General features: G+C 36.8%; 5 protein-coding genes across 9 annotated transcripts; 2 read left to right on the plus strand and 3 right to left on the minus strand.

The window, feature by feature from the left end:
* Positions 1 to 41,401: 41,401 nt before the first annotated feature.
* Mek (MAP kinse-ERK kinase) lies at positions 41,402 to 51,526 on the minus strand. 2 transcript variants are annotated; one of them, XM_012693302.4, is made up of 9 exons: positions 51,311 to 51,526; positions 50,629 to 50,783; positions 49,983 to 50,152; positions 49,448 to 49,723; positions 48,561 to 48,754; positions 48,285 to 48,449; positions 47,434 to 47,601; positions 46,411 to 46,566; positions 41,402 to 44,773 (listed from the first exon to the last, which is right to left on the minus strand). In XM_012693302.4, the coding sequence occupies exons 2-8, from the start codon at positions 50,745 to 50,747 to the stop codon at positions 46,447 to 46,449; spliced, it is 1,212 nt and encodes a 403-aa protein (XP_012548756.1). In that variant the 5' UTR covers positions 50,748 to 50,783; positions 51,311 to 51,526; the 3' UTR covers positions 41,402 to 44,773; positions 46,411 to 46,446.
* A 1,903-nt stretch (positions 51,527 to 53,429) lies between these two features.
* Positions 53,430 to 59,654, minus strand: LOC101739324 (chromatin assembly factor 1 subunit A). The gene is made up of 6 exons (XM_038018440.2): positions 58,455 to 59,654; positions 57,569 to 57,776; positions 56,666 to 57,130; positions 55,226 to 55,404; positions 54,645 to 54,806; positions 53,430 to 54,198 (listed from the first exon to the last, which is right to left on the minus strand). The coding sequence occupies exons 1-6, from the start codon at positions 59,454 to 59,456 to the stop codon at positions 53,731 to 53,733; spliced, it is 2,484 nt and encodes an 827-aa protein (XP_037874368.1). The 5' UTR covers positions 59,457 to 59,654; the 3' UTR covers positions 53,430 to 53,730.
* An 846-nt stretch (positions 59,655 to 60,500) lies between these two features.
* On the plus strand, positions 60,501 to 62,706 carry LOC101735561 (uncharacterized). 3 transcript variants are annotated; one of them, XM_021350199.2, is made up of 3 exons: positions 60,501 to 60,546; positions 61,078 to 61,157; positions 62,385 to 62,706. In XM_021350199.2, exons 1-3 carry the CDS (start codon positions 60,519 to 60,521, stop codon positions 62,514 to 62,516), a joined length of 240 nt encoding a protein of 79 aa, XP_021205874.1. In that variant the 5' UTR covers positions 60,501 to 60,518; the 3' UTR covers positions 62,517 to 62,706. The 3 variants fall into 3 exon arrangements, 1 of the variants encoding a protein (XP_021205874.1); XR_009975932.1 differs by lacking the exon at positions 60,501 to 60,546 and adding an exon at positions 60,646 to 60,664; XR_009975931.1 differs by lacking the exon at positions 60,501 to 60,546 and adding an exon at positions 60,709 to 60,976.
* A 5,566-nt stretch (positions 62,707 to 68,272) lies between these two features.
* On the plus strand, positions 68,273 to 92,599 carry LOC101735803 (uncharacterized). The gene is made up of 3 exons (XM_004929585.5): positions 68,273 to 68,819; positions 70,600 to 70,621; positions 89,712 to 92,599. The coding sequence occupies exons 1-3, from the start codon at positions 68,658 to 68,660 to the stop codon at positions 89,843 to 89,845; spliced, it is 318 nt and encodes a 105-aa protein (XP_004929642.1). The 5' UTR covers positions 68,273 to 68,657; the 3' UTR covers positions 89,846 to 92,599.
* A 2,790-nt stretch (positions 92,600 to 95,389) lies between these two features.
* LOC101735931 (G-patch domain and KOW motifs-containing protein) lies at positions 95,390 to 105,431 on the minus strand. Of its 2 annotated transcripts, XM_004929587.5 has the most exons (7): positions 105,006 to 105,431; positions 101,729 to 102,017; positions 101,136 to 101,224; positions 100,292 to 100,463; positions 97,148 to 97,280; positions 95,971 to 96,042; positions 95,719 to 95,879 (listed from the first exon to the last, which is right to left on the minus strand). In XM_004929587.5, exons 1-6 carry the CDS (start codon positions 105,122 to 105,124, stop codon positions 95,972 to 95,974), a joined length of 873 nt encoding a protein of 290 aa, XP_004929644.2. In that variant the 5' UTR covers positions 105,125 to 105,431; the 3' UTR covers positions 95,719 to 95,879; position 95,971. The 2 variants fall into 2 exon arrangements, with proteins under 2 accessions (XP_004929643.2, XP_004929644.2); XM_004929586.5 differs by lacking the exon at positions 95,971 to 96,042 and having other exon boundaries at positions 95,390 to 95,879.
* Positions 105,432 to 144,179: the final 38,748 nt, after the last annotated feature.

A 144,179-nucleotide genomic window follows, 5' to 3' on the forward strand; every position in this document is an offset into this window, starting at 1 on the left:
ACGATTGACTTCCACGGTGAAGGAATAACATCGTGTAATAAAAATCAAACCCGCAAAATTATAATTTGCGTAATCACTGGTAGTAGGACCTCTTGGGAGTCCGCACGGGTAGGTACCACCACCCGCCTATTTCCGCCGTGAAGCAGTAATGCGTTTCGGTTCGAAGGGTGGGGTAGCCGTTGTAACTATACTGAGACTTTAGAACTTGTATCTCGAGGTGGGTGGCGCATTTACGTTGTAGATGTCTATGGGCTCCAGTAACCACTTAACACCAGGTGGCCTGTGAGCTCGTCCATCCATCTAAGCAATAAAAAAAAAAGACGCGTAAAGCTGCCCCCTCTAACACTACACATGTGTCAACACTGAAACGATTGAGCAGAAGAAGAAAAGTGGATGTATCAAAGCGCATATCTCTCTCTCTCCCTCTCTGAAACGGCTGAACCGATTACGATAAAATCTTCAGATTAGCCAAGCGACTGATACCGTGAAGCTTGATAGCGATCGAATCAAAGTCGAATAAAAAATCGGCTACAAATTGGTCTAACAGGATACACCACCTGGCTGGAGCAACGCCGTGTCCTTGTCTCGCAAATAGGACCGGACTTATCGCTGCCGACCGTTGTGGCCACGATGCTCGGCAGCGATGAGTCCTGGAAGGCGATGCTCGACTTCTGCGAGTACACCATCTCGCAGAAGGAGGCGGCGGAACGAGAGAGGGAGAGCTCATCCCTCTCCGCACCTATCCGTCGCCGCCGAGCCGGGGGCCGGAGAAGGGCCTTTGCTCGACTCCGGCCCCTGTAGATGGCGGCTTCCCCCCGGTGAAGGTCAAGGGGCGACCTGAGGGGGAGAGGCCGCGCGGCGCGCTACCAGCACTCTAGCGCGCTGCCAAGGAGTTACGAAAGAGCGACCGGTTGGCGGTGTATCGCGTCCCGACCCGGCAGGCTGGTTCTGGTCCAGCGGGGTATTCCGGGACACCAGCGGCACTGTCTGGGTGGCCTGACGGGCTGCCGTACCGAGACGGCCGACGTTTCAGAGCCTTCGATTCGCCTCGAAGGCTCCGTCGGCTGGGCGTCCTTGGGGTGAGCCGCGCCGTCTGGTTGTAGTGTTGACCGCGGTAACCCCCCTACCTCATCCGGGTTCTGACCTCGGAGAGGATCGGACGTCGGGTGTAAGAGTGCAGGGGAGTCGTTTAGTGGGTGGGTCCTAAAATCCTTGGGCCCGCGATCTGCTCTCAACACCTGCAGATCTTTGAGTCTCACATACCCCGCGCGCCCCGTATGCGCGGGGACCTCGTAGGAGGTTCGGCCCCGGCCCGGAAAAAAAAAAAAAAAAAAAATGGATACACCACCTACAGCGGAGTCGCGAAGGCCATTTGGGCTATACTATATTCAACGGCGGATCCAGGGGGGGGGTCATGGGGGTCATGACCCCCCCCCCCTGAGCTAGTTCCAGGACTTGAACTAACTTGGACTAATTGAAGAACATCATGATTTATTTATTATCTATTGTTATCAAAATTAAATTATAAGTTCTTAACTTGCCCACGACTATGTGACCCCCTCCTGGCGCCAAAGCTGGATCCGCCCTTGACTATATTCCATAAACAATGTCATCGAATACCCTTTAAAATAAAAAAGAATTGTGGCAATATCACTTAAACAGCTTTTTTTAAATTTTATTTTTAAGTTCGAGAGCTCTTAATGAAAAACCCTTTATATAGTTTATACAATATTCATATATTACACGATTCCACTAACTTTTCCAACAGAATTCGCCGACCCCTTAACTTGAGCACGCACTGGTCAGTAATGAACGTGATCTTGAGAGGGAGCGCATTCCATAGCAGAATAGACTGCACGACAAAAGAATCCCGAACATAACTAAAACTATGTGTGGGACAACGAATTAATAGGCTATGAAGGGAATGTAGGGCCCGCTCATAGCTGGAGTGAAGATATTGAAAATAAAGAGTTAGGTAGGATGGAGGGTCCAGAGACACAAGTCAGAAATGAAGTGCCTTCAGTGCACGTAAATCACGACGCTGGCGAATCAGTAGAAGCTGAGCACGATAGTAAGATATGTGATAATTTTTACGAAGATTAAAAAAATAAGAAAAGATTGATTAAGAAAATTATAAAAAGATTATAATCCCTCATAAGGAATATGATCTCGCCAGAGTTCTAAATAAAGGTTCCAGTACTCGGGATCTCGTCTTGTTTTCTGAAGAGCGGAAAGTTTATCGAAGCCAGTCAATCGTTCAGTTTTAGACTAATTTAACTCGGGTGGATTCTGTCAGTCTTCGTGTAAATAAATGTAAATTGTAAAATAAATGTATATCAGATGATATTTCTCTGAAGTGAGCAAGAATTTAATATACATAATATAGTGTGTATGTATAATGAGATATAATTATAATGAGTTATTTTATCTTCTCACATTTTCTGATTTAATAGTACTGTTAGCTTCAGACTTCACTATATTTTCGGATATTGCGTTCATATAAATGACTCGATGAATATAGTTGAGATTTTCTCGATCTAACTCCGTTTTAATATGCTATAGATTTCTTTTTAATTACTCCTTATAAAACCTCTGAATTGATTATTTTACTTGATATTATATTAACATACAAAGTGTTCTTTAAATATTAATTAACTATAATATTAATACACAAACCGCATAAAATGAAAAGACTAAGACCGAAAACTCATCACGGTAAAATGGTGACGAAGAAAATTAAAAAATAGCAACGAGAAAGGCCATTGAAAATGTCCACGAAGCTTTATCGTGCGGTGTTAATTTTTAAATTTTCGAGAAACAAACTTGAAAAAAAAAAGTGATAGTGTTTTCATTTTCGCGAATCTTAAGGGCAACGATCTTTTTTTTTATTTTATAGATGGGTGGACGAGCTCACAGCCCATAAGTGGTTACTGGAGCCCATAGACATCCACAACGTAAATGCGCCACCCACCTTGAGATATAAGTTCTAAAAGGTCTCAAGTATAGTTACAACGACTGCCCCACCCTTCAAACCGAAACGCATTACTGCTTCACGGCAGAAATAGGCAGGGTGGTGGTACCCACCCGCGCGGACTCACAAGAGGTAATACACCAGTAAGACCTAGACTGCGACAACAAAAAAAAATGCATCCACGGTGTTGAACCTGACAAGTTCAGAACTAGAACGAAGTCAGTTCACGAGTTTACGTCCAAAGGACTTCGTTTTAAACTTTATGTTGTAACTAAATTAATTATACGAGTTATAAACTTTAATACTGTTTAAATTGTTCGTGAATGTTCTAATTAAAGACTTGTTTTTCCTTGAACTATTCAGTTTTTTTTTTGTACTGCTTCCTCACAATTACGTCTTCGTTCTTATATTAACAACTTTGACTCTTCTAAAGTTTTCTATATCCTGTGAACATTGATCGCTTCATTCGGAGTCACTGTGTAGTTGGTTATTGTTTCGTAGCAGAGAAAAAAAAAACACTTTGAGGACAGCGAAAAATTTTTTCAATTTTTTTATTGCATACGTGGGTATGTCAAGTGGTTACCGGAGCTCATAGACATCTACCACGTAAATGCCAACACCCACCTTAAGATATGAGTTCTAAGGTCTCTAATAGTTACAACGGCTGTCCCACCCTTCAAACCGAAACGCATTACTGTTTCTCGGCTGAAATAGGCAGGATGGTGGTGCCTACCCATGCGGACTCACAAGAGGTCCTACCACCAGTTAAAACTGATGACTTTAATTTACAAAACAAACGATTACGCCTTTAAGTATATTTAAAAAACTTTTAACTTTAAAATAAACGATTTTATTGTCCGTTTAAAGGGGAGGAGCATAAAGATAATAATTTAAGGAACTCTAAGAAAGAAATTCCCTTTATATCATCAGTTATTCTACACTGTGGCTCTTTTTGGAATCGGCGTCCCCGTTTTTATAGTCGATTATTAATTATGTCGTAATAAAACATTATTAACAATTAGATTTTAATACGACCTGGCAAAGGGCAAAAGGCCAGACAATTTCGTTGCCCACGGAAAACTTCCAAAAAGTCGTTATCAAAAGTGACACAATTATAAATAACTACCGTGATCACTAAGGTAAGAGAGTAATTTTATTCTTTGTTTATATAAGTCTAGACGCTATCAATTATTAAGCGCGGCGAACACAACTGTCAAACATGATATTAACAATGTCAACGTTTATTTAGAAAACTCTTAACTTTATGATTATGTGACTTTTGGATCTCTCTTGGACTCTTTGATCATATAGGGAATGGAATGGCATGATTTTCTTATCACAAATGACCAGTCCATCTTACGGACTAAGTAGTGTGAAATGATGGAAAGCATATACACCGGAACGTGACCTTCGATCTTGAAACTTAAGCTCGAAATCTCAAATAACGCTAGTGAGCGATAATATAATTAACCTTTCTGTAATATTATGTACTATGAACCAAAGTTTCCACTATTCTAAAATGAATTGCTTAGATAATGCTCCCCAGGGTCACACATTTTATCCTTGTTGACAGATACTTCACGGTAAGACCATTTCTCCCGTAATCAACACGGATTTATCTTGAAAGTTCTACTGTGAAAGATTCAGAAACGCTTCTGCGCGTTTCCTTAGGCTGAAAATTATTTTATTTTTCGTTAAATTAACGATTTTAATAGTTAACGTATATTTCTATAAAGGTTATGTTCCTAAAATAATATTTTTTTTTAATTGCATTTATGGATGGACGAGCTAACAGCCCATCTGGTACTAAGTGGTTACCGGAGCCCATAGACATGTACAACGCAAATACCGCCAACTTGAAATAGAATATAGTTAATCGTGAATGTTTTTGTGGAATGCTGGCCGATTTAGATCAGATTTTTCGATGCAAGGACAGCTCATTGTGAACGAGCTCACGACCCACCTTAGGTTAAGTGGCTACCGGAATCCACAGACAACACTATGTGTATGTCGCCCGCCTCTCACCTTGAGACATGAGGTCTGAATCTCAAACGTATAATATAACCGTTGTCCCACCCTCACTGCTTCTTGGCAGTAGTCTGGTCCAACATATTATTTATCCCTTCAACTATTCATCAGTAGATCTAATTGCCAAGTCTCTGCTACCCTCAGGAACGAGACTACTGTAACAAGATTACCTTAACTCATATGCAGTAAGATTATATTATTCTCAATTAAGAATGCAGCGCATGTGCGAGTTTTAGGTCCGAAGTATTAAGTATTACATATTAATGGGAGTTGCACTTGCAATATTGATTTGTCAATGACCTTTAAATTGAAACAGAAACGAATCTATGAATTCGTTCTCAGATTATATATTAATTTCCATTTCCATAGATTATTAGATATATTTCACGTAAGTCCATTGTGCCTCCAAGAGTAGTTCTAACAGTCCCTTAGGTTACCATTTCAAAAAACCTCACATAGTCCCATTCAATCAAAAAAAAGAAAAGAATAAACTGTGATAATAACGTTTACGATTTTATTAAACTAAATAAGTTAAATTAATATTCGGTGCGTAGTTACTATCTATACTAAAACGTCGGGAAGATTATCAGCAAATTAAAATTTTAATTGAATATTTTAATCAGAGTCCCGTTTTAGTTGTAAACTGTGTATCTCTAGTTTCTCAGTCGCAACTGTTAGTCACGCTGGGTTGGTCAGATCAAATAAAAAAGGAAGACAAAGATCAAACAATATTCTAGATCAGATAAAATAGACAACTGTTATAGAACATCGGATGGGGAACGTGAATTTCCAAATTCGCTTCTGAAAATGTCATTACAAAGACATCCCGCTGTAGTACGTGTTAGACACAAACATGGCCGGGCCATTACGCGGGTCAACGACTGCGTAACTTATGAAGGTAGCACACATAAAACCGACGTCCCGGAGGTTTTTGCTGTAATAGCACTTTTATAAGATAACTACACCGCTGGAGCTGCAGAGTTGTTCAAGCCTTTGTCCGGGAATACCCCCTTTATGTACTCCCTTAAGTCTTGTGCATATTTAACCGCTCACCACCGAAGCTAAGCTTCTAAGGTTCTCGTTTTAGATTTAATCTAGAGCTACAGCAGTATTACACTAAATTACTTGAGGGTAAAAAACAATTGAACGACAGAGTATTTTTTCCGAACTTTTTTTTTTCATTCTTGTATATAATTTTTGGGTGTCAGACATATAAATTAAACAGACTGACTTTATTCACACTCTGATTTAATCTGCCAATTTTACATTGATGCGTCTTGTTCTTGATTTATTCAAAACTGCTTTGGACTTCTTATACTAATTTTTGCACACAACGCTACCGCGATGTAATTTGTGTTGGCCTTTGACATCTATTGACGACATTTGTCAACTGTTGGATTTATAACTTAACAATATTTTAATGGTTTGCAATATAAACCTCATATTTAATAATAATTCTTAATATGTACAGGACTCTATATAATCATATAAATAATCATAAACCTTAAACTCTATATAATCATATTCATATAAATAATCATAAACCTTACATAATGTTTACATATTTCAAAAGTTCATATATAAATAAAAATTTTCTTTGCCAAAATATTTAATAGTCTGCTTGAAATCAGAACGAATTTGGCACATAACTGTTTTTTTTTTAGTTTCAGAACGAAGAAAAGAAATGTGATAAGCTCTTATTTTGTTGCCGGGCTAATGAAACTAGCTCAGAGTCTACTGTGATTATCATTATTTCAAAAAAAAAAACTAACTATTTATGATTACATCGCTAGTCACGCACCGCGGTAGTGTAACTTTCCGTGGAGTGTCTTTAACAACTTTACGAAGTTACATCACAATCGACCTAGGAACGCATTTAGGACAAATATAAAAAGGTTATATTTTATATAAAGATAGACAGGACTGGTAGAAAGATAGATAGAACTGGTGGTAGGACCTCTTGTGAGTCCGCACGGGTAGGTACCACCCTCTGCCTATTTCTGCCGTGAAGTAGTAATACGTTTCGGTTTGAAGGGTGGGACAACCGTTGTAACTATACTGAGACTTTAGAACCTTATCTCAAGGTGGGTGGCGCATTTACGTTGTAGATGTCTATGGGCTCCAGTAACCACTTAAAACCAGATGGGCTGTGAACTCGTCCACCCATATAAGCAATAAAAAAAAGGAGCTTAGAGTTGCCTCAAACGCAACGCTCCTAAGACGCGAGGCAGAAATTCCAATTTTATTTAATAAATTAGTATTTCACATCATCGGTGCAGTGTAACTACTACATTTCAATTGCATAATTGATTTGCTGACCACGACGGTATCATGGCACATTCCACCGCAAATATTAGTTCCGTGATTACTAGTGGCGGCACGTAATTTAAGGTTGCACGGTTGAGCGTCCTACCCATGTCTGTCACGAAGCAGTCATGCACTATTCGAAGCAGCGGACAGTCTGTCTACAATACGAATGAGAATTCAACCTTATATTACCAAAGTGGACGGAAGCGCTAAGCTGATTATTATCTTCGCAAAAAGCACATTAAACGAAGTAGGCAGGGTGGTGGTACCTACCCGCGCGGACTGCGTAATTTTGTCGTGAAGCAGTAATGCGTTTCGTTTTGAAGGGTGGGGCAGCCGTTGTAACTATACTTGAGACTTTAGAACTTATATCTCAAGGTGGGTGGCGCATTTACGTTGTAGATGTCTATGGGCCCCAGTGACCACTTAACAACAGGTGGGCTATGAGGTCGTGCACCCATCAAAGCAAAAAAAAACCATTAAAAGCAGCTAAAATTTTAGAGTTTGATATTTAAAAGTGATTTAATCATGTCACCAAAAATAGTGACTTTATTACCATTCCCTTCACAAGCATGAAGGAGCAATAAACGCCAAACCTCCCTACAAGTACTTGTGACTCGACCAGCGTATTTTTCTCCACGTCCATATATTTTAACGCGATCCGAATATCAATAGGTTTTTCAGCGTTATCCTACCGAAGTGGTAGCCAAGTGTCCCTTTATATATGGTTCTATGATATTTATCGTAATTAATGAATTGAGTGAAATCGTCGAGACACTTCAAAATAATGTTTTGTCTAAAAAAAATTTATATTAAAACAAACTACTATTTATGTATTAATACGTGAAGAAAAACCTTTGTACCCCTTTTTACGAATATTGCGCGAACGGACTAGTATGAAATTTGTCACACTTATAAAAAATATAGGGAAGGAGTGAAGAATGCAAATATTGTTTTAAAATTATGCATTAAATATACCTATCTTAAATCAATAAAATAAAATATACACACTACCATGCATTTGACACACACACACACACACACACACACTCATACATACTCTTTTGTTTATTGTTAAAGTCTGTGGTCAAATTGAGAATAGATTAATATTGTTTGTTTTGAAGATCATCTGTCTATCGCTTTGGCGAAATCTGTGTTTATAGACGTAGTCTTTGACAATAGAACTATTATAATATTCAAACTTATAATTTAAATCAATAATTAGTTATAGTCGAATATCGAGTACTGGGTGGCCATTACTATTAATTAAATTATGAAAACATTTCAGAATATTAAGTAAATACTTTCATAGCACATGTTGACGAATGATTCCTGTAACTGTGCTAGATTTCGAACCCGCAGGCAGGAAATTATAGTTTGCGTAATTAATAGTGTTATGGCGATTTGTGAGTCCATATGAGTAAGTACCAACACTTATTTGTAATGTTAAGCAAGAATGTTTTTCGGTTTTGCAGCCTTATGTAAAAAATAGACTTAGAACTCATGTCCCAAGGTATGCGGAAGTATTTACGTTATTGATGTCTATAGACTCTGATCACCACTTAATACCATATGGGTCGTGAGCTCGTTCAGTCATCATATCAATAAAATATAAAATAAATAAACTTTAATGAAGAAGGATTCATTTGCATATTTGTATTATTATAGGTTGCATTGTAATTCAGCACGTGTAAGTATTGGTATCTTGCCTATTTCTGCCATGAAGCAGGCATTCGTTACATTATGAGGGGTAGAACAGTCGTTATACACAAAATTGGGTCTTCGTCCTCATGTTTCAGGGTAGGTAATACAATGTAAAATTATGAGACAAATAAAAGTTTATACGAGAATTCGATTGGCAAAGATTGTGTGAAAATACATAGTAATCATTACAAATCGATTTCGATGGTCTAGCATTTTTGTCGCGAAATCATTTTACAATTCAATTTAAAAGGTAAGTAAAGTGGATTCACTACAAATGACCCATTGATTTCGTGTTTCAATGTAAGCTGAAACGACATGCAACTTCGGTACTGTAATGATAACAGAGCTACAAATTGCAAGCAGCTTGTAGACATTACTACGATTTTCCGCTACGCTGCTACGCCGTAGCAAACAAATTCTAAAATTTTAGTTTGAAGTAGAACTCTCGGAACAATAATTTTAATAATTCGAGAAGTACGATCAGCAAAAACGACATTTGAATGTTATTTTGTACAAATTGTGTTACATATTTTTGTATTCTCATCAAAAACGTCAAAAAATATTCCTATTTTCATAAATTCGTTCAATCGGAAAAAATGTGAAAGAAGAAAATTTTGTTTTCAATCGTAACTCAATTTCGTTTGAAGGCCATATGCGACCGAAACGTAATTGTCAATATTGTTTTAAGCGTGCCCCATAGATTCGTATTTTTAAAATAAATGGAATGTGAATACGGAAGTAAATCTCAGTCGAAATACGCTAATGGATTCGGCTTCCTTTCGGATCGTGTTCGTAGGGTCAATACCGCATTCGGCCCGATGACAACCAGCCGATGTCGCGCAACGTCAGTACTTGCGTGTTACAAAGATTTTTGATGTGCAAACATATTTATTACTCGCCTTCAAATCAATGTAAGATTTCAATTGGGCTTTATTCCGATTTGTGACAGTTAAGGATAGCTGGAACTTTTATTTGAGTTAATATTACACAATAAATAGCCTAAAACAAGAATGAAGCATTCGCTTAGGTTAGCTTGTATTCTTATCTGACAAGTCATCAATTTACTTCTTCCAATGAAATTCAATTACAAGTAGATAGTCCTTACTTGCAAAAAATACATATCAGAATACCCTTTACAGCTATTCAAGTTTTATGAAAGAACCCTAAAATCTACATTCCTCACGTACCACGGTATTCAGACGTCCGACCTGACAAAGTGAGTTTGATTTGAGTGATCACAAGCTAAAAAGATACATAAAAAATACAACTATACGACAAAACAACACGACAACGAAAACTAATCTAACTTATAATGTAAGGAAATAATTTTATTCACCATATAAAATTAAACTATTACACTACTTAACCTATTATCAACGTGGAGGATGCCCTTGAACATTTTTATAAACGTTACTAACCTACAAGTAAAAATATCCAATGAGAGACAGAGATAGAAGAGAATGGAAGAAAAAAAATTAGCTGTGCCGACCGCACCTAATAGTATAAGGTGCAGAAAAAAAAGAAAAAGGGACAACCCGAAAATTGAACTTCATAGGTTCTCAGGATATTGACTGGCCAAAGAGGGTGACCCAGAGGTTATGTTGCTGCGTCTTAAATGAAGGGAAATTCGCCTCTTTCACTTTTGAAAACCAAAATCAAAGCTAATAAAACCAAAGGAACTTTTATTGGAAACCATAACGGAATCTATATAGACTTTTATACTCTGGTCTTTTTATTAAGCATAAAATAAGAATCATGTAATAAATCTGAAAGCATTTTAATGACTGTACCGTGCTTTAAGACTCGTAATAATACATATTTTGTTTTTTTTTTTTTTTTTTTGGTACATCGAAGCCTACGCTAAATTACAATGTATGGTAAAACTTTGGACACTTATAATGCGTCAATAAATAATCTTTTGAATGTAGTTGTATTTTGTGTCTCTTTTCGGCAAATCAGAACACAGGGGAAATTCCTATTTTGAATCAGATTATTCGAACTACCCACTAGTTCTTAGTTCACTTCTTTTTGGTTATAATTAGAACGGGTCAATCTTACGTTTTCGCTTACGTCATCACCGTTACTTTATACTTTATAAATCGTTTACAGCTACAGAATTTCCATGAAAATATTCTTTTTTATTGTCTGGACGAGGTATCCACCTAGCACGAGCTCGTGGCCTACCTGGTGTTAAATAGTCTAGGAGTGCATAAAACGTAAATGCCGTCACCTCAAGGCAGGCAAGGCAACATGAATTCTAAGCCTCCGTTTTTACAGTACAACGGCTGCCCTACCCTTCAAACCGGAACACATTACTGCTTCACGGCAGAAGTAGGCAGGGTGGTGGTACCTTTGCGGGATTACAAGATGCCCTACCATCGGTAATTTGTAAAAGAAATGTAAAATACTTGCTATACATAATAACTCGTTTTTTTTTATTTATTTATTTTATTTAATATATTTTGTACACACAGCTGTTAGAAGAAACACGACAATAAGGATACAGAGTACAAGGACACTACTTATTTCATGTTGAAATCTCTTCCAGTAGGCCCGCAGAAGGAAAGAAGAATTAGGAACACAAACCTAGTGCATACAGTAAACATTACATATAATAATATATACATATTACAAGATACAAAACAATATATATACATACAAATACACATACATATACTTACTTTATATTATAATACATTATACAAATATATACACTTTTATTTAATATGGTAATTTTATCACGTTCCCTCCAGTTTTAGAATGAAGTCCTATGCTCTGGATCCGCATATATCGTTTTCCTGTCCATTTCAAGTAAGAACACTAATAGAAAACAATTATAAAAACGTTTGAAATGAATGTTTAGATTGGAACGTGCAATTGCGGTACACATAGAGTAATTACAAACGGAATTTTCCAATAACTGGCGCTGTGAAGATGTCTGCGTGGCGGAATGCGAGACGCTGAGCTATGTTCTGCCATTATAACTGTGACTTTTTAATCTCAAAAAGAGAGAATGTTTTTCTACAGTTAAGTGAACTTAACGTGTAACTTACTTGAGACCTTAGAACTTATATCTCAAGGTGGGTGGCGCATTTACGTTGTGGATGTCTATGGGCTCCAGTAACCACTTAACACCAGGTTGACTGTGAGCTCGTCCACCCATCTAAGCAATAAAAAAAAAATTACATTGATGACTATGTATTTAAATGAAAAATATTTTTTTTTAATGCTAAGATAGATCAGCGAAGTCATAGCCTACCCGAATACATTACCTACTGCTTTCGGCAAAAATAGACAGTGTGGTGTTACCTACCTATGCGAGCTTACAAAACGTCCTAAGAAAATTATATTTTGTTCGGATTCGATTTTTACTACACGATGCTAATCCTTAATAGCGTATTTCATTACAAAAATTTGTTGCCTGCGGGATTTGAACATAGAAACAGTCTCACGACTCATTCCTTAGACCACGACAACTTCAAAGAAGTAAGCTTTGATTCCAATTTTACAAATGTAACGTAACAAAATAAGATTACTTAAACAAATTAATGAATAGTACAAAGGCTTAAGCTGGGTTGCGGTATAAAGGTCTAATATTTACCGAGCCCTTTGAGGCTTATTAAGAAGCCTACACAATATGATATAGCTTGTCTAGTAATTCACATGAATAATAATTAGGTGTCTGACATACCTGAGGTCACATTTGATTTGGGCTTTCGCTGGGTAATGTGAGAATAGTTCTGTAACTGCACATATGTTGTATAATCTTGTTTGATGACGGTATTTGATACAGGTTTAACATTTGACTCATGTTGTAGGTATTACTACACATTTCAAAGCTGGTTTCCTAGTAAAATAATTAACGTAACGTTAGACGTAGACTTCCTAGAAAAAAAGACTGAACATATAAGTAAATATGAATTATATGGCACAATTTCTGATCAAACATGTTTTTAGATATGTTTATATTTATATTAATACGTAATATACGGCATCATTTTTCAGTCTTATTTATTTGAGAAGATACTCAATGAACATTTTGTAATGTTTTAAAATAATTTTAAATTAGAAGTATGAAAAAATATTTAGAAAAACTAATGACAATTTGTCAAAATAAAGGTTCCGCAGTCGAAATTGTATTGAAGTAATTTTATTAAATTAATAAAATTAGAATTTCTTTATTACTTTATGTTACTGTGAAAGGTTACTATCGCAAATAATATTGATGTAAGAAGTAATTCAGGGTGTATGTAGCTTTTAAGCGAACCAGACTGGCAGGATTTGTTCTGACATTACCGGCCGTAGGTCTTAATGTTTCTCAAAACCGATCTGCAACCTTGAATAACCCTTGAAGTGCCCTTTTAGAGCAAGAGCCCGCGACAGCCAGACCTTCGTTATTTTATAAAAGCTGAAAGTTTCTCTGTGTATGTCTCCAACACAGGTAAGAACGACCCGCGACTATAGAGTTTCGATTGTGGTTACTTGGGCAGGTAACAGGCAGTAAAGGTATATAAAATAGTACCTTAAATTCGTTAAAGCATAAAGCTAATTTTTTCGCGAGTGATCGCAGGCTTCCTACCAGCGCATTGCTCCTGGCCTGCGCATATGTCCTATCAAAACGTATTATCTTCTCTATGTTCCTAAATACGTGCTTCTCATACAGGTATGACGTGAATTATATGAAACGAAAACTTCTTAAACCGAAAACAATGAGTCGCGCTCCTCAAGATGGCGCCACATTCGCACGTGATAAATTTATACTTCGACTTATATGTAACAGAAACGGGAAATTTCCGAAGAACCCTGCAGCTCTCAACTTATATGGAACAAGTTTATTTGCGTTCGCCGATATTTAATATGTTTTCATTTCCATACAAGAGTAGGTACATACAGCTATATTACTTTTAGAGGTTTTGTGAAGTTCAAAATTACTATATTCATATCGTTCATACGCACAGTATAGTGGATTTTCAGTGACCTTTCTATTTATAATTAAACGCTGGAATATTAAAAATACAAAATGTTTAATGTGAAATAATCATAAAACCTGTCTGCATTTACAAGCTGTTACGTTTATTTTTTATTATTGCGTAGACGGGCGAACGAGCTCACGGCCCTAATGGTGCTAAGTGGTTATCGGAGCTCATTATTATAGACATCACAATATGAACGCCACCACTCGCTTTGAGACTTGGGGTCTATGTTTCAATTGTATAGTAGTTACACATATTATAATTCGTGCCGGTTTAATTTTTTACACGGCCGTCTCGGGTAGTGGTAAGTGACATAGTCACTACATAAGGGGGTCGCGGGTTCCAATCCCGCCAAGGGAAGATATTTGTATGATAAATTTAAAATGTCTTTTCCAGGGTTATTGATGTATGGTGAGTTAGTCCCGAAGCTGCTGGGGATGGTGGGCGCACTAGCCCGTCTTCTCCCCAACGTCGGTGGTTGCAGCGCCGGCGTCCGGCGTTTGTACCTGGGGGTCGTGCGCAGTATGGCTTTGTACGGCGCTCCCGTGTGGTCGCACTCTCTGCGCGCAATGCAGCTTTGCTGCTACGAGCGCAGCGGGTGCTCGCGGTGAGAGTCATCAGGGGGTACCGTACGATCTCCCGGGAGGTCGCCTGCGCCCTCGCCGGTTCCCTTCCTTGGGATCTCGAGACTGAGGTAGCAGCTGCGGTATACCGGCGCAGAACACAGTCCCTGAGTCGGGGACGGACGCCCGGCCCGTCGGCTGTCGGTCGGTGGAGGCGTGCTGCGCGTCATCTGGCGTACGCCAAGTGGAGGGAGCGGTTGCTGGAGGAGCTTGGCCAAACTTCAGTCACTCGCCGACGCACCCTCGAGGCCCTGGTGCCCGTGCTGGAGGCATGGTCAGATAGACGACACGGCGTGCTCTCCTTCCACTTAACGCAGGTCCTCTCGGGGCATGGTTGCTTCGGGAGGTACCTGTGGAAGGTCTGCAGGAGAAAGCCACATCCGGGTTGCCACCAGTGCGGGCATCCGGACGATGACGCTCAGCATGCACTCGAAGCGTGCCCGCGTTGGGAGCGCTCGCGGCGAGACCTCATCGCGATGCTGGGGAGAGACCTCTCCTTGCGGGCTGTCATCGCCCGCATGCTAGAGGACCAGAATTCTTGGGAGGCCATGACCAGGTTTTGCGACCTGGTCATGGCGTTCCGTGAGGCTGAGGAGCGCGAAAGGGAGTGGGATCCCTCTTCGGCTTCACAGCGAAGAAGGCGGAGTGGGCGGCACGGGCCCGAAGCTCCCGTTCATCTCCCGTAGGGGCTGTTGGGTGCCGGGTGCGGGGGTGCCCGGTACTCGGCTGTTGGTCCGGTGGTGAGGCGGCGCAAGGTGGCTCCTGTGCACCGCTCACGGTGTGTCTCCGAGACGACGTCCTGCGGGATTTTCCCGGGGATGGAGTGCCGTCCTATTAACAGGATGGGTACCGGCGACGGCGAGCCTTCGGCGCGCACTGTGCGGTACCGTGGGTTTCGTGGAGTCGGAGTGGTGGGGCTCGATGGGGTTTAGTCGGTAGTCGTTCTGCGGGGCAAGTGCTTCGCGCGCCTTTTTCAAGGCGTAGTCTCCTGTGAGAAATTGGGGGAGGTGAAGGACCTCGGCTCTTCTCTTCTCCCCTTCTTCTTCTCAGGAGGCGCCGGAGTCCGACATAACCCGGTCCGTTACCCCCCTCGACCGGGTATCCGTAAATGGATACCCCAGCGTTAAAAAAAAAAAAAAAAAGGGTTATTGATGTATATTAAATATAAGTATGTGTATAATAAAAACCTTACATTTATTTCCGTTATCTGGTACCTGTAACACAAGTTCTTTACAAACTTAGCACGGGACCAGTTAACGTGGTGTGATTGTTAGTAAATATTTATTTAATTATTATTATTTATTTATTACACGATATTATTCGTTTACCGCGAATGTCATGTGTGAACTTGAGTTATACTTAGTCTGGCCATAAATACTGTTACAATTAAAAATAAACAATTACATTTGAATTTGGAATCTGTCATTTTTATATGATTGCTCATTGAGTTTTCTCATTTTGGCGCCAATACATTGTACAATATTTTGCGATATTAAAATGGAGTGGGGTGATAAAGAGAACCGAATCGCTGTGATTGCATTACACAAAGTAGGTATGGAGCCAAATGCAATTTTTAAAACTCTCCATACGCTTGGTGTTAGTAAAATGTTTGTGTACCGGTCTATTAATAGGTGCAATGAGACCTCCTCTGTTTGTGACAGAAAAAGATCTGGCCGTCCACGTAGTGGCACTATCCTACTTCAGTGATGGTTTGGTGGGGTATTAGCTATGAAGGAGTGACTGAGCCATACTTTTGTGAAAAAGGTATCACAACATCGGCACAAGTGTATCAAGATACCATTCTTCAGAAGGTAGTAAAGCCCCTTAACAACACCATGTTCAATAATCAAGAATGGTCCTTCGAGCAAGACTCGGCGCCAGGTCATAAAGCTCGGTCTACGCAGTCTTGGTTGGAAACGAACGTTTCGGACTTCATCAGAGCTGAAGACTGGCCGTCGTCTAGTCCTGATCTTAATCCGCTGGATTATGATTTATGGTCAGTTTTAGAGAGTACGGCTTGCTCTAAACGCCATGATAATTTGGAGTCCCTAAAACAATCCGTACGATTGGCAGTGAAAATTTTTCCCATGGAAAGAGTGCGTGCTTCTATTGATAACTGGCTTCAACGTTTAAAGGACTGTATTGCAGCCAATGGAGACTACTTCGAATAAGCTTTTTATACTTTAAATTGTTTTATATTTATGTATTAAACTAACACACTGTAAAAGTAATAAATGTTATTTGCCATACAAACTTTTTTGTTTTCCTTTGGAACAGTATTTATGGCCCGACTAAGTATAAGTACTTCATTAGAAAATTAGCACTTGAACTCCGGGTTTTAAACATCGGCACACTTGTATCGAGTCTACTACATTGAATTGAGTCTTGGTAGCATTGTGAACAGCTTTGGTAATCTCTTGATACATATCTTCTACTTCTTCATCTGAATGTGAGACAGTTGGTGCGTCACCCTGGATGACTTTCAAACTACAGCGCCTAGAAAGCCTAATGACCAAATACGCAAACCTGATGGTCACACGGGAGACTTCTTCGACGCTATCAGTCAAGAGTCTATTAACGAGAAACCCTAGCGTGGGCCACCCCTCGATTAGGTGGTACGATAACCTTCAAAGGGTGGCTGGTGAGAGGTGGATGAGGAGAGCCGAAGACCGGGCTCAGTGGTGTGGATTGGAACAGGCCTGTGTGTACGAATATGGGTTGATAATGGTGATGATAATAATGATGATGATACTTGTATCGCTCGACAATATTACATCAGGCGTCGTATCCTTTCAGGCACGATTTAAATCACTTTGTAAACCTATTTTTGAGTGTAAATTTTAATTATCTTTAAGGGCTATGAATTGATCTTTCTCTATTTATTTTTCTCTTTCAACTTTTCATCTCGATTGAGGCTAAAATAGAAATTAATAAAATAACTCCCAATTTCTAGTAACAATTATTTCAATGAACGTCGAAACCTATCTCGAATAATATTAATGAAAAAAATAAAATTGAAATTGAACATAATAAACTGGATTAATATTGCTTTTATGTTCTTAAGAAAGAAAAAAACATCAAAAGAATGAAATTGACTTTTACATCAAAACGAGGCGTGATGAAAATTATTGCTCAAAAAGTCAAGTTACCAAAAAGATCCTTCGCACGTGTAAGAAAGAAAATTTAATATACAAATGAGAAACGAACAAGCGCCTACGTGTTTTTCTCTTATTTAAAGTGCTTACGTTGTTCAATTGATGGAAAAAATAGGGGGAAAATGAATGAGAGATGAATCGTCCCAAATACGAGACTTTAACAAATTATGTATATATATTTTTATTGCTCTTATAGGCAGAAGAGCATACGGCGTCGACGAATAAGCTTTTTAACACTAGTCACACATGATGCTCTGTAATTGACTGAATAAGCTCGCGATCCACCTAGTGCTAGGAAATTTCTAGAGATTGCCTATGCACTCCGATAACAGGCCATACGTCTTGTCTATCTTATACTGCAAAAAAAGTCTTTTTTTGTTGCCCCTGTAGCCCACCTTTTGGTAAGTGGTTACCGTCGCCCATGGACTTCAGCAATGCCAGGGACAGACCAAGCAGCTGCCTACCGTTAAAAGATTTGTACCTGACCTACATTCAAAATACTGCTAATTATGTCATCGCAATTATCGATATTGGCTGTCGTACCACCAATATTTGTCTTTAGATCCATTCAAACAGATTTAGGTTTCTAATGCACGCAAGATCCGATAATTGTGCCTTAAATCAGGCTTAGAGGAGCCTAACCGATTAGAGTCCGCTCAGATGTTGGGCGTTCGTTGCCAGAACGTTCTTTGTTCGAAACAGAACGCAACTAGGTATTCAGGTTAACGGCTCGAAGTCCCTCATTAGGGCCTGGCTCCACTCCAAATACAGGGCAATAGAAGTTACAGTGACGTATGAGAGTAACGCCCCTTAATGCCTTGTAAAGAACTTCGACTTTGATGTTAAGCTGGGATGTATTTTAATGTAAAGCTTGTTGTGTGCGATTTTGGTATTTTCACAGAAATCTAATTATCGAGCTGCACGAGAAAAACTGACTTGTAGCTGTCGTAATAGAATTAAAATTAAATTAACTGAAGTATTTATATATACGAGTATAGTATTTAAATACGGATTTTAAATTATAATTCAATTGAATCGTTTTATTTATATAGAAAAATAGCTGTAGTATAGGGCTACTATCTATTTTATTACATATTATAATTGCCATTTATTGCACTACTAACATTTCTACCATTCTAACTTAGCCTACTAAGACTTACTAATACTACTGCTAAGATTCTTAATTACGTATTAATTTACTAAGATTTAGCATTTAGACTTTAGAATCTCTTCTTTTTCTCCACCTTATCCCACTAGGTGGGGTCGGCACAGCTAATTTTTCTCTTCCATTTTCTTCTATTAGCCGTCATTCACATACTCCATCCATGTCTTCTTCGGTCAACTTCATCCCCCTCTACCTTGCACTACCATTTCCATACATCTCCTAGTCACATGCATCTTCTCTCTACGCATTACATGTACATACCACGCTAACCGTCCGCTCTTTAATTTGTTGCTTACCGGGGTTACTTTCACACTTCCTCTGATATAGACTTAGACTTTATTTTTATTAACTTTATTTTTATTAGCATATTTTTAAGTTTTAAATACTCTAGACAATTGTTTTTACTGTATTCCCTTTGTGAATACCAGACACGTTAACGTGTACTATTTGAATTTTCATCCAACTTACTGTGAAGTTGAACAAACTGTTTGGCCTCAAGATTCCTAACAATCAACAAGAGGTGCTTGTTGCATTCAAATTTTAGCCTAATAACATTTTAGTCGCTAGTCGATTACAAACTCTCTATAACCGTATAGTTTTCTCAAAGTGTTAGTTGTTCTAATCATCAATACTTCAAAGATTTAGTAGATTCACCTGATTTCCAGAGTCATGGACGTAATTAAAACTAAGTACTTTTACGGTTTAAAAAACGCGAGATTAATCCGTAAAAGTAGTTTAAATTATGTTCAATTTATAGAATATATTCGAGTAATTCGAGATTACTTAGTTTTACGCTCATTAGCAATGACCATATTCGTAGAATTAATCACGGACTGATAAATTTAGCGCGCCGTTGAAAGCGGGGTTATTATATAAAAATAATATAATCGAGACAGCAAATAATCGTATTTGATTCTATGTAACGGATTCTAATAAATTTGGATTCGCGTCTCGTCAACAACCTTTAAAAGTTAATGATCTACAAGTAAAACATTTAGAATGCCTCTTCACAAACGATAACTGTTGGCGAGCGCGAAGGTTCTCTTTTTATTAATAATCTGAAGATACATTTAGGTTTTTCTACAAGAAATATTAATATTAAACGGATAAATGTAATCCTCAAGAGCATCAGCATTCTGTAGGCTTGGGTGGTAAAATGAATGGCATGGCATTGTTTATTTTCGTTTTAATTTATACTAGAGGTCCCGCAGTAGTCGAAATTCGACTATAATTAATTGGAATTGTAAGTTTGTACACTATTATGATTGTATTTTAATGTATTTTATACTATTATACTATTTCTATAATCACAAACTTCGCCAAGACTACACTATAAAAAATATTAACAAAGACAAACAATATTTAATCTATTCTCAATTTGATAACAGACGTCAAGAACAAAAGTTTGACAATAAATAGTATGCATGCGTGTGTGCGTCAAATACATGGTATGTAGTGTATGTAATGTTTTCTTTATTGATTTAATGTTTTTTTTATGCAATATTTTAAAAAAATATTAGCATTGTGCACTTCTTCCCTATATTCTCTGTAAGTGTGTAAAATTTCATACTCCTCCGTCCGCGCAATTTTCGTAAAAAGGGATACAAAGTTTTTGCTTCACGTATTAATATATAGATAAACTAACTAATATTTGCAATCTGAAACCAGGGATGTTATCTTATATAATTAGATGTACCCCAGTTTTGATTTGTTTCTCTCTACGTTCTATCTAATTTGATCTTTAAATCTCTGTATCGAAAATCCTGTGTGAAATAAGGAAAGAACAATGAAAACATTTTTACATTTATGATAATGTACAATTCAAGACGATCGCGAACGCCTTAAGAATTTATAACTAAGGCTTCAGACCGGAAATGTATCGCTTGCGTTTCCGACCGATGGGTCCGGAATCCGATATGATACGCTTGATCTTTAGTAAGTCGAAGGCGAATCGTAGATTTGTCCGCTAACCTCGAGGATTCCTTCAGTTATTTCAGTCTTTTTTATTTATCGAAGAAAATGCGAAGATTCTTGTTATGTTGTTTATGCGGTTCTTTCTTGTACATGTTTTCGTTGTATATAAATATTAAAGGCATATCACCTTCGTGTGGCCATTCATGCTAGAAGAAACACCCGGATAAAGTATACGTATATAAGCCTAATAAGATATTGGTTACATTATTTTAAACGGTTTGTTATATTGAATAAAGAATAGCGCGCTTTAAAAGCCAGCCGAATTTTACTGAAACGAAAATTTCATTGCTATATAAATATTAAATGCATATCACCTTTGTATGGCCATTCATGCTAGAAAAAACACCCTGATAAAGTATAAGTATATAAACCTGATAAGATATTGGTTACATTATTTTAAACGGTTTATTATATTGAATAAAGAATAGCGCTGTTTAAAAGCCAGCCGAATTTTATGAAACGAAAACTGAATTGCTCATTTTTTTAATTCTCATAATCCTGGTCAATGTATCAGAATTATTATATCTTCTTCATTAACGTATTTAACGGTCGTAAAAAAGTCTTAAAGTCGGTGAAAATCACATCAAAATATCATACACAAGCGACCCGCTCCAGCTCCACTCGGGTCTTTAACAAAAATTTCAACGATATTTGACGTTGTTTTATTTTTTTTAAATAAAAGAACACTTATTGTGGCCTAACTATAATAGTTAGACATATGTTGTTGCGACACTTTTTGAAAATAATAATGTGTTCTACAAAGTTGTAGTACATTATTTTATTCTATCATCAATAGTTTTTGCAGGGCACGCGGTGTAAAGAATATTTTAGGTAATTTTTTTATAGCTTGGGTTACATTATTGGAGTTTTAGTAAGGAACCCTAATTTTTTTCAAATAAGATTATAGCCTATGTCACTCGGGAATAGTGTAGCTTCCAAGCAGTGAACGAATTTTTCAAATCGGTTCAGTAGTTTCGGTGCCTATTCAATACAAACAAACAAAGAAATCTTACCTCTTTAAATACCTATATAATATAACACCTATATTAGTGTAGATTACATAACTATACTGGGTGTTAGGAGACCGCTTCCGAAAACAAAGACAGACGATATTACTAATGACAACTTTGATGATGGGACAGAAAAAATCGATCCTGACTTAAAAAAAAATATTGGTACTGATGGTAAGTGGTCACCGTCATTTATGAACATCAATAATACCCGGGGCAACAAAAAAGCCGCTGGTGGAATGTTTTTCTTTTTTTTTTTTATTGCCCTTGTAGGCAGACGAGCATACGGCCCACCGGATGGTGAGTGGTTACCGTCGCCCATGGAGTTCAGCAATGCCAGGGGCAGAGCCAAGCCGCTGCCTACCGCTTAGTGTCTCATGAAACCTCTTTTGAAGAAGGACATTTCATAGACATAGGTCGTGAGATGGTCACTACCGGATTGCGGGAACTCTACTCCGGTGGTTGGCGATGCGACGATAAAATGAGACACGGGGATCAACTCAAACAATTCCTCAAAGCACACTTCTATTCGAAACACACGTCAGGTTAACTTACCGGAAAATCGATACACACGAATTCAAACGTTAATCGCGAACCAGCGGATCGATTGATTAAAGTTAAATGAACGCACTAAGCTCATCGGCACACGACCGACAGTGGAATCCGTTATAAATGTACGTAGGGAGTGTAATGTTTCTCCTTCAAGCCAAAACAGATCAACCTAATGTGAACACATAACACTACATCTACCAAGGTTTATTTCGGCACATCCCTAAGGTAGACTGTCAGAGAATACCTATGGCATTAAGTCCGCCTTTATACTATCAAGTAAAGAAAGTTATAAATAAATAAATAACAATATTTATTTCCTAATCTAAGCGTAAATACTCGTGGTTTTACTAAGTTCAAGTGTCGTGAATACTTGTTCACTCGAGGCGGTAGATTCTATGCGCCACTTACTTTTCGATTATATTAAATATGTTTAATGTAAAATATGTAAAAATGAATTGCTATTCGTAAGTCTCTCTAAAACTCTAGAACAGCTGGACCGATTTGACTAACTTTGGTCTTGAATTACTTGCGGAAGTCCAGAGAAGGTTTAAATGGTTTAAATATGAAAATGCTCGGAATTAAATAAAAATAACAATTTTGTTTTTCCTTTGATGTGTCCCCCGTCGAACGGTTTCCTTTTGTTTGTTTTAAGTTTATTTTATACAAAACTTTAGGTCTTTTATTTATCGATTGAGGCACTAACTACGAAGTCTGCCGGGTCAGCTAGTGTAAAATACAAATCTAGAGTAATTTTATTTCTAACCAGCTAGGAGTCGTAAACTTTTTTACCGTGTTTTCGTTCCGGTAAGAGTGGTAATACACACGTGTGTTTTGTGTCGGGTAGCCATCATAGAAAACAAGAGATCAGACAGATGCTTGAATGTCGCTTACGACATTTGGGTTTGAAGGGCGGGGCGGCCGTTGTAACTATACTTGAGACCTTAGAACTTATATTTCAAGGTGGGTGGCGCATTTACGTTGTAGATGTCTATGAGCTCCAGTAACCACTTAACACCAAGTGGGCTGTGAGTACGCCCACCCGTCTAAGCAAAAAAAAATTTTTTTTGAATATAAGCTTGCATATGTACGAGATCCGAGCATCAACATTCGGATCGTCATTTTACCGAGCAATTTCACCCGCTCAGTGGAAGATCTTCCCTTTGTCGTGAAACCTCCCAAATATGTGTATATGAACGTAGTAGCTCCGATGTGTTCATAAATTGCATCGAAAATAAATGGTATGTCGTAAAATAAAATCCAAATTTATTTATTTGTATATTTACTTGTGGTAGTATCTTATCCGTACACAATCATGGATTTGTTTGATTAGTTGGACATTCATTATTACAAAACCAATTGAGTTTAATCTCTGTACAATAGTTCAGTGAAGAATTTACAATCTTCTTCTTTCTAATCAGCCCACAGACCTTCCCCCAGCCTCGCCACAAAGACCGGTCCTGCGCTGCCTGCATCCAACGGATCCCCGCGAACCTCGATAAATCGTCGTACAATAATATTAGTAAATTAGGTGGCGTAGGAGTAGTTTTAACTTACGTTTTTAATAGATTTAACGACTTTCAATAGTGTAAATTTTAATAGAAAATCGTGTGCGCTTCGCACTACGTTTATTTCGAAAGTCAGTAAATTTAATCGAATTGAATCCATTAAAACAGTAGGTACTGTAGTAATACGTTCTCGCAGACCCAAATCAGCGGTCGGATTCCCGATCCGGAACATAATTCTAGATCGGCCGTACCCATTATGGTGTCGAGGCAATTAGTGGTGGTCGAGCATTGGCTATTGTGACCCATTGTGCTAGATACAGCTAATAATAGAATTGAGAGCTTTTACCAAGTGAATTATGGTTGTATCGCGTTGCGCCCCGTAGTCGGCCCCGCTGTTTTCAAATTAATGGGCCCAGGGAATTTCAGGATAAGTATTCGTTGTTTATTACGTTAATGATTTATTATGGTTTTCTTTTTCACGGAAGCTAAATACGGCAAAAGTAATAAGGGTTGATGAAAATTGTCTATATGAATCTTTTTTTTTTTTGGTTTATCATCCCAAAAACAATCGATGCTTCTCATCGGGGAGCCTGGAGATCAGTAATACAGGTCTTTGAACCTAGTACAGACTTCAGCTCTTTCAAAGGCTTACAAAATAAATTATAAGGTTAATTTCCATTTGTATTTGTACTATACCTTTAAGAGAGAAATAAATAAATTATTATTATTATTATATGTATACCATTGTTGCATATGAGTCCATAACCCATTTGGTATTTATTGGTAAATAGAGGCCAAAGATTTCATTTCAATCCACAGCGAAATTAGTTCAACTTTCTGAAGACCAAGCCTTAATTACATCGGAATGACGACTGTCCACCGATTAGGTGGTGCTTTTCAGAACAATTGGGTAGAAAGGTGACATCTACCAAGGTGATCTCATAGAGCCACTCTAGCAGTACTAGATTCCTTTTTAATTCACGAAGTTAGATATTTAAAAATATGTCCTCTCTGTTTTCGATACTAACTCATTACGTGTCTATGTTGTTTACTACATTAGTTACTAGTTCTCTAATTCACAAGCCTTTTAATAGTACAAATAACCACAATTACAGAATCTTATTCACGCAAGTAACCAACATTGTCTTAGGTGGCGAAAGTCATTTGTTTTATTCACGCCTCTTCATTTCCATTAGGCAGTGTGGCCCGCCTCAACAACGCCAGTTTATCTTTATAAATAGCACGGTAAATAGTGCAAGGAATGGGATATTCATTTCTTCTGTTTCGTGTTTACCTTAATAGTCTTTTTCAAGAACTTATAACTAACTTAAAATGTTTTACTATGCGAGACGGCATCACAATGTTGTAAAAATGAAATTTAAAACAACTAAACTCAAAATATGTAGTTAATAAAGGCCCTTTTTTTAATTTCATTATTTAAATAAAGTCTCCGCTACTTCGCAAATACAATGAAGCCGTAATTTTTGTTGTGCAAAATTTTAGATGTTTTTATTTTTTTATTTTTTACTACCTACCCGCTATTAAAACAAAGACGTAACTCGAAATTGCGCTTACGTGTTATACGCACATGCACTTAAAATGTCCATTATGTATTCCGAGAACGTTCGTTGGATTCCGTCGACCTCAACTTTAGAGATTAATACGGCAATGTACCTCCAAATTGACTCTTAATTAACATTATACTGTGAATCACCCCTTTTGTGTACAGAATGGAAAAGCATTTTTTTTTCAAGTCTGCTAAGCTCTCTAAGAAATACATCACAACTGGAAAATTGGTAATATAAAATTGGGTATCTGCTCGTAGAAAATTCAGCTACATAGATATTAATTGTCGGTTCCTCCTACCTAGATTTGATTTAAACTTTTCTCAGTATTGTTATGCGCTGGGGTTCGGGATAAATAAAATTCTACCGAAGTATAAATTAAAACTGTATTAGTGCTTAGAAAACTCACAGAATACTTTAAAATTCTTAATTCACTTCTTCCGCTTCGCTTCAGGTCATCCGTTCGCTGTTTCGCTTCGAGTAATTCCAATTACTAACTCACTGCGTGCCATCTCTGCAACGCTTTTATAGTCGATACGACATCCCTAGAATTATCGAGAACATTCCCCACAAGTTGAGTATTTTCGATATGTGTTTCCGTTACCTGACAATAAATATCATTGTACTTCTCGAGCGTTCTAGGTGTTACTAGATCCTTTGATATTCGTTTCGGCTATTCGGCGATAGATGGCGTTACTCTTACCGGCGTAACAGTATTGTACTTGCCATATACCTACTAATAGACGTTGGACTGAATTCATCACAACGACGCTACTAGAGCGCGAACCGCTATGGTAGGTTACGGTTTCACGTTGTTCCTGGCTTTAGTGAAGTCCACCACCAACCTTAACCACTTTTGATCAAGTCCGTCGGCTTGTCAAGGCAATTTGTAAAAGAAAATGTTAATTCAGTTTTAATCCATTTTAACCTATTTTAAGTATTTTTGCTTATATGTATAACTATTTACTTTAATCATTAAAGTATTAAGTTACATCTTGAAATATCATTTTTCCTTCTTTTAGGCTTATTATTTATTCGTAGCTTTTATGCATGTTTTGCAGAATCTGTCTGGAAATGGTCCAGACGATTTATTTGTAACTTTTTTACTACATTTTTTACTTACTCATCAGTGTACATTATGTTAGATAAACATATGATTAGATTATTCGTTCGTTCACATCGGTCTGTCGGTCGTTCGGTCTCAACATGATCTATACACTTTTTAGGGGTAAGAGCTGTTAACTTTCGATTATATTTAAAAAAAATCTTCTTTTTTACAAATACAAATTGTACAAATTCATAGTATAGTACAAATTTAAAAATATGTAAGGCAACATATTATGTACAATACGGACGACAATTATTATACCATCGAGCCGCGATTTCGTTAAATGTGCAAGGCAATGCAATAGTGTAATTTTTTCTCTATTACATGTGTATTTAGACAACGTATAAGCACTGACATGAATCTTAGAAATATATACATAACAAATTTTCAAAAGGAAGCCCGTAAGAATCGAGGACTCTGTACTCTCCGCCACAAATTTCAAGTTAAAGCATAATCGTAGTTTATAGGACTGTCGTGTGCACGTACGCATGTAGAAAGGAACGTTTCCACGCGCACGTACCTAACACTCAGGGCACCGGATGTGTCGTCGTGTGGAGCTGACACCCGGAAATAGCGTCACCAGCTAACCGACAAACGTGACGAGACACGGCTCGCTTCCGAGACGCCACCATATTATTATAATGGAATTGTGATAGATAACGTTTCTAGATAACATCTTTCGTAAATTGTCATTGACCATTTTCTCTTTTACAGAATTTGAAGGTAGACTTACAATTCGAGTAAAACTAAGCTTTCTGTTTTCTTTCAACTATCGTTTCAACGCTCTATGGTAGATTCAGTTCAATAATTGTTCTATAATTACATATTGTTTTCAATCATTGTCCCCAAAGCGAAGGGAGGGCGGGTCGCTATTGTAATATAAATTTAAAAGATAACCTAAAAAAAATAGATTGCCTGGTTTGTTATACAATGCTTAAGGTTCCAGAATGAGAAACCTCACGATACGCGTCATACCAATAATAAATGTTTTCTGAACTGTTTTGTTTTTGATTTCGTTTACTATAAAAATAACTTTGCGCTTACTTTAGATGAAAAATATTTTCGAGTTTTTGCTCCGGCAACAACGTTTATATAAGATACATTTATATACAGATTCAACATGAAACTTTTGTGCCAACAATCTGCACAAAGCACGAAGAAATAACCTTCCATTGCTATTCTATTAATAGATAAATACCAGATCCACATTCCTCTTTATTCCACAGTTCACAACGCCGTTCACACAGCCAGAGACAGAAACAGATGGAGAAAGATCGTGCGAGAGTAAAAAAGAAGAAAAGAGAAAATAAAGAAATAAGTGAGAGAAAATTGAAGAGTAGTCATATTGAGAAATAAGATGCAAGGATCTATTTTACTGAAGATTCTAATTTTAACATTCAAAAATTATTGACCGATTCTAGAACTGAATTTCGTTCGAATTTCGAATTCGAATGGTTTAAACAGTAAATTAGTCGACAATTTTTTTATTGATTATTGACCCGGCAGACTTCATAGTGCCTAAATCGATAAATAAAAGACCTAAACTTTTGTATAAAATAAACTTAGAACAAACAAAAGGAATCCGTCCGACGAGGAACACATCAAAGGAAAAACAAAATTGTTATTTTTATTTAATTCCGAGCATTTTCGTATTTATCTACCTTTTAAACCTTCTCTGAACTTCCACAAATAATTCAAGACCAAAATTAGCGAAATCGGTCCAGCCGTTCTCGAGTTTTAGCGAGACTAATGAACAGCAATTCATTTTTATATACATACATAGATTTTATACACACTGCTATGAATAAACTTTGCTTCATAGAACAAAACAAGCACGTGCACCGAAACACCCTTAACGCGTGTCAATGAATGTAATAAAACAAATGGATGTTATTTAGTACGGGGCCAACACAAAAGGCAATTTGCTTTGGACCGACCGCTACAAGAACGGCAAATCGATTGTTAGTAGAAGTTCTTGTGAAAATTTTACGAGCTATATATATTGAGTTCACGATAAACTGAGATTCAATAAATGAATATGAAAACACTAGTCGTACTCGCCCGCTTCGCTGGGCATTTAAAATTAACATTATTATTTATTTTCATTATTATTAGGGAGTCCAACACTCATATAAATATTAGCCTATCCATTATGTACATGTATTTTCTACATGGATACCAAGTTTCAAGTCAATCGGATGCATGGTTCAGTAGTTATAACGGAACATCCGTTAAAACCACTGTCGATTTATATATTAATATAGATTTGTAGAAAAGAAATTAACTACCAACACAACTCTATAAGAGCAATGGAACAACAATAATTTATACTAAAATAGAGTTATCTTTATTTTATAGTCGTGTTTATACAGTATTTATCTTAGAATCTGAGGCTGTTGTGAAACGATTTAGAATAAAGCTGTTATATTATCATTGTATAATTTAAAACAATGTACTTTGCTTGTAAACTATTCTAACCATTTTGCTCCCATTTTGCTGATTTTAAGTGTATGTAGTTTTTCAGCGGTATCACCTGACCCCAATTTGTAACGTTCTTCTTCTTCTTCCTAGCGTTTTTCCGATCTAGTGCTAGGGTTCGATTTCCTGCTTAAGCTCCTCCAGTTTATCTGGAGGAATTTAAGTCAGAAAAAATGTTCTAAAGTGTTTTTCAAGTTAAGAAGTTGCTAATGAAAATTAAGATTCCTTCGTTGCGATAATCGTAATTTTTGGAACGAAGTTCCTTATGGGACGATGCGGAGGGGTACCCTAACCGGGAAAAAGCGTCCGTAACGTAAGATTTTTAGTATTTATGTATAGTCTTAGTATGATGGCTATACAGTTTCTAATGTATAGTCTACGTGTTGACGGTTATTATTATTCATTTAAATAGCTGTTTCTTTGGATATTATTATTATATATTTTTTATAAATCATTGTGAATAAAATAAAGTTGATAACTTTGTAGTTTTTTAATTATTTTTTTTATATATAAAAAAATCATAATAAAAAATGTATACCCGAATAATTATTTTCTTTATACCTCGAATAGAACTTAAAATTAATATTTTTATAATAAGGAACTTCGTTCCTATGCGGTGTCCCACGACACCAAACATCTTTTTTTTAATTACTTATTCAAGTACGTAAAACGAACACGTGCTCTTACACGTGCTCTATACCTAGACGAGAACGTAGTGAATTGAGTATTGAAAATCAAATTAGCTAGAGGGACAACATAAGGGGAATTCCTTTGAGCGGTGCCTATGGAGCTATATTTCACCAGACCCCACACCTGGGGTCTGTCGTAAAGAGAATTAATGAAACCCTGATATGCCCCTCGCTCAACAAATCTTGGTTACAACGCCGCCCTTAATTTTACAAGTTTGTGTTACAATGAAAAATAATGATATAATTTTTTTGATATACTTCATCAAATTTGTGTTTCTTAGTCTATCATTTTTCTGGGCTCAATTTTAATAAACAAATGCGTTGCTTGATTGAAACAACAACTTATTATTTCTTCAACCGAAGCAAAAACATTAGTACACATAGTCGTTGTCAAAGCAATATCTTCTAAATATGTTCAAAATATTGAATAAAACTTTCAAATGTAAATTTTAATGCAAAGCAGCGTATTTTAACACTTATTAAAAAGCCGTTGTAACTGTACTGAGACCTTAGAACTTATATCTCAAGGTACGTGGCGCATTACGTTGTAGATGTCTATGGGCTCCAGTAACCACTTAACACCAGGAGGGCTGTGAGCTCGTCCACTCATCTAAGCAAAAAAAAACAATTGGAACAAAACATAATTAAGTGAACCGTTTAAATAAAACAATTATAAAATCAACAACAAACAACAAACCCTAATCGCATTTCCGTGAACTCATAATTTCTACTATCGAGCTCAATCCAGTTGGGCGGAATTTGTCACGTTCCGTCCCGAGATAAATATTCTGTTATTTCCTGTGGGCGGTTTCTTGAGATACGCATTTATTATATTTACGCTCGACCCTATTAGGCGCGCGACATGAGCCGTGACATTACCCTCTACTGCATAATATCTTTGATTGGGTTATAAAAAGTTATGAAGTTATCCCTTTCCGAAACTGCCACAAACGGAATGGTTTTCGAGTCGAGAACGATTTTAAAATCAAACACGAACACGTAATGATAAAAATAAATAATAGTTCAAAAAAAAACGAACAAAATACGTTTTTATAGAAAATCCAACAAAAAAAATGAAAATAAAATCTAATAAATTTGAATTAAAAATAGTGTAAGAAAAAATTATTTTATTGTTAAAAAAGCGTGGGGTGCATGGTATCAGTAGTTATAAATATTTTATGAACAGATATGAGTAGAAGGGTAATTTGGATAATATCCTGAAAAGCACCCCACGCTTTTTTACAATAAAATCATTTTTTCTTACACTATTTTTAATTCAAATTTATTAAAATTTATTTTCTATTTTTTAGTTGGATTTTCTATAAAAGCGTATTTTGTTAGTTTTTTTTTAAACTATTATTTATTTTTCATTTTTTAGTAGAATTTAAATTTTTTTTCAATGTTTCTTTTTATGTTCAATTGTCATCGGTCCTTAATAAGTATATCAAATTTCGACTTAATCCGACGTTTTCAAACTCATGGGGGTCAAAATCATGTTCAAAGATTTCGTTACATACTAACATACACACATCTGAAGCTAATAAAAGCGTATTAATACATACAATATACGTAATATAAATACAAAGGTATTTGGTATACACAAAAATAAGAGTAACATTCTTCAGGCAATTCGATAAGACTCAAAATTCAAAATTTGTTTGTACGTACTCTGTGATACCTGTCGAAATGGTTCAACTAATTTTCGGATATTGTCAAATTATCAAGTATGTCAAGTATGTCAAAAGTTTGAAAACCTGCACAAAAGAATTTTAAATTGCGTATTTCGTTTACAACAATTTCCGTACGGATTCCTAATTAAATTAAAAATTCATTTCGATCTCGCCTTTGGGGGTCGGTGGAAAATTTCGTTACTTTTTTTTACTATGATTCGTCTGCACGCTGTTTCGGCACAAATTAAAAATGCCAACAACCGCTGAGCGAACAGAGAAACATTTTACGAAAGAATTTATGGAATGCTTACGAAAAACTTTCCTATACTTTTACAAAAATTGCAAAGTTTACATGGCCCTTTTTTTATTAAAAACTAGCGACCCGCCCTCGCTTCGCTTCGGAACATTAAATTTTATTATTGATAGCCGAGTCCCGCGATGTTACCCGCGGTTATTATCGTACCGCGGGTGAAGCCGCGGGGCGAAGCTAGTCTAAAAAAGTTACTCCTTATATCATCAGCTACTTATTAGTGAAAGTCTCATCAAAATCGGTCCAGCCGTTCCAGAGATTAGCCGGAACAAACAAACAGACAGACAGACAGACAAAAATTGTAAAAAATGTTATTTTGGTGTATGTACCGCTTCGATCAACAATAGTTACTATTGTTGATCGAAGATGTACCGTATATATATTCATATGCATGTAGTAAAAAGCGGTTATTTCAATATTACAAACAGACAACAATTTTCTATTAAGTGTTTCACAGCGTAATTTTATATTACAATTAATTCGATTATTTTTCAAAATTTGTTCATTTACAATACACAGTCGTGGTAAAATTATAATTAAATTTTTTTCAAGCTAGATTATTCTTTATACCTAATTACCAAACTTATAACGCTATTTGCACTTGACCTCCAAAAAAACGACCTACGTAATTTTTATTGCTATATACAGCTAGCCAAACTCAAAAGAGAAAACTGCGGAGCAATATCCACGTAGCGAAACTAATTTCAAACGAGCTTCAAAATAAATATTGTAGAAATTTAAACACGAACTTGTAATAACGACTTTGGGAACTGTCCAAGTTTAAAATTATCCAGTGCTTCTACGTAGGGTAACTTGAAAGTTCGAAAATCGACGGGACAGACCAACGATTGGCAGTAACTTTCCACAGAAAATGCAGTGCCTCAGTATTTTTAGTTTTTGAAGGCCAACCGAAGAGACCGTAGCTTTTGAAATGGTATTCTTAAGCGTGAACTTTAACAAATACTTTAAAATGTTTTGGAAATTTGTCCAACAATCGAAGATATTTTTTACCTAAATAATATTTTTTACGTAATCGTGGCTTAATCGACGAGCTACTGTCCATATAATGTTAAGTGAGCAGCGATATTTTTTCCTACCTATGCTGATAGCCTTGAGAGGTTATATCAGCGTTACTCTACCGTGTAGGTGAGCTCTCATCAACTCTCGGGGCTCAAACCGGAGGTGTTGCTAGCACTGGCCCTAGCAAGAGCAGTGCTTCGCAGAATCTATCACCGGATCGGAAACGATACTCATCTACATTACAACGTAAATTCTGCCCCTTACATACCTTGAAGTAGAAATATGTATGTAGGATGATGTATAAACCAACACTGTACTCAATATCAGGGTTAAAGAACTAAGTAAGAAGAACTAAGTAAGAAAATAAGTTAAAGAACGAACACATTCATATCGAAAAGTTTAACCTCAGAAGCCAAACGCGGAAACTTTATATAAATAGTGAGACGGTGGATGCGCGTTCAATTTCGATTGATCGTAAACTTATTTAAACATTTCTTAACGTTAAATTACTGTGTATGTATATCGACGTTGTCATACCAATAGTCGCTATGTGCAAGAATTTTTATTGCCCTTGTAGGCAGTCGATCTTACGGCCCTGTTGATGGTGTGTGGTTATCGCCGCTCATGGATGTCAGTAATGCCAAGAGCAGAGCCAAACCACTGCCTATCAAAATTGCATGCGATGTGCTGGAGAATTAAAAATTATATCTTTTAAACGCTTTATAGTCTAGTTGTCTATGATTAGTTAAATAACCAACTAGTCGTAGTCTTATCTGAGTTTTTTGGCAGTATAAGATAGACGAGACTTATGGCCTGTTATCGGAGCGCATAGACAATGTCTGGAAACTTCCTAACACCAGGTGGATCGTGAGCTTATTCACTCAATTAGAGAGCATCGTATGTGACTAGCTTTAAAAAACTTATTCGTCGACGCCAAAGTGGTATTTTCTCCTCACTTTCCCACGTGCTATAGACATAAACTTACCGAACAAGCCATTCAAAATGAATTACTCCAACCAAAATAATGTATGCAATTCTACGAACAACTTTTTTATTACCATTTTAGGCAGGCAAGTATACGAGCCATATCATGGTAAGTAATTATTGTCGCTCAAGGAAATCAGCAATGAGCATAGCCGAGACGCTGCTTGCTGTCCAAAAAAAGACTAGCCGTACTCGTCTGCTTCACTGGCCATTTAAAATTATTATTAACATTATTACTTATTGTCATTATTATTAGGGAGTCCAACACTCATATAAATATTAGCCTAAGTACATGTATTTTCTACATGGATACCAAGTTTCAATTCAATCGGATGCATGGCTCAGTAGTTATAACGGAACATCCGCAAAAACTACTGTAGCTTTAAATATTAGTATAGACTAGAGTTGTTTTCGTGATAACGAAGCAACGCGAGCCATCTGTGGCACGCACCTACGGGAAATAACTATAAAGAAAAGCGATGGCCCTTACCGTTCACTACATTCTTTTCGCTGTTTTCCCATTTATTCCACTCGCAACTGTAAATATGGTTTTATAAAACAGTTACACTCAAACGAAATGTTATTTATACTATTTTAATATGTTTTCCTTTTTTTGTGTTTTGTGCATAATGATATATGTTATAGTTTATTTTCGTACGTTCAACGATTATTTCACTCATCTTGTACAAATAGCTTAGTAGGCCTTCGTACTTTTAATATTGTTATTTTATGAGCTAGAACGATTGGCAATTTCAATCGCGAAACATTTAAGCTGTGTTATAATGCATGTGGCTTACAATCTATATCGAGGCGCTTACTTTGTATGTTCGATGTGCTTAAAACTAGATGGGCAGTGAGCACGTCCGTCCGAGTACGATAAGTAAACAGATAGGAGTTTGTGGCATTTGCACAGAAATTGCTATGTAAATATGATCCGAAAAAAAATGTTAAATGAGATAAATCTTTTTATCCGTTATGTCCACTTTTTATTCATATTATGCTAATAATAATATATAAAAAATAATGTGAAAGTGCGTTTGTGTGTTTGTTGATTGTTGTGTGTGATAATGTCTTATTAACGATAATTTTTTTGATCTATCAAAGATTTATTTATTTATTTATTTAATATGTTTCGTACCCGCAGCTGTTAGAAGAAACATGACAATAAGGATACAAGGGCACTACTTATTTCATGTTGAAATCCCTTCCAGTAGGCCCGCAGAAGGAAAGAGGAATTAGGAACACAAACCTAGTTCATACAGTAAACATTACATAAATAATAATATAAACATATTACAAGATACAAAACAATACATATACATACACATTCATATATTTTATAGTATTAAAATTCGAAATTTATGTATTCCATTTGTTTCTCAACAAACAAACTTATCGAATCGAACGATCCCTGGCCACGAAAGCCCTTCCGTGTGTCTGGAAAAAAATAAAAAAAACGTCCGGCAGATTTTCCCAGATCTGTGCCGTCGATGCCAAAGGTATCCAAAAGACCGGAAGGACAGTGCCGAAAGCAGGAAGTAAGGCTAGGGAACATAATACCATTCTGTCATGTATCTGAGATATTTCTAGTGAACTTAACAATGATTTACGTATCTATGGTTTCCTTTGCTAGAACAATGTTTTAAAATTGTATTTACCTCAACTATCTCAAAACCCATAAAGTTAATTTAAATCAATGAGCCTAATTAAAACTACTTTTACATTTTATGTCGCGTTTAAACTGATATTCAAATGAGATAAATCGTATTTAAGGAGCGAATTTCCCAATTATTATATAAAATAAACACTAACAGTGGAGGAATCTAAACTTTTACTCAAAGATGCCCAAGAAGCTTTACCAGGGCGCCTATTATAATACACCCGTGCTGTTCTAACAAGTCTTGCTATCTCTCTCTAACGCAAGCTTCAGATGAGATTAGACGATCGGTCTAGCTTCCGGCAGTTTGTGGCGATTAATACAAAATATAGGGTTGGAGAGCCGTATCGGATAATTGCAGAAGACAAACATATCGTTATACTAGGTACCTAATGATCTCCCATCGAGTCCATCAAATACTTTAGATAAAAGGCACTTTAATATGCAGGGCGTTACTATGCTTATAAAATTTTATATAGTAAAAAACTAGAGGTACCTACCCTGGGACTTCTGCGTTAAATTCGTAATGCAGAAGGAATAAAACACGTTGCATTTCCTCCGTCACGTTTATCTTTTGTCAATAAGCTACCAGTCGATTCATCCCATATCATTTAATTTTTTTTCGTTTTCATTTCATTTCATGCTATGTTTCATAATAATCAACTTCATTTCATTTCATAATATCATTTTCATATAAAAAAGTTACGTATCATTAAAATTAAAATAAAACTTGACCTAAAGGTCTTAGTTACCAGGTCATAAAAGCGCTTAAAAAAAAACAATCTAGATATCTTTCTTCGAAAATTCATGCCTATCCGTTCGCGCATTTTACGTGATATAATTACAAATATCGAAACATTTAAAACTCACAAGTGATCGTTATATGTAATTTAAATAAATGATATAAAACAAGAATTTTCTTCAGCCATAGCGAGTCGTAGACATCAATAAAAATAATTTTACCGGCTTAATACCACTAGTGGTAGTCGTATGTGATCGCGAAAACTGTAAAATTTTCGAGAATTAGTAAAAAATGCGAGATTAAGCCGTTTTCTTTTATTATGCCAAAGACTCAAGAACCGAAGAAAGTACTTTAGTTTCGATTATTTATTTATTTATTTATTTATTTATTAAGTTGCACCAACAAAGTGATCATCAATACAAAACATTGACAAATTGACAAAAGTTCATGGCAGATGTCACCTCAATTATAGGTGCAATCGACAGTGCATTAACATCAAAAATAAAAAATATATACAGCTAAGATTTGAATACATTTCATTCATTGCTTAAGATTAATTTAATTGGGAGATGATCCGCGACAGATTTTTCCTGTAAGTAGTGAGACAATCAGAAAAAACATCTATTTCACTTAAAATAAGTTCAGCGCAATCGGACAACTCCGAAGGAACATTGACGGAGACCGCGCTACCGTGGATACGTACGTATAAGTACTTTAAATTGTCTCTTTGATAATCGGAATCATCTAGATTTTTCTTTATATCTCCTATATAGGTACCTACATATTATCGAAGAAAAAGAAAAAGTTAATTGTATCTTTGCACAACCGCTGTTCTTGTAACGTTAAAATGCTTTTATTTACAACTCAATCATAAATTCAAACACAGTTTCTTTAACTCCTTTGAAAGTTGGCAAATCTTTAATATTCTGCTTAACGATTTAACTCATTTATGCCATTCGCTTTGACTCAATTTACGCTTGGCCTGTTAAACTGCCAACCCAAACTAATTTAGAAGATTATTGGATTAGACTGAGTTAATAATTCTATTTTAATAACTTATATATATCGTTTAAACGTAGTACAACTCTGTGAGTTTTTCGTTTCCTATCCGGCTTTGGATTCCAGATCGGGTCTTAAATCCAATTCACTTTTAAACTGTTGCTTTCATTCGACATTGTAGATTCTAGAATTTACTAAGCAACGAAAAATGTTAAAGATTAACATACATAATAATATATGAATCCGTGCTGTAGGTTCTATCGTGTTATATATTAGTGTGAATGCAAAAGTAAGTTTGCTAGGCTTTCCAGTGTTAACTATTAAGCTGATCATCATAAAATTTTGCTAACACCTAATCTGGGAGTACAACAAAGTACGTAAGGCATTACAGAGATTTTCTGCATTAATACAAGTGAAACCGTTGGTAAAAAGTAATTTACTAATTATAGTCATTTACACAAATTTGATTATTTTTTAAATGTTGGTTTTTATTTATTCGTGAGATTTATTCCACGCCAGCGCAACGAATTGTTTTTTCGGCTTGTCGTCTAAATTTACCAAAAGTCGAGCGAAAATTCGGAGGTTAGAATTTTCCCTTTCGATAACAGTCCAGTGAACTTTCGATTCGAATCCAAATTTGTGTCTAAATTAGAAACGAGTTTCTCATTCGTATCATAATCGTAACAATATTTTAATGAAGTAACTTTTCGGATGCTCGGAATTAAAATAAACCTTTGAAACGAGCGTTATAAATAACATTTGCGTTTCAACATTGGTAATTAGCGATGTTTTTGATACTATATATTCTCTTAAGTTATTAGGAAATTATTATTTCATTTTATTATGGATTATTTTATTTCCCGCGTGAAAACAGTTTTAATATTGAGTTTAACTGCCAAGAGTTATCTTGTAAAAAAAATTATTATGTTCTGAAGACGTATTCGCGAATCCTTTCGCGTTGCAATCAATGTGTAATCAAAATGTCGTAGATTCTATGCAGCACCGCTCTTACTAGAGCTGATATTAGCAGGTTCTCTCAGGTTGAGCCCGTGAGCCTGCTTCTACTACGCTTGTTTCTTTTCTTTACATCCCTTTTACTTAATATAGCTGAGACTATTTGTATGTATCGTAATAAATATTTTGCAAACAATGAAAAGTGATGAATTTTTATTTGTTTATTACCCGTTGCCTTACACCCACTTCACGCACATCAATCGGATACGTTATAGAACAAAATGTAACAAAGTATTTTGTTATATTCTCGCGAATTGTAGACATCTTTAAACTACCTTTACGATTTAACCTCGCATTTGTGACTGTCACTATATCTAGTGAAAAGTTAATTGATTTAAGGGACATTTCGCTTAAGACGCAACATTTATCTTTGTAATTAAAGATCCGTTTTATTTGGTATTGGTATCAACAAACAATACGTTTTTAATTGAACGTCAATCAAGCTTACCCCGTTAAAATAGCTAAAGAAGTTATGATATATTTTTTTCCAAATTTTAAACTTTTCATGGCTCTCCTGTGAGTAAAGTTGCAAAAATGTCACTTAAACAGTCGCCTTTCACCCCTGGATATTATTTTTGATGTTTGCGATACTTTACAGTAGTCGTGGTCTTTCGTGACCACGAAAACTGTAAAGTATTTAATTAAAATACATTTTGGTGATTGATCGATCGCATTCTCTCAGCGGCCGCAGAGTAATTACGATTTTGTCAACGTTGCAATACGAGACTCGATTCACATCGTAAGCCAACAGTAGCTATGGTACTAATGTTTGGTGAAATTTCTATCAGGACTCATTAAGAAACCATTACGGATGCGAAACTCGACCCCTGTTTCTTCTTTTCTAAAAGAAAGCGAAAAGAAAACTTGGCGGTATGCAAATGTTAAGGCTGATGACTTTGCGCCCCTTAATTCTTTTGGGTTGTTTTGACTTTTTTCTCTCGGGGCCAATCAAGGAAAAACTCTTTGAGTAGATAATGCTCCCAACTTTATATCGTTGTGACGGTTTTGCGGAAAAATGTATTTTCTAAATTTACAAAATTCTGCTAACCATAAAAATATGCATACTTGATTGGTAAAAGGTTATTCACTTTAAAATTTACTTTAATGCTTAGATTACCTCGTGAAGGGTCTGTCTATCTGTAAAGTACTTAATTACTGGACCCCGTCGACATATCACTACGTGAGCGCAGCATTGAAACATGAGTTCGAAGTTCCAATTGTACTGTAAAACCCACCACCCCTCAAAGCGGATCGCATGACTGCTTCGCGACAAACGTGACACCCACCAGGGTTGACACCGGACCTCACAGAGATCCGTCTATGCTGGTGTAATACTCAGAGAACGCTGCAATCCATTTTCCGTTGATTCTCTTAATCTCTTAATGAATGAAAGCGGACCATTTATTTACCATGTTATACATATATATTATATGTCCTAAATGTAGGAGAGCTTATAGGAAAATCAGATTTCGTTTGATTTAACAACATGAAGCAAATAAAACCTACCAAAGTATAGTTCGTAAATAAACAAACCGCATACAAGAATAGGTTTATGCAACAAAGACCCAAATTAAATTAGAAAAAAAAACCGAATTTAAAGAACTTAAATATGGAATGAGGGTTTTAGGTTAACGAAAACATACTTTTTTTTCGTTTTATAATTATAAATATAAGCCAACATCGGAGCTTCCAAATTGTAAAACCTGTCATTTCAAGAAAACTTGCATACCACTCTATACTCTATAAATCTATTTTTAGTTCAAGTCATTCGGATTGTCGAAGTGTGACCGTACTATGTTAGAGCTAAGTTAAAATCACTCAAAGATCTTCCCTTTGCACTAATAAAACACTCAAATATTACGTCTATTTTTAAAAGTTATTCCTAATCAAATTTAAGCAATCGGGTTGTCCATCATTTTCGTTTGAAGAAAATATAGGTAGTACAGATAAAATGTCCTGCCTCTTTTTGATAATCATGAAATAAAATTGCACACGATTAAATCAAAAATACTCCAGTAAGTACAAAGTATACAAAGCACTGTGACGGTTTCTCCAACTAGGTCAATCGATGCCAGATCCGCGGAGGCACTGATTATAATAACAATATTGGCCAAATCAAAACTTTTCCTATTTCCCGACAACTCGCGCCCACTTTATATCGTGTGAACTCGATCGACTTTAGTACGCCAATCGTATTATCATAAGGAAAAAGAGAAATTTTGATCTGAAAAATGATAGGGGCCGTAATATAAATTCCAAATATCGAATAGACATTTACGTGGCTTCTATGGGTTCGGTGACTAATTACGAACAGCCCGGTAATCGTTCTCGTCGAACCCGTCGCTTGCGACGAAGGGCTCGGCGAGTAAATTAACCCATAGACACAGCCCACTGAGTTTCTCGCTGGATATTCTCAGTGGGTCGCGTTTCCGTGGTAGATTCTGCGGAGCACGGTTCTTGATAGGGTTCGTGTTAGCAACATCGTCAGGTTTGAGCCCCGTGAGCTCACCTACTGGTCACCCCGGCGACGCTGACATGGTCTTATTAGACCGTCAGCTTAGGTAGAAAAAAAAACGAACATAATAATATGGTTCGTGAGCTTGTTCACCAAATTGGTAAAATAAAAAAATACATCACAGCAGCTGTCCCATCCTTTGAGTCACCAATTGAGACTGCGCCCTCGTGTTGGCAGCGGCATTTACGTTATGATATCAATGGGCTCCAGTATCCATTTTAAATCAAGTGGGGTTCAGTCATCATCAGTTCAACAAAGACTGTTATGGTGAGCCCGTCTGGACTTACTCACCGATCCTCTAAATATTACACAAAGCTATATTACTGCGGATCGTGCTTCCTTCACGCTGCCAACTCTTTCATGTTGAAACTTGTCCTTGACAAAAATCTTAGGTAATTTTAACACAAAAACAATCAGAAAATGATGAAGATTCCTTTCAACATAAAAAAATTTCAAGATCTATTAATTACGTTTCACTCATAAAATTAACAATCTTTCAAACCAAGGGTCCGCGGACCGCCAAACTGTATTTCATTTTAATGCGCTAAGGGCTCCCCGGTCGTCACTCTTAGCGCCCTCCATTCAAAGCGCTAATTACAACTTCAATTAAATTTTTCATTACGCTTAATTGCAAACATTACAGCTCTCCGCTAATATTAGGGAAAATAAATAAAACAACCCCGTTAATTTAACATTTATTTTGTACATACGCGTACTCATCGATACTAAAGAAGCTTATAATAAAGAGTTCGCGTTGAACGATATACACAAAACAAGATAATTTAAAAAATATAGATTAAACGCCCAACACTATGTATTCATGTAGCTAGAATTCTGTTTACTGGTCTTAGCGCAACTTTAGCCAATAACAATGTTAACGGGACGTTGACAGGGTGTCAGACGTTAAACACTAATTAGCCGTAAAAGTTTTCTTTCGGTTTTGGAAACAAAAAAACAAACGTGTGGCACTCGGGGACTGCCGCGGTTAAGCTATTGCATAGCATTTTTTATCAACTTATGCAATTATAATTAGACAATGATAATTTAATATTAAAACAATAATAAAACAAGACCACGCTATATTAAACATTAATAAAAGCAAAACATTAACTGTCCCCTTCACACTCATAAGCTAGACCGCGCGAGAGATGGGCAGACTTTTCATGATGGGCATACAGTGTGACGTCACGCCACGCTCTTATTCATCAACACTACACAAGCGCAACGTGTGAATGTGTTGAACGCGAGCTACATGGTAGGCGGAGTGAGGGGTGTTAGGTTTTTTTCGTTACGGAATTTCATGATTCGGTCGTCGCGCTCAAGGCCTGCGATAAAAGCTATGCAATAGCTTAAAAAAACTGAACTTTAAAATCATTTATCTTCAAATTTAAGATTTAACGTATTTTTCGTGTCGTCATTATTAGATAGAAAATTATTATGCACCCATTGAGCGTTTAAGAGATCGTACATAATTTTTAAAATACAATATAATTATAGATTATTTATAATACAAAAATGTGTGCATCAAAAATAACGATTATAACTAAACAAAATAAAAGCGAATAACAATGGTTGTGTATTTTTAAATTAATCACCTAAAAATACAGTCTTTATAATATTACAAAATATCATGAAATAATTTCAAGGTATGTGTTCATTAAAAGGTATATATTTATGATATAACCTAATAGATTTTTTTTCTGTCTATACTTTGGAATCATAAATTACGTTGCGTCCAAAGACAATCACATTACGTCCTAAAATGTTTGGAATAGCAAATTACACAACCTCACGTAATAAGCAAATCATATGACTTAATCTTCATCACGTTAAATATAAATCCTATCTAAATAACACATTTAATACGTAATATTTTTGTATGATTTTTTCTTTAAAAATTATAAGCACCTAATGTAACAATAATAATACTTAAATATAAATATAAATGCTGAACAACGAAAGGCAAAACACTTCACAAAAAAAATGCAATATGCATACGTGGCCCATTTATATTTTGATAAAATTCATCTAATCTACTTGATTTTAAGGTTCATAAATATGTATTTAAAAGAATTTTCTTTACTTCGACGATAAGGTTGTTTCTAGTGCTTGTCTAATGGTTTTCAATCAGAAAACATAATATACAAGACCCATTGCAGTAAATAAATGTATATACATATATTTCAATTTGACGTATAATATTACTTAAAGGATATCCTTTATATATATTATCAATACTTCAACTAAAACTTATTGTAAATGAGACCACATTTTAATCCCATTAAACGAGACAGCCGTTACGGTGACGACTGGGCAAATCATATCGACCATTAAGCGAAGGACATTAACACATGCGGGATACAAACTCAAATCGAGCGGGTAATGTTAGTGAGCAGGATGTATTAAGCAAGCTCTCTGTGTATAGTATATTTCAAACCCTTGAACGTGTACTATATATACTTTTAGTTTTGTATAGATACGTCCAACATAGATTTAATTTTTTTCTCTATTGCTAAGTCATATTTCTAATTCATTAAAGTAAATGAACCATGAATGGAAATCTAATTGACGCGTTAAGTTTTTTTTCAACTGAAAATAAATTTCTATTCGATTTCAAAACTATCTTGAATATTTAAGACGTATCTATACTTTGAATTTTTAATGCGCGTGCATTATACGCAGTATATACAGAACCTTGTGCTTTCGAATACAATTTCTATTCATTCATTCATTCGTTCGTTCAATACAGCGTATAAATAAGATATTACGGTGTCTATCTATCTACACTCGGTGCAAGGAATAGAGCGGGTAAAAAAAATATAAGGACCGACTAAAACGAAGCGTTTCAAAACAAGAAAAAAAAATCAAACCGATAAAGTGCAACACGTCAAATATTATCTCTACGAATATATTTTTTTTTTATAATTTTTTTTCATTATTTTAATATATTTTTCACGTGTATTCTAAAAATGCAATTCTATTTTACAAAGATGACGTCGAGTCTTGGAACGCTCCCACAACCGCATCGATGCAGTTGTTTGAGTATTCCAAAGCTCCGGACTTGCCTCGAGCGAGGCAATCCTATTAACTATTCGAATAACGTTTACCAGCTGACATGAATTACGCACTTTCAGCAAAGAAAAATATGTCAAAACACTACAAACATTTTTTTTTTCGACTTGCGACTAGTGAAATCAACTCTACTCGACCATTTATCGATTAGTTGTTTTTTTTTTTTTAATTGCATAATACCTCGATTAGTTCGTCCACGAATTCGCTATTTTTTTTAAGTTACCCCTATCTATCAGACACCTTGTTACGATGGTTACGTTTCGATACTTCAAATCTTTCACTACTTTCACGCAATCATATAGTTTGTATATGAAAAGGAAAGTCATAACTCCGAAGCGCGGTCGGCTCGACAGTATTCTGACTCTCAAAACTGTATCTCGTACAGTTTCGACACCAAAACCCGCCTCGGCGATCGTACCGTTTCGATTACGCTCCGTACCCGTAGTGCTGTAACACTTACTTTCTTGTCGATAATTCCTACGAAAGTTTTTACCTTAAGTTATAGCCAATTTCTAATAAATTAAATTTATTTAAATTTTGATAATTCGATGACATACATATATCACGAACAATACTAGTGTTTCGTGATGCAATGTGAATTTCTTTAACACTCCGAGACATGATTTTAAGACCCGATATTTTTTTAGGATTTATAAAATTTTCTATTTTTTTTAATTAAACAATAAAACATCAAAAATGATTTCCATTATAGGACACTAAAACCTTTATTACGTTGTGTCAACGCCGATTTTAAAGGGATGTATAAAATGAATAACGTGTACATACAAATCGGGCCTTTATCACGTCTCCATAAGTTATATATTCGTTTGTAGTGAGGTTGAATGTGGTCGCGTGTGTTGCGGTCCGGACAATGGTACCTAGAGTTGACGTACAGTGAACTGTCATCGGGTGGTCTCAGGGCATCTACTCGCCAACGTCCTCACTGATCGTGTCGCTCGCTTTCTCTTGGGAAATGTTTTGACCTACGGACAACAAAACAAAATATAGGGATGACTGGGAATACATTTCGAAAAAGCGGCACAACACGAAAACCCTTTCATCGTAGCCGCCGGTAACTACATTTCCGATCCTGCAAACCAAATGGTAAACAGTCGACGTCGCCCTAAACACGACATTTCGGATCCTCCCGATCCCTAACGGTGCTTTTAGGTACCCCAAGCACCGGTCATCGTTCTCGGCGAGCCCGTCGTTTGCGACGAAGGGTTCGACGAGTAAATTAACACACTGACACAGCCCACTGAGTTTTTCGCCGGATCTTCGAAGAGGGTCGCATTTCCGATCCGGTGGTAGATTCTGCGAAGAACTGCTCTTGCTAGGGTTAGTGTTAGCAACGTCGTCAGGTTTGAGCCCCGTGAGCTCATCTACTAATTCGGTGAATCTAGAATAACCCCTGGAGGTAAGGGGCCATCCATAAAGTACGTCACACGTTAATGGGGAGGGGGGGTATCACCGAAGTGAGACATCGTGTGACAAGGGGCATGGGGGGTCAATACTTTTGTGACGTCACGTGTTAAAATTTAAAATACTAAAACGCAAAGTTTGTATGTGAATTAAAAATTTTAAAAATTTACAAACTTGATCTATATTTATTAATAATTTAGCATTCTCGCTATGCGATAATCTCTCATGCAACGTCATTTAACTTCTAGAGCGGCGTTGTAATGCAAGTGAGACACTCAAATTAGGATGTTCCTGACGTTCAAATTCAGAACGAAAATGAAGTGCCTGATTTACCAGTAATAGCTGATATAAAAGAATGGATCCAAAGTCCATGGACACTCGATAATTAAGTTTTTTATCTTTAATTAATATAATTAATCGTTTATTATTTTCTAACTAGTCGTTTGTTTTTTCGGTTTTATGAAATGTTGGACTTTATGTTGATTTTATTAGATTATTATTTAATAAAAATAAGTAAAAAATGAAAATAGCTGTTTTCTCTCGATTATTTTTAAATACATACATAAATTTAAAAAATGTGTGACGTCACATCAGGAGGGGGGGGTTATAAAAATGTGACAACCTGTGACAAGGAGGGGGGGAGGGGTTCAAAAGTCCTAAAATTCGTGTGACGTACTTTATGGATGGCCCCTAACAAGGACAGGTAGGAAATAAAAAAAACTCAGAATAGAGAAAAATAGACTTATATACCGGAACGCGAGTAGTGACTTTATATGATTTGATGATTAAGCGTTTAGTATTTATGAAAATGCTGTGTGAAATAAGTGTGTAAAAATTGAACAAATCGCTAGACGTGACTTCTCAGATTCCTCAAGAAATATACCATTGAATAATAATAATATCACTATTATATCAGAGCTCATTTCATTTTCGTTTTTCGCCTGTGACTTTCGCTACAGAAAACACTTCACTCCATTCAGTGAAGCAGCTCATTAGCTACGTGATGTTTCTAGTCCAAATGGATTCTTCACTGAACGGAGATCCTACATGAAATTTAATTAAAACATACATGATATAACCAAATAAAATCAAATGGGACTCTATTATCTGTTAAGATAAAAAAATCAATTTAATTTCTTAAGCTGATTAAATTTTTTCAATTTATTTGTTATGTACATTTTATCTCGATTTCACATACCCTTTTTCGCTGATGAAAGTATGCACTTCTTGCAGCTTATGAAGAAAAAGGAGACACGTTGGAGTTCGGCGTGGAAGGCATTAGGTCCATGGTCTTGCACACCCATCCAGCGATGTCCACCTTCTCGGCTTCCGCCTTCCGGATCCACTCGTGATTCTAGTCAATTATACACATAATTACAAATTAAGTACTAGTACAGTACAAGTAATTATCAACGAGTACAAGTAATTAAGTACAAATGAAGTAAGTAATTGAGGGAAATAGAGACTAGAGTTTGTAGTAGAGTAGAGTAGAATAGGTACAAATCCTGTTGTTAGATTTAACTTTGTTGAACTGAAAATGACTTTTATTTAGTGTTTAAGAATATTAAATAGTTTAGTTTAGTCATCAAAATTTTGTAACTCATTAAAGATATTAGAAAGTTAATTACCTAAAGCCAGCCCTATCGAAAAACTCTATTGTCCCTCATACGTAATCTGATTCACACCAAAGCCAAGCCAAATCGGGTTAAGCAAATTTTTTTCAGTTTTTGTGTATATCTTGTAATTTTTAATCTCAATTTTATTGGTATTACCCTAAGAAAAACCATTGAAAATTTGTGTTGGATTTGGAAAGGGTCCCGATTTTGCCCAATCTACTTACGATGTTTGATTTACTGCAGATATGAGTGAATTGGCTGTCAACTTACATGATATTAAATGGTTACCGGCGCCCATAGACATCACACCGCCACCCAGCTTCAGACATGAGGTGGAAAGTCTCATTTCTATTGTATAACAGCTGGTCCACCCTTCAAACTGTTCTAATTGCTTCGCAGCAGATATAGGCAGGTTGTAGGACCCAATCGGTGCACAAGTAAATGTGAATTACTCAAAGAACATTTTTCTCTTCATTTTATCCTCTGGTAAATCCCTAAGTCGCCATTCACGACACCCACGGAAGTGAGAGGTTCATTTTGGTATTATGAGCTGATAAATGCTGATAATAATAATGTTATTTTAAAATAAAATAAAATATGTTTACCATTAAAGTCTTCAAGTCCGCTCTCTCATCAGGATTTTTCTTGAGACAGCGATCCACGAAATCTTTAAATTCATCAGAGAAGATGCCAGATGGAAGCTTCGGTGGTGGTTCATTAACTATGTAATCTAAGAGCTCGAATATGGCCATCGGACGCGGTGAATTCGGCGCCTGTTAAACATTCAACTATGTGTACAATGTTCTTTTTAGTTTTTACACTGTCATTTGTTAAGTACTATAAATATTAAGTCCTCAACCAATATGGAATATTTCTGTATAGTTAATATCATGAACACTTTGATGACATTAATTGAAAGTCGCTCAGCAGTTACGAATCAGTATGGGTGAACATTAGACAAACCTAAATGTTGAAAATTAATGAAACAGATCAAGTGATTTGCTGTGGTAGATTAAAAAATTGCTTTTACAATATTACTCCTTGTATGTATATTGTGAGATATATACACTGCAAAAGCAGAGAAAGAAAACTCTCTTTATCACAATTATTAGAAAAGCTTTTTTTTTTATTGCTTAGATAGGTGGACGAGCTCACAGCCCAGCTGGTGTAAAGTGATTACCGAAGCCCATAGACATCTACAACTTAAATGCCGCCACCCACCTTGAGATATGAGTTCTAAGGTCTCAGTATATTTACAAACTCTGCCCCACCCTTCAAATCGAAATGCATTACTACTTCATTGGAGGGTGGTGGTACCTACCCACCCGTGCGAACTCACAAGAGGTCCTACCACCAGTAAATGCATTGTATGCATTGCAAAATATTGGAAGCATGTTTTAATACTAAAGCCGTACATGTCTGCCAGTGGTGCTAGTTAATCATAATTAAAATTTACCTGGCCCGGTGAGTGGTCCTCATTCTGCCCACCAAATATAGCTGCCAATGTTTTAGCGTCAGGAGGTGGAATTGGATACATTCCAATGGCCATTTCGACTAGAGACAAACCCAACGACCAGATATCTGACTGCACTGAGTAATGAGTGCCTTGCAGACGCTCCGGCTGTGTAAAAAAGAATCAATATTGAATTTTAAACATTTGATTCTATTTTTCATTGATGTTCTGGTCAAATTTGAATTTAAATTTTTAGAAAAAAAATCGAATTCAACTCACTGACATATAGCTCCTGGTACCAACAAAAGAATTAGCCATTGAATCTATCAGCTGCCCCGAAACACCGAAATCACAGATCTTAATCTCGCCATTGCTGTTAACAAGTATATTCGATGGCTTCACGTCACGGTGCATGATGGCGTGCTTATCGCGAAGGTAGCTCAAACCTTTGAGAACTGCTGATGTGATTGTTCCTAAGAGTTCACAATATTATTCTAGGGTTATTCTAATTCTTCTATTAAGGTCTATTCTAATCATTGGTTATAGAAATATACAAAAGTTAGTATATATTAATGTGCAAGCTGATCACTGAAGCATTCATATCGACACTTGAAAGGCAAACGTGACTAAGCGACAATGCGTTAACTTTACAGTAGACTAATTTAAAATTGAAATACCTGAAAAAAATTCTATTTTAACGAGTCTAGCTGTAGGATTGAAATGATTTTAATAGACCTAGAAATATATTTTTTTTGCGCATCGAATATGGTATTTGCGTATCATTTATGAACAAATCAGTTATTGTCACTTAGTCACGTTTGCCTTTCAAGCGTCTATATGGTTCCAATAGAGCTCAAGCAAGCTGCTGTGTACCAACACTGCTGATTTTTTTTAGAATACCCTCAACTAACAATAAGTGGTTTAAGATTAGCTTAAAGAAAAATCAACAGTTAATATATTCTTGTAGCATTCTAGCAGAATAGGTAATTTAGCAACATTAATAAACAGATATGTGGCACCAACCTTTCAACTACAACTAATGACATATGCAATGGAATATTGCAACAAAGATACAAAATAATACAAATAGATGATTTGTATTAACATGTAAGAATTTCTAGCGATTAATTATTAATTTGATGTAGCATAGATCAATTAAACGTTACCTAAAATAGATTCAGGAATTCTTCCCGCCTTCTTCAATATAAGATCCAATGACCCTCCATCCATGTATTCCATGCATATAGAGATCTCGCCATCACTATAGAATGCTCCATAGAAGCCAACTATATGTGCAAAGTTACATTCATGAAGTACTTTTAACTCTCTGATTATCTGCTTTTTTATAGCCGGTTTCACTTCGAGATGAATCAACTTGCGTGCCATGATGAGTCCGGTAGATTTGTGACGAACTTTCATTACAACTCCACCGTTGCCTTGGCCTGAAATTTTATAATAATTAAAAGTCACTAACAATGTATATAATTAGTAATTCTTTTATATAGTTTAGTTATTCTTATTTTTCAATTACATTTTTTACTTTTCCTGAAATTACCAATTATAGGGTAAGTTTAATTAAGCATTTAAAGGTCATCACCAAGTTAAACTTTGAAGTTGTCAGTAAAGTAATTTAAAAATAGCAGAAAATTAAAATACTCACTAGTACAAATATTATTTTAGATACTTTATAAAATCACTAACCTAATTCACCAAGCTTCTCAAAGTCATCATCACTCAGCTCTCCAATCTTCTCTTTCTGACAGAGGAATACTTCTATCCTGCGCCTCTGAGTATCATCCATCTCAATTTGCTCCAGTCTCTCAGTTAAAGCCTCTATACTTGTCTTTGACTTGCCTGCTAACCCTTGCCGCCTACAACAATTTTACAGTAACATAAAAAATTTCAATGTAAATATATATGCTTATATATATTATTAAGAAGCTAGAAATGCAGTATATACTTGGTGCCATTCCATTTATATGGAGGACCATAATATCATTGTTGTGATGTTCATTGGCTATATTTATCACTATATAAAGAGGTAGGCTATGAATTTGGTCACCTGCCTAAGCAATTAACAAATAAAAACTGATAAACTGTTTAACTCTTGTAATGTAAAGCATTAGAAATGTTGGAAATAATAAAATGAAAATAATAAATACGAAAATAAACCATAACAAGTGTTTTAATGATATCTGAGAATCAAAAATTTAACTTCTATAATTATAATAATGAATTTCTTAATAATTTTAGGTTTGATAATAATACTTTACTGCTGTAAAGATTATTAAAATCCCTATTTAATAACTTCAACCTCATAACGAAGTTTCATTATTTATATACTTACTCATTTGCAGTAGCAGATTTGAGCTGTGGTGTCATGTTAGATGGCGTGGCAGCTGGGTTTGTGTCTATTGACCCTGGTGGAAGGGTCAAATTCAGTTTGTTCTTTGACATCTTACTCATTTTGATTTTTTAGATCTTCCCTCATCCATGAAGTATCTACAACAGTTGATTTATTATTAAATAAGAGGGTTTAATTTTTTTGAGGTTTTTGGAAATTTAATGACAAGTTCTAAGTTTCTTGCCAGTGTAAGCCAGCTATGCCTGCGTCTTTAAGTTTTGTGAAGACATTTTTGTTTTGGTAAATAAGCTATTTCAGGTCCTAGGTTATCTCGAAAGTGTTAAAAAAGAAAAACACTATTTTCCCCTTAAATATAATCTACTGTCTATATACTGTAATGTATCTGTACTATTGGTTTCTGATAAAAAAAACAATGTTTTTGTTGTTTGGATTATTCATTTTCTTGAGTAAAATTTTTGGTTAGAGTGCCTAATTATGATACTAATGATTAATATTTAAAATCTATTAATACTTAAACAAAAAGGATGTAGCAAGGAGCCATTATGAATTGAATTCAATTATTATATTCAAACGAAGTTTTTCTTAATTTTAAATGGAAATTTCATCGAACACCGCAAAATTTATGAACAACAAAAAGCGTTGTAAGAAAAAACAAGATTCATACTCATCAAATACCCATTTGTCAAGGCATTATTTTATAACGTTCACACAGCAACGGTATTTCTTACAAAAAAATTGAAACACAAACAAAACTACTCAAAAAGAGTCCCAAACCCAGCAATTAATGTCGGAAAAAACCTTAACTGAAAAGAAAATGTAAATCGAATATTCGTCACTCGCAAATTTTTTGCCGTAAGTAGATATGACATTTTTTTGATTCGTCTTTTGGATAGGCAAAGAGAATGTGACCCAAACAGCTTAACTACTCTTTTGAAACAAAACCTGAAGTTATAAAAAAAAAATAGAACTAGATTCTATAATTTACCGAGAAACCAAGTTGAGCAAATTTTTTTTTCAGACTACTACTCGCAAAAAATTCAAATCTAACAAGTAATAATAAAAATTATCTAATCACCAAAATATTGATAATAATAATAAATGATTTATGTTCGGAATTCTCATATCTTTTTTTCTTTCTTCAACAAACAAAAATTTAAGTAAAGGTTAAGGTAGGTATGTACAAAACAATGAACAAGAATATTGATGTTATGTCATAAATCGAAATATAATCGATTTCTTCCAGGCAACTTTATAGGAAGTTAATTTATTTCATAAAAATGATAGTGGTTATCTACGTTGCAAGTAGTACTATAGAAATACGTTGTGATCTATATGAGCTCCAGTAACTCTCTGAGCTGCTTTGCTTGTTATGCTCTCCAAGTTCTGAGCTGCTTTGCTCGTTTATGCAATTAAAAAATCAAACATAAATCATGAGAAAAAATAAAAATTGAAAAATACTATTAGATTGGAATAAGAATATTAAAATTCATTGACATGCTGCTTTAAGATATTCTTCGTCTTTTATGTATGGCAATTGGCTTCTTGCGATACCATTGTTGCCAATGTCCAGTTTATAAAAATCTTCAATTATTAAATACCTACCTTCAATTATAAAATAAATAATTAGAAAATTTGAAATTTTCTGTTATATCAAAAACTAGCAGCCCGCTCCGGCTTCGCTCGGATCTTTAGCAAAAATTTCAACGACGTTGTTTTACTTTTTTATATAAAAGAACACTTATTGTGGCATAACTATAATAGTTAGACATATGCTGTCGCGACACTTTTTGTAAATAATAATATGTTCTACAAAGTCGTAGTACATTATTTTATTCTGTCATCAATAGTTTTCGCAGGGCACGCAATGTAGTATGGATCCCAAATTTTTTTCAAAAAAGATTATAGCCTATGTCACTCGGGAATAGTGTAGCTTCCAAACAGTGAAAGAATTTTTCAAATCGGTTCAGTAGTTTTGGAGCCTATTCGATACAAACAAACAAACAAACAAATCTTTCCTCTTTATAATATTAGTATAGAAGTATAGATAATGGAGCGAAATGAGATTTAATTTAGTTTATTCATTTGAGACTGTAATCAATTGAGATGAAATTAAATGAAACGAGATGAGATGAAATAAAGGATCAGTAAGATTATGGTTATTTACTGAGACTTCAGTGGACTTTTAAGAACTTATGAAGCCACGTCCAACGGCTGTTTAATTTTTCCAAATTTGTGTATTTTAAGATGCCAAACAGTAAATAATGTACTATTATTACACGTTTAAACCTGAAGAAACACTAAATTAACAAAACTATTCAGACAGCTTTGCTCATATTCCCGCAAAAATACCTAAAGCAATTCAGTGTAATGAAGAGTGAAGTAATGTGGTTCAAAGTCCAACAGCCACTAGAGAGTATCTTCAACATAGTTTTCTGTTGAAACTATCGATCAACTTCATTCATATTGTGTAGTGGCATTTTAAAAGGACACTACTTATTATTCACAGATTAATTTACTAGTTATTTATACCTTTAACCCTTATTGTATGTTCCCACTTTGACACAAGATTGATATCTCAACCCGGAACAGATATATCAATCACTGTTCTGTACATTGTGTTTAGTATACCCCTATGAATAAATAGACTTATTATTTATTCATAGGTATACCCTAATTAACTAAATTAAATATAAACAATCTAACATCACAGCTATGTGATGATTATTCTATTTATCTTTCTTTTATAATTTCTATATCAGGATGAAAACAAAAAAAGTACAATATTAAGAAATGGGTTTATAATAATGTTGAAATAAAATTAGAACCTAGGCAATACATTAAAATAAAATCAAGCTTATTTATTTACAGAAATCACCTAATGCTGCTTGTTAATGTAACTAGCTCTAATACTAAAATAATATGCTCAAATATTTAAATATTGTTCAATTACAAATGAAATATCATATTAAATTTACTATTCAATAAAATAATACAAATGAATCATTTGCATCATATGGTCAAACATTGAAGCATTAAGCAATCAAGAGTTTTCAATTTTCTATTATATTTCAGAAAAGTGAAAACTCATGAAGACTTTAATTTAGTTAAAAACATATTTATGCCAGGCTGATTCTTTTTTTCGGGACCAATCTTTTTGTTTTCAACTTTAGGCGATTTTCCTTCTTTTTCCTCTGATTTGGGCTTTTTCTTTTTTTCAGATTTATTGTTTTGTTCACTGTTTTCAGAATTAACAGGTTTCTTTTTCTTAACTCTTTTTTTCTCTTGTTCGTCAGGTTCACTCGAAGGTTGTAAGAAAGGCGTTGGATCATCAATAACCATGGCTAGTTTCGAGAAGTAATTCCATAAAGCGTCAACGCATTTACTAGGCTTACCACCATCACTACTTTCCCAAAGTGGGCCATACATGCGTGGTTTCAGTTTTTCGGTTGGTTTCTTCATTTCAGTTTCAAATTCATCCTCTAAATGTTTGAGCCTCGCCTTCTGTGTTTCAGGGGACAGTGATAGTACGTCATCATCTTCCATAGTTGCTTCCTATGAATATTTTAAAGAATATATTAAAGTCCAATTAGATAAATAGTAAACAGGTTACTTTTACTTAAATAGTAATCAAGACTCATCTCCAACATATCAAAATTGGGACGGCCTACTTCGAAACATGAGGTTGAAGTATGAACAAAATTGGAATACTGGAATACTTATTGGAAAATTACTTTAAACAGGATTTGATATCGATATATGGTGCCATTTAATTTGCTATTTATATTTCTGATATCCAGGAGCGAGGGAACATGATGGAGATTCTTCCTTTAGTGGAATAAATGACCATGATTGGTTTTCTGTAGAAAATAGCAACAGGGTTGAATCAACACTACATATTAAATTTTTGTTTTGTTGTGTCTGAGTAAATTCTAATTTTAAAAGATATACGTTTTTAATATTTGAAGCTTAATACTAATATTAGGGTAATTAATACAAACCTCATCACTAAGATATCCGTGCGGTACAAACACTTCATTATCTACTTCATACTCATCGCCATCTTGCTCGTCATCACTACCAACAGCACTACCATCAATGCTTTCACCCTCCTGTTCTTCTTCCCATTCCTCATCACTATCGACTTCGTAGTCAAGTTGTTTCTGAAATACCCGATTCGATTGTTGTACTTATTTATTTCTTCTTTTATCCTAACTACAGCTAGTGATGTCAAGGGGTTATACTAGCTTTACTTAATAAGTAGGCGAGTTTTGATCACATCTGCCCTAGCAACTTTTCCTAGTGGTAGGAAGTTTTGTGAACACGAATGGAAAAAGAAACCACCGCCCTGCCAATTTCTGCCGTGAAGCAATAATGCGTTTCGATTTTGAAGGCTGAGGCAGCCATTGTACTGTAAAAACTGAAACCTTAGAACTAATGATTCAAGGAGGGTGGCGGCATTTACGTTGTAGATGTTTATGGGCTCCTTTAACAACTTAACACCAGGTGGACCGTGAGCTCGTCCACCGATCAAAGCAATAAATAAAAGGAAAGAGACATACATACAATGTCAAATGATTACCTCATCCTGTCCAAATGGCTTTCTAGGTTTGACAAATGTGGTTTTCTTTCTCCATGTTCCCCAATATGGAGGCCGTCGGTTTTCATGGAAGCTTAATAGTTTAGGTCTAAGCTTTTCACGAGGTGCTTGGTCGCAAGCTACAATTTCATCTTCTGCATCTATTGGTGGCAGTTCATCTTCTGTAAAAAAATATCAATGTATATTCATTTTGTTGTAAATATTTATTATGATGTTCGTTATTGGCAGTAGTGGTCTTTTTTTTTTCGGGCCCGGGGCCGAGCCTCCTACGACGTCCCTGCGCCTAGGGGGCGCGCGGGGTATGTGGGACTTGACGATCTGCAAGGTGTTGGGAGCAGACCGCGGGCCCAAGGAATTTTAGGGCCCCACCCACTAATCGACTCCCCTGCACTCTTACACCCGACGTCCGATTTCCGTCCGGGGTCGCCCCGTGACCATCACCGGGAGGAGACTGCCTCCTTGGCTATAGTGGTCTGGAACAACCCTATATTATCTCTCCCAGTTCATGTAGTACAAAGTGACTAATTCGCTAAGTGATTTTGCTACATTGTTCATTCTATGAATTTTTTACTAGCATGTTGTAATCGTTAACTGGCATCTACTGGTGATAGGATGTGTTGGAAGCCCACAAGGGCAAGTGCTGTTGTCTTCTTTATTTTTGCAGCAAAACAGTCATGTGTTCCAAATTAAAGGGCAAGTAGATCCATTATGCAATACAATTGATACTTCGATCTCATGTCACAAGGTGGGTGGTGGCAGTATCATCATTATGGCTATGAGCTCCAATAACCACTTCACACTGTGGGGGATCGAATCCATTCACATATACATAAAAAAAAGAAGCATGTACGATTCGTGACTGAGTCTTTCTCAGTTCCACCAGAATGAGTGGACAAGCTAAGACTCGGCCAGGAGTAGAATTTAATAGCACTAGCACTGCCGAAACACCTTTGAAGAATGTCTTACAGTTGATGAGCAGCTCCTCTACAAGTGCACTTACTACCTTATTAGAATAGCTGTGCCAAAAATTAAAACTTATCTTTTTTCCCTTATCGAACCTTTGGCTATGGGGCTATTGCATTTACGCGCGCCTAACTAGAAGGGTAGGCGAGATGAGATTATTTACTTGCACTAGGCCTAGCAATAATGTCACACTAAATCTACCTCCAGATCAGAATCATGACCCACTGAGCAAATGACTGGATTGTGTCTAAGGGCTAGATTGCAAGTTGAATTCTTCAGTAAGAAAAGTGACCGTTGTTTGAGAAGCCCAAAAGTACTGATACTGGATTGGGAGAATCCAATAAGTTGTGCTTAGGACAATGGTGGTTTTACGTTACCCTGTAGTCCGTGTCGGTTTTGTAATTAGAGGCGGCAACGAGGACTATAGTGTCGCGCCGCTTTTTCGAAGAAATAACTTACCAATAATCATAACATCATCGTCTTTGTCACTTAGAGGCCAGGTCTTGCCAGTAGAAAGAGGTTTACTGTTTCCATCCTTAAGGCATTTAAGATATAGTTCATGTTCTTTGCACTTCTGTTCCTTAATAAAATTGTCCAACTGATGTCTCTTATCATCACTCAATTCAGCTCTAGTTGTAGGTGCTAATCTCATGTCTAATTTTAAAGTAAAACTAGATAGCATATTATTTTTACTGATTGAACCAACTGTGGCTTGGTCTTTATCCGACTTTTGTTTTGGAACAAAAAAATTGACAAATGCTTCAACAGTCTTTTTCTTTTTGAGTTCTTGTTCTTGTTTTTCTAATTCTAAAGCCTCTTGTTTTTTTCTCTTCTCTTCCTCCTTTGCCTCTTTTTCCTTTCTTTTCTGTTCTTCTTTCTCTTCTTTTTCTTTCCTTTTCTGCTCCTCTTTTTCATCCCTTATTTCTGGAAGTTAATTATATAAATGAATTGCTGTTCGTTAGTCTCGCTAAAACTTGAGAATGGCTGGATCGATTTGGCTAATTTTGATTTTGAATTATTCGTGGAAGTCCAGAGAAGGTTTAAAAGGTGAATAAATATGAAAATGCTCAGAATTATATAAGAACAAACAATTTTGTTTTTCCTTTGATGTGTCCCCCGTGGGACAGATTCTTTTTGTTTGTTTTAAGTTTATTTTATACAAAAGTTTAGGTCTTTTATTTATCAATTGAGGTCTGTCACTACGAAGTCTGCTGGGTCAGCTAGTAATGAATAAAGATATAAATATACCTCATTTTTGTATAAACTTTACTAATGTTCAAAAACGAATAAGTAACTCAAAACATGGACTTTGACCCTTTGATGTGATTTGATAATGTGTCTTAGATTATATTTTATATTTACTTTTTTCAAGCTCTTTTTGTTTTTCTTTCTCTTCCTTTTCTTTTCGCCTCTGTTCCTCTTTTTCCTCCTTTTCCTTTTTTCTCATATCTTCTTTCTCTTGTTTTTGTCTGGCTCTCTCATCTTTCTCTTGCTGTCTTTTTTTCTCCCTTTCCTGTTTTTCTTTCTCTCTCTCTTCTTTCTTTTTGGCAGATTCTAATTTTTTCTGTAACTGTTATGGAAAAAGGATATAATAATGTTCTACACAGTATAAATGCAAGTCTAGATAATTTAAAGGATAAGACCTATGTACAGGTCTATTTGGGTATAACGTAAATTAAGTAAGTAAAAATAAACAAAATTCGCATGATTTTGTTCATTTCCAATTTATAAACATTTATATCACTGTATAACTGGATAATGTTCACTATTATATCTATTGGCCTCTGAAACCACTCAACATCGATTGAACCTTGCACTTGTCTACCCATCTAGAGAAATAAAAATAATATTAAATTATATACAATGATAATTAAATATTACTCTAGATGCAACAATATGTTTGTTAGTGTGTTTTTCTTTCACAACAAACATTTTTATGAGACATTTTCGGGTTTCAGTGACAGACTAAAAATAAATAAAAAATTATATTTCAGCTTTACATGAAATTTAGTCCTAAAGAAAAAACAAATACAATGAGACTATGTGTTGAAACAAATTATTAAGGCAAGCAGCAGAGAAACAGGGTATGGTCATAAGCTAAACTAATAATTATCAAGTAAGACAATTTTTTATCTTAATTGTAGAAGTTTCTCCCTCATCTATGACTCAATACATCAAGCTTATAATGCAGTAACATAATATTAAAAAGATATAAAGGTTTGTTATTTTAATTCAGTTTCAAACTTACTTGTTTAGGTGTTAAATTCTTTCTACCAGACATAGAGTCATTCAAAGATTCATCAGCCTGACTGTTTGTTACTGATGAACTCCTGCTATGTTTTGGTGATGTAGGATCTGAAGAGAGAGATTCATTCAAACTGGATACTGGAGACTTCTTAGCATCGTTACTTTGAGCTATTCTTGTTGCACTCCGGCTGCTCCTTTTTGGTGTTACATTATTCTCTTTTTGAATTTCAGCTGAAGCTTTTTCAGCAATCTTGTCTCTATCATCAGAAGCTTCTTCTAGTTCATCTGAAGATATACTTTCTCTATCTTTTTCATTCCTTTTTTTTAATGGATTCTCTTTTTGTGACTTTTGGTATTCAGCAGACTTTTCAATTTGTTCAATTTTATTAGATTTAGATTCTCTTGGAGATTTCCGGCCATTTGCTTTTGGCTCAATATCAGCTTCTAGTTTCATTTTAGTATCAAATTGATCACTAGAGTCCTCCAATATAACAATTTCGTTATCTGTAACTCTTGAAGTACTGTTACTTAAAATTGTCATGTCTACATTTTTTTCTGGACTATCCACTGGTTCATCAACATTCATTTTATCTTCATCGCTCTTTTCATCTGTGTCATTCTGATCATTTTTGGGTAGGTCTGTTGAATTCTTTTTTTTTATTTGCTTTCTTTTGGCACTGTTCAATTTTTGTTTTTTCTTCCAAGCAACATCAACCAATTTAACGTACGGGTTTACAATTTTGTCATCGCTTAACATTTTTTTCGAGTCTTTACTTTCATCGTCGCTTATTATGACCAGCTCTTGAACATCATTTTCTTTCGATATTTTTCCTATTTTTGTAACTGTTTCGGTATCAGAATTCGAAAGCTTTCTTTTCCTAGTCGGCGGCGACTTGGGTTTAGGGGAAATATCACTTATTAGTTTGAAAGGAAGACGAGCTTGTTTTAGCTTTTTTTTCGATGGAGTCACATCAGTTTCATCGAGGGGTTTGTTTGCTTTCATTTTATAAAGTTTATTAACCAACAAATCACAACATGAACCACTATAATTTGAATTTATTAACAATTTAATAGTTGTACTTATCTTTATAATATTTCAATAGTTTTAATTACACATTCTACTCAACTATGTATTCAACAACACGATGAACTTTTGACAGCTGATGAAATACGCGGGAGTTCTAAACACGTTCTAAAACCTGAATCACAGTTTTATTTTATCATAAACACTATGATGTAAGATCGGAAAGTTTTACTTTGTTATTCCTTAAGTTTGATATCCAAACCATGATTAAACTCTTTTACTCTCAGAGATAAGCTGGTTTTGTTCTGGTGATTTAAGGACGAAGATATAATATTCAATTTCTTAAATTAAGTATTACTTTCTGTTTTAGGTAAATACCTATAGTTTTTTAACGCACTTAGTGATTTTTTATTTTTAAAATTCGTCCGATCCACAGGCAAAGAAGTCATAGTCCATACAGCTAAATCTTTTACAAAAACCCTTACGTCTGTTGTAGGAAAAGTTAAATGCAACGGAATTTAGTGTTGGTCAAGTGCGGAATTCGTTTTATAGGTCAGGAAAGTTAGACATAATAATATGTATTCTGAATGGACCATTAGAGAATAAAAAAATTATAAGCTCGAAGCTCGTGTCTATGAAGTAATCTTTGTTTTTTTATTGCGTAGGTGAGTGGACGAGCTCACAGCCCACTTGGTGTTAAGTGGTTACTAGAGCCCATAGACATCTATAACGTAAATGCGCCACCCACCTAGAGATATAAATTCTAAAGTCTCAGTATAGTTACAACGTTTACCCCACCCTTCAACCGAAACGCATTACTGCTTCACGGCAGAAATAAGCGGGGTGGTGGTACCTACCCGTGCGGACTCACGAAAGGTCCTACCACCAGTAAAAAAGAAATCTCGTATTAAATATGTAGCTCTTTAGCAAAGGGCAAGCTCTGAATATTTCTATTACGGGAGTTCCGAAATTTAAACGTCATGTAAAAGTCAGTGAATAGGTAGGTACTAATTACGAGAAAGTAAAAATGAAAAATTTGAAATGCTCAACTCCGGACGTAATAGCGGAGGTAACGTTTAAAGACTTAGAGGATTAAATACCTAATATATCATTCATAATGATTGATTAATTTTTTTTTTTTTATTAAGAGACTAGCGCCAACTGCTGCCTCCGCGATGGAGTTTCAGGTTTTTTATAATTCATACATCAAAACAATTGAAATAAAAGTAGTAAATAATTGACGTATGATTTATATGATTAATTATTTATGTTTACTTTGATTGGCATCACCGCATAAACAAACTTTCATTAATTTTATAAATCTGGCATATAAACCAGTAAAAGTTTTGCCTGTAGATTGATTGATTTACAGTGTAAGATATGTCTAAGCCAAAGTGGGATTTCAGAGACATCTCTAAAGGGCTTAAAATTTTTCGTGATATCTTGTTAGGTCGAAAACACAATCTTCACGGACGATTTCCTCCTCTTATGTCCCCGAGGTCTGTACCTACGCCAGAAATACCTCGTGGCCCGGATAACCAGTATTCCAAGCAGTATTATTATAAACGAAGCGCAATAAATTCTGTGTTTCCACCAATAGTGGCACCTGTAGCGGAAGGTCCGCCCATGAACCAAGATCCAACAAAGAAAGCACAGCCCGGTGGGATCAAGCCAGATACGGTTCGATGAAGTTATAAATACGTATCGTAGTTACGTTGTAGCTTACTTTAGGAAACAGTAGGTATTTGCCCTTGTAAAATTTAATAGCAGTTTTTATACGTACTATCATTTTGTATACGGAGCATTTTATATTGATAAAAAAAAGTTTTTCATTAGTAAAGTATTTTCATACAGTGCGTCTAATACCAACGGTAAGCGATGTCGTTGACCTCGATTCCTCAGATTTTAACATTATGTATAGTTAGTTTAGTTTATCGTTTTCTTTTTATTGCCTTCGTTGGCATACGGTCCGCCTGACGGTAAGTAGTCACCATCGCTCATGGACATCGGCAATGCTAAGAGCAATACCGTCTTTACCATAAGGGCACACGGGGCCCATGCCCAGGGCCCCCATTCTCAGGGGGCCCCGAAGGACCGACAATTTCTCTCACACATTTATTTTTAAAACATGTTTGTTGGGCACATTACACTTTTTTCACAAATCAGTAATCTTATCAGAAGGTATTTACAAGGCATATGCTACGCCATTATATCGATGACTGCGCCTATTCCTACTGTACTAACATGGAGGGTAGAGAGAGGTAAGGAGTACAACCTACAGTAGCAACCAGGTAAATTTAAAAAAAGGCGCTGAAAGCTATTAGAATAAGATAGAGAAACGAAGAGGACGAAAGAACTGTAAGCACTATAAAATCGCAAAAAGTATCTTATTTAAAGCTGATAAGAAAATGCAATCAATGTCTCCACATTTTACCACAGTGGGTAATAATTTTAGGTTATATTGATGAAATTAGTTTGAAAGCCGTTATCGTAATCGTAATAAAAAAACCAGCATTCTAATATCATTAATGACATAATAATATTATATCATACTGTATTTGATTACCTTTATTAAATGGTCATACTCAGTAAAAAAATGTTATTAAAATTCGCTCTTTTTACTTTCCAAAAGGGCCTCAAATTCTCGTGTGCCCAAGGGCCCCAGCCCAGTTTAAGACGTCCCTGGCTAAGAGCCTAACCACTGCCTACTGCCGAGTACTCTCCGTAAGCCTCGATTAAAGAAGGGCTTTCATACCACATGGAGGGTACTTGGAAAAAATATCTCTACAACCGCACTGTGGATAAACGCATCGGTTCCAGATAGTATCAATGAAGTCTGCTCCGGTGGCGAGAACTGAAAATGGTAAAACGAATAAATGAAATTTTATAAGACAAACACGATTTCAGGTGTGTTTCCATTGCGCTCCGACCCCTGGTCCGCCTTGGTCGTGGGACGGTCACCAGTACTATGAATGCCTACCGGATCCACCGCCATCATCGCCATCTCCGTGTCCACAGAATTGTCCTGATGACAAATAGTCAAAAGAGACACACGTAAATAATATGAAGGCACTTTAATTTGTTAAATGAAATACTATTCTTTTACATCGCTAGTTTTATTCACGTTACAATTTAAAAAAAATATATATATTGTTTTTGATATTCGTTGCGTCCTTCGGCACCTTTGTGAAAATTCTAGAAATGAGTAACAATAAAAGAAAGTTTTAAATTCGTTTTTTAAATTGTATTGATATACTTATGTTTCTACATATTTTAATCAGAATGCCGTCGTTTAGTTTCATGGATCATTGACGATAACTCAAGGATTTATATAACGTTAGGCAAGCGGTCGGTCGTAAAACTTATGCCAAATCCTATGCGGCATGATAAGACAACATTTTGTGCTTACCCTACAGAGCGCGGGATAAGGACAAGACGAAGTATGTATGTAATGCAGTGATTCTGAACCTTTTTTTTGTTGCGGCATATATTTAACGATTTCAAAATTTGGCGGCACACAAAGAAAAAGATAAAAATTATTTACTTACTACCGAATCACATACATTTGCCAATTTTAACGAAAGAAAAGGTGCAGTAATTACTATGCAACACCTTGTGTATCCCAACTATCACTAAAACAACACGTTTTGTACGCAGAAGAGGCAAGTGTGCGCCGACTTTTTTTTTTTTTTATCTACAGTCAGTATCCAGTACTTTTATTAGATGAGTTGAAATTTTCTAAGTCAGTAAGAGCGTGACTCCAGCGAGCCATCTACTCTAAATTTAAGATTTGTCATTGAACTATATGACGTCTTTTCTCTTGAGCCGTTTACCGTAACTTCGTTTTTTCAAGGCGGCAGCCAGATTGTTTGGGTGCTTTTCCAGTCTTTCGTGGTGTTTCTGTTTAAATTTTACGATTTCCTGTATTATTGTAGGCATCCCTAGTTCTTTGTGTATTTCAGTGTTTGTGACCAACCACGGAACACCACTTATGGAGCGCAAGAGCGCCGACTTGGGACATATTCCTATTGCTATGCACGCCGCTTCATCATAATTTGGCACTAAGAGAAACCGCGTTGCAAAGCAAATAATAAATTAATTTATTTTTTTGTGGATTTAAATATATATTCATGTTAAAAATATTTTTCTTTTTAAATTATGTAATTTAATAATATTATTATTATATAATTGCAAAATTTGGCGGCACACTTTTGAAATTTGGCGGCACACAAAAGTGCCGTGGCACAGTGGTTGAGAATCACTGATGTAATGACATCAATTATGTATCAATGGATAGGATAATATTGGAACTGAAGAAATGGAATGTGAAAAGTGGGTTTGTTTATATGTTATACGTTTTGATAGGCTAGTTGCTGAAGCACAATTCAACAGTAGACATCGATTTGGACGTGCCGCTTCCTTTGCTGACGTCATAACAGACAGTAGCCAATCACCATCCGATGGGCTGTGTGCTCGACCGCTTACAAAGGCAATGAGACAATTCGAGGTCCAACACACATTTACCGGCGTTTAACTTTTTTAGCACAGTTGCCTACCATTTGATATTTGTTCACACATTCGTGACGGACACAAGAACGTACCTACCTACCTAACTTAGGTAAGTCACGTTCTTCATTCATTTCAAAACAGCATAAAGGTACTAGTAGGTACGTGTTATGGATAATATAATATAAACACGCTAATTTCAACAACCTCCTTATAATTAGGCCACTCTATAACTTCTATTAGCAAATTTCTTGTTAGTGAAGACGGAAGAAGGTTGGGGCTTGAATAGGTGTCAAAATTATCCAGTATAATATTACTTTGTTAAGGTTGTAAAAGTAATACTGGTAGTTTATTGGCATTCGCATCTATGCATTGGCATTTGCATCTATCGTGCATTTGTATCTAGCTAGCGATGCAACGGTGTTCGAATCCCGCAGGCGGGTACCAATTTTTCTAATGAAATACGTACTTAACAAATTTTCACGATTGACTTCCACGGTGAAGGAATAACATCGTGTAATAAAATTCAAACCCGTAAAATTATAATTTACGTAATTACTGGTGGTAGGACCTCTTGTGAGTCCACACTGCCTATTTCTGCCGTGAAGCAGTAATGCGTTTCGGTTTGAAGGGTGGGACAGCTCTTGTAACTACTTATACTGAGACCTTGGAACTTATATCTCAAGGTGGGTGGCGCATTTACTTTGTAGATGTCTATGGGCTCCAGTAACCACTTAACAACCAGGTGGGCTGTGAGCTCGTCCACCCGCCTAAGCAATAAAAAAAAGAAAAAAATCTGTTTCTCGAGTCGGTTTGAAGCTTTGAAGGCTCAAATGGAAAATGGCGTCATTCTCTTTAAAGTCGGTTAATAATTGGTTTACGATTATGATGTCGTTCTTTTCAATACCTATTTATATTGTCCTAAATGAGCAAATGCTCCAACTGGTAATAAAGACAATGTAACAGGCGCCACCCACTTTGAGATATTACGTGGGAGTTTCGATTTTATTGTACAATGGCGGTCCCGTTATTATAACAGAAACAAGGACGAAAACAGGATCATACGTTGGAAAAATAAACAGAACCTATTCATGATTTTTTTTTCTTTGTTTCCTGTTTTATTTTGGGAGAAGATAGAAGAATAAAATGAAATTCCGTATAAATCCTGAGGTCGTATTATGGTAATTCGAAGTAACTATCCATTATCTGTTCATTTACTACTAAAAAGCAGTTCTGTCTATCTATCAGACCACAGACGTCCACAATTGGACGCGACAGAAATAGGCTCGCCCCCTACAAAAAAGATCAGTTATGGCATGTTTCTTTAACAAAGAAATACAGAATAATAAGTGGGTTTATTTTTGTCAAACACTACATAAATTATTCGAATTATATTCAAAATCTTAAACTGAGACGCGACCATGTGTGGCGTCAATTTGTTCCTATTGAATTCTCTCTGTCCAGTCTCGGTGTTTTTAGGCCTTCCAAACATCGTTTTCGTAAAACTCGTCAAATGCGGCAAAAGGTACGACGTGTAACTTAACCCATAATTACAATCCACTGAGTTTTTCACTCTCAGTGGGTCGCGATTCCGATCCGGTGGTAGTTTCAGTGAAGCACTGATCTTGCTAGGGCAGATGTTAGCAAAGTCTCTCATGCTGAGCGCCGTCAACACGCCTACACTTCCGTTGAAGCCAGAATATCCCCTCGAGGCTACAGGCAGAAAGTAGGTTGGCAAAAAATAATAATTTGTTAATTACCTACCTACCTAGTTTGTCAAAGCAAATTCATTTACGAAACACGCATATACAAATTCAAACAGGTTTCAAATTTTTAATTACGGAAAATTAATTATTATTATATCTACCTGTTTAGTTAAAATGTTGTAATTCGTAATATAGAACGAAAGTGTACTGAACTACAAGAATTCAATTAATGTCAACTATTCAATTTTCATTTCACGGCCGTCTCGGTGTAGTTGTAAGTGACATGGTCACTACACAAGGGGGTCGCGGGTTCGAATCCCGCCAAGGGAAGATATTTGTATGACAAATATAAATGTCTTTTCCAGGGTTATGGATGTATATTAAATATGTGTATGTGTATAATAAAAATCTTACATTTATATCCGTTATCTGTTACCTGTAACACAAGTTCTTTACGAACTTATTACGGGACCAGTTAACGTGACGTAATTGTTAGTAAATATTTATTTATTTATTATTTATTATTATATTATTAGCATAATATTTATTTATATTCAAAGGAGTACACGTGATGCGTTTAAAATATACGTTTAGGTAACTAATCTTAAAAGCATTATCAAAGCAATTGAAACATATCTTCCTTTACTACAGTATTTTATTAGTTTATCTAGACGTGTCTGTGGGTAGTCACAAAGTCAATGTGAAATAATATTATGTTTACACTGTCGGGTAAGCAATTGAAAGACAATAACTTATTTTAAGATTCATACAATATTGTTATCAGATAAAATTGTTAACAGTCATTCCTAACTACTTGTGAAAACTTTGTATAAATATTACTCAATTCTATCATGAGACATATCAAATGCGCACAACATGTATTTAAACGCAGTAGGTACAGCATATCTCTTCTTGTAGACGACTTTTGCTTCAACTGGTGCTAAATAGAGAAACCATAATATTATGACTCAAATTTACTATTGGTAAGTATATATCTATAAGTAGCTGAGTTTTATAAATGATACTTCGTTCTTTACAGCCCTATAAAAAATACGCAGTTGCTCTCTGCTAACATAGAATAATGACCTTAGACAGTAAAAGAGTCATTAGAAAGGACATTAAACTTTGTTTAAACCATTATCTAAACTAAATTGAACACCGATACAGACGGGAGCCGTTCTCGTTGCTTATTTAGACTTCCAACTTGTGGTAAAAATGTGGTAATAATTTATGTGAAAAACATTATCGCCATATTTACGTTTTAAAATGACGGAAGTCCTCGTGTTTTAGCCTAAAGAATAACGCCCGCTGTATCGAGCAAAGCGACTAGTGTTCAAATCCCACAGGAAGGTACCGAAGTGCTCCCAAACAATTTTCATGATGAACCAGCAAAATGATTTCCGTAATTACTGTTAAAGACCATATTGTAAACGCACACAGGTGGTGGTAGGACCTCTTGTGAGTCCGCAGGGGTAAGTATGTACCACCACCCTGCCTATTTCTGCCGTGAAGCCGTAATGCGTTTCGGTTTGAAGGGTGGGGCAGCCGTTGTAACTATACTTGAGACCTTAGCACTTTATATCTCAAGGTGGGTGGCGTATTTACGTTGTAGATGTCTATGGGCTCCAGTAACCACTTAACACCAGGTGGGCTGTGAGCTCGTCCACCCATCTAAGCAAAAAAAAAATAAAAAAATAATATCACCATCCCGTCCATTTTTATACAATACAATTGTGATTAAGATTATGTCTTAATATGGAGGGTGATATTTAGGTTGTCCCGATATTTATTTAGCACAAGGTACGCTAAATGAGCTCGTCTATCTATTTACGGAAAAAAATTAAAGTATGAGTGTCTATAGTTACTTTATACAAGATGACCCGTGATCATAGCAAAAACGAAAACCGACTTTAAGAAGAAAAAAAATGATAATAACATCAATCTATACAAAGTAATATAAATATGCTTTATTGAGGATATCAAAAACTATTTAATTGGTTAGATCTTGATAATTTCAATGGGAACATTATTTCATTTAAAAAATAATTATCAAAATAGATTTACCTAGACAGCAGTTCTTCGAATCAATAATCCATTTGAGAACCTCCTCCTGTTTTGAAGACTGTTAAAAATATGAGAATTACAGTATCCGTAGGTGGGTAATATGACCACGAGTTAACTAAAACACCCGCTTCATATTACTATGATTAGGGTCATTACTCAAACGGTCCTTAAATTATCTTAGACTTACGTTTCCCGTAGTTAAAACGTTAGATGACCCAAAAATATGATCTCAACCTCAATCGAGTTGCAATTTCTGTTACAATATTTGCTTAGAAGAAAACCGAGTTACTTTTCGATTTATTTAAGAGTTCTAAGATAGTGAGATGGTACATAACAATATCAATATAGCAAAAAAATAAATAGAAAATATATTTTGTCACACTTTAAGGATAAACTAAAGAGAGAGAGAGAGAGAGAGAGAGTGACATCTGTTTTCGTAGGTCCTTCAATACAACTTTCTGTTTACTAATTACGACGCTAAAACCTTGTTAGTGCTAATAAATTATTCACAATACACTCTCAATAGTTCTAGAGATCGCTCGTGCATTATGATCACAGTGTGCAAAGCATAGGACATGCAGTGAGTACGTCGGCGCATGACCGAGCATCCGTCAGCTAGCCCGGCAGCCAGTGCCATCACACAGTACCTCCGTCGCTGTCAACGCAGGCACACGCTTCCCAGCCCAAACGAGATCCCCTCTAACAGACTAACAAGCAATAATGACCGACACCACCCCTAAGCCTAAATCCAGGGCCCGCGAAAATAATTGAGCGAATACACACGGGTTATGGATCAAAATAATAATTCCAAAAATAAATATACAGTGTGATCATTTTGGGTTTGGGTGGCGGAACATTATTTGATAGTGATTTGTCAGGTTTGAGTAAAGAAAAAATTATAAAAATGAGACAAGACAGCGATGATACCGCCCTCGCAGAACGCGTCCGGGGGTTCAAGAGTGACCCGGAAAAGGTGCGCGAAGCAACAGAATTTGTTGATCAACTCATTCAACAAGCGAAGAAAGAGGCAGAGCTTAAACAAAAAGAGAAAGACAGAAGTAAATTCGTAAGTATCAATGTATATTACTCCTGAATAGAAATAAACGGAATTGATAGGGCGGTAAGTGTTAAAAGGGGTGCATCAAGATTGCGAAAATTTGGCTTCTTCAATTAGCAGAGCTATCAATCATGAAACATCAATTTTAAAATAAGTAAAAAAAAACTTGAAATTTGCATGGCCCTCACTGCATTTCTCGAAAAATAATTTTATAAATATTTTTATTATTTCTCTAAAAATGGCGATTTGTAATTTAGGTAAGTACGTGTATACGCATTGGAATGAACAAATTTTTTTACAAAAATAATTTATATCCAATGATTTATCTTTAGTATCTCTGTGAAGTGTCATCTTAACAACAGTATGAGTGGAGCGTTTAGATATTGATGTTCATGTGATTATAGTGAGCAATCAGCTTATATTATCTGATAAAAATGACGAACTACGCTACATTTATATCAAAATGCAATAGGTGTTTGATCGATAGCTAGCTGGGTCAATACACTAGTCTTTAGTAGGGAACATGAACGTAGGTAGTTAGTCTCACAGTTACCTGCAAGCTTTAGTTGCTATAATAGTGGCACTTAATATATCTATGTATATAATAAAATACTAGCATAAATTGTTTCATTTTTTTTATTTATTGCTTAGATGGGTGGACGAGCTCATCGCCCACCTGGTATTAACTGGTTACTGGACTCTATAGACATTTACAACGTAAATGCCGCCACCCACCTTGAGATATGAGTTCTAAGGTCTCAGTATAGATACAACGGCTGCCCCACCCTTCAAATCGAAGCGCATTACTGCTTCACGACAGAAATAGGCGTTTCACTTGGAAACGACCTAGTTCATAGTGGATGCGCATTAAATAGCCTAAATAAATACTTTGAAGTCGTCGTGGCCTAAAGGATAAGACGTCCGGTGCATTCGTATCTTGCAATGTAATGGTGTTCGAATCCCGCAGGCGGGTACCAATTTTTCTAATAAAATACGAACTTAACAAATGTTCACGATTGACTTCCACGGTGAAGGAATAACGTCGTGTAATAAAAATCAAACCCGCAAAATTATAATATGTGTAATTGCTTGTGGTAGGACTTCTTGTGAGTCCGTACGGGTAGGTACCACCGCCCCGCCTATTTCTGCCATGAAGCAGTAATGCGTTTCGGTTTGGAGGGGGGGGCAGCCGTTGTAACTATACTGAGAACTTAGAACTTATATCTCAAGGTGGGTGGTGCATGTACATTGTAGATGTCTATGGGCTCCGGTAACCACTTAACACCAGGTGGGCTGTGAGCTCGTTCACCCACCAAAGCAAAAAATAAAAATACTTGGTACCGAAATTTAAGTTTTCTGTCAATTTACTTACGTACCTATCTATAATATCTAGATGTGTCTAAAATAGCACGCATCTATTTTAGTGAAACTATGAGTGGTTTTTTTTAAGTTTCAAAGATAAATATTTAGAAGTCTCGTTTTTGCAAATTTATGATTGTGTTTATGACTTTGTTCTGTGGATTTACTTTTACAGTCTCTCCTAAATTTGGTGTATGATATAATCAAATGTAACTAATCTACACACTGTATAATAAATAAATAAATAAAGGTTTTTGATTTTTATCAATTGATTAAATCGGGCCACTGTCTACAGTCTACAAGAAAATAGCGAAATTTTATGTTGGGCTGGTATCATTTTGAATTGCGTGCTTCAACTATTTTGGGTTTATCTGTAAATTTAATTTTATTTGAGTGCTTTCGCTTATGTACCATTTTTTTATTGTTACAGGACGCACAAGACCAAGGCAGTGGTAAGTAAACAATATTTTATTAATAAACCATCCAATACTGACCAGCATTAAAGTCATAGTGCTCCCTTCATGGAAATTCTCCATTGTATGTACATTGCCTTATCACAAGCATCCTCGACTATTTTAAAATGTGCCTGAAAATTTCATTTCATCAAAACCAAAGTCGTGGGAAGTATGATTAGGTAATCTCGCATCATTTACCAGTTTGACAGTTGAAGTCGTCGTGGCCTAAACGATAAGACGTTCGGTGCAATCGTATCTTGCCATGCAACGGTGTTCGAATCCCGCAGGCGGGTACCAATTTTTCTAGTGAAATATGTACTTAACAAATGTTCACGATTGACTTCCACGGTGAAGGAATAGCATCGTGTTCTAAAAATCAAACCCGCCAAAATTATAATTTGCGTAATTGCTGGTGGTAGGACCTCTTCTGAGTGCGCGCGTGTGGGTACCATCACCCTGCCTATTTCTGCCGTAATGCGTTTCGGTTTGAAGGGCGGGGCAGCCGTTGTAACCATATTTAAAACTTATATCTCAAGGTGGGAGGCGGTATTTACGTTGTAGATGTCTATGGGCTCCAGTAACCACTTAACACTAGGTGGGGATCGTCCACCAGGAGGGGATCGGGGACCGTCCACACATGTAAGCAAAAAAAAATTTGACAGTGGATAGTTACTACAAATTTCTACCTTTAATTAAAAATCATTAGTTAACATATTGTATAACATATAAGCCACACCCTCACTAGGATCCGATGACTTGAATTTGTGATTAATATTATTTCACTACGCCTAAAAACATTATACAATTATTCATATAAATCTCATAACAATCGTGTCCCAGCAAGAATGGAAATACTGAGGTAATCATCGCAAAAACTAAAATAGTTGCTATAAAAGATAATGATGTTCCATTAGATTTAATATTATTCATCTGACAGAAAATGAAGCACTGAACATTTAGTAGAATGAGTATCAGTCTCATTATAAATTCAGATAGCAGTTGCTTACGGTCGAGCGTTAAGGACATTGTATTTTCATTGTTTCATTGAGAATAACAAAAAAAATAATGAAATAATGTGATGAGTTATTCAAGATACGACGCAGATACGTAACAAAAAAAGAAAAAAGAATTGCAAGCAAACAATTTTGTTTAATGAATTTTAAATTCAATATGCTCCGGAGAATTGAAGTCGTCGTGGCCTAAAGGATAAGACGTACGGTGCATTCATATCGAGCGATGCAACGGTGATCGAATCCTGCAGGCAAGTACCAATTTTTTTAAAGAAATACGTACTTAACAAATGTTCACGATTGACTTCCACGGTGAAGCAATAGCATCGTGTAATAAAAATCTAACCTGCAAAATTATAATTTGTGTAATTACTGGTGGTAGGACGTCTTGTGAGTCCGCACGGGTAGGTACCACCACTCTGCCTGTTTCAGCTATGAAACAGTAATGCGTTGCGGTTTTAAGAATGAGTTAATTGTAAAATACCATTGAAGTTTGGACCTCGTGTTTCAAGACCCGCGTGGGTTCATGTTGTGATGTCTACGGCCTCTGCTAGGCTTCTTCCATCGATTAAATAGTGTACCAATTCAAGGCGAAATCATTTAATGTAAAATAGTGATAAGAACCCGTCAAACAATTGTGTGTGATTACTGATTACACAAAAAACCGGAGATAGGCGCGAAATTTTCAAATAAGCATTATTTTTGCCCACACGTATTTCAATTACGTAGAAACGAATTGTCGCTTAGGAAGCATTTCATCTCCGTTCACAATTGTTTCCTTTTCATATAGTTCGCCACAGGAGCGCCTACTGTATTTTATTTTTTGCGTTTTTCCTTTTACCTCTAACTTTGTGTATCAAATTACGCTGTACTATTTTTCGTGGTATCAGGCACCTATATTATTAGTAAAATATTGTTTCACTTATTTCAAATAGACTGGCCCCACAAATAGGGTACATGACGATCACTAGCACTCTGTCAAAAGTGAAATGATAAGAAGAAATTGCAAGATTTTCATAACTAAAACATATGCGCATAAATATAATAACATAGTATATAGCTTATATAGCGAAATATCATTTAATCAAAACTCGGCAACACAAAATTTAATTGGGTGAGTGGGTTAGTTAATATTGTCGTTAGCTATGTTGTCATCAGATTTTGACTACATACATACAAGCCTTATAATAAGCATACATTTGCTGACTACCTACTGTTTGATTTCTTACGTGGTAGAAACAGTATGTTTTACTTTTTTTTTTAATAATGTGTTTATAGCAGTGAGATTACCAAATCTAGTTATTGGTAGTTCAATTTTTAACAATTAATATTTTCATTAATTTACAATCGATTTTCATGTCCATAAAACTTAACTTTATATCAAACCAAGGTTACATCATATTTAGAAGATATTCTTGATGTTTATTTCTAACGTGATTTTAAAGTAAAATTGGTATCGCTTTTATCTCTGACGTCTGTCCCTAACGGACGCTTCTGAGAACCCGAAATAATTTGTAGAGGTCAAATGAAAATACTCACAACTTAAATGAAATTTATTTTCCTGTAACCTGAATTGATATTTTATATCAGCCCCTTTCTTTTTGTCTTTACGATCTTTATCCACTTCCCCAAATACCTATTTTTTTTTATTGCCCTTATAGGCAGACGAGTATACGGCCCACCTGGTGGTGAGTGGTTACCGTCGCCCATGGACTTCAGCAATGCCAGGGGCAGAGCCAAGCCGCCGCCTACCTTAGTAAGAACATAGCAACAAAGGAAAATAACAACATACATACATACGATTGCAATAGTTTACCATTACGAGCAAATTTTGTGGACCTCTCTACAATGATTGACAAAAGGTCAATCTCGAAAATATCATGGCCAGGACGCTGTTTGAACTAGTCCTAGGATATAGTATAGCACACTTGGTTATCTTTTCTTCGTGATTGCTTACATTCTCAGCAGCACAGGCATTGATTAAGTGTGTCTCCACTTGGTACACTGATGTATAACATCTGAAACTATAATAGTTGCTATGATTTTACGAGCATATGTCAGCGCGCGTTTCTAGAATTTGCTTGGAGCCATTATGGTTCCAAATGAGTGAAAATCCTTTTTGCCACTTAGTTCTTGTAAAAATGTGCATATGTTCTTATGAGATATTTTGCTATTCAGGTATTCTGGCATTCGATAGTCCAATTATTTGTCCATCATAAGGATAGTCTTCCTAGTCTCTATTCACTGTAAAAAAAGGGTTTAAACTCAATAAACAACCAGCAGGTAAAGGCAGGTTGTCCTTTAGGCCTACAACGGTACTGACTATTTGAAGATTCGATTTTGTTGTGATATACTTATTACGAAGTTTCCACGACAATTCCTGCGACATCCATCAAGGCTTTCTCGGTAAATACGTTTCGTAAATGAGAAAATAACATTTTCTTTATGTTCGTATCTGAAAATGGTTTTGTGTTTTTTTTCTTCTTTGATATGTATTTTTTTATGTATTGACAGAGTCTGAAGATGTTTTTCTTACATTTATACACTAATTTTTGCCCGCGACGAATAGTTTACAAATAATGCTTTATTTTATAACAAATTTGGTTAGCATAAAAAAAGTTATAGTGGGCCAACCTTAACATTGCTGTCGCAGACTTTTTTTTAGATATTTTATAGGGGAACAACTGTTCCCCTATAAAGTTTCTCTAAATTAATGTATTACAGAATTCTGTAATAGCGAATCTGTTTTAGCGAAACTTTAACCGTTTCTGTAGCGCACGCAGCGGAAGCTCACAAAAGGTAAAAATAACCCCGATTTTGAAACATTCTTTATTGGTGCTCCGCTTGCATTGGTCTTAGCGTGATGTTATATAGCCTTTCTCGATAAATGGGCTATCTAACACTGAAATAATTTTTCAAATCAGACCAGTAGTTCCTGAGATTAGCGCATTCAAACAAACAAACTCTTCAGCTTTATAATATTAGTATAGATTATAATTATCATATAGAACTCAGATTATTCGTTCGAGTTACGCATGTCCTGTAATAAAAGTTGATCGGAAGGTAAAATGCAATGAAAGGAAATGTCGAAGTCGTCGTGGCTAAAGGATAAAACGCTCAGTGCAATCATATTAAGCGATGCAACGGTGCTCGAATCCCGCAAGCGGGTACCAATTAGTCTAATGACATACGTACTTAACAAATGTTCATGATTGACTTTCACGGTGAAGGGATTTCATGGTGTAGTAAAAATCAAACCCGTAAATTTGCGTAATTACTGGTGGTAGGGCCTCTTGTGAGTCCGCACAATCATCCTGCCTATTTCTGCCGTGAAGCAGTAATGCGTTTCGGTTTGAAGGGTGGGGCAGCCGTTGTAATTATACTGAGCCCTTAGAACTTATATCTCAAGGTCGGTGGCGCATTTACGTTGTAGATGTCTATGGGCTCCGGTAACCACTTACCTCCAGGTGGGTCGTGAGCTCGTCCACCCAATTAAGCAATAAAAAAAATTTTATGTACACTTACGGTATCGGTAGTTTCCTCCAAACAGTTTGAGAACGCATTGTTTTTTACTCAAATAAATACTCATGAAATGTGGAATCGCGGTAAAAGCCTGATATTAATAATAGTTTGCATAATATAGATGGACGCAATAGTTTAAAACAATAGACTTCTCTGACTAATACATAAAAAAAAATACTCAACCCTTTTATTAAACTCTTATAAAATAATTGGTATTCTCTCGGGAAATCAATACTTTACTGTTTCGCAGTAAACAAAATATCATAACAAGAATTCAAATGCAACTAACTTGTAATCAATTTACAAGCGCGATTTAATAAAGCATCTATAATTTCATTTAAGAATTTGAACGGTAAATATAAATATAATAATAATAAAAACTATACTCACATAACTGTTTTATAAAAAAAAAAAATGTAGTGAAAGTTGAATAAAATAAAAATAAATAAATAACATATTGACTTTTTTTTATTTTTTTTTATTGCTTAGATGTGTGGACGAGCTCACAGCCCACCTGGTGTTAAGTGGTTACTGGAGCCCATAGACATCTACAACGTAAATGCGCCACACACCTTGAGATATAGTTCTAAGGTCTCAGTATAGTCACAACGGCTGCCCCACCCTTCAAACCGAAACGCATTACTGCTTCACGGCAGAAATAGGCGGGGCGGTGGTACCTACCCGTGCGGACTCACAAGAGGTCCTACCACCAGTAATTACGCAAATTATAATTTTGCGGGTTTGATTTTTATTGCACGATGTTATTCCTTCACCGTGGAAGTCAATCGTGAACATTTGTTGAGTACGTATTTCATTAGAAAAATTGGTACCCGCCAGCGAGATTCGAACACCAGTGCATCCCTCGATACGAATGCACCGGACGTCTTATCCTTTAGGCCACGACGACTTCAACTACAACTTTAATTGTCATTATATATTATTATTTTCGACGCTTTGATATTTTACGATTTACGTGGTCACGATCTGAGTCTGTGAGCAGTAAAGTATTTGAAACGTCGAAAAAAATATCAAATAAGTATTTCTAAGTGTCCTTTCCAAACGAGTGTTCTACCACGAATAGCTTACGATTCAAATGCGACACAATTCTTGTGTAATATCGTGATAACAATTTGTGTTACGTGTGGATACCGTTTTTTATTCTTATATATAATGAAAGCGGCATTAGCTCCATAATCGTGCTCGATAAAGGTCAACAATCGCTGACGTCCCAAATGACATTTCGGGAGACCAATCACTGCTCTATTATTCGTTCGAACATTTTAAAATTAACCGCGCGTCCCGCAGTAGTCGAAATTCGACTACAATTAATTGGAATTGTATAATAAGTTTGTACACTATTATGATTGTATTTTATACTTCTATAATCACAAATTTTGGGCTACACTATAAAAAATATTAATAAAGACAAACAATATTTAAGCTATTCTCAATTTGACCACAAACGTCAAGAACACAAGTTTGACAATAAATAGTATGCATGCGTGTGTGCGTCAAATACATGGTATGTAGTGTGTGTAATGTGTTCTTTATTGATATATAGATTTTAATCTACGTAATTGATACGTCTATTTGTACCGTAAATAATTAATGCAGTCCATACAATGAAACCTATGTGCTGTTCAACAGTTGAACAAATCCCTTTTTCCATTTAGATTTACGTTATCTCGGCACTCACACCCCTCTCTAACATATCCTCTTTCACACAGTCCGTGCAAAAGTTCTTAGGATGTCCCTCTTCAAATTACCGTCCTACCGGGCCTACCGGGCCTACCGGGCCTACCGGGCCTAGGGCGGCCAGATTTAGGGGCGGCCCCAATCGTGTCAAAAAACTTATTAAAACGTATGACGGGCGGACTGCATTCATCATCATCATCATCAGCCTTTATCTGCCCACTGCTGGACATAGGCCTTCCCCAATGCCTTCCACATAATGCGGTCCTCCGCCTTCCGCATATGACTGGACTGCATTGCATGGTGCAATCTATGCCGCATCCTTAAATACTCTATTATTAGCTATTATTATTATTATTTATTATACTAAACTTATGGTTACTTTTACCGACACTTCCCACCTGCACTTGTAACAACCATATTCTTGCGAAATAAAACTATTTTTTTTTCCTAAATTTCTAAATCTATTTAGATAAAAGTTGGCAATAAAGTAATTTCAATATGTAGTCTTTACGGTGGATGCTGAGAAAGGAGCTGCTGATGGCTTGGGGCCTAGGGCGGCCGAGACTGCAAATCTGCCACTGCACCCAGGGTCTTTTTAGCCACATGATCATCGTCTCTACGCATAAAATACGCAAACCATGATAACCCTTCAGACTTTATTTTCCTTGTCACTAGGGCCACTTTGACTCTCTGTTATATACTCATTTTAATCATTTTTGCTATCTTACACTTCCATCTCAACATCGCATTTCTGCAGCACGCATTATACTTTAATTATACCGCTTTCGTAACCCAGCACTCTGTTCCATACAGCAGTTGAACACGCCACATAGTAGGTCTTTAATTGTGACATTGAAAATTTTATATGCAAACGTAAGGCATATTAAAAATACGCTCCGCTATTATGTTCATAGGTAAAGACTGGTACATAATATTGATTTACAAGGCAGACGAGACGAAGTACATAGTTGGATATAACCCTTTGTGTTTTGGGTTGGAGGAATTCAAGACCCTCCAAATGCCAAGTCTGTTTGATAAAGAACCCTTCCTTTTGTCTTTGTTTGAATTGGGGTTCTTAGAACTTTTGGACGAATGCTTTTATTATCGGTTAGATGTTAAACATTTATTTATTAAAGGCAATTATAGTAGGCAACAAACAGTTTTCAATTGATATTTATGATATACTAGCTTTTGCCCGCGACTTCGTCCGCGTGGAATAGTTCACAAATAATAATTTTAGAATAAATTTAAGTTAGCATAAAAACGTTATAGTGAGCCAACCTCAACATATAGACTTAAGCTGTAGCGGACTTTTTTAGATCTTTTAAAAGGGAACAATTCAGTCATACATTATTTTAGCGAAACTTTAACCGTTTTTGCAGCGCACGCAGCGGAAGCTCTCAAAAGGGAAAAAAAAACGATTTTGAAACATTCTTTATTGGTACTCCGCTTGTATTGGTCTTAGTGTGATGTTATATAGCCTTAGCCTTCCTCGATAGATGGGCTATCTAACATTGAAATAATTTTTCAAATCGGACCAGTAGTTCCTGAGATTAGCGTGTGCAAACAAACAAACTCTTCAGCTTTATAATTTTAGCATAGATGACATTATAGCTTCGTCATGAAAGTGTAATCAAACGTCACAGAGTCAATAAGAGTTCGATATTTAAAAGGTAACAAAAAAAAATTTCGAGCGATTTGTGATACTTTTTTTACGTGATTGTAAGTAAGCATTTTCAGATTATTATTTTTTTTATTGCCCTTGTAGGCAGACGTCTGAAGGGTAGGGCAGCCGTTGTAACTATACTGAGATCTTAGAACTTATATCTCAAGGTGGGTGACGCATTTACGTTGTAGATGTCTATGGGCTCCAGTAACCACTTAACACCAGGTGGGCTGTGAGCTCGTTCGCCCATCTAAGCAATAAAAATAAAATAAAACAAAAAAAACCGAGCATACGGCCCACCTGATGGTGAGTGGTTACCGTCGCCCATGGACTTCAGCAATGCAAGAGAAACAAAATATCCGGCCACCCTGGTTCTGATTTGTCATCCGTGAGCCACGTCTTTGTGGAAAGCCCTCCGAAGATTTCATGAAAGGAGCAATGACCTGTCAACAAATCCATCTTTAAAATCAGTTATACATTTCGGTTCATAGTACATACTTATGAACGCACACACAATCCTGAACACTTAAATTTTCCTGGTGTCAACTGCGCACCGCAAATAATGCATTCTCAATTCCTCGTTCTTTAGAAATCGATAGATTACTATAATGATCTGTCAATCAAATACAAATGACGCTTAGTAAATATTTACACTGAACGATGGTTTACGTAAGCCATTGTTTAGAAATGTTTGTAGTCTGTGATTTGTGGCGTAAATAAACGTTGCCGAGAAAAAATCGTTAAGACGAAAAAACCTGAAAATACTTTTGATCTTTGCGCAGTCGTGTGATGTATTATCCCCGAAAACTGCATGCTAATATTGAATGGAATTTTATAATTTTAATCACTACAGTAACATTGTAATGTATGAAAAAAATTCATTCATGTTATAAACATCAAAGATGATTGTATAAAAATACCTAATTAAATATTGTACATTAATGCATTATGAATCCAGAATAGTTAAACAATATTTTTATTTATGATTATATTATGTAGTCTTCGGAAATCTGTAAAAAAACTATCATACCGATATGCCTATATACCTACTTAGAGTTAATGATAGTATGCGTATAATAGTTAATAATAATGTTATAACATATATTGTTGTTTTACTGATTTTAAAAATATATGTTCAACCGTATGTTATATACAAGTTATATAGTATTAGGACAGGTTATAACTTATTTATCTATCCATAGGTTCAGACCACTAAAAGCATCGTTTAGATAAAGCTAAACAATTTTAAGCACGGACTATCTTACCACCCTGTATAAAGTACCTCAAGATAAGAAGGTCGTAGCTTCAATAGAATTGTGTAAATGCCGTCTCACTTTTCAAGCCGGAATAACTCTTATCTGTCTCGCTATAGAGGTGGGAAGCCAATACGTTTTTGAACCCGTTTGAACTCATACTAATTATTCCCTTCCATCAGTAAAGACGAAAAATATGTGTGGTGTCGTGGGACACCGGATAGGAACGAAGTTCCTTATTATAAAAATATTCATTTTGAGTTCTATTCGAGGTATAAATAAAATAATTATTCAGGTATACATTTTTTATTATGATTTTTTTTATTGATAAAAATAAAAATAAAAACTACTTCACAAAGTTATCAACTTTATTTTATTCACAATGATTTATAAAAAATATATAATAATAATATACAAAGAAACAGCTATTTATATGAATAATAATAATAACCGTCATCACGTAGACTATACATTAGACACTGTATAACCATCATACTAAGACTATACATAAATAATAAAAATCTTACGTTACGGACGTTTTTTCCCGGTTAGGGTACCCCTCCGCATGGTCCCTTTAAGGAACTTCGATCCAAAAAAAAATCTCTACATTTTATATCCAAATGGTATATGTAGTTTCTTCTTCTTCTTCGTAACGTTTCCTTTTCCCTAGCGTAAAATCTGTAAAACATTTGAACAAGTAGTTTAAAAAGTAAAGAAAAACACGCCTACAAAACCTAAATCGTTTAAATTTCATATTTTATTTTGCATGTTCATTACTGGTTATAAAATTATTGCATGGTCGTCAGCCCTTCATGAGTGAGCATGTTAAATCAGACATCTTGCAATCATTGAAAATGACGTACAGAAATTTCGTTACACTCAAACAAGCTTACATATTATTATGAAGCTATTTAATAAAAAAGTGTTTAAAAGAAAAAAAAAGACAAGTACCAACATAAAGAAAATAAAATTTAGTAGAAGTAATTAAATTATGAGCAGTCGCATTAGGTTGTCTATTGTGAACAATATAATTAATGCTCTGACAATTCAGTTAGCGACGAGTTTTAATTAGCTGAACTAATTATTTTAAATGACACGCTATTTAGAGCTACTCTCCGTAGCCCCAGCTCAGTAGGTATATATTAAAAGAAGTACTATTTATATACTGTGAATTTCTTAATTTATGTAATATTTTGCATAGTACACCAAAATATCTTTATCCTTTTGCAGAATTTCACTAAACACAATAAAACCAATATTATTTTATTTTAATTTTATTATATTTTATTTTATTTATTGGGTACCAACATGTTATACATCAGCACAGAACATTACAGGTAACATATACATTGATCTCACACTAAATGCTAACACAATTACAGGTACCGACTGCATGCATTGGTAAAAAAAGCGGTTCACTGTATAATACTAGAGAAAAAAAAACTATATATAACATTACATGGATATTTAAAATTACAGATATTTAACATACATTACATACAGATTTAATACCAAATACGCTATTACATACCTGAAAAGGCTCATTGAGAAAGGTTGTAGACGTCTCATCTAAAACTGTCAAATGCCAACAAAGACGTCCAGAGAATACTTGCTATGCAAATTGTTTGATTCCCCAACTAGTCTCTTGAAAGGCGATTATAGAGCAATAAAACGGACCAAGGGCTCACCCAGAGTTAGGAGGCTACTGGAGTCCTTATACATCACAATATGAGATCACATCCTTCTTGAAACATCGCGTTGAATTCTTAATTGCATAGTATCATCGTTTGATGAGTATACCGCTATCCTGATTACACAGGAGTCAGTCACCGTCGTCGCCCTAGACACGTCCTTACGGATCCATTAAATCCAATAATCCTTGCATACCCCTTTAGCTCCAACACTAGGAGCAGGCTTAGGGACCGCGGTAGCCGTACCCGTCGAACTCGGCAAAGAGTTCACATGCGATCTAACCTAAACATCAACCTGCTGAGTTTCTCGCCGGATCTTCTCAGCGGGTCGCCATTCCGATCCGGCCGTAGATTCATTCGCGAAGCAGCTACTCTTGAGTTGTTAGGTTTCCCTTGGAGGCGCTCGGGTTAGCTGTTAGCAAATCCCACTCCTCCTGGCTGAGCCCTTGCTCGCCCACCTGTCCTTGTGTAACTGAAAAGGCCTTCGGGCCACCAGTAATCACACAATAATAAAAAATAGCATACCGCGCGGCTTATCGTTTAAGCCACGTCGTTTTCGGATACCACGATTGTACCTATTACTGACCCAATTATGCGTTTCGGTTGCATCTTAGGATAGCCGTTTTACATTAAAATGGATAGATAGGCGGCATTCTCGTTCCTATGACCATGTACTCAAGGGCTACTTTGCAGTAATCACTTAGATCCAGTTGGACCGTGAGCATAAAATTATAATAGTGGGGTTTTTCATTTAAAAGAGACGAAAGTAAATAGAGAAACTCGTTTTTTTTTTCGTAAATGATACGTATTAAGAATAGATAAATGATAAACATTAAATTATTTACCACTTTTTATTCTTATGCAGTATAAGCAGTTCTTTCATTCAGCAGAAAATATATTTGTGCTTCTAGATTCTTCGTTGTCGGAATAATATTATCGCTTGATGATGGCATTATTTGCATATTTTATCGTTTTACGAGATAACGATCTTTATTCATGACTTTTAGAGTTAGGAGTTGAGTTTATAAGCGCTCGAGGCGACGAGTATAATCGTTCTAGAAATTTCTATCGGGCATCATTTATTTTTCTTTGGAAGACTTTTTGTTCTTGACGTGAAAGTTAGGTATAATAATCTCGAATATAAGATTTGATACAACCGTTCCTGCAGTAATATTATTAACAAAGATCCAAAAAATACAACATAATTTGTATATGTAAAATTTTGATATTTTTATTCAAGCATTTCCTTAATAAATACGTGGCATTAATTATAATTTGTGTTCATCCAAGCTGTATATAAACTGTCTCTGTGTCAGATTTCACCCAAATCTGTTCAGCAATTTTTGCATGATTAACAAAAGGGCAATTATACCTACAAATTTTCACATTTCTAAAATTAGTTTAAGTTGACAGATTGATCTGTATGTTGACAGGTTCGATATATAACACTCTTCTTCAGCCCGTATCCACCCAAAGCTGAGTGTAGGTCTCTTCGAATGCACCCAATTCTCTTCGGTCTATTGCCTTTCGCATTCAACCTCTACCAACCACTTTGACCAGGTCATCGGTTCACCTTGTTGGCTGTCTGTCCATGTTACGACGTCTAATACGCGGTCTCCAGTCCAGTATTTTTGTATCCCACCGATTATCAGTGCGAGACATATGTGGTCGGCCCACTACCACTTTTTCCGAGCAATCACACATAACACAAATCAATGTTCAATTATTTCGGCCAAAATAAATTGTATAGATCCGCAGATAATACACACATTCACATTAATCTCGTATATCACATACTAATATAATACATAGCGCTGTGTTGTGCCTAGTGTATGTCTTAAAATTAATACGTGTTGTAATTATTAGATTTGATTTAGTAATTTACAACGAGAATCAATAATATCTCAGGTAGATAGTGATCGAATGAATAATCAATGATTAAATTTAATCAAGATCTCTCATAAATACATTTCAGATATTGGTTCTCTCGGTTATCTCTTCTAAAGACTTGAATCAAAATAAGCCGCTTAAAGCCCTAGCGGATCGTAAATCAATATAATTCCCTCGTTACTGGCACACCCCTCGCTAGATTAGAATTCCGTGACAAAATAGAACTGAGGCAACGGATTACATGTCGTAAACGTTGATAGTATAAAGGAGTGTGGTTCTCGCAGCACGCGACCCTATTAATTCAGTCGACTGAAGCCAATATCGTTGCCGCAGGCTACTCTGCAATATTGACTGCAAAATGGAAAGCAGATTAACCTTATGATAGCTATGAAATAAAAATGTAAAGTTATGTAAAGAAAATCCTTTTTTTTATCTTTTTTTTTTATTGCTTAGGTGGATGGACGAGCTCACAGCCCACCTGGTGTTAAGTGGTCACTGGAGCCCATAGACATCCACAACGTAAATGCGCCACCCACCTTGAGATATAAGTTCTAAGGTCTCAGTGTGGTTACAACGGCTGCCCCACCCTTCAAACCGAAACGCATTACTGCTTCACGGCAGAAATAAGCAGGGCGGTGGTACCCACCCGCGCGGACTCACAAGAGGTCCTACCACCAGTAAAATTATTATTATTATTATTTATAACTATTTAGTTTTTAAAGAGGATTTTTCTTCAATGTCATTTAGTGTCATGGAGTGAAGTCTGTCATTCAGTAAAAAGAGAGTTGAGCTTTATAGTCTGTTAAGACTGCTTACTGTTTAATTTTTAATATTAATTTTAAAAGAGATTATTAAGGGCTTTCAATATTGTTTTCTTATTATATCACAGAAAATACAATTAAGTCTTTTATTGTTTATTCATTCTGAAGCACCTCATATCATTATAGGCATGTATGAAATGAGGGTAGAGCATCTTGTGACCTCACGCGGATGTGTACCACCAACCTGCCTGTTTCTGCATCGTTTGGGATTGAAGACCAGGGTAGATGTTGTACTGCGACTTAGGGTTCCTTTCAAGCTGGATGGTATCAAGATGATTTGAGCATCACAAAATCTATCAGTAGTTTATGAGTATCCACTGATCTAGAGAAATAAGGGAAGACTGTTGTAAACGCATTATACAAAACGTTGTGTGACTGATTTTGGTGATCTTTATCTCGAGAAATTTATACAGTATACCACTCAGTATCACTAATAAACACTCTTCTTTTAAATTAAGAATATGAAAACATTAAAATGTTTAAATTAAGTACTTGCAAATATTATGCTACAATTTTTTTGTTTTGAGTTCGGACACGCTCAATCACGATAGCTTTGTTTCAAACGAGATACCTTTTTGGTATTTAATTCGTTTTGTACTGGAGCAACTTAGAAAGTTCAGTAAGTAACATTAATGTGCTCGCTCTCCCCTATCAGCTCGAAAGTGAAACGACCCCTCTTATTGAGAAATCAATAAATACCAACGCACCCTGCCTTAAAGAATTTGGTAACGTAGTTAAATATGAAAAGTTTAGAAAACATTTTAGCTGTGGAAAAGAAGTACTGAAAGGTTGAATGAAAACGAAAGTAGACTTCAACAAAAGAAATTGTATAACTGCAAATGCACTAAAAATGAGATTTTCATCAAAACAGTCGAAGTCAATTAATTTTGCATTATTAAGAGTAATTCAAGTACTGGTCAGATATCTTTAAACATAAAAATGAATTGCTGTTCGTTAGTCTCGCTAAAACTCGAGAACGGCTGGACCGATTTGTCTAATTTTGGTCTTGAATTATTTGTGGAAGTCCAGAAAGGGTTTAAAAGGTAGATAAATATGAAAATGCTCGAAATTAAATAAAAATAACAATTTTGTTTTCCCTTTGAAGTGTCCACCGTTGGACTGATTCCTTCTGTTTGTTTTAAGCTTATTTTATACAAAAGTTTGGGACTTTTATTTATTGATTGAGGCACTACAAAGTCTGCCGGGTCAGCTAGTTCATGAAAAAATAATAGGACCACACGAGAAGAACTAGTATTATAATAAAAAGAATCAACAAAACCATTGCACCTGAATGAAATCTGACATAAAAACAAATACAGTCACATTGATAACCTCGTCCTGTCTTGAAGTCAATTAAAAAAAGAAAATTGATTTGAACACCTTGATAGTTAAAGCCTATTTCTGTCTGTCGGGTAGCAATTATACCACTCCAACAGAGACTTCGAATAATGACAAAAAGACAAAGAGACATTTATTTAAGTTAAAAGCCTTCTTGACTCTGGTATCTGCGTTCGTTAGTGTGATCTGTGTACAACTACAATGCTGTTTTCTGCAATGGGCTTATTCTTATTTTTATTTCAAATTTGATTTTATTTTATTTCAATTTATTTATTTCAATCAAATTTCAATATTTTATTTCAAATTTTCACTACCATTTGGGAAACGCTTACTTACCCTAGCTAGATTTTATTTTGCACAAATATCTTTTCGCACTATGTTTCACCAGCATAATATACTAACCATACTTTAGATCGCGTGAGCGGAGGCCTATGCCGGCAGTGCGTTGAAGTCGTCGTGGCCTAACAGATAAGACGTCCGGTGCATTCGTGTTGAGCGATGTACCGGTGTTCGAATCTCAGGCGGGTACCAATTTTTCTAATGAAATACGTACTCAACAAATGTTCACGATTGATTTCCACGGTGAAGGAATAACATCGTGTAATAAAAATGATACCCGCAAAATTATAATTTGCGTAATTACTGGTGGTAGGACCTCTTGTGAGTCCGCGCGGGTGGGTATCACCACCCTGCCTATTTCTGCCGTGAAGCAATAATGTGTTTCGGTTTGAAGGGTGGGGCAGCCGTTGTAACTTACTGGAGACCTTAGAACTTATATCTCAAGATGGGTGGCGCATTTACGTTGTGGATGTCTATGGGCTCCAGTAACCACTTAGCATCAGGTGGGCTGTGAGCTCGTCCATCCATCTAAGCAATAAAAAAAAACCTATATTTTGTTTTGCACAAATAGCTTTTCGCACAATGTTTCACCAGCATATATTAACCATACTTTATATCGCGTGAGCGGAGGCCTGTGATCGCAGTGCGTTGAATTTCATTAAAAATCGCTTCATTGGTTTAGGCGTGAAAATGTAACAGACATAGTTATTTTTGTATTCATAATATTAGTGTACGACAACAACTTGATAGCATACCGATTTTTTAATAGTGTGGTATTTAATAAAAATACCCATCTAGGTAAATGATTTCAGGGCTCGCCTATTATAAAGTGGTTACCGGAGTCAATAGACGTCACAACGTAAATGCCATCACCCACCTTGGGACCGGAGGTGGAAGTTTTAATTGTTTTGTAAACTGTCTCCCACATAACTGTTTCGCGGCAGAAATAAACAGCATGGTGATACACACTATGTACAGTTACAGTTACAGTGCGCCACTGTTAGAATGATTATACACTTTAAAATATATAAAAAATACACGAGTGAACTAACAAGTGACCTAATAAAATAAATACCATTCATAAACCATTAAAGAGATAATAATAAACCAAAAAATATATTCCTCATTCCATGTGAGGTGCGTGAAGACTGGTAACTGTTGTTAATATTTAATGTTTATCACTTCTAAAGTGATTCTTGTAAGCTGTACTATATATAGCATGGTCTTTTTGGGCTATATCTTTTTTGAAAGCGTTAATAGTCATGTATTACAGGTAAATGTCATCGTAGATGCATGTCGAATGTGAATTTAGGTCAACGAAATTTTTAAAACAAGCTCCCAGTATTTTTTATCAGTTTTCATCCGAGATAAAAAAAAAATATTGCTAGATAGGTGGACGAGCTCACAGCCCACTTGGTGTTAAGTGGTTACTGGAGCCCGTAGACATCTACGACGTAAATGCGCCACCCGCCTTGAGATATAAGTTCTAAGGTCTCAGTACAGTTACAACGGCTGCCCCACCCTTCAAACCAAAATGCATTAACTGCTTCACGGCAGAAATAGGCAGGATAATATTTTGTGAGAAGCGATTATGAGCATTCCTGTATCTTGTGACGTCAATGAATTAGTCTGAGACTGTAGATCTAGAGTATAATTGACTGTACTTAGGTATGTTCATATTCCGTAAAGGCAACGGAGTACGCATGACAAAGTCGCGCTACAAAGGGGCTACGGACTCATTAAAATTGGCACGAAACGCTACCTACGTAATATGTGATGGTGTAAAGCATGGGAGTTACGTATGTAAAACATTATAATATTGTGGGAACGCACGCGATATTTTCAAGTCACTAAAAGCGTGTTTTATAGTAATTCGAAAAGTTCATTGATTATAAAAACAAAACAAGTCTTTGTTTGAAATCTTAAAACATGAATCTATTATGTGATTGAATTACATATTGATTTTATTACCAATTCCCAATGGTGAGTGATTACCGTCGCTTGTGGGCATCAGCTTTGCCATAACATAAAATTGCTGCCTAGCGATAACAATAAAAATATAGTTTAAGTATTTCTGTAGCTCTGAAATTTCTAAATAAGTATTTTCACGTTACAATTTTAATGTACATTATTTTATTAGAAGCTTTTCAGAATTTACCTGTTATTGGTGGGCCAGCTCACGGCCCACTTGGTGTTAAATGGTTACGGAAGCCCATAGACATCGACAACGAAATGCCGCTACTCACCTCGAGATATAAGTTCTAAGGTCTCAGTATAGTTACAACGGCTACCCCACCCTTCGAACCGAAACGCATTACTGCTTCACGGCGGAAATAGGCGGGGTGGTGGTACCTACCCGCGCGGACTCCCAAGAGGTCCTACCACCAGTGAGTTATAGCTATTATACTATACCTAACGGTTGTCCCATCCTTCAGACCTCAATGCATTATGTACTGCTTCACAGCAGAATTATTCGGATATAAGTTACGTTTTCTACTCGTGCGGGTACTCACAAGACCAGTAATCACGCAAATTATAATTTTGCAGGTTTGATTTTTATTACGTTATGTCAATTGTGAGCATGTGTGTGTTATGTACTTATTTCATAAGAAAAATTGGTACCTACCTGCAGAAATCGAACACCGTCCCATCACTTTATAAGAATGCACTGAGCGTCTTATTCTTTAAGCTACGACGACTTCAGCATCTTAGGACCTAGTTCTAGAATATCTTATATAGTACCTACTAATCTGATTTATGGAACGCGATGGATACTAATTGAAAGTTCGATCTCATGTTTGCATGTATGATTGACAGCGTTCACGCGACATCTACTATGTATGGCCTTCGTTAGGCATTTAAAACCAGTTGACCCGTTAAGCTTATTCACACACATAAATAATAAATAAAAATAAATAAACTTTTCAAAGACATTCGTAGGTCAAGTTATAGATTTAGTTGTATGATCACAAAGGTCATTCAATGTTGTCAAACTGTCGTGATCATAAACACAAAGTGTTATTCTAGTATGTTAACGTCGTGTTACGTTTAAGTATGAATAAATATTGATTAAATAAATATGTCATATCGTAAGTGACATGCAAAACTATAATGCGTGGTTGATGCACTATAAATAATATAATAAATAACAAAATGATAAACTGAATATAATAACAATAAAAATTTGGATCAAGTCACACGCTGTCAACTTTCATCCAAAAATAACACAAAAGTACATAGCGATCTTAAAGCGTAGATCCATTCCATTCAAATATGAGCTAACTTTTACGCTATCGAGTACGTTAAAAAACTCGCACTAAGCCACTGAAGTATGAAACTTAGGTCTATGCTTTTTTTTATTTTATTTTTATTGCCTATATATGTGGACGAGCTCACAGCCCACCTGGTGTTAAGTGGTTACTGGAACCCATAGACATCTACAACGTAAATGCGCCACACACCTTGAGATATAAGTTCTAAGGTCTCAGTATAGTTACAATGGCTGCCCCACCCTTCAAACCGAAACGCATTACTGTTTCACGGCAGAAATAGGCGGGGCGGTGGTACCTACCCGTGCGGACTCACAAGAGGTCCTACCACCAGTAATTACGCAAATTATAATTTTGCGGGTTTGATTTTTATTACACGATGTTATTCCTTCACCGTGGAAGTCAATCGTGAACAATTGTTAAGTACGTATTTCATTAGAAAAATAGGTACTCGCCTGCGGGATTCGAACACCGTTGCATCGCTATATACGAATGCGCCGGACGTCTTATCCTTTAGGCCACGACGACTTCAATGCACTAAGCATACTGGTTCTTGTCACTTCTTTTAATTGTAATTGACCGATTTGTTACAGGTAATCTGAAGCGTCGTTTGGGGCGTGCACGCGGCTTCGTCCTGCGTATGTTCGATGCACTGTGCAATTGCACACAGACAGCTGCGGCCGCGGCGCGTACCACCGCCCGCAACAATCCATTCACCAAACGCTAACTCAATCATTCATTAAAGCGTAGAATCGCATATCAAACCTATTTGATGGCACGTTTCAGATTGTGTTGACTTTTGAGGTTATATTCAAGAAAATCAAGAAATTAATTTGAAATGTTTTTTTTGGTTTTATTTATTTATTATAGTAATTGTAATATGTATGTATGTATGTAATGTAATGTGTAATAGTTGTGTTTACACAGCACCTTAAGATCGCAATGTTCTGCTGTCCAAGGAAATTTTATTGGGTGTACTAATGACATAGGTAATGGTAATCTTGAATCTTGTGGCTCTAACAAATACCTAGTTATTTTGGTTTTTCTTGAATCTTGTGGCTCTAACAAATACCTAGTTATTTTGGTTTTTTGCAATCTTAAAGTTTAAGCAATTATTTTAAGTCCGTTTTCTTTTCTTGATAATTGACATTCTGTATTTGAGTTCATTAAGGGCTGGGCAAACGTTGTCGACAATATAAATTATTTGTAAATGTAGGTACTTTCACTAGGTACCTTACAATTTCTTTGGACGACAGCATTTATAATTTAATTTCTTGGGCTTGGTTTATTATCTTAATGTCTCTTCAAGTTAGTTACAATTATTTGGTCAAGTAAAATTTGTTATTATTATTTTAATGTTGAATATTCTGATTTACTGGAATACAAAAAATCTAATAATTTATTTCAAAATATTAAGGTTACCTACATAGATTTGATTGATTTTTCGAAGTTGAATTTATAGTATATCCACATATCCAGCATTCCTCTATACCTGACCAGAATATTGTACTCCATATATTAGAAATGTATTGTATGATTATAAAAAAAATTATTGATGTTGTGAATTTTTTATAATGTGAAACCAAAGACCTGTAGAAATCCACTGTAGCGCTAGAGTAAATGTATTTTCAACATTTTACTACGTATTTAAATGCATAGGTAACTAATCAATTTCATCTTTCATCTCATAAGGTCACAAATTTCGTCTTCCCTGTAGTGCAATAACGATGATCTTCATAAGCGACGTGACATATCGAATGTCCTGACTTGAATGGTCCACAAATTACTATCATATTTACACTAGGTACTTGATGTTGAAGTTAGTTACGAAATATGCACGAAGGCTTTAGGTGTTTTATTGCAGTTGCCTTGATTTTTTTTTCTGGAAGAACTCAACGTATTAAAGGCGTGGTTACCTACTATGAGTATTATCTGTGACCGAAGTGGCGATTTGACATTTCGACTCCTCCTCGCGTCGTTTTCCTCATTACTGAGGGTCGAGACTCCCCCGCTGCATCAGTTTCTCCCATACGACTTCCCTCCATCTGCCGCGATCCTTTGCTTCATGAAGGGCATTATGGAAATTGATGCTCAGAGAAGCTCGTACTTGGTCCGACCATCTCGTGGGACTGCGACTGCGACATTTCGACTATTGAGAATTTATTTTTATCTATATCTGAAAAATCCTTTGCCATGACCAGTCAAACTTTATGTCAAATTTACCAGTGGAGACCATTTTCAAAAATAAATTCATAGATTATGTAGGAAAGCACGCCTAAAGTAAAGTAAACACACAGTTTATGATATTCATCGTTAATTAGAGTCCCTATGGTGTTACATGGTGTCTTTTAATCGGTGTGATGACGCTTATAGTGTTAAGGATGTCTAATATTTTTAGTTTTTCATTATATTTAACAACTATTTTCCAAGCGTACAACGTAATAATTTTATATAACTAAATTAAGAAGTATTTATGAGCATTTTGTTTTTATTTAAATAAAAGGAATTGTATTTTGATTTATTAAGATTATAGCCGAAGTGGCCACCAATAAGTAAATTAAGCACTTTCAATATTTCATTTAGTTTTAAGCGCCTTCAAAGATAAAAGAAAGTTTTCAATTCAGTGTTTCTATATCCAAAAACGATGAATCAATAAACAATACTTTCACATTTCTTACTAATTACGTTTAGTAATTGAACGAACTTTAAATATATTAAAGCTTAAATTGGTAACAATATTAACGACTAATAGTCCAACGCATAAATTTTATTTTATAATTATTATCGTAGTTAAATGCTAATCTCCGATAGAATTATATAATTGAATGTTCTAAAATCTAAAGCATTTTAGTTACGTGATATGATAGGTGGTGGCCCGTTCTCTTTTTTTGTTACGCTGTTGAGGTTTTGCGCAAATATGTAATGAATAAGTACGTTCATGAGTTTTAACTACCTACTTTATAATATACCTAATTAGTTTCGGAATTTCGTAAAAAAATATCGTGAAAAAATGTATTGAGTACTTTCGTTGCTGAATAGATTTACTACTCTTTTTCATATTTTAAGTAATATGAAAAAGAGTAGTAAATCTCGAATAGTTCAGGTTAATGATGTATTAATTGTGTGTACCGATGTTAATATAAATTTGTAATTTTTATTTAAAACTATTTTTACAGAAGAAATTTATTTTGGAAAAAATAATATAAATGAATTTTTTCAGCAGTAGATTTTAGATAAAAAACAGAACGAAGACAGGTGAAAAACTATATTGGAAAAATTTTTGAAAATATATCATATTATATGTATATATATATCAAAAAATATATTTGTTGGTAGGTACTTGTAGTTGTATGTGTATTAAAATAAAATAAAATATTTAAATTACTTATAAATGTTCAATGTGATATCCTGCCTGTAACCTTACTTCCGGTGTGATTCTACTGAGTATTTCTTCTAAATAATAAAGTCGTTTTGTAAACTTTTCCTTTTGTTTTATGTACCCAAATTATATTCTTACTAACTAGTAAGTACTATTCTGATTGACCTTCGACAATTTCGTCTTAAAAAACCTTCCGTGTGATTCCAAGCAGATTGCAGACTAAGCGCGCAAAAAATATACACTATTAAACAGGTAACGCGACGTTGCTGGCTTGTTTGTTGAATTCATATTTGCTATTTGCTAGTTTGAAATTTAAATTTTGGACCGTCGTGGCCTAAATGATAAGATGCCCGGTGCATTCGTGTAATAAAAAACAAAACCGCATCAATTATTATTTGCATGAGTAGGCGTCCTGTGAGCACGCACGGGTATGGGTCAGGGCTCTGCATATTTCTGTGTGCTAAGTGTGAGTTTTTTAACGTTCTCCATACCGTAAAATTTAACTCACATTTGTATGGAGTTGGAATGTTTGCCGCTAGAGGTGCTGTTCCAACTGCATACAAATTTTAGTTAACTTTTACGCTACCTATTGTGAACGTTAAAAAACTAGCATTAAGCACACTGCTGTGAAGCAGTAATGCGTTTCGGTTTCAAGGGTTGGGCAGCCATTTTACTGCAAAACAGAGGCTAAGTCATGTCTTAAGGTGGATGGCGGCATTTACATTGTTGATGTCTATAAGCTACACTTGACAGCAGGTGCGACGTGAACTCGTCCACCCATGGAAGCAATAAAAAAATATTTGACGGTAACTAGAGTAAGATAAAAATAGTATTAACTTTTAGGAACTAGACCGAGCATTCTCCCCATGCTAGTTAGGCAATGATAGTCAATAGTTGGAACGCTTCGTGCTCGGTTGTGTTACTCGGTCTCAAATGCCGTACACTCAAACGGAAGACATTTATTTCAAAAATAGCACAGACAATAATTTCAATAGTAACCATACAGAAAGACTTATAATTTATATGTATGTATTAATCAGGTCTAGAATGAGCACTTCCGTTTAGAATGATGTCAATTCAACACGCACCCATTACAGTCTATAGCATAGATTATACACTTAATATATTTGAGTCTATAGGTAACCAAGACGTGGGACGATTAGGCTGCCTGTCAACCGGAGCGGAGCGAGGCAGTGGAGCGGAGAAGCGGAGAAATATTAACCAATAAGAGTGCACAAAATCTCCTCTTTAGTGGACAGGGGGTTGCGAACTTGTTTAAAAATTCATACAAAACCGATAAGCGGAGCGGGATAGCGGAGCGAGGCAGCGGAGCGGGGAAGCGAGTGCGAGCCACCACCCTGCCTATTTCTGCCGTGAATCAATAATGCGTTTCGGTTTGAAGGGTGGGGCAGCCGTTGTAACTATACTTGAGACCTTAGAACTTATATCTCAAGGTGGGTGGCGCATTTACGTTGTAGATGTCTATGGGCTCCAGTAACCACTTAACACCAGGTGGGCTGTGAGCTCGTCCACCCATCTAAGCAATAAAAAAAAAAAAGAGCGCGGGCGCACAGCGTGCCCATAGTGTGAACCTAAGTGTATAATCTATGGTGTGAACTGACTACTGACTACTGACTCGTCACGTGGACAGACACAGTACGCAACGCCGCTCCGCCTTACTCCGTTGCTCAGCTCCGCTCCGGTCGAAAGGCAGCCTTATAGACTGCTAAAAATTAAAATTTTATTGTTGTAAATATGCTCCGTTCACGTCGTCTATAGGCACCATATATGAATGGCCACCATGAATGAGGATAGTCTTAATTGCATTTATTGCCATAACGGCTTTCCATTAAACAGCGGTATATAGATTTTTTTTAAGGGATTTTATGACCTAGTAACTAAGACCTTTATTAGGTCAAGTCTTATTTTAATTTATATTCTTATTTCTATGAAAGATGATAATATGGAGTGAAAAGAAATGAAATGAGATGAGATGATATGGGATGAAATGTAATCTCAGTAAAATGGTTGTCATTTACTGAGATTATTTCAGTGGACTTTTTGGAGGATGCCGAGATGCTACGTCCAGCGGTTTTGTTTCATTTTCTCACATTTGTGCACTTTCACAGATATTAAGCAGTTAATACACCACCTAATACAAATTACACATTTAAACCTGAAGAAACACCAATTATACAAAATAAAACAAAACACACACCTCACTCCTCGCGTTCCCGTCAAAAAGTCCGCAGTACATAGATAATAACTACAAGACGCAGTCGTTTTAAATGGATCAAACAGGGCTGGATTTAGAGGTCTGGAGACCTTGGGGCAACAGAGGAGCGGAGGCCCCCTGGCACCAAATAATTGTCCAAATAAAATGAACAATTTTTTTCAGTACAGTTTTCCAATAAATAATTTATTGCGAAACCACGTAGATTCTCTTAGTATTTAACAAACACACTTAGATATAATCGGAGACAAGAAATTATCTGAAATTAAATTTCAGAGGAAGGAAAAGGTGTTTACTTGTCGGAATTTGAAAGATGTTTTTCCAAAGTCTCTATTGTGGGGGCCCTCCTCTAAATCTGGTCCAGAGGTCAAACTTCTCATTTCTGGACATTAAATAATATGGTATTGAAAATAAATGAGGTACATCTAAATGTAAGGCAATTAAGGCAGACAATTTTAATGATAGATTTATACCTATGTATAGACGTAGTTGAGAATATTAGATAAAAAAAATGGAATCAGAATCACAACTTTGCGGTTTTTTTCCTGACTGAACTTTTAAGCAGCTCGAGATTCAAGGGTTCTGAGATTAAACCGGTTAGTTTCAATTCTAAAGGGCCTTTTTCGGTCAAAACAAGAAGCGGAAAATAAAAAAATAAAAATGATGAAGATTGTAATTCATTTAAAGCTTATTTTCTATGTTTTTTATAATTCGGTGAACGATCCCTGTCTCTTTTCTTCTTTTTTCCCTTCCTCTTCTTATCGATATCTCGTTTGCCGTCCGGTGTAGCGCTACCTTTATTCTTTTTATATTCATCTTCAGAATCCACGCTTCTTTCACGCTTTTTCTTGTCTTTCTTCCTCCGCCTCCTCTCATCCTCTGATTGAGAACTTAAAGATTCGTTGCTGCTGTATCTTTTTTTGTGCTTCTTTTTCTTCTGAGATCTCTCTTCACCGGTGCTTGACGAGTCTCTCCTATGTCTATCCTCTTTTCTATTTTTACCATTTGACCAATCTTCTCTTTCACGCCTGTCGGTATGTTCATACTTTTCTTTCTTCGTTTCTCTTTTAGGTGAACTCTCTATATCTTTTTCTTTTGACGATTGAGGAACTTTTTCATCTTTCTTGTATTTTTCGTACTTGTCTGCATCTATAAATATTTACATTTTTTTATATTTACTAAGTGTATTGCTCTTGCAAAAAAAAAACAAATTTACATGTGAATGGTCCAAGTATTGTACCTTACAGGCCCCTCCGCGGAGAAAATACATTTAAATTAAACTTCACATTGTGAGAGAGTTCTTCAATAGAACCTGTGAAAAAAATCGTAATTAGGTTACAATACTTGGACATTTAGCCGATTATTGTAACTCAATTGAAAAATAAATGTAGAACTTATAATATATATAGATGAATCAGACCAAGCACAATTTATATATACAATTGTGATTTGAGTGTCATGACAAGACAATACTAGCCTAACAGGTGGTCACAACAGACTTCAACACTTTTATATTGTGTAATGAAACTAAATTCCCAAAATTTATAAAATTCCTTCCTTCTACAAAGTATTTTATTTTTTATTGCTTAGATTGGTGGACGAGCTCACTGCTCACCTGATGTTAGGTGATTACCAGACCCCATAGACATCTACAACGTAAATGCCGCCACCCACCTTGAGACATGAGTTCTATGGTCTCAGTATAGATACAACGGCTGCCACACCCTTCAAACCGAAACGCATTACTGCTTCACGGCAGAAATAGGCGGGGTGGTTACCTACCCGCGCGGACTCACAAGAGGTCCTACCACCAGTATTTACGCATTCTGGTTTACAGTTTGGTTATAGGCGTTCTTCAATGGTGACTTTGGTCTTATATCTTAAGATGACTGCTTTCACGCTGTGAAGCACTGCAACTTATTAAAACCAGACGGTTTATAAGCTTCACGGCTGTTTTAAACAAAATTTGTTTACATAATTTGTAACACACAAAATATTGTGTAACACACAATTTGTTGTTCACAAAATATTGTGAACAGATGGACCTGATTTTTTTTAATTGCCTTTGTAGACAGGCGTGCATTAGACCCACCTGATGATGAGTAATTACCGTCGCCCATGGACGTCAGCAATGCCAGGGGCAGAGCCAAACCACTACCTACCGTTAAGTATTCTTCACAAGTAGTAAATAGTCAAATTAGAAAGGAATATGGTGGCCTATAAAAAGTTTATAGTTGTCTAAGACTGACCAGATAAGGGCTACAAGAAATTGCTTCCTGCACATAAGGCACCAGACACAGGTAACTGACAGAAGTGTCACCGGATAAAACCCATCACTAAACACACAACGGTCACGACCATTCTGCCAAGAGATCAGAGACAAGGAGGACAGATGTAAATGAAAAAAAATTAAGTACTTATAACTTTGGATTCCTTGTCGAATTCGGACTTTGTGACCGGATGCATCATGAACTCGCTTAGATTGACAGTTTCATTTTTCATCACTATATTGACCATAGCTCTGCCGTTGTCTTCATCGAGGCTAAGCACCTGAAATGTTTTTGAAAATTGTATGACAAAAGGTGAGGTATCTTTATACATATCCTATAGGAGTTAGCATAGGAAACTAACGGCCGTCCGGTGTAGTGGTAAGTGACATGGTCACTACACAAGGGGGTCGCGGGTTCGAATCCCGCCAAGGGAAGATATTTGTATGGTAAATATAAATGTATTTTCCAGGGTTATGGATGTATATTAAATATATGTATGTGTATAATAAAAAATCTTACATTTATTTCCGTTATATGGACTTAACTCCGTTAACTTGTAACACAAGTTCTTTACGAACTTATCACCAGTTAACGTGGCGTGATTGTCAGTAAATATTTATATTTATTTATTTAACTCATTTTTTTGCCTTTGTAGGTCAATTTTTTGCCTGCCAGTTATTGGTCACAGTCACTCAAGGACATCAGCAACGCCAGTACTATAGCTAAGCAGCTGCCTACCGCAAATGACTTTCCTTAAAACTTTTTTTGAAGAATGTCATGTCGTAGCAATTAGAAACACAGTGGAGGGGACTTTATTCCAGAGTAATATGAGCCAGAAGGTACATGGCAAAAAGATCTCTGAAACAATCTGCTCCAGTCGCGAGCGGTGCAATGGTAAAAAGATGAAATGTGTGCTCGGAGTGCTCCTTATTATAACTAGTCAGGTCATAAGTATTGTCACACAGTAAAAACTTTTCTTTTAGAATGCTGGCCACAAAAAAGTTTATTGAATTCGAATTTCGAATTGTTCATGAAAATAAAAATGTATACTTTTAGAATTTTACTCATTTTTAAATATGGAGTGGACGCTTAAAGAAGACCGTGTTGCAGTTATTGCGTTGCATCGTTGCGGTTACGCGCCAATTCAAATTTTTAACATACTGAAAAATTTGAATATAACCAAAAGATTCGTTTATCGTACCATCAAACGATACAATGAAGACTCTAGTGTCGATGACAGGTCAAGAAGTGGTCGCCCTCGGTCTGTTAGGACTCCAGCAGTGATAAAAGCTGTGAAGGCGCGAATTCAAAGAAATCCCAAACGTAAGTAGAAACTGTTGGCCCTTCAGATGGGGTTAAGCAGAACCACGGTGAAAAGGGTGTTAAATGAAGACTTAGGGCTTCGGGCATATCGAAGAAAAACAGGACATCGTTTGAATGCTCGTCTAATGGACCTGAGACTGAAGAGATGCCGCGCTTTGTTGAAGCGGTACGCGGGAAAAAAATATCGGGAAATTGTTTTTTCGGATGAAAAAATTTTTACCGTAGAAGAGAGCTACAACAAACAAAATGATAAGGTGTACGCACACAGTAGTGAAGAAGCGAGCAACCGTATTCCGCGTGTCCAACGAGGTCATTTTCCATCCTCGCTCTTGATATGGTTGGGAGTTTCTTAATGGGGATTAACAGAGGTACATTTTTGTGAGAAAGGTGTAAAAACGAATGCAGTTGTGTATCAAAATACAGTCCTGACGAACCTTGTGGAACCTGTTTCTCATACCATGTTCAATAACAGGCACTGGGTATTCCAACAAGATTCGGCGCCAGCTCATAGAGCGAAGAGCACACAAGACTGGCTGGCGGCGCGTGAAATCGACTTCATCCGGCACGAAGACTGGCCCTCCTCCAGTCCAGATTTGAATCCGTTAGATTACAAGATATGGCAACACTTGGAGGAAAAGGCGTGCTCAAAGCCTCATCCCAATTTGGAGTCACGCAAGACATCCTTGATTAAGGCAGCCGCCGATATTGACATGAACCTCGTTCGTGCTGCGATAGACGACTGGCCGCGCAGATTGAAGGCCTGTATTCAAAATCACGGAGGTCATTTTGAATAAACTTTAGTGTCATAAGAATCTATGTTTTGTTAAGTTCATTTTGGTATATGAATGGTTACGTAATGAATAAACTTTTTTCAATTATTTTACATTAAACATGTGACAGAATTTATGACCTGACTAGGTACATACATAACAGAATACAAAGAAAAGTGGAGTCCCTTTATTTGGAGGCCTATTTGATATTATTGGAGTCCCTCTATTTGACTCTGGAGACCCAGAGGTTACAGATAGTCAGTGAGAACGAGATTATCGACGATATTTGTACAGCGTTGCCTATCCACAATATCTGTCCAATAGTTTGTTGTTGTTGGTATAATTTCCACACATTTCATAAAGTTATTGAAATCGTCAAATATAGTAATATAATAATAAGATACTCAATTCCTTGCAAGATAAGGTTAAACTAACAAACAAACAAAGTAAACATTTACTGTAGACCATTTTTACTTTTTCATAATAGTGTTTTTGAAAGAGTTGATTCAAACAGCTTGTATTTTTGCCTACATACATATGCATACATCAGTCGGAAGTATGTAAATATACACTTATACTGTAGGTATATGTATGAGGGTATCCATATAAAACTATATGTTTAAACATTTCAATAAAATACATATAAAAACTTTTTCCAAGTACTTATGTATCATGGATCTTGTGTAATTTTGATTACAGTGCTCTAATCTGATTGCTTAGACTCAGTTAAAAAACATTTGATTTTTCAGAATTCCAAATCCATTAACTGAAAGTGTATACAGGCTATAAAATTTAAACTAAACATTTTTAGAGTTTAATAAATTGTAACAATAATATATGCAAGAACCAGAGTTATTTCCTGAGAAGTGTTTGAATCTTTACACCTTCAGACAATAAGATAGGCATAGTTTGACAGATACTATAATTATGTAGATAACAAATAATTGAAGACATGAGTAGATGATGAGGTTAAGTACCATTTTTAAGATTTTTGAGTTTTTACATTAAATGAAGGTGTTATGTGCCTATAAACCATATTAGACCTTAAAACTCCAGGTTTAAAAGCTATTTTTAGCAATTGCGTGTGATGAAGGAGTGAGCTCGTCCACCCATCTAAGCAATAAAAAAAATAAAAATTGTATCATGTCCCCTTCATCCACTCATGTCTTCAATTAATGTATGGATTAACTAAACTAACCTTTCCATAATATCCACTGTATTTCCCAGTTGTAATTTTCACAAATGAGTTCTTCACGATTGTTAATTCTTCACCATTTTTGTCTTTAGATGTTTTCTTTTTATCTGAGACAACTTTGTCGGCACCAAGTCCTAGGCCTTTAGGCCTTAACTGAGGTTGCTTGTATTTGGGCCTGCAAAGTTTTATTGAAAAGTAATATATATTTAAATAGTAATATTAAGAACATGTTTTGGGATCTCTCTCTCTCTCTCTCTCTCTTCTTTTTGCCAGGCGTCTTGGGCATGACGTGGGAGGAGGTAGAATAGACTGCCGAAGACCGATGCAAATGAAGAATTTGATTCGAGCCCTACACCCCAGCTGAGAGAAATAGGGAAGAAAGAAGAAGAAGATTTAAAACTGAAAATTAATTGTGGTCTAATTAATATGATAACCGGTGTTCACAAATGAAGCGATAGGACTATCCTGGGATAGAAAAACCACATGTCAACATCAATAAAAAAAAAAAAAATGTAAAATGAAACAAAATTTTTAAGGTGTAATTGCTGGTAGTAGGGTGTATTGTAAGTATGCATCCTGCCTATTTCTGAATTGAAGCAGTCATCCATTCTATTTCAAAGAGTGGTACAACCTGTATATTATATTAATTAAGACTTTCACGTTGCAAAGTAACTGATGGCATTCATATTGTGATATCGATCAGCTCCACTACCAGAGAATCCATGGAGGAAAAATTTAAATCATAGCTGTTTTTTTATATTTGTTTAAATCTAGTCTTTGTTTCTGAACTGTAACTAATTTTAGATGTGATGATGCAATAGACATGATCCCATTTGTTAAAACTTACAGGTCTTTGTTTGGTGTCCATCCCATTCCACGAAGCATTGCCATACCAAAGTCTTGTATTGGTACAGAGTCATAGTCATCCAATGTTGACTGAAATATTATAATATAAAATCAGACTATTGACTCAGATGCTTTATTGAACAAGTAAGCACAAACAAGCTTATGGCCCACACAGTATGAAGCGGATACTAGGGCTCATTAACATGAACAATGTACGTTGCCAGAGGTACATTAGGCACATGAGTGAGTGATGAGTTCTAAGTCTCAATTTTTGCACATCAATAACTGCCCCACCCTTTAAACTGAAATGCAATATATTATTCAACTACTCAGTAGGTTTCCTCTAAAAAGGTCAAAAATGGCATCAAGTGCTATCAGTAGTGGAGTTTTTGTAATTTCCTAGTAATAGTACTCTGAGTCCGTATTGGTAGCTACTATCTATTTCCACCATTCAATAATCCTGCATTCTGGTTTGACCATAATACATACTTGTAGACTTAGTATATTCAGTGATCATTCAACACTACCTGGGCCATAAGCTGTAAAAAACACCCAGGCTTTTGACTACTGTCACTTTTATTTGACTACAATTACCTCTTTTTCTCCATCAGTAACTGGTTTAGCAGGTAACGGTACTGTTATGGCTGACGTTTCAATTTTCACCTTCTTCTTCGTGTCTTCCATTAATTCTCTGACAGCCATCTGCTCTAAAGTCTCATTTTCTGGAATTTCAACAGTCTTTGGACTATCTGACTTCACAACTTCCGGTTCATCTAAAGCACTCTCTACTTTCTGGGCTATCTGCTTCAATCTCTCAGTCGTGATGAGCGTGTTAGGTTTCATTGGAATTATTAAAGGTGTGTCATCTTTGATTTCTTCCGCACTAGAAATTAAAATTATATTTTTAATAGTTTGAATTTAAATTATGAGAATTTTAGGAATGTCATGATATCAGTATATTTTTCAATTAAGGTAAAAGCACTAATGCTAGACACTTTAAGGACAAATCAAACTTCATTCTCAATTATCAAATGTATTTATCAAAAATTATATTAAATCTTTTTTTTTACTGTTAGAGCTACATTTAGAGATCAATTTTTTCATATAAAATATTTCAATACTGTTGTAGTTTCTACAAAAAATTACAAACTTGTTAGTTCTGCCATAGACACTAAAAGATGACAGCATCGAAAATCAAATCCACCAAAAATTGACATCAGTTGGCACTAATAATAGACACGACTTTAACATTAGTTTTATTATAAACAATTATAATCAATATTAAGATCATCAACTATTTACTTAACGCTATCTTGTAAATTATCTTTTCCTATTGGAAACCCTTGTTTGACCATAGCTTTTACCCATGTTACGAGTATTTTTTCTATATCTTTGGTTAAATAACAACTTCTTCCCATTTTACGCATAATAGGTGTCTTTCACTTGACTTTATTTAATAAAGTTACTCGTGGAACTCCAAATTTCTTTGCCGCAGAAGCTGTCGGAACGCCCCCCCTCATATCCTGAACCAGGAAGGTCAAGTACTTGGGAGTCACCCTGGATGCATCCATGACATTCCACCCACATATAAAATCAGTCCGCGACCGTGCCGCTTTTATTCTCGGCAGACTACCCCATGATCTGTAAGCGGAGTAAAGTGTCCCTTCGGAACAAGGTGACACTTTACAAAGCTTACATAAGGCCGGTCATGACTTACGCGAGTGTGGTGTTTGCTCACGCGGCCCGTACACACATAGACACCCTCCAATCCCTACAATCTCGTTTTTGCAGGTTAGCAGTCGGAGCCCCGTGGTTCGTGAGGAACGTCGACTTACACGACGACTTGGACCTCGAACCGATCAAAAAATACATGAAGTCCGCGTCGGAACGTTACTTCGATAAGGCAATGCGTCATGATAATCGCCTTATCGTTGCCGCCGCTGACTACTCCCCGAATCCTGACCACGCAGGAGCCAGTCACCGTCGTCGCCCTAGACACCTCCTTACGGATCCAACAGATCCAATAACCCTTACATTAGACGCCTTCCGCTTTAACACTAGGAGTAGAGATCCCGGTAATGGTATTCGTCGAACTCTGCAAAGAGTTCAACCTAACCTAACGTGCAACCTAACCTAAGCATCAGCCCGTTGAGTTTCTCGCCGGATCTTCTCAGCGGGTCGCGATCCCGATCCGGTAGTAGATTCATTCGCGAAGCAGCTACTCTTGAGTTGTTAGGTCTCCCTTGGAGGCGCTCGGGTAGCTGTTAGCAAATCCCGTCCCTTCTGTCCTTGTGAAACTGGAAAGGCCTCAGGGCCACCAGTAAATCCTCAAACATATACATTCTTTTATGGCTTCTTCAATATTGGCTTCAGAGTATTGAAACATCCGACCCTTTACTGGTGGCATCGTGCTCGAAACTTAAGCTGAAATTAATTGATACTAATAGTTGACATCTAGTATACCCTAATAGTTGACACTGTCTTCGTTTAGTTAGACTAGTGTAAAATGAACGAAACTCAGATTGAAACTTTTGTTTTACAACATAAAGGCTGAATTTGAAGAAAATTAAGCTAACAAATTCAGTTCGATGTAACCCTAGTAGAAGACACACGTGTCATCTTTTAGGTTTTGATTCATTTTTGGTACTAATAGTAAACACCACTTAAAATTTGTACAAAAACAAACCAAAATAACAAGGAATTGGTCCTAATAAATCAATAATTTCATACATTTATAATATCGAAACCAACAGTAGCCAATAATTATAAATATAAGACAAAATCATACCTGTTAAAAGTCAGATGGCTTAAGGAATACGCTAAGAATTACGCGCAAAACGTCAACCTGCTCACATTGTTTGTTGTCAACTGATGCCAATTTGAAATTTGCTTCTAACACTGTACGCAAGCTTTTGAGAATGTATCATACATGGTACTAGGTGTCTAACATCAACAGCAATGTTATTTAAGTGTTTAGTTTCCTTATTAGAATTTTTTTTTTTTTAAAGTGTCATCTTTTAGTTCAATGTCCAGCATTAGTGCTTTTACCTTAATGCAGATTGAGTTTGGTAAAATTTTATAGTTAACATGGAAAGCTAAAATTTAAGTGTTAAGGTAGATGTGTAGAAGTTGATGTGAGGTACATACTCCCACATTTCAATTTTGGAGATCTTTTTTGGCATAAATTAGGAAGACTGTTTACCCAAAGTCCCATTTTTATTTTACATTTCCCCAGTTTTTCTTTGTTTGTTTTGTATTTGATTTTGGAATCATTTTTAGTATTTTCCTTAAAAAACAATGTAATCACTGTTCATGAGGGTGATATCGCGTGGAAAAGGGAAGATCCTACTATCTACAAGAACACAGGAGCCCCCTTTTTGTTGGTTAAAAATGCAGGCAAATTTCATCTCCATTCAAGCAAAATTGTTTCATAGAATTTATGACTGCAGCATTCTATGATCGTTTTCATAAGTGACATTACTAATATTAAGTCTGCAAGTCAGTTGATATCTAGTTTAAAGTAAATTAATATATTTGTTGTTTTTTACTGGTGGTAGGACCTCTTGTGAGTCCCCGCGGGTGTGTACCACCGCCCTGCCCATTTCTGCCGTTAAGCAGTAATGCGTTTCGGTTTGAAGGGTGGGGCAGGCGTTGTAACTATAATTAAGACCGTAGAACTTATATCTCAAGGTGGATGGCGCATTTACGTTGTATATGTCTCTGGTCTCCATTAACCACTTAACACCAGTTGGGCTGTGAGCTCATCCAACCATCTAAGCAATAAAAAAAAGAGCACATTTGATTTTAAAATGAAAACAATAAAATTTTAAAATGTTAACGTAGTTTTCTAAAGTATTTGATGTCATTTTACCCGACTACTTTGATAGATTTCTCCTCTACACATTCTATATAGTCCTTTTTTTCGTCTACGACTGGTTTTTCTGCTTTTTTCGTTTTCATGAAACCAAAAGATATTTTTTTGCCCTCCATTTTCGTTCTTATAGTTCTTATAAACTGCACAAATTTACTAAAACAGACAAGTAATTTTGCAAATGCATCACTTTTGATTTGATTCGCTCAAAATTATATTCGTTAATAACTTGAATTTATATGTTTTGGTTTGCTTCGCTTCGCATTGACCTTCACTTTATAATTTCAACGATGTCGATCAAATTTCTTGCTTTGAGTTTGACATAATATTGACATTTGACATCCAGTAAAGTATTAAATGGATAATCTATGGGTCAAAGATTGTATGGGCGTAGATCCCCTTGCTTTTCCTAATAAGGAAAAGTTGTACCAAAAAAAATCTATGGGTCATAGATTATACACAAAAAAAATTTAAGGGATTTTATGACCTGGTAACTAAGGCCTTTAAGTCATGTCTTATTTTAATTTATATTCTTATGTTTATGAAAAATGATAATATGGAGTGAAATGAAATGAAGATGATTAATTTGAGACATTAATCATTTGGGATGAAATGGTATGAAGTGATAAGAGATGATATGGGATGAAATATAATCTCAGTAAAATGGTGGTCATTTACTGAGACTTTTTCAGTGGACTTTTTGGAAGATCCCGAGAAGTTACGTTCAGCGGCTTTGTTTCATTTTCCCACATTTGTGCACTTTCACAGATACTAAACAGTTAATAAACCACCGTTATTACACATTGAAACCTGAAGAAACACTAATTAGACAAAATAAAAACAAATCACACAACTTCACTCTTCGCGTTCCCGCCAAAAAGTCAGACTAGATGATATCGCCGTTCTGCCCCATAGTTTATACACTTAATATTTGAGAATTTTGAGAGTTCTGCCTTTATCGTGTATGCCATAGATATTTGGGTATATACGACAAAGGGAAGATCTTCCACCGAGCGGATGATATTGCTCGGTAGACCGACGGTCCGAATGTTGTTGTTTGGAACTTGTATATATGCGCTTTATCTTGAAAATGTCGTAAGCGAGATTCAGGCATCTGTCAATTATCTTGCGTTGTATGATGGCTGCCCGCCACATCACTCCCCTCCGAGACTGGAGGTCGTGTCATTTTTTAGTTAGCGTTGTCCGTGCTGAGATTAGCTTGCAAGGGCCAGTGCTGCTCGAAGCCTGCGGTGAGTCGAGGCTGAGCTTGAATGCTGCGTGCGTGTCGCCAGTGCTGCTCGAAGTTTGCAGTGAGTCGAAACTGAGCTGAATGCTGCGTGATTGTCGCCAGTGCTGCTCGAAGTCTGCAGTGAGTCGAGACTGAGCTTGAACGTTGCGTGCGTGTCGTGCGTAGTCCATGTGATGCAGAGCTGCCACGCCGGAGATGTGTGACCCCAAGCGTTGATGATCCGGTCGTGGGCTGCGATGAACTGTAGCGGCGTGATGAAGCAGTGAAGTTGTGTGCCGTAGGACCAGGAAGCGCGGTGAGTCGGCTGCGATGGTCCTGTTGAGGCTGCGGTGCTGGCTTGCTGTGGGACGACTGTCAATGACGTTTTATTTGCGAGAATGCGGGGATTGTGGTAGCCGAAATTCTTGATGCGCTGATGATGAATCGTTGTATGATGGCTGCCCGCCACAGATAATATTCCTAAATTGGTGTATATATATATTTATATACATCAACTGTTGATGTATTTAAAAAATTGGTTGGGTAGCTTAGGTATGTTAATATCATCCCATTTCATTTCGTTTCGTTTTCATTTCATTTAATTTCATTTCATAATATCATTTTCATATAAAAAGTTACACATTAAAATTTAAATAAGACTTGACCTTATGGTCTTAGTTACCAGGTCATAAAATCCCTTAATAATAAATCATCTAGTCTGGGCTCCCTATCACTATTTTTTAAAATAATATTTATGGAATGGAAAAAAGCATAATTATAGTTAAAGCATGCATTTATGTTTAAAACCCAGTACACTATTTGTCAGTAGAATAAAAATAGACAAGTTCGTCAACAAAAAACTGCTTTCGTGTAACAAAAGGTGCTGGCAAAAAACTTAATGAAAAAAAAGGTGTGTGTGTGTGTGCAAGTCACATACGGGATAAGTGAAACTTATAAAAAAGATGTGTGGTGTCGTGGGACACCGGATAGAAAGTTCCATATAAAAAAAAAAAGAATTACGAGAAAAAAATCGCGCGGTGAAATATCGCTGTGCGGTAAACAAGGCCTTATTCCACGGACTTTTTCTTACGGTTTTTACTATCACATTTTTTTCAGTTCGGTCGCGCAGCAAAATCCCTATCTCCTCCAAGCCTGCCGTAAGGAACTTCGTTCCATAAATAAAAATAATCGCAAGGATCAATCACTCCGCAGTGCAATGGAGCAGCCTCATCCTAGGGGAACCGTCTGCATGATTACGGTATCCCTACGCCATGTAAGTATGATTTAATAAGAGAAATACGAGAACGTCTATCAACTGTGTAACATCTCGTCCGCGATTCAGGAATTGTTGAATTTACGTGCAGCAACATCTGTTGATAACAAGCTAAATAGAAATCAAAAGTATCTCGGGCGCTCCGAGGGCCACGACGCGTGCACGGACGTCAAAAACACACTGAACTATATAGTCGGAGACGCGAGACCGTGTGGAGCGCTTCGTGATTTGTCGGGGCCGCTCGGAGCCGCTTCGGCAAGCCAATCGCGGCACACTTATTTTTCGTTTCCTTTCATTTCGTTTCGTCGAGTTTGAAATCACATCACAACGATTCTAAAGAAGCTTCACTTCCAGAGTACAATATAAAAAGTAATTAAACATAAAACTTATAAAACAAACAATTTTGCACATTTTCAAAATTGTCGGCAATCTGAATCGATAGAAACATGTTTCAGTTTCATCAGGAAATGGTTCAAAAATCGCTGCAAAAAGATACCGGTTTCTGGTGTCGTTTTTCATTGTTAGGTACACTTTTTCATTTTTTAGCCCCTAAACAAAACGTGTGTTAAGTGAACTTTTTATAAAATTATACCGCTTGATTGATTAATATATAAATATATAAATATTTTTAATATATAAATAAATATAAATATATAAATAAATATAAATATATAAATAAATATAAATATATAAATAAATATAAATATATAAATAAATATATAAATAAATAAATATAAATAAATATTTTTAAAGGACCAGATCGGCGTGCATTTAGATTTACTTGGTAGTTACCGTCGCCCATCGCCCATGGACTTCAGCAATGCTAGGGGCAGAGCCAAGCCGCTGCCTACCGCTTAATATTCTGCACAAGCCTCGTTTGAAGAAGGACATGTCATAGCGCTCGGGAAACACCGTGGAGGGGAGCTCATTCCATAGCCGGATGGTACGTGGCAAAAAAGACCTCTGGAAACGCACTGTGGATGACCGCAGTGGCTCCAGGTAGTATGGATGAACTCTACTCCGGTGGCGGGCGGTGCGATGGTAAAAACGAGATGCCGGTATCATCTCGAACAATTCCTCAGAGCACTCCCCATGAGGAAGCACCAGAGCACTCCCCCTCCCGTCCCCTATGGAACATGCGGTACAAAATACAGAGGGAACCGAAGTCCCTCCGCAGACCCAGAAGCTCCAAACGATCTGTGAGAATGGGATTATCGACAATCCGAACGGCCCTCCTCTGTATGGAGTCAAATGGAAGAAGCTGGTATTTGGGAGCCCCGGCCCAGAGATGGGAGCAGTACTCCACGCGAGGCCAGACTTGTGCTTTATAAAGCAAAAGCCTTGGTCCAGGCGTGAAGTACCGCTTCGCTCTGTTGAGGACTCCCAGCATTTTAGACGCCAACAAAGTGATCATCGATACAAAACATTGAACAATTGACAAAAGTTCATGGCAGATGTCACCTCAATTATAGATATAATCGATAGTGCATTAACAACAAAAATGAAAAAAAATCTTATATTACTATGATTTGATTACATTTCATTGATTTCTTAAGATTAATTTATATTTATTTTATATAAATAATAAATAAAAAATATAATAATATTAAACTAATTTTAAAATATGGATGGTAAGTAGGTAGGAACATAACAATTCGTTGTTACTCGTTAACTCTTTTGTAGCGAGCGCGTGTTTTCAAAAGAGCTTAGTGCTAAAAGCGGATTAGCTATCTTTGAAAAGGGAATAATAATATAGGTAATAATAATAATAATAATAATAATATAAATACAACCACACGTCCTGATTGAACACCTAATCACGTGGGGGGCGGACACACGAATGAGAAATTACTGGCGTGGCTAACGTGGCTCTGGAAACCCATCAAAAATGGAGCTACGATCTAAACGTAAACGTATGGGACCGCTGCCCGGGGGCGATCGCCGGGGCACACCTGGAGCTGACGCTGGGTGTCTCAGCATGCGAATCGTCAGCGGTGAGGAGTTGAACAGGCGGGCTCCCACCGACAAAGATGCTACAGCTGAAACTCGTGACGATGGTGATAGCTTAACAGTCAGAACAAACACTCCAATAGAATCATATAGCCCAAGTACTGTATCGTACACACCCTCCAGATCACCTTCACCTTCCGTACCATCGTCACCCCAACCACTCTCGTTTAATCCAGATCCACCCATACCAGTCTTGAATGTTGCACGGGAGGCAAATTCCTTCTTACCCGTGTCCACCAAGGCTGGGAAATCACGAGTACGCATGAAATGGAGCAAAGATGTGAATACATTTATCATGCGCACTTACTTTCACATAACCAAGTTAGAGACCGACATGACCACATACAGGCAACAATTGCATCAACTTTTTTCCCAACAATATCCGGAAGTAACCGTTTCAGAACAAAGAATATCAGACCAGCGGAGAGTTATAGTACGAAATAAACTTCTCTCTCAAGAAATACTAGACCAATTGAGAGAAGAAGTCCGCTTACAGTTACAAGAAGCTGATGTAGGCTCTAATACCATGACATTATTACAAGACGCAGACGAAAATATTATACCAGAACAACCACAACGTCACTTTCAATCTCAACCAATTTTACAATCCCACCCATTCCATCAATCACAAGCATACACACAGACATCAAACACATCCTCACAAACTGAAAATTTAACCTTTGTGTTGGAAAATGATATTGAGACCTTAGTCATCGCAGATCAGAATCTAACAACCAGCACCTATACCCAAGAAATACATGACAAATTTATAAGAACTCTAACACAATACTCTGGTATGGACCCAGCCGCTCGACCAAAACTCCCTAAACTGAGATACAGCTCTAATCTATTTCGTTTAGTTAATTTGTTTAATGAACATATATTGCCACAATTTTTAACAAAAGACGCAAAACTCATAGACATACATACACTAATTTATTGCACAGCAGTAGTTGTCTCTGAAGATCTAAACTATAAAATTACAGAATACACAGGTAACAGACGACAAAGAAATAACACGAAACCACCATGGCAGCAAAGGCTAGAAAAAGACATAGAAAAACTAAGAGCAGACTGTGGAAGACTTACACAATACATAAACAACAACAGATCAAATAAAGTAGTTAGGAGAGTTGAGGCTATATTTAAGAGTAACATTACACATACCAGACACGAAAATACCAACCAAAAACCCGAAGAATTTCTAGACACCTTAAAACAAAAACTGGCACTTAAAGTTCATAGGCTTAAAAGATACACGAAAGCACAACAACGCAGAAATGATAACACTATATTTGCTACAAACGAAAAAATATTTTATAGAAACCTTAACAAACCGATTCACAACACAATTGATGAGAATAACACAGTCACGCCTACAAAAGAAAATCTCGAAACCTACTGGTCCAGCATATGGGAAGAGCAAGTTGAACACAACGACAAAGCGACTTGGGTAACAGAAGAGAAAATAAAATGGGAGGGAATAGATGAAATGGAATTTACAGAAATCACAGAGTTAGACATCACACACATAACAAATAAATTACACAATTGGAAATCTCCTGGTATAGACAAAATACACAATTTTTGGTACAAAAAGTTAACATCATTACACAAATCTATAGCAAAAAATTTCACAAATATAATATTAGGAGAACAGAATATACCAGATTTTATTGCAACAGGGATAACATACATGTTACCTAAAATTCAAAATTCACCAGAACCCTCTCAATATAGGCCAATCACATGCCTACCCACTATCTATAAATTACTGACATCAGCAATCACAACAAAAATTAACACACACGTAGAACATCATAATATCATAGCAGAGGAACAGAAGGGATGCAGACGGGGCCATATGGGATGCAAGGAACAGCTGATTATTGACTCCACAATACATAAACATGCCACCACAAAAAATAGAAATCTTCATTGTACCTATATTGATTACAAGAAAGCGTTTGACAGTGTTCCACATTCTTGGCTGATAAAAATATTAGAGATTTACAGAATAAACCCTAAAATTATAGATTTTCTACGAAATATAATGCCCCAGTGGCAAACCACGCTACAAATTAATTGTAATTCCAATCCTATCGTAACACGTCAAATATCTATTAAGAAAGGAATCTACCAAGGTGATTCACTAAGCCCGCTGTGGTTCTGTCTCGCCTTTAACCCCTTATCTCACTTGCTACAACGTTGCCGGGCTGGATATTGCCTCAAAAATACCACAGAAAACACATCAATATCACACCTCATATACATGGATGACATTAAACTATACGCACAGTCAGAAAAAGAAATGAAAAAATTAGTAGAAGCAACAGCAGAGTTCAGTAAAGATATTAACATGCAATTTAGCTTAGACAAATGTAAAACACTTCACATTATTAGAGGCAAGATACAACCCGGCGACTATGTAATAAACGATACAGACACAATAACAGCAATGGAACTTATATAAATATCTAGGTTATACACAACTAAAAGGACTAGACCATGTTAGAATCAAAAACACATTAACTGCAGAGTACAAAAAAAGACTAAACGCCATTTGTAAATCCCAACTATCTAGTAAACACCTTGTAAAGGCTTTAAATACTTACGCCATTCCCATATTAACCTATTCATTCGGAATTATAAAATGGACCAAAACGGATACAGAACAGTTAGAACGAACTACACGCACCACACTAACAAAACACAACAAGTTACACCCTAAATCTGCCATAGAACGGCTAACAATTAAACGACAAAATGGAGGGAGAGGCCTTGTAGATATCCAGCACTTGTGGCAAAAACAAATCATTAGGCTAAAATCATTTTTTCACACAAAATCACAATCTAGTAAAATACATAATGCAATAGTTCTAAACGACAACAACTACACTCCACTAAACCTAAATGATCAAACAGATACACTGAACACCAACAGTAATAACCCGCAAGAACAAAAAATTAAACAATGGAAAAAGAAACTCCACAACAGGCGTCATTCCCAACCATCTTCTCCATAGCCTAAAACTATTAGACCTCAAAGAAACTCTCTACATAACTCTCCAAAAAGCCGCAATCTTGAATACATGTAGAATAGTCAGGAAATTCTTGCAGATAGACGAAAACGAAATTGCCCCTCATAATAACATACCGTCAACATAAATTTTCCTTACTACACGCTGCATTCACTTGGTTTAGGCCCGTGGATGTGGTTCGGACTAGCCGGGGTGCTAAGAAAAGATTACCTTTCTGAACATAATAATAATAATAATAATAATAATAATAATAATAATAATAATAATAAGCCCCCTATAATCCAACCATACGTCCGAGTCGAACACCAGACTCACGTGGGGGGCGGACACGCGATATAATGTTACTGGCGCGGCTAACATGGCTCTGGGAACCCATAAAAAATGGAGAATCAAGAAATAAGTATACGTATAGGGCCGCTACCTGGAGGTCGCCAGGGCACGTCTGGAGCTGGCGCTGGACGTGGCAGCATGCGGACCGCCAGTGGTCGTAGATTGAACAGGCGGGTCACGACCAACCAAGCTACTACAGCCGAAACACAAATCACACTTACACCAGACACTCAACAGGAATCAGCAAGGAGTGTTTTGCAGGACATGTTACCTGCAACCACCCTTGCTGGCAGAAACAGGCAGCGAATGAAGTGGACGGACGAAGTAAATAAACAACTACTTCGCTGCTATTACACGGTTACAAATTGCGAAAGTAATCTTACAGGATATCGCCTAGCACTCTACACGAAATTCATTGACATATACCCAGACCTTCATATAATATCAGAACAACGTTTAGCAGATCAGGTGCGAGTTATACACCGCAATAATAGAATCTCAGCCGCAGAAAGGGAAATAATTAAGACCGAAGTAGAACAAAATCTACATAGTTTGACTTCAGTGTCTACAAATCCTACTAACTCACCTCCCATAAATCAGGAAAACATAATACACAGTACTCAACATGGTTCACACGATACAAATAACCGAAATGCATTCAACAACAACTCAACAGAATACATAGTACACACACCATCGACAGACTCACAAATAACAGACCTTTTGCTTACACCCTCATACACACTATCACACACACCATCTGCACATAAACAAGCATCAGATACCCAAACAGACCAACCTGATACTACAGAGAGCATACAACAAATAGAACAGATTTTTAACGAGAACTTCATAAAATACAAAGGAATTGATCCCACGCTACGACCAACTTTGTCAAAATTAAAAATATCACATAAATCGATAAGTACAGTAAAAATACTAAATATTCTGATAGATAACAAACTGACAAATATCACAAATCCAACCATAGAAGAAGTACATGATCTTATATATAGTGCAGCAATGACTGCCACAACAATTCATACCAATAAGAATAAGCAAATGACATATACAGAAATAGCCCCTAGAACAACAAGTAACTCAAAACCAGCATGGGAAATACGTATAGAAAATAACATAGCATTTTTAAGACAGGAAATAGGAAGATTAAATCAGTTTATTGCAGGTAATCTAAGCACGAAAAAGCAAGTTAAGATGGGAATTTTGTATAAGAATAAAGAAGAAGCAATAGAAATCATGGATAAAAAAACACAAAGACTTCAAGCATTGTCAAAAAGATTACGTAGGTACAGAAAGTCTAATCAACGTCATAGGGATAATATGATGTTTAACACAAATCAGAAGGTATTTTATAGGAACTTTAATAGAGAAGCGGTTGTTAAAAATCTACCCGATATTACAGAAATACAGACATTCTGGGAAAATATATGGTCAAAACCAATAGAGCATAATAACGAAGCAGAATGGATCAAAACAGAACTAAATAAAACTCAACATGTAGACCCGATGTTAGAAGTTACAATTGATAGGATAGATATAGAAATAGCAATAAAAAGGACACTCAATTGGAAGACACCGGGACCAGACAAAATACATAATTATTGGTTGAAATATTTTACATCAACACACAGACATATTGCAAAAGCCTTCAATAAAATAATCCAGGAACCAAACACACTACCTATGTTTCTAACACATGGCAACACCTACCTCAAACCCAAAGACACAGACACAGATAATCCAGCTAAATACCGACCAATTACATGCCTCCCCACACTCTACAAACTACTCACATCCACAATTTCACACAAAATAAATGCACATCTCACTCATAATAAAATAATAGCAGAAGAGCAAAAAGGTTGCAGGAAAGGATCAAGGGGCTGTAAAGAACAATTAGTCATAGATACAGAAATACATACTCAAGTAAAACAATCACATAGAAATCTATATTTTGCATACATCGATTACCAAAAGGCATATGATAGCGTACCGCATTCATGGTTAGTCCAAATCTTAAAAATTTATAAAATACACCCAATGTTAATTAAATTTCTTCAACAGACTATGAAAAAATGGTCAACAGTATTAAACATAAAAACAGAAGCAGGAACCATCAAATCTAACTCCATAAAAATAGCCCGGGGAATATATCAAGGAGATTCTTTGAGTCCATTGTGGTTTTGCATGGCAATAAACCCACTATCTCAGATTTTAAACAACACTGAACAAGGATACATGATACATAAAGACACTAAGACTAAACTAACACATTTATTATATATGGATGACATCAAACTATATTCTGGCAATAGGCAACAAATGAACAGACTGTTAGAAGCTACTGAAAATTTTAGTAGCGATATCAAAATGAACTTCGGCACGGACAAGTGTAAAATAAATAGTATAATTAAAGGCAAACATCATGAAACGGACCCATACATACTTTACACACAACAGAACTCAATAATAGATAAAATGGATATAAACGATACATACAAATATTTAGGGTACGCACAGAGTATAGGATTAGATCACAGTAAGATCAAACAAGAACTTACCAACAAATACACAGAAAGGTTGAATATAATACTAAAAACAGAACTATCGGGTCGAAACACAGTTAAAGCAATAAATACATACGCAGTCCCCGTTCTGACATACTCATTTGGCATTATTAAATGGACAACTACAGATTTAGACAAAGTTAATAGAGTGACACGAACTACATGCAATAAACACAACATTCACCACATACATTCAGCTACAGAAAGATTCAATCTTAAAAGGAAATTAGGTGGCAGGGGGCTCGTAGACGTAAAACACTTACACAATAGACAAGTACATAACATTCGCACATACATGTACAACAAATCTAATGATAGCCCTATACATAAAGCTCTTACATTAATATCCACATCTGGCACACCCTTGAAACTAAATGATAATAGTTATACTATAGATCCGCCAACAACAGATGAACAAAAAATAATTAGCTGGAAACAAAAAACACTACACGGAAAACATCCTAACCAACTCCAACAAGAACATATAGACTCAGAGGCATCAAACACGTGGTTATCCAAAGGCAATATATACAAAGAAACTGAAGGATTTATGTTGGCCATCCAAGATCAAGTCATTAAAACTAGAAACTATCAGAAGTATATTATTAAAGATCCATCAGTAGTCTCAGATAGATGCCGCCTATGCAACTCAAATCAAGAAACAATAGAACATATAACAGGGGGTTGTCCATTTTTAGCCAATAAACAGTACACAGAAAGACATAATAACGTTGCAAAACAAATCCACTCACAGTTAGCACTTAAATATAACCTATTAGATGAAACAGAACCATACTACAAATATAAACCTACAAGTGTACTCAACAATGAGTCAGTAAAACTGTACTGGGACCGAGACATCATTACCGACAAAACCACGACAAATAATAGACCGGATATTACACTAACACTAAAAGATAGAAAAATTACATACTTAATAGATATTGCAATACCTAATTCTGAAAATATAAGGAAAAAATACACTGAGAAAATACAAAAATATATACCACTAGCAGATGAAATACGACAAATGTGGCATCAACACACCGTTAAAATTATACCCATAATAATTTCATCAACCGGACTCATTCCAAAATCATTACACACATCGCTCTCAGAACTTGATCTTAATAAATATTCATACATAGCTTTACAAAAATCTGTAATAATCGACACCTGTTCCATAGTGCGACGATTCCTTACATCCACTACTCAAACCCCTACAACACTACACAATGAACCAACTCACTTGGCGTAAGCCCGTGCTAGGTTCACACTTACCAGCATTAGCTGAGAAAAAAAATATATCCATAACCCATAATAATAATACTGCACGCATTGTGAGGAGGTTTCTCACTCTGGAGTCCTAACCACTGGTGGCTTGTGTCGTAGACACCGCCATCAGCGGCAATCTATTTTTATATAGTGTTTTTTAAAAATTGTATTTTTAATATATTTTTTTAAAAATATTATGTAATTAATAAGATTTTAAATAAATATAAATAAATAATAATAATTTGGGAACAAGCCACGCGCGGTCATTCGGCCCCAATTTAGGATTCCCTGTGTTATGGGTACCATATGCTGATAAACATACTTAAATATGTTTAAATATTTTTAAATATACATATATAGATAAAGAGCAAACAAATCTGTTAATCACACGAATGTGTGCCCGATGTGGGAATCGAACCCACGACCCTCAGCGCGACAGTAAGGGCCGCTAACCGCTGCACCATCGAGATAGAATAAACAATAACCCATTTACTATTAATAATTTAATTATTTAGGTTTCTTTTAAAATTCAATTTCCCAAACTTTTCTCCTGACTGGGACGTAAATGAAGAAATGATTTTGGCTCTAACGTTCGGCCGTTTAATTCGTTACGAGTCGTATACCGGAGAATTTGTCGTAAAAAGTTTTTTCTTTACGGTGGGACGCCTGTTGTCACGGAAATTAGATTTTCCGAATGAGTTATTTTAATGTGACCACACCACCTTTACCTGTATTAAAAGGTCAGTTGTAAAATTTATGAAACGCTTTGTACTGAAATATATAGAACTGATGGTCCTACCAGCAGTTCTAGCCCTAGTCTAGTCCTAGACCTCTTGTGAGTTCGCAGGGGTAGGTATCACCACCTTGCTCATTTCTGCCGTGAAACAGTAATGCGTTTCGGTTTGAAGGGTGGGGCAGCCGTTGTAATTATACTGAGACCTTAGAACTCATATTTCAAGGTGGGTGGCGGCATTTACGTTGTAGATGTCTATAGGCTCCGGTAAGCACTTAACTCCAGGTGGGCCGTGAGCTCGTCCAACCATCTATGCAAAAAAAATACAGCTTAAACGGTAAGTCAAGGTTTACGGAAGATGTGATATGTAATGTGCGTGTCATAAAATTTTCAAGACAAAATAATAGTTTTTATTTCAAACACAGAGAAAAGATTAGGGCACGAATTTTTTTTTTTTTTTATCGTGGAAGGTTTACTGGTGGCCCGGAGGCCTTTCCAGTTTCACCAGGACAGGTGGGCGAGCAAAGGCTCAGCCAGGAGGGGTGGGATTTGCTAACAGCTACCCGAGCGCCTCCGAAGGAGACCTAACAGCTCAAGAGTAGTTGCTTCGCGAATTAATCTACTACCGGATCGGAATCGCGACCCGCTGAGAAGATCCGGCGAGAAACTCAGCGAGCTGATTCATGGGTCAGGTGGCACGGCGAACTCTTTGTCGAGTTCGACGAGTACGGTTACCGAGGTCCCTAAGCCTGCTCCTAGTGTTAGAGCTGATTGTTGATTCGCGGGTAAAGTGGTTACCGGATCCCATAGATTCACTTTGAGACATGAGTTCTAAGTCTCAGTTTTAATAGTATGGCCCCACCTTCCAACCGGAAAGCATTTCAATTTCGCGGCAGAAATAAGCGACAGAGTGGTGGTACCTACCATTGGGGGCTCATTAGACGAACCGCCATAACATTCCATATCTAATTCTCCACTAATATTTAACTCAACTTCAATCAAATCTTAAATAGGCAATATATAGTTGAATGCTAAAAAATACTATAGGTAATTAGGTGCGTAATTCACTCCCAAGTTATATTGCGACTACTGCAATATTTTGTCCCATTTTCTGAAAAAATTGTTATAGCTGCCGCTTTTGAGACGTAAATTCCACAGAAGAATCGATAGCTTGGAAAAAAAAGTGATTGTCGTTTGACACTGGCGTTGGAAATGCACGTATTGAGCCCAAAAATGTCAATATTCCACCGGCGGGAAAACACGGGTTCCGTTATTATTTGATCTCATGTTTCAAGATAGGCGACTGGATTTAGGTTGCGAGGTGTACAAGCTTCAATAATCGCTTAGTATCAGACAAGCATTGACCTCCTTTGAGATATTATATGCTTTAGAAAGACACGTTCCATAAACATTTTGGTAGACTGAAGATACTTTTTCCATATTAACCTATTGGAATACAATAGGTTGGGGGACCTGTACTTTTCTTGTAGAAGAATATTATAATTTAAAATAAATTATTAAGATGTTAAATGACTGTTAATATGAAAGAAAAATAGTATCAAATACAGCGTTGTTTAGGTGAGAAAAGTTATTTGATTTTAATGAGTTTTACACAATAAAATATTTTCATTGAATTTAGGCAGTAGGTTATGTGCGTAGTGAACCGACTATTTGACTGATATAAAAACGGTCATTAGCACTATGACTTGCAATTCCTAACTGGGAATTCTCTCCATACCCAAACATCGGGTTATGTTCAACAAAAACATTCCAAATTAACGATTGAAGTCCTTAAATTGATAATACTAATTATATTATATATATATATATTTTGCGATAGGCAGCGGCTTGGTTCTGCCCCTGGCATTGCTGAAGTCCATGAGCGATGGTAACCACTCACCATCAGGTGGGCCGTATGCTAGTCTGCCTACAAGGGCAATAAAAAAAAATGCTATTAGGGCTAGGGCTCGGTGATGGCGGCTAGGGCCAAAATATTTTTAAGTGGTGACCACGTACCAGAAGACGCAGCGTAAATCTGCCACGAGGTGGGAAGAGGAGGGGCTGAAAGACGTGGAATCTGATGGGTGCACAAAGCGCAGGAGCAGTTCATTTGGCGAACTTTGGGAGAGGCCTGTTCAGTACTGGACATCGGTTTTTTTTCATACCTTTGCTGATAGCCTTGAGAGGCTATATCAACGTTACCCTAGTGTGTAGGTGATCTCTCGGGCGCTCAAACCAGGAGGTGTTGCTAAAACTGGCCCTAACAAGAGCAGTAATTCGCAGAATCTACCACCGGATCGGAAACGCGACCCACTGATCTTCGTGGAGTGATGATGACAAATAACCTTCCTTTGGCTTTGTAGTTCTGTTAAACGAAACAAACCTAATATTATCATCAATAGCGAACCGTTTACGATCCGTTTAAGTTAGAAGTTCGATGCAATTAATGGAAACTTGGTTGGGTAGCACTCGTAAGGCTGGCCGAGACCGCCCCAACAAATATTCCCACCGTTATGAATATTCACGATCCAACTCGAGGGAATCTAATGAAAGTATCCAACTTAATAACTTTAGCGTGTTGGTAATTAGTTGTGTCACTTGCGGAGGCCGTACTCGGATGTGTCCTTGCCCTGTTTCGGGATCTTGTTTTCTCATTTGGGCTTGTCACTATAAGTTTACTTCTGCGTATCGAATGAGAGAAATAATTTCTATTCGCTAAATTATTATTTTGGATTCTTTTCATTTGAATTGAGATCTTTATCGTTTGATCAAAGAAAATAGTGCTGCGAAAATAATACTAATTGGGAATCAGATGCACTCTGATCACACTCGGTCATTTCTAATCTCTATTTTTGTATAATATAATCATATACATACGTTTGGTAAATTCAAGTACAAATGACTTTTGTTTTTTTTTATTGCTATATGGGTGGACGAGCTCACAGCCCACCTGGTGTTAAGTGGTTACTGGAGCCCATAGACATCTACGACGTAAATGTGCCACCCACCTTGAGATATAAGGATATATGAAAGGCGCGAAGGATAACAAATATGCCACCGTACTTTCAAGCCAGTTAAAAATATAGTCACGGGTGTTGGGTCGGGTAATCTCATTAAACTGAATGCGAATAAACAAGATTATTTCCTCCAGTACAGTATCTCGTCACGACTAAGATTAAGGCTGCGTCGGTTACTTTTTACTCAGTTTCTTTTATAGATCTTAAAGCGTACCTTTCTTTGTAGGCAAATTTTTGCAAGATTTAAAGCTTGTTACAAGTTTTGTTGAGATGAGCAACTTTATAATGCGATTGTGGTGTCCGCAAACTCTGAGTAAATTAGCAGTAAATTCAATGAAAATAATTTAAATTATGATTTTAATCAGAATTATTATCTTTCGTGGGCAAACAAGGCAGCAAGCAGGCAAATGATAACGAAGAATCTCTCAATAGCTTACAAACCGTAAGGATCCGTTCATATATATCTTTCGTGAGACAAAGGGTTTTCGATTTAACATAAATAGACTGAAATGTACAAGGTTGATTAATTTTTCGTTTATTGGATCAATGGTTCGTTTCTATAAATGTTTCCCAACTTTTGACCTACATTAATAAAACTGGCTAAAAGAGTGTAGACTTGAATAATTACTTGAACTACTCTCACGGCAACATCCGATGTGTACTGAAGTCGGATCAAAAATTCAATTCTTCTTAATTTAATAAATTTTTATTGTATTACTTGGGTCCACACAGTGGAGGGTTACATTTAGTTGATTGCTAAAACATCAAATAATGTCGCAAAAAATGAGTAATGAAAGGTGAAGTAGATTATAGTACGTTAATCGTTAATGTTTAAAAATCATTTTTTTTTTAAGCAAAATGTGAATTTATTATATTGAATGTGATTGTGATTGTGAATGTAAATATGAATGCGAATTTAAACAAAATATGAAATTACAATTTTTTTTCTTTCCTGTGAATAAACTCGTAAATAAGATATGAGAAGTCATAAGTTATTTTTGACGCGTAATTTGTTTTATAAGTCTGGTATGGTCATTGGTAACGATGGAACGAATAGGCCGTCTCATAACTGGAGATCTGAAGTCGAAGCTGACGTGCTTGCTACGTACTTAGAAATATTGTCACCGATTTTGAATTCTAAAACTATTGAATCAACACGAAAACACCGGGGATCTTACCCATTAGATTATCGACTATCTATATCTATACTAATATTATAAAGAGGAAAGATTTGTTTGTTTGTTTGTTTCGAATAGGCTCCGAAACTACTGGACCGATTTGAAAAATTCATTTTCCATTAGAAGCCGACATTGTCCCTGATGAACATAGGCTACTTTTTAAAAAAAAAAAAAAATTATTTTTTTGGTTTCATGTGTGTTTTCATGTTTCCGAAGCGAAGCGAGGGCGGGTCGCCAGTAGATTATAATTTTGATCTTAAATAGGCTATATTATCGTCCAAACAACACCTCTATTAATAAAAGTTAAATATCTGTTTGAAGATCTTATTGCGTATCTTATGTAAATCAGCTCAATAAAAACGTTCCTAAAATAAAATATAATGATAGAACTAAAACGTTAACTTGTTATATAAAATAACAGTGAGCTTTAATTGCATTAAGTGTAATATCTTTCTTAATGATAACGCTCGGGGAAGTTTGTTCGAACAAACCTATAGCAGCGTTATTAAGTTATATGTTTCGTGTCTTAGAGTATATTATTTTGGTTGATACTTATACTTGGAAATGTAATTTAATATAATTTGAAGTTATTTAACTAAGAGTGGCGTGTTTCAGTACGTGTCTCCTATATTGAAATTGTTTTAATTTTATTTGGTTTACACATAGGTAATTTATGAAAATGTATTGAATGTTGTTTGTATGTACGCGTTTTTAATTTAAGTCATCCGCTTGTGATGTAACTTATTACAGTTATTAAGGTACTTCAAAGAAGGTTGCTATCGTAGTATCGCTACCGAAAAACAGGTGGCGTAGGTACATATGCTTAGAAACAAATGTATTTCATACAATAAGATCGCCACAATGAAATGTAGTCTGGTTTCACTAGCCGTTAATATAATCTAGACAATCAAAACGCAGCATGCCAATATTACAACTTCTTAAATATCTAATGGATATTGTTGTCACAGATTATACGAATAATTACGTTATGCACAAAAGTAAATTTTATTATATTTTAGTTGAAAACTAACAAAAGTATAATATTTAACTGGATTCATTCGGTGATTTAAATGGTGTTAAACCTGGTGTTAAACCAGGAAAATAAAACAAGGAACCAAAATGGATACAAAGGACTGTAGGTATGTTAATTTTTTTTCTGAACGTTCAGGTAACCTACTACTTCATCTGAAATATTATTTATTTATTTATCTTCATCTAAACCAACAGTACAAAACAAACAATACATAATATATTAAAAGATAGCTAAAACAATAACTAAACAAGTTTCCACCATTAAAATCACATTTAAGTAAAAAGTGAACAAAGGAAAAATAGATAAATTTATAAATTTCAGTTTGCAAAAAATAAATAAAAAAAGCAACACAATACGCGCATATGTAGGTACATCCACTTACACTTTAAAACTTAATAATACACATGACTAAATCACCTTAAAAATTATCCAAAATAGCATTTCTATATACGAGTGATAAACAAAATATGTCAGCATTAGAGAACTTAGTATCATACAACCTACAAGATCTAGGGACAAAAGAGTTATAACTACATTTCGTTCGAGCCATAAACATGTGGAAGGTCGGTTTAGAATGCGCTGTTTATAAGAGAATAGTCATGTGTTGAAGGTTAGCTTATCATGATACAATATATTTGACACTTTGTCCCCACGTTTCAAGATGGATAGCAGTGTGTTTTGTGTAATTTACGTGCTCTGGTTATAATTTAGTACCAGGAAGCGAGTTCATTCCCTCATGTTTATTGATAGTACTAAAGCTCCTAAATAAAGAATGGAAGGCTGTCGAGGTATGAGCATGGCGAAGAGAGGACGGATTGTCTGCAAGGGGATATGTGAGAGCAGAGTGTGAATGCAGAGATGATGTATAATAAGCTTGAATGGAAAAGAAGACATGTTGCGCCGACCCCATATATTGTGTGATAAGAGAAAGAAAAACACGAAGCACTTAATAGCTATCTGTTTATCATGGACAATAGCCTATTAGCAACTGTCAACTGAAAGGTTGCAAAACCTTGGCACCGCTTGAAACTTCACCGGCAAGGATTTAAGAGTAATTAATAAAAAAGATGTGTGGTGTCGTGGGACACCGGATAGGAACGAAGTTCCTTATTATAAAAATATTAATTTTCAGTTCTATTCGAGGTATAACGAAAATAATTATTCGGGTATACATTTTTTATTATGATTTTTTTAAAATAAATAAATAAAGTAATTTTTTGTACTTTATTACAAAGTTAAGCCGTACACTGTGTGCATTACTAATACAAATCTTACGTTACGGACGTTTTTTCCCGGTTAGGGTACCCCGCATCGTCCTATAACGAACTTCCTTCCAAAAAATCATAATTTTCTATATGCAATAAATATTTTTTTGTCCAAGTCATATTTTCAAACATCTATCTGGTAGTCAAGCAGCAAAATATAAAACATTTTTTCTCTCTAATCAAGTTAAAAGCATCATAATATATCTGTATTTTTGTACCTGTGACAAAGAACAGGGGATGATTAATATTTTTGTCCTTCCCTACTGGCAAGGCGTCATAAATAATGTCATAAAAAAAAAAAAACGAACGAGGTCATTCTTTGTGGAATACACCGATCTCTTTGATTGAGTTACTCTACTTGATACGTCTTGACTTCATGTCTGGGTCACCAAGCTGTGGTGTTGGCCTAAAATTTGTCGTAAAGGGCGACTAAGAGATTCACAGGAGAACGAGCAGTAGCATCATCTCGCTACTGTCTCAGCATACTGCATGTCTGACTCATATTTAATAGTGCTAGATTGATTCGAAAGTAAGCACAGACTATTACACAATACATATTATTATGAAGCTTTGATTTAAACCTGTCGAAGTGAGCTTTTTCAAGCGGATCTCTAAATCCTTGCCAATGATGCACTGAATGTACTCTCACTGCCGCTTTATTCGGACGCTCACACACACATAAAAGAACCGAAGTATGTAATACGGACGATATAACAAAATAACGATTACCACCAATCATACACTTAAAATAAGGTCGGCCACTACACGTGGAGGGTTTAAGACGAGGGTTCGAGAACTGTTTTTCGGAGAGTTAGCAGAATTATCTAATTGATATTTATTTATATATTGTTTATATGTATATGTACCTAATATCATTATAACACTACACCTACCAAGATTAATCTCTGCACTCCCCTAAGGTCAGAGAATGCTTATGGCATTAAGTCCGCCTTTGTATTGTCAAGCATATAAAGTTATAAATAAATAAATAATAAATATTACGAAGTATTTATTCAAGTCTTTATTGGAGTCAAACTCGGAGCTGTATAACAAATATACATCCGCCACTGAACAGAGATGATCGCGAAACTTGCAGGAGACCTAACACAGAGCAGTGGTCGATCGTCTTTGAATTATTGAAATCAAGCCGTAAATGCATTGATTCTTAGCGAGCCACAATAATATCATGAACAATATTTTTCTAGTAGTAAACCGTGAGACAATTCAAAAAACCTTGGCTCAGCATTTTCTTTATATTTTGCTCTGACTGTCAAAGACAAACGACACAGTTCCTATCTGCGAGTAGCTTAAGGTTTTATCGTATTTTGAAGACGGTCTGCGCTTTAGTGCCTAATAAAACTGTAGTTTTTCGTTTTTAGTATCTACTTCGTTTTATAAGCAAAATGTTTTTTTTTTTTCATTTCATTAACTTGATAATAATGAAGAAGCTCCCTTGCAATCATATAAATAAATATAAAAAGGAAGTAGTATTTTTTTTAAGAAAAAATATAATTACTTAAATTCCGCAATGTAATTAGTGACCGATGTGTAATGATAGTTTTAAAGTCGTTTAGGGTTTTAAGTTAGTCTTAAGAGCTCGGGCTGGAAAAATAGCTATCCGATAATGCAACACTCAAGATCTTTAGTGACGTGCCTTCTCCAAAACACCGCCTCTACGCTACAGGTCTGTGGGTGGGACAGCCTAGCTAATACCAGAATAGATACATCAGGTAGTGTATATCCAAACCAAGATCATGCGAGCGGTGCCCTTGGTTCCCTGGCAAAGTTGATATCCGTAAGCGAGATACATCCCTTACAATCTGGCCATCAACTTGTCTGATTACAACGGAAAAAAATGTGAAGCATAACCTTTTTTTAAGTTAAATTAGCAGATTTCGTCATCAGTTATGATCATTTTACGCAATTGTGAAATTTCCTATGTAGCCACCCGAAGTAAATGTTTAAGCTCAATCCTATTGGTTTTGTCTATGTTAGTTTCACTTAGATACTCCTTGTGTGTGTTAGTGCCGAGGCGTGTCTGACCGATCTTTGATTTAACTTTGATCCGATCGCTACCAAACTTCACAGGATCACTCGCTGGTCCAGCCTGAAGATTTCCTGAAAATTTCCTCATTATCGATACACCCATTTCGCAGTCTATACGGAACATACGATTGTATGTAAATTTTTTTTAAAGTAGGATTTGGTCGATAACCGGGCGGATTTTGTTTTAGAATAGTCCCTTGATGTATCTATCTATCCTCATTGTAATTCCGTTACATGGTTCAGAACCATTCCATAGCCCTTTTTCGTTAATTCATCAGCATTTTCATTTCCCTCGACACCCGAAACATGTGTATCCAGAATGAATTGCGACTATTGCGTTCTCCTAGTTTATTCAAGGTCCGAATGCTCGCCAGTATCTCTGTGGAGCTTGTTCCATGAGCCACTAGTACCTTGATAGCAGTCTAGTTGAAACTGCGATTTTAGATTGTTTTAATTTTTACATTCCCGTTTTGAAGACCGTTGCATATTGTGTCAAACTGTTGATTGTCACAGTTCTCTAAAGTTAGTTGTCGCAATATCAGTGGGTACTATTCGTAGAAATAGAATAAACTTTACAAATAAACGCATTGAACTGTAAATAGTTAGTGAGAAGTTTAATTGGCATAGTTGTATTCGAAGTCGCAAATAGAGTTCGGTCGGTCAGCGGATTATATTATGTAACTTGACACTTGGTCTCTAGGACACTCACATACATGTAGATTCTGTGTGTAACGTGTGTAAAGTGTGTGTGACGTTACACACTTTTAGAGGGTTCCATTCTTAAATTTTCTCGGAGACAGACTTCCAGCGTTGTGTTTTTTATTGCTTAGATGGGTGGATGAGCTCACGGCCCAAATGTCGCCAGTTTTTACAGTACAGCGGCTGTCCTGCCCTTCAAACCGAAAAGCATTGCTGCTTCAGGGCAAAAATTGACAGGGTGGATGGTGTACTTACCCTTCCGGACTCATAAAACCTTCTACCACCAGTACTGTCAAATATCCAAAAAATCTTTTAAAGTAAAATATTGTTATCCTTTATTTTAGTCACCAAAAAGGCTACCATCATTAGAGTGTAATCACGGTCGAGAAATACAAGTTTTAATGTTTTTTAACACTTTCAATCAAGCTTGAAAATTATTAAAAACACAATTAATTCATCGTAGCAACTGTTTAGTTTTGATCAAAATCACCGGAGTACGAAGCGAGCTTTTAGAATGATTGAGAATTCGAGTATTATGGACCAAGGAGCGGTCGGTGTCAATTTAGTTAAGTGATTGAAAAAAAATGTGTTAAACAAATCAGGATGAATCTGAAATGCGGAACGAGTGATCGATGGAGTTAGTGATGAAAGAAAAATGGTTAAATATTAAACGGTAACTTAAAAAGAGTGCATTAAAATTTTATTTTATTTTTGGCTTTAATTTCGAACTATTGTTATTGACCTATGATTTTCCGATTATTCATAAGCGCTACATAAAACGACAACTCTTCATAAGTGTGAAAATTCATTGCGATAATGAAAAAAGTTACGCTGGGACCGTTTGTAAACTTTAAAAGTTCGCGGAAATTTAGCAGAGTACTTCTAATGTGTTACAAATTCGAAGAGTGGTCAAAATATTAAAAGAAAGATCGCCCACTGAGTTTCTCGCGGGATCTTCTCAGTGGGTCGCGTTTCCGATCCGATCGTAGATTCTGCGAAGTACTGCTCTTGCTAGGGCCAGTGTTAGCAACACTCCGGTTTGAGCTCACCTACACGTTAGGGTGAAGCTAAAATAGCCTCTGAAGGCTTTCAGCATAGGTAGGGAAAAAAAAGAAAAAACAATGATCGATTATTGACTTTTTTCACCCTACCTATTGTTAATAACCTCGAGGAGTTATGCTGGCTTCATCGGACGTGTAGGTGAGCTCACGGTGCTCAGCCTGGAGACTTTGTTAGCAATAGCTTTTAGCAAGAGCAGTGCTTCGACGAATCTACCAGCGGATCGAAATCATCACTCACTGAGAAGATTGGTCAGAAACTCAGTGGTCTGTGTTTGTGAGTTAATTTTCACGACGAACCCTTCGTCGTATTTGACAGGCTAGACGAGAACTGTGATTGGTGTTTGGAATACCTAGAAGTACCTACCGATAGTGGATCCAGAGAATCTTAAATGATATGTTTGGGGCGACGGTGACTGTTTACGGTTTGATCGTCTGGTTTGGGTATGTAGTTTGAGTATAGTGATCAGTAATTAGTCCCACTGTCAAAAACTACGACCGAAGCCTTAAAGTAAGTGGCGGTTTCGAGTCCGGTATCTGCCTGATCCCAAACAGGCTATTTATATTTATTTATGAAAAAAAATACGAATAAAATATTATATCTTTTTGTCACTTGAAAATCTAAATTTTAGTGTAAACGCTTATAAAACACAAATACAAATCAAAAAACAAAAAAGCGGACGAAGTAAAAGAAAGAGACACGAAAAGAAGAAATCTAAAAGTGATCCCTCCCAACCTATGGCGCGTTGCAATGGTTATAGAGATATAGCCCAAGGAGGGTTGACGTAAGACAGACGGTCGTAAAACTCATGCCACAAATCTTTATGCAGCATGATAAAAGGACATGCTGCATTGATCCCACGTAATGTAAGACGGAAGACGCAACGTAAAGGCAAGAAGAAGAAAAAATATATTAAATACTTTTCTCCCTCGAATTTTTTCTGTTCAATTAAGTTGACTAGTGGTCCCACAGTAGTCGAACCTGACTATAATTAATTGAAATAAATAATAAGTTAACATTATTAAGATTATATCGCCAAAGACTATTATACTAATAGCAGATTTCGGCAAGACTACACTATAGATTAATAATATTAAAGATAAACAATATTAACCTATTTTCAATTTGACCACATACTTTAAGCATTAACTAAAGTTTGACAATAAGCAAAAAGTATAATTATATACATATGTGTGTGTGTAAAATACATGGCAGGCTGTGTAATATTTTTTTTATTGATTTAATATATATTTTATGCATTATTTTTATTAGGTATTCCAAGCATTGTGCACTCTTTCTCTATATTCTCTATGTGGCGGATAGCCATCATACAACGCAAGATAATTGACAGATGCCTGAATCTCGCTTACGACATTTTCAAGATAAAACGCATATATACAAATTCCGAACAACAACATTCGGACATTCTCGCTCACGACTCGGTCGTGCGCGGACGTGCTTTCCGATCCGTGGCCCGCTTGCGAGCCGCGTCTCTGAACTCACAGTTGTGCTCGACAGTGTAGTGACCGTGAATACATCGTGCGTACAATTCGGTAGTGCGGACGTGCCGATCCGTTGGTCGCTTGCGATCTGCGTATCGAGGTCCATTTTTGTGCGCTAAAGTTTTGTAACCGCGAACCCACCCTTACCAACTGCCTTTTTCAAGGCAAAACCAATCGCTACGTTCAGCTTCCTGTGGCACTCACAGGCTAGCGATTTCCTAACCCTTCCCAAAAACAACAGTCTTTTTCAAGACTAGACCCCCGCTCGCGATTCTGCCTGCTGTAGCACTATACAGCCCGAGCGGGTTCCTTTCCTTTTCCCCGCCGATTGCCGTTTTCACGGCATAGGCATTCCCCCCCCCTGCTCCTTGCTGTCCTGCAGCACAGGGGGGTTACAAATCCTATCCGGGGCCTCGCCTTTCGGCGAGTTCAACAAAAGTCCCGGGGCCGCCCCCCCCGGGCAAGAAGACCGAAGATGAGCGAAGATTTTGTGTGTGACAGTGAAAGTGCTAGGGACATTGTCGGGTTCCTCCGGGATAGGTACCCGTCAATTAGGGCCGAGTATCTCAGCTATAGGGCCGCTCGTGGCAATCCCTCCCCCCCCGCGTCCGTCGCCGCGTTTCTCAACCGTGCCTCGGAGGCACGCCGCGCGCTCCCCGCCGCCGCGTCAAGTTCGAGCGCACGTTCCCACGATGCGGCTCACATAGCGCCTAACGCTACCCCCACCCCCGCGCCCGCGTCGTTTACGTCATCGCGCGCTTCGTCCGTCGCGACCTCGATCGTTTCGAGTTCAGGCTCCGATACCGAATCGGAGATGGATTTCGAATCCGCGTCAAGCCCTCAGCCTGGAACTTCGGATGGGTTCCAAACCGTAACGCGCGGCAAAAAGCGTACTCGCGCCGTGGAGTCCCGGAGCTCCACGACGAAACAGACTAAATCCGCGACCGCCTCTCGACCAAAAGTAGTAGTTACACCGGAGTCGGACTCCGCGCGCCGCGTAACCCCACCGCCGCGTCCCAAGCCCGCGCCCGCTCCCAAAGTAGCTGCCCCGCCCCCGCTGATACTTCAAGAGAAGACAGCGTGGAATCGCGTGTCCCAGGCCCTTCAGGCAAATAAAATTAACTACACCCATGCGCGTAACGTCGCGCATGGGATTCAGATCAAGGTCGCAACGCCGGGCGACCATAGGGCCCTCTCAGCATACCTCCGAAAGGAGAACATAGGTTTCCACACCTATGCTCTTCAGGAGGACCGCGAGCTCCGCGTAGTAATACGCGGAGTCCCTAAGGAGCTAGAAATAGACTACATTAAGGAGGATCTGACCGCTCAGGCCCTCCCGATAGTTAGTGTGCACCGGATGCACAGCGGGCGGGGCAAACAGCCCTATAATATGATACTCGTGGCGTTAGAACCCACCCCGGAGGCCAAAAAGAAGATCGCATGTCTCACGACAATTTGCGGCCTATCCGGGATCTCGATCGAAGCCCCCCATAAGCGTGGCACTCCCGGGCAGTGCTACAGGTGCCAACTCTATGGCCACTCAGCGCGTAATTGCCACGCGCGCCCCCGCTGCGTGAAATGCCTCGGCGATCACGCTACGTTAGATTGCGTTAGAGATAGGGAAACCGCGACCGAACCTCCCAGCTGTGTCCTATGCCTTAAGCAAGGGCACCCCGCGAACTACCGTGGATGTCCCAGGGCTCCGCGGAAACGTCCAACCCACCCAGCTCCGCGAACCGTCGGCCCAAAGACTTCGGCACCTTCAGTGCCGAAACCCGCCTTCGTGCCGGCTGCAGTTCCCACGGTCTCGGCGTGGAAAAAGCCGCTGCCGTATACGAAGGCGGGAACGGAAACCGCACCCCCGCCCCCGCTCGCGACACGCCCCGCGCCTCAGCCCCTGCTCGCACCTCGCCCCGCGCCCGCGTTCCGTCCCCCGCAACCCTCTGCCGCCAACGACTTCGCGCTCGTGCGCGACTTCGTCACCGCGGTGAACTTCGACCGTCTGCGATCGTTCGCTGACGCTATCCGTAGGTCGACAACCCCCGAACAGCGGCTCGCGGCCGCGTTCGATCACATGGACGTTTACGAGTCCGTGTCGCGTACATTATAAAATCTTTACCGGTAATCAATGGCGCAAAAAGGTAGAGAAAAACCGTATTCCCTTACGTTAGCATTCTATAATGCTAACGGACTCGCGCGGCAACGCGATCAAATTTTTGAATTCCTCCGCGATAATCTTGTAGATATTCTATTAGTGCAGGAAACCTGTCTGAAGCCCTCGCGTCGCGACCCGAAAGTCGCGAACTACGTCATGGTTAGGAATGACAGACTCACCGCCTCCAAAGGCGGGACTGCCATTTACTATAGGCGGGCCCTGCACGTTGTCCCTCTCGATACTCCCTCGCTCTCACATATCGAGGCGTCAGTGTGCCGTATCTCGCTGACGGGACACCAGCCGATCGTCATCGCATCCGTTTATCTCCCCCCGGACAAGCCCCTTCTGAGCAGTGACATCGAGTCACTGTTCGGCATGGGAGACTCCGTCATCCTGGCAGGCGATTTAAATTGCCACCACACTAGGTGGAACTGCCATCGTACTAACGTTAACGGTAGGCGTCTCGACGCGTTTATAGACGACCTCACCTTTGAAATAGTCGGTCCCCCAACTCCAACATGTTATCCGTATAACATCGCGCTCCGTCCGAGCACTATAGACCTGGCATTGCTTAGGAACGTAACTCTGCGCTTGCGTTCCATCGAAGCAATGTCAGAGCTCGACTCAGACCACCGACCTGTCGTTATGCAGCTCGGTCGCCCCCACAACCCAGTCACTGTTACGAGGACCATGGTGGATTGGAATAAGCTGGGCACGTGCCTAGCCGACACCGCTCCGCCAATCCTCCCTTACGGCCCGGATTCGAATCTATCCCCCGAGGACACCGTCGAATCCGTAAACATCATTACCGATCACATCTCTTCCGCGATCATTAGATCTTCTAAAGAAGTCGATGTGGAGGACAGCTTCCACCGCATCAGACTGTCTCCCGATCTTAGGAATCTCTTAAGAGTTAGGAACGCGGCAATCCGGGCCTACGATCGTCTTCCCACGCATTCAAACCGGATTCAGATGCGTCGTCTACAACGCGAAGTCCACTCCCGCTTAAGCGACGCGCGTAACGATAATTGGCATAGTTATTTAGAACAACTCGCGCCCTCCCACCAAGCATACTGGCGACTAGCTAGGACTCTCAAATCCGAAACTACCGCTACTATGCCTCCCCTCGTACGCCCTTCAGGCCAACCACCGGCATTCGATGACGAAGACAAGGCTGAGCTGCTGGCCGATGCACTGCAAGAGCAGTGCACCACCAGCACTCAACACGCGGACCCCGAACACACCGAGTTAGTCGACAGGGAGGTCGAGCGCAGAGCTTCCCTGCCGCCCTCGGACGCGTTACCCCCCATTACCACCGACGAAGTTAGAGACGCGATCCACAACCTACAACCTAGGAAGGCACCCGGCTCCGACGGCATCCACAACCGCGCGCTTAAACTCTTGCCAGTCCAACTGATAGCAATGTTGGCTACAATTTTAAATGCCGCTATGACGCACTGCATCTTTCCCGCGGTGTGGAAAGAAGCGGACGTTATCGGTATACATAAGCCGGGCAAACCGACAAACGAAACTTCTAGTTACCGTCCGATTAGTCTCCTCTCGACGATAGGAAAAATTTACGAACGGCTCCTTAGGAAACGCCTCTGGGATTTTGTTACCGCGAACAAAATTCTCATAGACGAACAGTTCGGATTCCGCTCAAAACACTCGTGCGTACAACAAGTGCACCGCCTCACGGAGCACATTCTGATAGGACTAAATAGGCGTAAACAAATCCCGACCGGCGCCCTCTTCTTCGACATCGCGAAGGCGTTCGACAAAGTCTGGCACAACGGTTTAATTTATAAACTGTACAACATGGGAGTGCCAGACAGACTCGTGCTCATCATACGAGACTTCTTGTCGAACCGTTCGTTTCGATATCGAGTAGAGGGAACTCGTTCTCGTCCCCGTCAACTGACCGCCGGAGTCCCGCAAGGCTCCGCGCTCTCCCCGTTATTATTTAGTTTGTATATCAATGATATACCCCGGTCTCCGGAGACCCATCTAGCGCTCTTCGCCGATGACACGGCTATCTACTACTCGTGTAGGAAGATGTCGCTGCTTCATCGGCGACTCCAGATCGCAGTAGCCACCCTGGGACAGTGGTTCCGGAAGTGGCGAATAGACATCAACCCCACGAAAAGCGCAGCGGTGCTCTTCAAAAGGGGTCGCCCTCCGAACATCACTTCGAGCATCCCACTCCGTAGTAGGCGCGCAAACACCTCCGCCGTTAGTCCCATCACTCTCTTTGGCCAGCCCATTCCGTGGGTCTCGAAGGTCAAATATCTAGGCGTCACCCTCGACAGAGGGATGACATTCCGTCCCCATATAAAAACGGTACGCGACCGCGCCGCGTTTATTCTAGGACGACTCTATCCAATGCTTTGTAGTCGAAGCAAACTGTCCCTCCGTAATAAGGTAACTCTCTACAAAACTTGTATACGCCCCGTCATGACGTATGCAAGCGTAGTGTTCGCTCACGCAGCCCGCACCAACTTGAAATCCCTTCAGGTTATTCAATCACGATTCTGCAGGATAGCCGTCGGAGCGCCTTGGTTCCTTAGGAATGTGGATCTCCACGACGACCTGGAGCTCGACTCTTTTAGTAAGTATCTACAGTCGGCATCGCTGCGCCATTTTGAGAAGGCGGCACGACATGAGAACCCTCTCATCGTAGCCGCTGGAAATTACATACCCGACCCAGTAGACCGAATGGTAAACCGTCGACGTCGCCCAAAGCACGTCATTACGGATCCTCCTGATCCATTAACGGTGCTTTTAGGCACCACAAGCACCGGTCACCGTCCTCGTCGAACCCGTCGCTTGCGACGAAGGGCTCGACGAGCGAACTAACCCATAGACACAGCCCACTGAGTTTCTCGCCGGATCTTCTCAGTGGGTCGCGTTTCCGATCCGGTGGTAGATTCAGCGAAGCACTGCTCTTGCTAGGGTCAGTGTTAGCAACTCTCCGGTTGAGCCCCGCGAGCTCACCTACTAACGTTAGGGTGAAGCTGAAATAGCCTCTCAAGGCTATCAGCATAGGTAGGAAAAAAAAAAAAAAAAAAAAAACATTCGGACCGTCGGTCTACCGAGCAATATCATCCGCTCGGTGGAAGATCTTCCCTTTGTCGTTAAGCTTCCCAAACTGGTGACCTCCGACGTGATATGAACACGCAACCTTCTGATTCATCATCAGCGCATCAAGAACTTCAGCTACCACAATCCCCGCATTCTCGCAGATAAAAGCACGTCATTGACAGTCGTCCTACAGCAAGCCAGCATCGCAGCCTCAACAGGACCATCGCAGCCGACTCACCGCGCTTCCTGGTCCTACGGCACGCAACTTCACTGCCTCATGACGCCGCTACAGTTCATCGCAGCCCACGACCGGATCATCAACGCTTGGGGTCACACATCTCCGGCGTGGCAGCTCTGCATCACATGGACTACGCACGACACGCACGCAACATTCAAGCTCAGTCTCGACTCACCGCAGACTTCGAGCAGCACTGGCGACAATCACGCAGCATTCAGCTCAGTTTCGACTCACTGCAAACTTCGAGCAGCACTGGCGACTCGCACGCAGCATTCAAGCTCAGCCTCGACTCACCGCAGGCTTCGAGCAGCACTGGCCCTTGCAAGCTAATCTCAGCACGGACAACGTTAACTAAAAAATGACACGACCTCCAGTCTCGGAGGGGAGTGATGTGGCGGATAGCCATCATACAACGCAAGATAATTGACAGATGCCTGAATCTCGCTTACGACATTTTCAAGATAAAACGCATATATACAAATTCCGAACAACAACATTCGGACCGTCGGTCTACCGAGCAATATCATCCGCTCGGTGGAAGATCTTCCCTTTGTCGTTAAGCTTCCCAAACTCTATAAGTGTGAGAAATTTCATACTCCTCCGTCAGCGCAATCTTCGTAAAAAGGGGTAAAAAGTTTTTGCTTCACGTATTAATATATAGATTAACATATCAATTGTTTTTCTCACGACGAGCATATTCTATAAGAGAGCATATTCTAGAGACAAATAGCAATTTTATTGAATACTTAATCATAAAACGATAAGACCGCCCATTGTACTTTTGCATTCATTGTTTCGGTTTTTTGTTCGTTTTATATTGGCTTCCAATAAAGCATACTTTAATTTTAGCTTTTTTTAATTGCTCTTGTAGGTAGACTAGCATATGGCCCATCTGATGGTAAGTAGTTACCGTCGCTTAAGAACGTCAGCTGCCAACCCTATTCTACTATAATTATAATGACCCACCGACGACCACCAGCTAATTAATATCGAGAAATAAATCGATGCTTCGATTAAAATCCTCAATAAGTAACTCTGAAATGACCTGTCATGCTATTTATTCTCTCGGAAAAATAATTAATAGAATACAGACGCAACATTACTCTTATATTATTATAACAATTGACCAAGATCAATTACCAATATAGCATATTATATCGTTATTAATAATAAAACAATACCTACACATCGTCGTCAATACGTCGTAGGATAGATAAATGGTTCTAATATTTCTTGGGGTCGCAATGAATCCAATTATCGTGCACTTCGAAGGCGACATGTTAAATTGTCTCCATAGCTTTTCCGGTCCTAGTTCTACCTCTATAATGGGACCATCATTACTGTTCAAGGCTTATCGCTTGTGGCTTCCATACCTGATTGATTATTTGCTGAGTCGTTTGTTTGTTGTAACGATGCTTGTGCGTTATTTATGTGTTCACTAATAATATAATATAAAATTAAAATAAACGGGTATAAATACATTTATAAATTGATTATAATCTATATCTCTATATATATAAAAATGAATTGCTGTTCGTTAGTCTCGCTAAAACTCGAGAATGGGTGGACTGATTTGGCTAATTTTGATCTTGAATTATTTGTGGAAGTCCAGAGAAGGTTTAAAAGGTAGATAAATAAAAATAACAATTTTGTTTTTCCTTTGATGTGTCCTCCGTCGGACGGATTCCTTTTGTTTGTTTTAAGTTTATTTTATACAAAAGTTTAGGTTTTTTATTTATCGATTGAGGCACTACGAAATCTGCCGGGTCAGCTAGTATAATATAAAATTTAAATAAACGGGTATAAATACATTTATAAATTTATTATAATATATTAATATAAATGATATTAATATATTTTTATATTAATATAAAATTTATAAAAATAAAATTAAAATGTAAATTAATGATTTATCCTCGAAATGAGCAACCTAGTTAAACTTACATCACTCAAACTGACAATGACATATTACTCGTAATTGAGATTTTAGAGTTAATTTGTGTACATAACGTTTTCAACAGTGGATATAAAGATTTTTTAAAAATAAGGTCTTTATATCCACTTTATATCTTTTCTTATAGGTGGTAGGTCGTTTTGTGAGTCCACATGGGTAGGAACCATTACTCTGCCTATTTCTGCCGTGACGTTTAGGTTTGAAGGGTGGAACAGCCGTTGTATTGTAAAAACGGAGACCATAGAACTCATGTCTCAAGGTGGCGGCATTTATGTTGTTGATGTTTATGGGCTCCGGCAACCACTTAACACCAGGTGGGTCGAGAGCTCGTCCATCCATCTGAGCAATAAAAAGAAGTAGGTAGTTTTTTTTATATACCTACACTGTTTACATATTTGTCTCGCATATTTTTGTTGTGATCACAAAAGTATTCCAAACTTTTATCCATAAGGAGACTTAAAGGGTTACTTGTACCGTTAAAAGTTTTTTCTTTCATCTGAACGATAACTGAGACGAACTGATGCGTCTGATTATGTATATAATATGTATATAATGTACTATTTTATTTGTATCAAAATACAGTTTAGCTTCGTAAAAATATAGCACAAATTGAGTTGCTCTTATAAAGAGAAATAACATTTAAGGCTATTGCTTCACCACTATTTTTATATCTTTTTATATTTTAATATTGCAAAAATGCTTTTTATTATGTCTAATGTTCTATCTAATGTTCTAATGTTTCAATAATCGAAATTCTATTTATGTCATCTAAAGAAGAATGTTATAAATAACATATTAACCTCTTTTAGGATTAATCATATAGAGGTTACATGTATATATAGTATATCCTACACTATATGTTTAGTAAGAGAAACAAAACAACAAACATTACTGGTGGTAGGACCTCTTGTGAGTCCGCACGGATAGGTACCACCGCCCCGCCTATTTCTGCCGTGAAGCAGTAATGCGTTTCGATTTGAAGGGTGGGGCAGCCGTTGTGACTATACTGAGACCTTAGAACTATATCTCAAGGTGTGCGGCGCATTTACGTTGTAGATGTCTATGGGCTCCAGTAACCACTTAACACCAGGTGGGCTGTGAGCTCGTCCACACATCTAAGCAATAAAAAATAAAATAAAAAAAACATCGTTACGTAATATCATTGTCGAATTGAAAAATAAAAAAGAGTACTAAGTACAAAAATAATTATAGTAATTTCATTTTAGAAAAGGCGTTACGAACGGCCAATATAAACAGCTATTTCTATTCAATAATGCTGAGGCTGCGACAGACATTTACGTAAGTACAAATTGAAATTAAGTAAACACAATTTATTTTACTTCATTCTTTCAATGAAATAAAAGAAATGAGTGCTTTGATGGTAGGTATTTTTGAAAAAATAATATTATAATATTGGTTGAACATCGCAAAATGATTTCTTTAGATACTTAACGACATTAATACAAAGTGAAACATCAAAGTGAACCGCGAACTTAACGAGTCGAAATCTTAAACGTGTTCAAAGCGGTAGAAAGAAGTAAGACATAAAGATTTTCGTCAAGAAAATTCCTTGAAGTTCGGCGGCAAGATAAGATCAGAAGTGACGTTAAATTAAATAATGATTGTAAAGGAACTTCAGATTTTTTTCTTACTATAATCTGACACACAGTCTCTAAGTCCACCTCGTGTTAAGTGGTTTTTATTTTTATTTTTTTTATTGCTTATATGTGTGGACGAGCTCGCAGCCCACCTGGTGTTAAGTGGTTACTGGAGCCCATAGACATCTACAACGTAAATGCGCCACACACCTTGAGATATAGTTCTAAGGTCTCAGTATAGTCACAACGGCTGCCCCACCCTTCAAACCGAAACGCATTACTGCTTCACGGCAGAAATAGACGGGGCGGTGGTACCTACCCGTGCGGACTCACAAGAGGTTCTACCACCAGTGGTTGCCGGGTTTAAAAAGCAATTACTGCTATTCACCTTAAAATATGAAGTCGAAGCTATGATTGCATTACGGCTGACCCACTCTTCAAGCCCGAACACTCCACGGTCTGTCGTAGAATTAGGTGCGATGGTAATTAACAGTAATGGGAATTTCATTTTATTACACGGTGTACATTTCTTTATCGCTGAGGTCGTTAGCACGTTCTAGTCAAATACGACTTTATCCGTGCTCTCTAAAGAAAATCGATGCCATAGTGATTTAAAATCTGGCATAGTCCCATCACTCAATGGAGTATATAGAGCGATTTACCCATTAATAATATTTAAGTAAGTAATACCAAAATAACGTGGAGCGGATTTTAATCTATAAAAAAAGTTTACAAAAGTCGATAAACTAGTGAAACGGTGCTTTATTTTGCTACGATCGCGGGTAGTGCAGTAGTAAAAAAACGAGATAGCGGAACTATCTCAAGTTATTCTTCAGAGTGCTCTCATTGAATTCACACCGAAAAGCAAAGTAAACCTAAATCTTTACATTGACCCCAAATTCGTCAAAATAGTATTAAAACAAAAATATATAACATATAAACATATATATAACATATAAATACATAACATAGTTAATAATAAATAAAAACGATAATCCTATAAATACTGGTCCGTTTATTAAAGCGTATTTGTAAAGTCCTTTACTTTCATTGATCCTAGATGCGTGTGAAAATTTAAAGTTAATCTTGAGGTCTGTAATAATGACAATAAAAATGAAACCCGCAAAATTATAATTTGCGTAATTACTGGTGGTAGGACCTCTTGGGAGTTCACACGGGTAGGTACCACCACCCCGCCTATTTCCGCCGTGAAGCAGTAATGCGTTTCGGTTCGAAGGGTGGGGTAGCCGTTGTAACTATACTTGAGACCTTAGAACTTAAATCTCAAGGTGGGTGGCGCATTTACGTTGTAGATGTCTATGGGTTCCAGTAACCACTTAACATCAGGTGGGCTGTGAGCTCGTCCATCCATCTAAGCAATAAAAAAAATACATTGAAACATTCCGCAATTTACATAAAAAAATAAAAAAATACATACATACCAAACAAGTCAATAAAATCTTTAAAAAAACTGTGTTTTTTTTGTAGCATTTAACGAAACTATCATTAAACTGGTTATGATGGTGGTGGATATTGTTTAATATGAAACAGTTCCTTGATTCATATGATTGTCATTTTGGCAATGTACAAGGTTGGGTCGAGAAAAGTAGCTATATAAGCAAGCAGTAAATTTCGTAGACATGTTAAGTATACACGCATTAGCATTGTGTTTAATTGTATGTGTAAATGTTGTAATAATATTAATATAATAAATAAATATAAATATTTACTAACAATCACGCCACGTTAACTGGTCCCGTGATAAGTTCGTAAAGAACTTGTGTTACAGGTACCAGATAACGGAAATAAATGTAATATTTTTATTATACACATACATATATTTAATATACAACCATAACCCTGGAAAAGACATTTATATTTATCATATAAATATCTTCCCTTGGCGGGATTCGAACCCGCGACCACCTTGTGTAGTGACCATGTCACTTACCACTACACCAGACGGCCGTTATATTATTATCTTGGTGCGTCTACGACACTACATATTTGGGTCATAAACTGTTTAATGTTCGGGACCGACACTAAACGTCAGTTATTCAGTATAAACAGTAACAATAAATCAACGCCGAAACAATATGACGGCGCGTTGTAAAATTTAATCAATTTCATGTAACAAACACAGGTGCTTCTAAGCGTGAACAGCGAATAAATCTCTTTCGGGGGTAAATGTGCATAATTTACATTCGCGAAGAGAACAAAATTAATCCTTGATGTTCCGAGAACGCGGATGCTTAATAGCATGTATAAACTATGCACACTAGCTTTTTTTAACGAAATTAAAACTATTAACGCTTCCGTTATCTATACTTATATACATTTATATACTTATACTTCTTATAATATTATAAAGCTGAAGAGTTTGTTTGTTTGAACGCGTTAATCTCAGGAACTACTGGTCCGATTTGAAGAATTCTTTCAGTGTTAGATAGTCCATTTATTGAGGAAGGTTATAGGCTATATAACATCACGCTAAGACCAATGCAAGCGGAGCACCAATAAAGAATGTTTCAAAATCAGGGATCTTTTCCCTTTTGAGACCTTCCACTGCGTGCGCTGCAGAAACGGTTAAGGTTTGGCTAAAATAATGTATGACAGAATTATTCCCCTCTAAAAGATCTAAGAAAAAGTTCGCGACAGCATATGTCTATATGTTAAAGTTGGCTCACTATAAGGTTTTTTATGCTAACTAAATTTGTTTTAAAATAAAGCATTACTTGTGAAGGTGTTTTTATAAAGACGATATTACGTAAATGAAGAGGTGGGTAAAATTTAGCGTTATGCCAAACTAACTATTTCACGCAGACGAAGTCACGGGCAAAAGCTAGTAAAATATAAGCAGTAGTTAAAGTGAATAAGCGTTTTAATTTGGTACTGTTGTAATCTAATTATGCCCGGCCGTACCAGTATTAGGACTTACGTCCCAAATTAATTTTAAACTAAATTTTTGACTACAAAATAAGCACGTATTTGGAACATTTGATCACCAAATTCGGAAATCGAGGCACTGCATGCTTATGTCATACAGCTTATTCTATTAATAAGTTAGATAACTTTATAATGTATGTGTAAGAGCTATCGTCAGGATTATGACGTAAGCAAACATGACAGTTTTGCTCTCGCGAACGCTAACGATCCCATTTCGCGATTTTGCGAACATAATATTATAGATACCGGAAACGTGATTGAAATTTTTGACAAGGGTCAATGTTAATGACTTTCAGAACACAATCTCGATGTTCGAAACGTTGAAGTGTTGTTGCGAGTCATTATAAAAATCTTTGTACCGGTGTTTAATTTTGAGTTTTTATGAGCACGTTTTAGGTTAGCGTTGAGAACGTTTTAGGCGGTAGACATGGAAATAAATCTGAATCATGGTTGTCTTATATCACCAATGACGTCATAGTTGAATCGTCTTCCGGAAACGTCAATGCATCGTAGTGATGCGACCCTCTGTTCTCACTGAGTTTTTCGCCGGATCTTCTCACTGGGTCGCGTTTCCGATCCGGTAGTAGATTCTGCGAAGCACTGCTCTTGCTAACGTCAGTGTTAGCAACTCTCCCGGCTTGATCCCCGTAAGCTCACCTACACGTCAAGGAGAAGCTGAAATAGCCTCTCAAGGCTATCATAGGAAGGAAAAAAGACCACCTGTTCTGGAACACATAGAGCCACCGTAGATTACATTCCCTACTTTTACAGTATTTTTTTGATAACTGCCCTTATGTTAGAGGTCAGAAAATAGGTTGAATTCAACAACAAGCCTTTTGTATTATAGCTAACTTATTGTAGAATCTTTTTTTTTATTCGACAAAGCATAACGTAATACCAATTTGTAGAAGAAAATCAATTTAAACTTTAGATGCTTTTTCAAAAAGCATTCTCAAAAACTTGTCGCGACTAAAATTAAACTAGCCTCATGGGATATTACGTTTTGCCTGAAATAATAATGCTTTCACATACGTAAAAAAATATTTAAATCCACAAACAATACCATTAATGCATGACTTGAATACGTGTGAACAATAGAAACAGCGGTAAGACAAGGGTCTCATTACATTGGCCAGAAAGCACTTAAAACGTTTGCTGCGTAACAGCGCCTCAGGGAGTTGCGTTCTCACATTGTTTAGATGATGACCCGCAGTTTGACTCAAACAAACACGAGTACCAATGTTAATAAATTGAGCTTGGCGCTCTGAGGGTATTTCGGCCGCTAATTCGCTCATTTATGCTGTTACAATGGAATAGTGATCTATACGTATATATATAAAAATGAATTGCTGTTTGTTAGTCTCGCTAAAACTCGAGAACGGCTGGACCGGTTTGGCTAATTTTGTTCTTGAATTGTTTGTGGAAGTCCAGAGAAAGTTTAAAAGGTAGATAAATATGAAAATGCTCGGAATTAAATAAAAAAAAACAATTTTGTTTTTCCTTTGATGTGTCCCCCGTCGGATCGATTCCTTTTGTTTGTTTTAAGTTTATTTTATACAAAGGTTTAGGTTTAGGCATTACGAAGTCTGCTGGGTCAGCTAGTCTTTGATAAATATTCCACAGTATTATAGGGATCACGCTTATAACGAGTAATAATTCGATGTGTTGTGTAACGAATTAGGTATACTAAAAAATCAAGCGAATTTTTTTTTGGTTGATATATTAGTATTGGTAATATGATGAGTTGCAAAATAATGCTTTTGTCGTTCAATCGGTTGAGCTAAATAAAAAGATCTTTTTTTATTGGTGCTTAGTTAAAGTATGTAATTTTTCAAATAAGCCTGGCTTTTTAAAAATCCTACTTGAGTTGTAAAGAAAAACGTGACTCGAATTTATTGATTTCTTTTTAAAAAAACGAAAGTACTGTTTCTTTTAACCGATTTCAAAAAAAGGAATAGTTTCTCAATTCCACTGTGTTTTTTATGTTTGTTACTTCAGAACTTTTTTAGCTGAAACGATTTTGATGATGGTGAATGAATAATTGGAATCTTTTTAGAATCTTGGTGATACTAAAAGGTTAGCGAAAACTATATTTTACTAGTGGCTCCTTAAACGAGTTTAAGGAATCCTTAAACTTCGGTGCGAACGAGTATTAACGTCCTTTTTATAGTGAAATCGTGATCCCCTTTCCTGCTAAAGTATTTGTAAAATAAGAGAAATACTTCTTTAATAATAGTAACAGTACCAATGTTAGCATCGAGTGCGTGTTTTTTTTTCCCCCTAGCTATTGCTAGTAGCCTCAAGAGGTTATGCTAGATTGTCCGGACGTTTAGGTGAGCTTACGGTACTCAGCCTGGAAACTTTGCTAACACTAGCCCTAACAAGAGGCTTCGCTGAATTTACCACCACTTCGGAATCATGACCCATAGAAAATATTCGAACCCTTCGTCACATTGGACGAGAACAGTGACCGGTGCTTGGAGTGCCTAAAAGCACCGATAGTGGATCTGGAGGATCTGAAGTGACGTGGAGTGCGTGTGCATAATTCTCCATAGTAGTTTTTTTATGGATGGAGAGAGAGCTCCATTCTTACTCAGAAAGAACTCCGAACTCTTAGCTCGGAATTACTGGTAGTAGGACGACTTGTAAGTCCGCACGGGTAGGTACCACCACCCTGCCTATTTCTGCCGTGAAGCAGTCATGCGTTTCAGTTTGAAAGGCAGGGCAACCGTTGTACTCTACTGTTAAAAACCTGGGACACCATGACCTCATGTCTCAAGGTAGGTGGCGGCATTTACGTTGCAGATGTCTATGGGCTCCGATAACCACTTAACTCCAGGTGGGCCGTGAGCTCGTCCACCCGTCTAATTATAAAAACATAAAAAAGGATTACGGGGTAAAAAAATTTTTTTAATGCTTAGATGG

This window comes from Bombyx mori, chromosome 21 (genome assembly GCF_030269925.1).
Source record: "Bombyx mori chromosome 21, ASM3026992v2".
Taxonomy (NCBI): domain Eukaryota; kingdom Metazoa; phylum Arthropoda; class Insecta; order Lepidoptera; family Bombycidae; genus Bombyx; species Bombyx mori.

Excerpts from the sequence above, each read along its gene's own strand:
- LOC101735803 (XM_004929585.5), top strand. The coding sequence starts at position 68,658 with ATGAGACAAGACAGCGATGATACCGCCCTCGCAGAACGCGTCCGGGGG. Across the intron at positions 68,820-70,599 it reads AGAAAGACAGAAGTAAATTC|GACGCACAAGACCAAGGCAG; the intron begins GTAAGTATCAAT and ends TTATTGTTACAG. Across the intron at positions 70,622-89,711 it reads CGCACAAGACCAAGGCAGTG|GTAATCTGAAGCGTCGTTTG; the intron begins GTAAGTAAACAA and ends GATTTGTTACAG.
- LOC101739324 (XM_038018440.2), bottom strand. The coding sequence starts at position 59,456 with ATGAAAGCAAACAAACCCCTCGATGAAACTGATGTGACTCCATCGAAA. Across the intron at positions 55,405-56,665 it reads CGATGATGTTATGATTATTG|AAGATGAACTGCCACCAATA; the intron begins GTAAGTTATTTC and ends ATTTTTTTACAG. Across the intron at positions 54,199-54,644 it reads ACGGATATCTTAGTGATGAG|GAAGCAACTATGGAAGATGA; the intron begins GTTTGTATTAAT and ends AAATATTCATAG.
- LOC101735561 (XM_021350199.2), top strand. The coding sequence starts at position 60,519 with ATGCTCAACTCCGGACGTAATAGCGGAG. Across the intron at positions 60,547-61,077 it reads CTCCGGACGTAATAGCGGAG|TGGCACCTGTAGCGGAAGGT; the intron begins GTAACGTTTAAA and ends TTCCACCAATAG. Across the intron at positions 61,158-62,384 it reads GTGGGATCAAGCCAGATACG|GTGTGTTTCCATTGCGCTCC; the intron begins GTTCGATGAAGT and ends ACACGATTTCAG.
- LOC101735931 (XM_004929586.5), bottom strand. The coding sequence starts at position 105,124 with ATGGAGGGCAAAAAAATATCTTTTGGTTTCATGAAAACGAAAAAAGCA. Across the intron at positions 102,018-105,005 it reads AAATCTATCAAAGTAGTCGG|TGCGGAAGAAATCAAAGATG; the intron begins GTAAAATGACAT and ends TTTAATTTCTAG. Across the intron at positions 95,880-97,147 it reads CAAGGAATCCAAAGTTATAA|ATGCAGACAAGTACGAAAAA; the intron begins GTACTTAATTTT and ends AAATATTTATAG.
- Mek (XM_012693302.4), bottom strand. The coding sequence starts at position 50,747 with ATGAGTAAGATGTCAAAGAACAAACTGAATTTGACCCTTCCACCAGGG. Across the intron at positions 49,724-49,982 it reads TGAGAAGCTTGGTGAATTAG|GCCAAGGCAACGGTGGAGTT; the intron begins GTTAGTGATTTT and ends ATAAAATTTCAG. Across the intron at positions 48,755-49,447 it reads AATTCCTGAATCTATTTTAG|GAACAATCACATCAGCAGTT; the intron begins GTAACGTTTAAT and ends GTGAACTCTTAG.